The following is a 144179-nucleotide window of genomic DNA, read 5'->3' on the forward strand; positions in this document are numbered from 1 at the left end:
GAGGCACACCTGTCACCCTCTTCTATATATGCTCCCTGCTACCTAGGCAACCGGAGGCAGCTCCAGGGGGCAGGAAAGAGCACCAGGGATTCCTGAGCCAGGAGGCAGGGACACAGTCCCTTCTTAGTGCCAACGTACAGTTATGTCAACGATGAACGTATTTTGGGGTAAGAATCCAGGACAAGGGATATATTTAATATCTTACTCCTCAATGCTCAGACCATCCCTCCGTTACCGTGTTAAATCTTTCACAATACAGCTTAAGAGGGAAATAGAAGCCTCAAGCATACCTCCTTCCTAATATGCTTCCTTAGCTCTGTCACCTTAAAAAGGATGTTCAGACTCACCTTCCCAACAACCATGGGAAGCTTCTCATGTAGGTCTTACCTCCACCTCTCCTGTATCTTTTCTGGCCAGTGCACAACGTGCCTGCATGCCAACCCAACTTGTCACTATCCATCTCTGACCCTGAGAGACAGCCCCAGCACACAAATAGTGAGTACACCCCAGTTTGCTCCCACCCCACTTCTCCATGGAACATGGGACTGAGGACTTTTCTTTCTTTCTTTTTTCTTTTTTTTCTTTCTTTCTTCTCTTTCTTTCTCTTTCTTTCTTTCTTTCTTTCTTTCTTTCTTTCTTTCTTTCTTTCTTTCTTTCTTTCTTTCTTTCTTTTTCTTTCACAGACTTACAGACAGTTTATTCTTATTGCAATAGCTCCTTCTTCTGTTGTTTCCCAGGTCTTATTTCCCCACCCAAATAATAAAGCAGGCATGAGCTTAGCGGGTGCAAAGTAAGGAATCTCACTGTTCTATCAAGCCACCCATTTGTCGTGGTCATTACAGACAGCATGCTAAAAAGTGTGTCCAGCCTGTCTTCTCTGTGTCACATCCTTGAAAAACGACAGGGCGCCCAGTGACAGGTAGGGGACACACACTCTCATCATTTTATCAGGTGCGACATACAGCAAAATTGGCTGAATAGTCTTCTTTTCTAGGCTTTCAATCAATGGACAGAATGAATCCTGGAAGTTCATTTGTGGTCATGCCTGGCTCGCCAGGGTATAATCTTTGGAGAGATTTGGGTGTCAAAGGCTGAAACCAGGAAGAAAAAACAAGTATTCATCTGAGTTTGTCTTTTCCATGTGCTATCGGAAACTCCTAATCTGGTTTAGGAGCCCGAGGCTGGACCTGCCACCATCCCTAGCTTTTCCAGGCACAGCCACCCTGAGAGCCAGCAGAGAGCCACAAGTAAAGACAAAGATGGGGCTGGAAGAGAGGATGGGTAAGAAAACTCGAACCACAAAGCGCCTGGGTTTCCTGCAGACAAAACAGTTCATGGGAAGTAGGCGGGAACACACATTGGCCCAGGAGGCAAGATCTGGGCTTGTTAGGGGGGAATAGGTCATTTCCTGAAGGAAGGAAGTATCCTAGCCAAATGGAAAGAGTGCCAAGGTGCAGTCTTTGGTGGACGACACGACAGCCACTGCTCCCAGCCGATGTGGCTCTTCCTCTAGGTCAGCCTGGGCCAAGGGACTAGCTTAAGGCTCTTGAGGAAGTCGCCACTGGTGAGAAGGTGCTGGAACATATGTTTTGTGATGCTCACAGAGTAGCGAAGTTTAGCTGAGCCTTGGAGAATTAAAATGTTGATGCAAAGGACAGTTTGGAGAGGGGGCAGGTGTCACCTCCCTTAAGTACCCATGTCCTACGTGGTAGCGTCCCCCCTTTAGAGGAGGCAGGGGTTCATCTGAGGACCCTGTCTCCCTCGGGATGTAGGCACCTATAAACCAGATGTGTCTGCGTTCACTTTCAAGTTCACAGATGAGGATTCTAGACCACCAGCAGGGATTGAACAGTGTATTGAGTAAATTGAACACCAACCCCAACACCTGTCTTTGATGTTCCCTTCAACCCAGCAAAAAATCAAGTTTCTGAGAAAAACTAGTAGGTAAGAAATCAAGGAGCCACTTGGCCAGCTTTTAAGCTAAAGGGAAAGTCAAGTCATAGAGGCTAGTCATGGTATAGCACGTGGGAAAAAGGCCCAACCTCGTCATATCAGGGAAGTGTTTCCGAGCCCACATGTGCCAGCAAAGGGGCTAATCTCCCTGGAGAGCTTGTGTGGGTAAAGACCCGCCCCATCTCCATCACTTTCCAGGGGACACACGGGGCGGGCTGTCCTGAGCCCTGCCAGCTTCCTCGCCCCCAGGCCTTCCCTCCGAGTCTTTCTGCCATAGGCCTCCGGGCCTCTTTCTCCATCTGACAAACTCTAAGCCAAGTCCCTTCCCGTGGCTCCTCCTGGACCTGAGCTGGCCCACATTTTTTGGTTTTGTTTTTATTTTAAGTTGCATGTAAATGTGTTTAGTATGGTCTGTCTGGTTCCAGGACAGGGAGGAGAGGGGCTACGACAGGCACTATTTCACATAACTTCTTAACTTCCCGACTGCTACTGTTAATGAATTTGTGTGCCTAGCACTAAGTTACCATGTCCCCACTCCAAGAAGCCTTCCCTTTCCGCCCTTAATGTGAACTGGGTTCATATTATGTTATGTGAGTTATGAAGTCTCACCGAGAAACATTCTTATATCCATCATAACTATTAATTACCACATTACATCTTCTTAAAAGCAGGAGTGGGTGTTTTATACCTGTTACCAATACCCAACGTCTGTCCTGGTACTTGCACACGCAACTGTTCTTTTATCTAACACACATATTAGATATATAACATATATATTCAGAATACTCAGGTAGGGATGATTAATGAAATTGAAGGTCGTTAACATAGAAAAGTTAAACTGCTTGATAATCGATAACACAATAATTTCATAATGCATTATTTCATAACTGAGAATTCTATCACGTTTTTCTAACTTCATGTATTACCTTTTTGACTGGACCACGCGCAGCTCTGGGACAGAGAGTTCCACTCCCTTTTAAATTATTAAGTCTCCAGAGTCCCACGGTGTCCGGCAAATGGTAGATGTGCAATAAATCTGTTATAAATAAATGGAAATATCGAAAGGCTTTGGAGTGAGGATATACACTCCTTTGCTTTCCCAAATGCAGAACGTTCCCTGAGTGGCACTTAGAAGGAAGGGGACTTGAAGGCTTTGGGAAAGAATAAAACAGCTGGGACAGGACAAGCCTCTGATGGACCATTTACTGGGAGTCATGAGTGTCGGGTTCTTGGCCATTTGAGAGCCCTCTTCAAAGAAAAACTCTTCCTTTGAGGCCGTGGATTGACTCTCTCACCATGGCAAGTGCCTGGCACTATATCAAAAAGAGATTTATTAAATTTAACAGACCAGAATATTATTACATAAAGAATACTGCCCCTGAGCTCCAATCAAGTCACCCAGCCGTCTGTCGGTTTCACTCATTCCCTGAATGCTCTACCCTCTCTCTCACTGCTAATCGGACAGAACCAGTCTGGGCACAGCCACCTGTGTGGCTCTGGGCCTCGGATCTCCAGTGGGCAGGAAGCTCAGAGGCGCTGATATCACTAGGCGTTTTGCTTGCTAGTTGTTCAGTATTTGTGTGCTGGTTCTTTTCTTTCAACAAATTTCTGTTTGGAGTTCCAATGACAGTAAGGGCAGTCATTAAGTGACCCCTGATCTTCTCCCTCTCACTGTATCACCATTTGCTGGTCTGAGCGACTTCCTCAGGTTCATGTACAATGGTTTACATTTGAGGAGAGGGCGATGAAGTCGACGGCTGCCTATCATGATGATGGTGTGGTGCTTCTGTATAATGCAGTGGCCGGAGACCCTAAGATGCCTACGTCAGCCCTTTTGGCCCAACTCAGCTCCCTAGAGGATTCAGACATATTGAGACTCCTCTGAGTCGAAGCCCAAATGATGATTCATTATTAGGTAGGTTTTAGACCCAAACTTCAATTGGAACTCGAATAAACTGTCATGGATGTACATTAAGTAAAACTCTCATAGTACGTAAATTCTTTTCCATTTAGCCACATCACCAAAAGCTATCCTCTTGATTGTTTTAAAGACATATTTCTCTTTCTAGATTCACCCAAAGATACTTTGGGTATGCCACACTGCTAGTGAACAACATCCATAAGATCCTGGAATCCCTCTCTCCCTCTATCTGCTATGGCTTTTTTTGAACTTTTATGAAACGTAAAAACTAATTCGAATGACTGGACACACATAAATATTTCAGAAAAAGTGTTATTAATGGCAACCCTCTGTTGCTTCACTGGAACAAGACCAGTTACAAAGGGAGGATTCTGATAAAGGCGTGTAAAAATACAAAATTACTACTTTCTTCCAATGGAACGTGTCACAGTACACGCCCCCAGGATCAGCCATTCCCACGTAATGACCCCATCCCCCATAACAAAGCAGTAAGCACATATCAAGAAAAAAATGTGTATGCTATCATTTAGAGTCGTCCTGTAGCTTATGGGATTTTCTAACACAAAAATTTACCCAGAAGCCTCAGAAGGAGATTTTATGGATCCTGGGTTTGTCCGTCACTTGTCACCTAAGCCACCTCTAGTGTTTTTCTTCACATCTAAAATTCATAGATCAGAGAACAGCCCATATTTAATAAACCCATGTTCCAAGCAGTAAAACAGTAAAGGAAATTAAGTTAAGGTCACCAGAAGATAAACCGATAGACGCAGAGCAGCAAAAACAATGTTAGCTAGCATAGGTCACATCCGTCCTTCTGAATTCCCGTATCTATTAAATCCTGTGATAATCAAGACTCTCTTCTGCCTGAACAATATGCTGCCGGGAGAAGCCAGAGATTCTATAGACCCTGTCGGATCACACCAGCCACTGGAGCTGACGCAGGTGGCTCTTCTCAGCACAACGGAGTCCCTCCTGAAGCCCAATCCTCCCTGGGATGGACACTGAGAACAGCGTTGCTAGAAGATGACAGAACAGAACCTTTGGGCTCTCCAACGAGCAAGTGCCCAAAACCCAGAAGACAGATGGAGCCAAGCGGATTTGGGGACATAGCATCATTATGGGACTGGAAAGTTCTTTGTCCTTTTCAGCGTATATCGTCCTGTTTCCCTGAGCGATCCTTGTGTTCTGTTTATTGGCACAACGGACCACCCTGATATTTGCTCACATAAAACGATAACAATAATCATTTTTCTCATGAAAGCACAAGTGAAACAGGGATCGGCAGGGGCAGGCTACAGCTGGGGCTGGAGGCTAGAAGAGATGAGATCCTCCAGTCTGGCTCCTCATGTGGGCTCTCCAGCATGGTGGTTTCAGAGTAGGTGGCCTTTTACATGGCAGTTTGGAGCTCCAGGCCACATTGCAAGAGAGAGGGAGAAGAGAGGGAGACACAGGAAGATGTATCCCCTTTCTAATCTATCCTTGGAAGTCACACAATGCATTGCTTCCACTCACTCGATTCATTATAAAGAGTTACAAAGGCTGGCCCATATTCACAGGGAAAGGAATCACCTTTCACCTTTAGTGGGAGGATTGTCAGAGAATTTGGAGGTGGGTTTTCCAAGCACCACACCTTGAATCTTAATATGTTAAGGTTCTAGGATTCATAGAACTTCTGTGTATCTTTTGTCTGATCTTTGAACAGAGCCTCAGAACCTATTCTTTCGCTGTGTAATTTTCCACCAGTGTACCTTTTGGCAACCATTTGCATGGCTGTTTTGCTGCATTAGAACATGTGAGTCCCTCTAGCACTTGTGTGCAGGAATCCCACCACCAGGATAATCTGGAGGTCATGTTACGGAGAGAAAACGAAAAGCAAGTCAATACCAGGAGAATAAGCCAGACTACAATTTAGGACACTTGTTAATCAACAACTGAAAAATGTAGGACAAGGTAAGTATAATACATATGTAAATAATCTGAAGATGGGTATTTGAGCAGAATGGTGTCTATTTTAGAGCTCTTGCAGGAAATAATCCTACGATGATGACAGAATGAAGAGTACAATGGGATACACATAAAACACACTCAAAAGACGGGTGTCTGTAGGATGTTACCTTCCACTCAAGATGCTATCATACATAATATAGCAGCTAATATTTGTCGAGTACTTCCTATAAGCCAGTCATCTGTACATAGGAAGAACTCAATAAATATTTTTTTTGAATAAAAGGAAACAAGACAAAGCAAACGAAATAAATACTACTGTCTTCCTTTGACCTTCTTGGAACTTCCTGGAGCCCCAGGTGGGGTTGAAAGCAAAGTACTGAGCTCTAGGAGCAATTTTGTGGGGGAGACAGATAGCCCCCACAAGGAAATATTTAAAAAGCTGAACAGAGGCAACATTCCATACTAGACAGAAGTGGCAGAGAGAGGACCATTTTATGATGGAAAAATGAACTACAGAGAGGACAAAATCCCCCCTGTGTCTCAGAACCAATTGATGAAAGAGTCAGGATTTGCCCCACATAGTATATTTCAAGCCATTGATTAGTAAATTGTCCCCTCAGTGGAGTGCTGTCATTCTATAGATGCTCAAATTGGTCTGCTGGATGCCAGAAGAAAATATTACAACTTTCACTTATATTTTTCTCATGTTTAAAAATCAAAATGTGCTATATATATATATATATATGAATACATATGGTAATACATTAAGACATATAATTTTAATATAAACACATATACCTATAGCAAGATGCATGTTCATTGTTTGAAGCTTACACGTAATTTTTTTTTAAGTGATAACCGAATTAGGCCATAATTGTGTGCCGCCCACTGGTGTCTTAAAGTGTGAACCGATCACTCCAGTCTTAAATCAAGAACGAAAAAATAAGCAACACTTCTCTGAGTTGGAATAAGTGTTCAATTACTCTGAGTAGCTTTCAAATCGATAGTCAAGAGGCATCATTATTTCAAAAGCTATTAGTTCCCATAGATTAAATTATATCTAACACTTACCACCCCCAACCCCATTAAAATACGAGGACATTTTATGCCACTCTCTCAGCTTTCTCGGGGGCTCCATTAGCACCATGAGAAACTCAACGCTGTGAATTGGCAAGTAATTAAACGAAGCATATGATGAGATTCTGAAGCCCTGCTTCTATTGGGAGGAAGCCCAAGTGTCTTACCTGAGTCGAGTATCTAAGGATTTCTGTCACCTGAAAACATGATTCTTAGAGCAGGACAGGCCACATTATACTGCTGATGGGGAAAATAATAGAAGATGTTCCTATCAAGAGGGACAAAGGGAAGTTACATGGCATGGCTAAGCCTTCACAGCCGGTTAGAGCTAAGTCGATGCGCTTTCTTTCAAGAAACCGTTACTGAGCATGAATAATGTGTCAGACTCGGCAGGAAGTGAAGAAATAAGACAAGTGTCCCGTCCTGAGGGCCTCATAGTCTAGCAGAACAGACACATAAACCAATACATTCATAATGCTGTCATAAATTCACGAATGCATCAATACACAAGGTGTATTACCTTTGCTCCAATTCTTCAAACTTGACCTACACATTTCCTCAATTGCCCCACAGAGCTGGCCTATAAATGCCACCAGAGGACCACAGGAACTGATTTGTATGATTGTCTCAGATAATTCAGCATGTGCTCTATGTTTTTCAATTGAAAAAAGTTTCAATTTCAATTGAAAAATATACATAAAATTATAGAGGATAACATGACAATCATCCTTATCTGTATCTCTAAGAAGGAATCACTGTTAGAATCTAGTCATTGTCTATTTTCATTTTGAAGAAAAATAAATTTCTTATTTCACGCAAATGATACATGATTATTAAAAAATGTAAATGCATACAAAAGAATGAAGGCAAAAAAAAATTCACCACAAGCCTCACTACTTAAAAGTAACCATCAGTAGGGGTGACTAGGTGGCACAGTGGGTTAAGCTTCTGACTTCAGCTCAGGTCATGATCTCATGGTTCGTGAGTTCGAGCCCTGTGCTGGGCTCTGTGCTGACAGCTCAGAGCCTGGAGCCTGCTTCAGATTCCGTGTATCCCTCTCTCGGCCCCTCCCCGGCTGATGCACTGTCTCTGTCTCTCTCTCTCTCTCTCTGTCTCTCTCTCTGTCTTTAAAAAATAAATAAACTTAAAAAAAAATAACCATCAGCAGTGGAGCCATCATGCCAAGTACCTTTCAATGAATGTAAACAATTACGTAGGTGTGGGGGCATGATGGAGTGCAATATTTTATATAACCAGGATTATTCTACTCCATACTATTTTGTTTCTATCCCTTAGTCACCTATTAATTCACAATCCTTTCCTTGTCTAATTTTGTATCTAAATAACTTCACTGGTTTTTACTCTATTTTGCTTATTCCCTCGGGTATTAGATGTAGGGGAGCATTTTGTGATATATTTTGTTCTCTACTTCATTTGCTCTTTACCTGCTCTTCCTGACTTTTGTCTATGTAATATTCCTCTCTCTCTCTCTTCAGACACACATATACATATCATATCACGTATACTTCTAGTTTGGGTTCATTGATCTGGTTTCTTGTACTTGACAGCTTTTAGATTTCTCTTTTCTAGCCCATGCCATTCATGCCTTAATGACTGGACAACTCCAATGAGCTGAACACTGTGCTAAGTCCCAGTTTCTGTTCTCCATGCAGAAGACAAACACAGAGCAAGTAAATGGAAAAACAAAATCAACACAAGCGCATATGAAGGAAGCAAACAAGGAGGTAAAGAGAGACGTCCCTCAGGTATTTTAGATCGTGTGGGCAGGAGATGCTTCCCTGCAGAAGTGAGTTAACCCAAAATGTGAAGCATGACAAGCCCAGCACTAGGATTGCACCCACCCTATAGCAGCTGCCTAATAAATATTTGTTGAATGAATGCATACATTAATATGAAGGTTATGGAGAAGGACATTTAAAAGAGGAATGTACACGTGCCCAGACCATTCTAGTGGACTCAGATTGTTTTTAAATTCACTTTCCTTTCCTGTTTTGAAATCTGATTAAGATGATGATGATAAGACTACTATTATCTTTCTAGTGATCATGTATTGACACTGTAGAAAAGGCACTTTATGGGACACCTGGGTGGCTAAGTGGGTTAAGCATCCGACTCTTGATTTTGGCTCAGGTCATGATCTCACAGTTTGTAGGTTCAAGCCCTGCGTCAGGCTCTGGGCTGACACTGCAGAGCCTGCTTGGGACTCTCTCTCTCTCTCTCTCTCCCTCTCTCTCTCCCTCTCTCTCTGCTCCTCCCCTGCTCTCTCTCTCTCTCAAAAACAAACTTTTAAAAATATATTAAAGATAAAGAAAAGGCACTGTGTGATTCACTTTACATCAATAGCTCAATGAACTCTCACAAAACTGTGATGCAAAAATTCATGGGCGTGTGGTGCTGTGTTTTTCTTTTGCCACCCAAGGAAACTGCAGCTTAAAGTTTAACTGCATTAGCCAAAGCAACCAAGCCATGAGACAGAACCCGAAACTGGATGCCGGCCTGTCCTTCTGCAAACCAAACGATCTACATCTGGAGGGCTCTTATGTCACCCACTGTTGCCTCAGTCAAAATACCAGGGTACAACAGGTGTGAGCAATCTACACACCCCTTCAGGATTGGGAAAGGGGTTCTGACAAAAGATGGTGAGGTAGGGTAGGATAGAGGCCCCAAAGTGGGGCCAGGTATATCTGGATTCAAGTTCAAGTCCAGGCACCTGCTGGCTGTATAAACTTCAGGCAAATAACCCAAGTCCTTGGGTTTCAACACCTGCACTCTGGAAAGAATAGTGCATTAATTCTCTCTCGTGAGGATTAAATTTCAATGGTAAACACTCATGCACCATGGAGCACTGGGCTCCACAGAGGGTGATGGTAGATGTCAAGTAACTCTGAGCGAGGAATCACCGGTCTGCACGTGGAGAAGGGGTCTGGGCAAGTTCTTAGAAGAGGGGACAGATGAGCGGGAATGTGAAGGACAAATGGGAAAAATATTCCAGATAGAAGGAATGCTGTGCACAAAGACAGGACACAGACTCATTATCTGGAACCCGCCTCTTGGCATTTGATTCCGCTACCTTCCTTGCAGCAACGTGGGGGCCGTGGAACACTTTTCCGCTGATAGAAATTCGGACGATGCTCTTAGAACAGTGCTCAGGATGCTAAGGATTATAATGTAAACAGTTGCCCAGAAAAGAAGGAAAGGGCCTCCTCGAATCCCCGCTTCCTTCATTTTCTAAACCAACTGGGCCTGGAAAGATTTATTTTTTTCCTAAGTGCCAAAGTGTCTTCCTACATTAATTGTCCAGGGTGTCAGTTCTTTGAGGCAGGGAGTTTTCAAAATTATGATGTTCGCTGAGTGTTAAATGCTAATGAATGTATTCTTCCTTTCCCAACGCTTTGGGGTTCCAGCTGGGCCGAGGGCTGGAAGCATGAAACTGCCACACAGAGGCTGGGCTGGGAGGTGTTTCCAGAAAGGACTGCCAGCTGAAAGAGTCTACGAAGAACCCTGGCGCTTTGCTATTTCCAGCTGAATTGAGCAGCCTTGAGAAATCAGAGGAGATGTCATCAGCATTTTATTCCTCCATGATCACCGGAGCCACTTGGTAGGAAGGAAATTTGAGTCTTGCCAGCTTTTATCTGTGTTAGAATCATTAAATACTTGAGTTTGGGTGAAATTATTAAAGGGGAAAAGGAGTCTCTCTTGCAGACAGCCTAGTGGGCATCATCACATAGCGCATTCCCACAGTGCTGTAAGAATTACTACTGTGCCCCCATTTGCAAAGACAGACTGAAAGGACACCAGGCAAGCGGCTTGCCCGAGGTCACACAGCTAAAAAGTGCCCACGTCAGAATACTATCTTTCCTGAAACGTTAAAGCCCATTTTCAAACACGTCATCATGGATTGGCTCCGGTTAGATCACTAAATACGTGCTCTTTATTTCCAACAAATTCTCTGCAACATACACGTGGACAAATGCATTGATGGATAATGAAAAACAGAAGCTCATTCATTGCTTTTCATGTACCTTACACCATCACGCAGGATAGAACCGGGAGTGGCACACATTAAAAAATCGCATGAATTTTTGAAGGAAACAAAAAAGAATATGAAGGCAAACATCTATTGTTTAAATAATGGTAGCTGGGGTGAAGAAATCAATTATTCAAAAACTCCAGAACGTGGAAAATGACTAAAAAACATTATTTCAGAGCATTCTGGTATTCAGAGTAAAAACAGAAGCAAATTGCATTTTTACCACCCATTACTTAATAAAAAATTGAGCATCGGTTTGCCAGGAAAGATGAATGTGTTTGGAGTTCCTACTTTATAACATTTGGTGTGGATTTGTACAAGATTATTATGCAATCCATCGTAGGCTGCTGGGAGCAGCCATGATTCCCAGCATTTACAGATTACATGCATTACCTCCAATTGCGGTATGATTTTCTCCCGATTGTGCCATTTGATCGGAGGAAGCTCTGTTTGAAGGCCAAATAAATCTCTCCATTCTTGTTTTGAACAGTCATTTTGGGTGAATTTGCAGCCATCCCGCTCAACACAGCCTCACCTCCACCGCCAGGTCCTCTGATGTAGGTTGTGTTACCTGTGCACACATCTGCCATGGTGCTCTTTAAATCCACCTCTCCACCTGCTTTTCCGATTTCCCTCCTACCTTTTCTCAGTATGAGCCTGACATGACTCCAACTTTGGTTAGTTTATATAGGGACCAAAAGAAATAAATCACTCTCCTACAAAAGTCGTAAGTTTCCAACGACCGTGTTGGACGACAGCCACCTGCTTATATCCGGGTAGGTCCCACAAGACTGGGCGTATAATTCGCAGGACAATGCATGAAGCTTCTGCTTTCTTTGAACTTTTCCCAGAAATGACACCCGTGAATGAGACACCAGTGGAGGTGAGCAGTGAGTATGTGGGTGTGGTTGTGAAGTCAAACAGACAGGACTCTGAAGGTCACACGAGGTCACATTCCACCGTAGAGGAGGAGGTGTCTTGGGGCGGAGAGCAAGCCTCCTGTCCTTCAACTTGGCTAGTTACATCTCTCTTCTATTCAATATCTTTCCTGCATATCCCTTTCGTTAAGAATAAACACCAAAATGCTCACAACCTGAAAACTCAGTATAGCTTGCACTTTCTGCCTCTGTTGTGTATGTTTAATGACTTTCACCTTTGGGTCTTTCTGCACAGCCACAGAGGCTCTTTCATTTCCTTTACGATGCAAAGCATCCTGCTGCCTCAGGGCTTTTGCACAAGCTGTTGCTGCTGCTGCACTGAGCGCTTGGTGAGCTTCTCCACTTTGTCCAGGTTTTCAGGCTTTAGGAATCACCTCAAATATCACTTCTTTAGGGAAATTGTGCTAACCCAACAAGGTTCTGGCTCACTTTATGTTCTCTCTTAGAAATCTTTATCTTTCTTTTTAACATTCATCATCAAGAGTCATCATATATTTGGTTACTGCTTTACCCAGCACTCCAAGCTTTAGAAAGCTAGTGTTTATGTTTCCTTTAAACTTAACATTTTATCCCTGGCACCATGTATGAAAAGACATCTTAAAAAGTTTTTTTTAAGTAAATGAATAAGTGAAATCTGTCCTAAGAGGGGAATACTGGAGTTATTAAAGGTTCAGGTGAGCTGACACATAAGGAAGTCCCTTGGAAAGATGCAAACTCCCAACTTAAATCAAGTTCTGGATCTTCCACTTAATTTAAGTAAAGGAACATTCCTATGCCATCATCTTAAAGTCTATCTCATAATGTCATCAGGATCATTAAATAGCACCATGGCTTTCACACATAGCCATTCAGTAAATATTTGTTGAATGCACAAGTAAATGAATGTATGAAAGCCTACTAGAAATATCTATACTGGGACATCCGGGTGGCTCAGTCAGTCAAGTGTCTGACTTCTGACTTTGGCTCAGGTCATGATCTCACAGTGGATGAGATCAAGCCCTGCATTGGGCTCCACCCTGAACAGGGAGCCTGCTTGGGATTCTCTCTCTCATTCTCTCTCTCTCTCTCTCTCTCTCTCCCTCAAAATAAATAATCTTTAAAAAAGAAATATCTATACTATGACTAAAAGGTGAGGGTCAGGGATATACTGATGGCACAAATGGAACGTGGTAGAGAGAGAGAGAGACCAAGAAGATAAAATGGAAAGGAAAGAAAGGTCACATTAACAGAAAAAAAAAAACACTGCAGTGTTTTCCTTGTTCCTTTATTAGAGCATATGAGGCTTTTATGGCAGATTTCAGAACCCAAGAACCTCAGCAAGGAGCTTAAGATATATGTTATCTGAATGTTTCCCAACCTTGAAATCCTCACGGAATGAGAGAAAAGTCTCCAGGCTTCCTCTTAGAAATCTCACTTGTAATTTCAGCAAAACCTGGGGAATCTGTATCATTGACCTTGACCCATGGTTACTTTGATGACAGGTGCCATATTGGGACATGCCTGTTTGGAAGGTGATGGGCTCTGGGATGGGATTCACCCCTGCAGCCACCTACAGTAGGTGCGTGTCTGCAAACAGGAACTTGGGTAGCGTGAAGCACATTGGTATCCACATGGAGAGACTTATCTGAAAGACTTTGAGATCTCCAAATTTAAAACAGAGTCCATTCAAAAAATTTTTTAAGTTTATTTATTATTAAGAGACAGAGCATGAACAAGGGAGGGGCAGAGAGAGAGGGAAACACAGAATTGGAAGCAGGCTCCAGGCTCTGAGCTGTCAGCACAGAGCCTGACATGGGGCTCAAACTCACAACCACAAGATCATGACCTGAGCCGAAGTTGGACGCTTAACCGACTGAGCCACCCAGGCACCCCTGAAACAGAGCCCATTCAAATGTCTGCATCGCATGCCCAATTCTACACGACTAAATGTTCAACATTGGGCAGTAATATAATTACTCTGGACACCTATTACCTGGACCGTGGCACAAAGTAGCACTACCTATTTCTCAGCACTACTTTAAACACTAAATTAACTCGCACAAATCACCCAGGACATTATCTATGATCACATAACAGGTGCTCTACGAATGGCAGCAAAGAGGCAGCGGAGAAAGAACAGGGAAAGGAAAGTGAAGATTAGGGAAAAGAGAAGCATTTGCTTTTATTCTCTGCTTCAGTACAGTTCGTATAAAATTATTTGTTTAGAAATTAAGTAATGATGAAGATAGTAGAATCCAAAGAGGTGTCAATGAATACTTTTAGCTATACATTTATTTATATATTCACGCTCCATGCCAAGCCACAGATGTCTATCGATTTCCCTCCTCTAAAATAGATGGTTTTGTTTAGCTCTGAAAAAGTGAACAATTTTCCTGACACCAACTGCTTGTTTAATAGTTTTGGAATAATCTATATTTCATTAAGATGATGACTTATTACACCCAACCTTCTGCTGCCTTGCAAACTATTGATTTAAGGCAGTTTAGCACTTGTATAGCATCTAATAAATTGGTCCCAATCGGCTGCGCTGTGTTATATACTCATCCCTCACTGTATAACACTGGCCTGGCATATTTTAGAACACATCCACAGATTTGTTTTCTCGACAAGATCCTTCCCCTTGAAATCCTTCCACTGAAACAGTCATGGCTTTTTTTTCCCTTTATAATTCACATAAAACTTTTAGATAAGTAGAGGGCACCACAATCAATATTCATAGTGTGATTTATAGGAGGAGGAAATATTCCACTAAATCCTCCTTGTAAATCCAGTGTGCAAAGTAGTTAGTACAGTAATCCATCTCCTGGATATTCTAAACGGGGCATTAATGGCCTTGAAAGGCAGAGTGGCCGTGAATCACCTGCCTGTGATGCAGGTAGGTAGTTAGCAGCTTTATTAGCTCAAATGCTTCACACTCAGCTCTGCCTTCTGCCCCGCACCCCACTCCCGCCAGACCCTAGCACGTTCGTCTTAGCTCAGCCACTCCTTTTCTCCAAGGGTTCACTTGCACTGTTAGGCATTCCTGTTCTCTTTATGATGAAGGCATTATCCTCCTGAAAATCATGGAGGACACCACCTGGAGTTTCAAAGCTACTTTCTCTTCCCTCATTTTTTCCCCTCCAGAATTAGTTTTTCCACCATGGATTTCTCTCTCTTCCTTTCTTCAAATGTATGTAAGGATTTGGTTGGCACATGGGTGGCTCACATGGCTTTCCTCTTCTGTTCTCCAAAATCGTGGCATTTGCAAAGTTGTAGACTGTAGGAACATAGCAAAAGGTACACCGACTGCCCTAAGCAGTCTTAGGTGATGCCACAGATGTAAAATTTGAATAAGGTCTTTTGAAAACGATTAGGAAAGTCCTTGGTAGGAAAGTGAGTATTCCCAACTAACACGTACTTACCTACATGGGAAACACCACGGCACAGTGATTTCTAGGAACTGTAATTAATTCAGTTTAGTTAGAGCAAAGGAGACACAAGTATCAATGCCAGGAGATGAGTGTAGAAAAATGCACTAAGGAAAATCCTAGAGTTACATACTCAATAATTATTTGCTGAGTGAATGAATGTATGAACTGATCATTCAACCAAACCATAAATCAATGGAAACCATGCTCTCTTTTTCCATTCTCCTGGGTACATTCTTCTTTATAGACACAGTGTCTTCTGTCTTGTTTTCACTAGTCAACTCCCCGTGTTTATTCTTACCGTAGCATCTTAAAAAGAAGTCGGAATAATTGTCTTACTCCTTCAAAGTCTGCTGATCTTTTTTGATACAGAATGGAAGTCGTTCTCTATTTCTTTGAAACCAGTTGATAGCTTTTATGTCCTTGAAGGTGATACTAATTGGGTCAGAAAGCTCGTTAAACACTTATTTCCAACTCTTTACACCTTATATTTGATAAGCATAGCCAACACATCAGCTGGTCCTTCCCATTTATTAATCCAAGAATCCATCTGCTTGAATGGCAGCACTTAGCAACACTACTGTGAAAGCCAGATGGGCTGGTTTGTCCTAACACTCAAAAGCAGGGGCATCTTAGAAGCCTAGCACAAGGACTTTCTGCTTTTTCACCCCAGATGGGGGAGAGTGGCAATTCCCTCAAGGAAGCTCTGCGAATCGGAGATTCCTCCTCTGAAGCCATTTGGCAGAAACCTATTACTCAGAAAATACAATGCCTAGCATTTTTGCTCTCTTTTGTATCAATATTTTATGTGAGAAGAAGATGTAGGCAAGGAAATCCTATGACAGAGAAACTTTATTTACTTAGACAAACTCTTCAAAATGATCTCTAACATCCAAAGAACACCCTTGATAATACTGGAATCTTTCTACTGGATTGATGTCCCAGTTGCAATGTCTAAGGGGGATTTATGGAATAATAATGAATCATTTCAATTCTACTTCAAACTCCTTGTCATTGTTAGTGTGAGATTCAGGTCAAAGAGGCTCCCCGGGAAAATGTCTGCCTAGGTCCCAGCTTGCTGTGTTCAGCCACACCCTTCTTCCATTCCCATCAGGAGGAGGAAGACAAGGGGAGAGTCACTAAGCTGCACAGGATGTTTCAACCCTAAACTAACTTCCTATTTCACTAATCGCACCGGATTGTTGCTGTAACTTAAGTGATTTATCTGACTGCTAGCATGGACCCAGCTGGGAGCATCTTCTGGTTTATTCTGCATCCTCCATAATTTTGGTATTTTATTCCTTTCTACTCAGACACTTGCACATTTGTTGTCATACAACCTCATATTAGATCTAGTGTCAGTATTCAGAATTCACAGGGGTGCCTGGGTGGCTCAGTCGGTTGAGCATCCGGCTTTGGCTCAGGTCATGATCTCACAGTTTGTGGGTTCGAGCCCTGCATTGGGCTCTGTGCTGACAGCCTAGAGCCTGGAGCCTGCTTCTAATTCTGTGTCTCCCTCTCTCTCTGCTCCTCCCCCACTCATGCTCTCTCTGTCTCCTTCAAAAATAAATAAAAACATTAAAAAAAAAAAAGAACTCACCACAACAGGTTTCCTTTAAAGTTTGTATACTAGAAATAATCCACATATATCTGGGCTCTGACACTGGATGTTCATTTGAACAAAATACATTCACAAGGGATTAAATCTAAGAATCATGCAAGAGAAAATACCTATCTATTTGTTGTCAAGTGACTGAGATGAATATCAGTGCATTGATAAAAAAAATCACAAATTCATTATCACATACAATGTTAGACTTTACTTCCTTAGCTATAACAGGGATGTTTTAAACTCTCCTTTGTCATTAAACCTCTGTGGTTTTAATTTTATAAATAATTAACTTTTACACAACTTCTGTAAATATTTGCTCATAGATTTATTTACTTGTGCATTGACTTGTTACACACACACACACACACACACACACACACACATATATATCCCACAATTAGTAGTATGTGTATATATACACATATCTCATAATTAGTAGTATGTGTGTGTGTGTGTGTGTGTGTGTGTGTATACACATACACTCCATAATTAGTAGTGACTAAGTGTCAGGCACCATTGTAAATGCATCACAGATATTAAATTATTTAAACATCTGACATAAAACTTATGAGAAAGGTAAATTATTTGCCCATTTCACAGATAAGGAAACTCAATCATAGATAGTTTAAGTTACTTGCCCAAGGTAAAACAGTTAGTAAATGGGAGAGTTAGAATTCTGGTGTCTAAGTCCTTATTCGTAACTATGGTAATCATCCAATAACTGAGAGAAGTATTATTATTAAAATAATTATCATACACTATGCCATGCATTCTACTATAAGACAGTTATCCATTTAAAAAATAGTCTTGAAGCTCTCTTTTAGGTCAGTAGAATTTATTTTTATTTATTCCTTATGATGAAATTTGAAGTATCACATAGTTGAGCACCTAAGACTATTGCCTTCAAAAAGTGCTTTTCTATAACCCCAGGAAAGATCCCAAGATAAAGAAGCTGAGTTAAGCTCCAGGAACTAGCCTCAAGGTTTTGACCTCACTTCAACCACAGAAGCTCTCCTTTTTATCAGCTTTGTGATTTAGGATTTTAATTGTCACAAAATCAAAGTCTTCTAGTAATTTAAAAGCATTTTTGAAAAGCACTATTTTAATCTCTTCTTTTCTAAGATTAATGTTATCAGTCTCCTCTGTTCCTCTTGAGAGATAGTTTCCAAACACACTCCACTCTATTAACCTTTCTCAGCCTGTAATCCAGCCTGTCAATATCCTACTGTAAATGGAGATTTCCCAATTATTAGCCTGCACGTTTTGTGTGCCAGGGTGGCAGGGATTAGGAGAAGTTCCCAATGACTCACTGAAAATTCACCCAAAACAGGCAAAAGAAAGAAACTAAACTGTTATTTTACACGTTATACAACAATAAATCCAAAATAAAGACTTGAATGTAAGACCTGAAACCATAAAACTCCTAGAAGAAAACACAGATAGTAATCTCTTTGACATCACTCTTTGATTTTTTTGGACCAGACTCCTTAGGTAAAGGCAGAAAAAAAACCCTCAAATAAACATACTGGATAATATTAAATTAAAAAACCTTTTTCACAGTGGGGCGCCTGGGTGGCTCAGTTGGTTGAGTGCCCGACTTCGGCTCAGGTCATGATCTCACAGTTCTTGAGTTTGAGAACCAAGTCAGGCTCTGTGCTGACAGCTCAGAGCCTGGAGTCTGCTTCGGATTCTGTGTCTCCCTCTCTCTCTGCTCCTCCCCTGCTCACATGCTGTCTCTCTCTCAAAAATAAATAAAGATTAAAAAATTAAAAAAAAAACCTTGCTCACAGTGAAGGAAACTATCAAAAAAAAGAAAAAGGAAACCTACTGATGGGAGAAAATATTTGCAAATCATACATCTGGTAAGGGTTTAATATCCAACATATATAAAGAACATACACAACTTAATCTCAAAACAACAAGCAACCTGATTTTAAAAATGGGTAGAGAGAGAGGAGCCAAGATGGCAGAACAGCATGGAAGTTTTTTGTGTGTCTCACGCCCATGAAATACAGCCAGACCAACACTAAACCATCCTACACACCTAGAAAACTGATTGGAGGATTAACACAACAATCTGCACAACCGGAACCACAGAATTCAGCAGGTACACAGAGCAGAGAGCTGAACTTGGGAAGCAAAAAGCCGCAAGAGGTAGGGAACCACTTTTGCAGGTGGAGAGAGGATGGAGACTGGGAAGTTTGGGAGAATACGGGAAAAGCACCCCTCCCCAAAAGCAGCTGGAGAGACAGTGGAAAATTGGAAACCACCGCAGGGACTAAACTAAAAAGGGAGAAAGGAGAAAGGAGAGGGTTTAAATTCCATTAAGACTGTAAACAAAGGGAGTGCAAAGGCTTCAACTCTGCAGCTCGATACCTGGTGGTGCTATCGTGGGAAGAGCAAATCCCCAGGAGTAGAGTGGGGTCTGGGAGGTTCTTGGGCAACACGGGGAAAAGTGGCTCCACTGCTGGAAGGACATTTGGTAGAGACTGTTGACACCACCTGGTCCCAGCAGACCCTGGAAGGCGGCCACATTCGCTGGTGCTGGAACAAGGTCGTTGAGGGTGAAGCCTGGTGCCAGATGTGTGTTGTGATTTTCCATAATCCCTGAAAAGCTGCTGCTACACTATGTTGGGAACTTTTTGTGGGACGGGTGGTACCTGGCCGCAGTCTCGGGGCACTGGCAGCAGCAGGGTCCAGCGGGCGTACCTGGGTGCAGCCGATATTCGGCCATTGCTCATTGAGCCATTGCTGGGTGAGACCCTCCTGCAGAGGGGCAGACTGGGTCAAAGCTACAGTCCTTCGGAAGTAAGGGGCCGGGGAAAACAGCCGCATCTGAGACAAAACTTGGGAGAGAGGTACTACCCGGGGCCTGGTCATGGACAGTGAAAAAGTGGGGAGTGGATGAGAGCTGAAGACAGAGGGCGGGTGCGCAATTGCTGATAAGGGAGAACAGACTGGGTAGCTGGGTGGCACCATTTTCACCACTCCCACGCATGCACATACGCACCTACCAGCACTGCAACAATCCATCCACCCCAGGAGGCTAGCATCGCCATCTAGTGGAGAGCAGAGCTGATACACTGAGACCCGCCCAACTGGGCCAACCTCGCTCTTCAGGAACACAAGTCTTACCACCTGCTTACTTTATGGACTATAAAGAGCTACATGGACAGACCTCTAGGGGAAAACAAAGTAATTTCAGTGCTATTTCAATCTGTTAGCAGGTCTATCTATTCAATTTTCTTTTTTTTTTCTTTTTTTTTCTATTTTACACTATTCTTTTTCTTGAATACAGAAAGAGAAAAAAATCATTTTTATTTTCAATTTTTATTAAAAATATTTTTATTTAATTTTTATTACTATATTTTTTATTTTATGTAAATTTTTTTAATTCTATTTTACTTCCATCATTTTATTTTAGTCTACCTCATTGTATTCACCTTTTCAAATTTTCAAACAATTTCCTTTTTTTCTTTTTCTTTTTTCTCTTTTTCATTTTTTTTCTTTTTCTTGAATGCAGAAAGAAAAACTTCACTTTTACTTTCAATTTACATTAAAAATATTTGTATTTAATTTTGTAAATATATTTTTTGCTTTTATGTCAATTTTTCAAATTCTATTTTACTTCCATCATTTTATTTTAGTCTACTACAGTGTATTCACTTTTTCAAATTTTCAAACAATTTCCTTTCTTTTCTTTAAAAAAAAATTTTTTTTAACGTTTATTTATTTTTGAGACAGAGAGAGACAGAGCATGAATGGGGGAGGGTCACAGAGAGAGGGAGACACAGAATCAGAAACAGGCTCCAGGCTCCAAGCTGTCAGCACAGAGCCCGACACGGGGCTTGAACCTACAGACCGTGAGATCATGACCTGAGCCAAAGTCGGACGCTTAACCGACCGAGCCACCCAGGCGCCCCATCCTTTCTTTTCTTTCTTTTTCTTTTTTTAAAATCTTTTTTTTCTCTTTTTTGTTTCTTTTTTCTTGAATACAGAAAATGAAAAATTCATATTTATTTTTAATTTTTATTAAAAATATTTTTCTTTAATTTTTTTCTACTATAGTCTTTACTCTTGTGTATATTTTTTCAAGTTCTGTTTTACCCCCATCATCTCATTTTAGTCTACTTCAGTGTATTCATTTTTTCAAATTCTCACACAATTTCCTTTTTTTTCTTTTTCTTTCTTTTCTTTTTTTTCTTCCTCCTCCTCCTTTTTTTTCTCTAATCTGTCAAACCACTTTCAACACCCAGACCAAAATACACCTACGACCTAGCATCATCTATTCGATTTTTCTGTCTCTGTGTTTTTAATTTTTAATTTTAATTTTTTTAATTTATTTTTTCTACCTCATTAATTCCTTTTCTCCCTTCAAAATGACAAACTGAAGGAATTCACCCCAAAAGAAAGAGCACAAAGAAACGACAGCCAGGGATTTAACCAACACAGATACAAGCAATATGTCTGAACCAGAATTTAGAATCACGGTAATAAGAATACTAGCTGGAGTCAAAAATAGATTAGAATCCCTTTCTGCAGAGATAAAAGAAGTAAAAAATAGCCAGAATGAAATAAAAAATGCTATAACTGAACTGTAATCATGGATGGATGCAGCAGTGGCAAGGATGGATGAGGCAGAACAGAGACTCAGCGATACAGAGGACAAACTTATAGAGAATAATGAAGCAGAAAAAAAGAGGGAGATTAAGGCAAAAGAGCATGATTTAAGAATCAGAGAAATCAGTGACTCATTAAAAAGGCACAACATCAGAATCATGGGGGTCCCAGAAGAGGAAGAGAGAGAAATGGGGGTAGAAGGGTTATGTGAGCAAATCATAGGGGAAAACTTTCCTAACCTGGGGAAAGACACAGACATCAAAATCCAGGAAGCACAGAGGACCCCCATCAGATTCAACAAAAACCGACCATCAACAAGGCATATCATAGTCAAATTCACAAAATACTCAGGCAAGGAGAGAATCAGGAAAGCAACAAAGGAAAAAAAAAATCCCTAACCTACAAGAGAAGACAGATCAGGTTTGCAGCAGACCTATCCACAGAAACTTGGCAGGCCAGAAAGGAGTGGCGGGATATATTCAGTGTGCTGAATCAGAAAAATATGCAGCCAAGAATTCTTCATCCAGCAAGGCTGTCATTCAAAATAGAAGGAGAGATAAAAGGGTTCCCAGAGAAACAAAAATTAAAGGAGTTTGTGACTACTAAACCAGCCCTGCAAGAAATTTTAAGGGGGACTCTCTGAGGGGAGAAAAGATGAAGAAAAAAAAAAAAAAAAATATATATATATATATATATATAAATACCAAAAGCAACAAAGATTAGAAAGGACCAGAGAATACCACTAGAAACTCCAACTCTATAAGCATCATAATGGTAATAAATTCATATCTTTCAGTACTCACTCTAAACGTCAATGGACTCAATGCTCCAATCAAAAGACATAGTGTTACAGAATGGATATGAAAACAAGATCCATCTATATGCTGTTTACAAGAGACCCACTTCAGACCTAAAGACACCTTCAGACTGAAAATAAGGGGATGGAGAACCATCTATCATGCTAATGGTCAACAAAAGAAGCCGGAGTAGCCATACTTATATCAGACAATCTAGACTTTAAAATAAAGACTGTATCAAGAGATGCAGAAGGGCATTATATCATAATCAAGGGGTCTATCTACAAAGAAGACCTAACAATTGTAAACATTTATGCGCCAAATGTGAGAGCACCCAAATATATAATTCAACAAATCAATATATAAATCAACAGACACTTAGATCAATGGAACAGAATAGAGAACCCAGAAATGGACTCACAAACATATGGCCAACTAATCTTTGATAAAGCAGGGAAGAATATCCAATGGAATAAAGACAGTCTCTTCAGCAAGTGGTGCTGGGAAAACCAGACAGCGACATGCAGAAGAATGAACCTGGACCACTTTCTTACACCATAAACAAAAATAAACTGAAAATGGATGAAAGACCTCAATGTAAGACAGGGAGCCATCAAAATCCTTGAGGAAAAAGCAGGCAAAAACCTCTTTGATCTTGGCCACAGCAACTTCTTACTCAACATGTCTCTGGAGGCAAGGGAAACAAAAACAAGAATGAAGTATTGGGACCTCATCATAATAAGCTTCTGCACAGAGAAGGAAACAATCAGCAAAACTAAAAGGCAACTGACTGAATGGGAGAAGATATTTGCAAATGACATATAAGATAAAGGGTTAGTATCCAAAATCTATAAAGAACTTATCAAACTCTACACCCAAAAAACAAATAATCCAGTGAAGAAATGGGCAAAAGACATGAATAGACACTTCTCCAAAGAAGACATCCAGATGACCAACCGACACATGAAAAAATGCTCAACATCATTCCTCATCAGGGAAATACAAGCCAAAACCACCAGGAGATACCACCTCACACCTGTCAGAATGGCTAACATTAACAACTCAGGCAACAGCAGATGTTGGCGAGGATGCAGAGAAAGAGGATCTCTTTTGCATTGTTGGTGCGAATGAAATCTGGTGCAGCCACTCTGGAAAACAGTATGGAGGTTCCTGAAAAAACTAAAAATAGAACTACCCTATGACCCAGCAATTGCACTACTAGGTATATATTTATCCAAGGGATACAGGTGTGCTGTTTCGAAGGGACACATGCACCCCCATGTTTATAGCAGCACTATCAACAATACCCAACATATGGAAAGAGCCCAAATGTCCATCGATGGATGATTGGATAAAGAAAATGTGGTATATATATATATATATACAATGGAGTATTACTCGGCCATCAAAAAGAATGAAATCTTGCCATTTGCAACTACGTGGATGGAACTGGAGGGTATTATGCTAAGTGAAATTAGTCAGAGAAAGACAAAATCATGACTTCACTCATATGAGGATTTTAAGAGACAAAACAGATGAACATGAGGGAAGGGAAACAAAAATAATATAAAAACAGGGAGGGGGACAAGACAGAAGAGACTCTTAAATATGGAGAACAAACTGAGGGTTCCTGGAGCGGTTGTAGGAGGGGGGAGGGGCTAAATGGGTAGGGGGCACTAAGGAATCTACTCCTGAAATCATTGCTGCACTAGATGCTAATTTGGATGTAAATTTTAAAAAATAAAAAATAAAATTAAAAAAAGGATATTGACAAACCAATAAAAAAAAAAGGTAGAGAAGACCTCCAGGGAAGAGAGCAGAGTACACCTTGAGTTCACCTCATCCCACAGATACAATAGGTAACACTCACGTTAGTGTCAATAACCCAGAAAGTGACCCAAGGGTTAGAAGAACAAACCCTCCAGAGCTAAATGTAGAGAAGAATCCACACTAAAGAGTGAAGGGAGGTCAGAGATGCAGTTGGGAGCTAAACTGACTAGTGGGACTGTCTGTGGGACAGAGGGATGCTGCAGGTGCAGAGAGATGAGAGAAACATACCCTATACCAGGTACCCCAGGCATGAAGGGACCTGTGTGGGGAAGACAAATCCCCATAACATCTGGGTTGGAAAACCAGAGGGGTCTAATTTCACAAGTTCTCACAATCATTGAGGCTTACCACCTGGAACTTTAAAAATCAGGGGGCTCACTTCTGGGAGCTGATAGAAAACTGGGGGGTGGGGGGTGATAGAAAACTGAAGCCCATTCATCTGATGAATGGATAAAGAAATTGTGGTTTACATACACAATGGAATACTACGTGGCAATGAGAAAGAATGAAATATGGCCTTTTGTAGCAACGTGGATGGAACTGGAGAGTGTGATGCTAAGTGAAATAAGCCATACAGAGACAGACAGATACCATATGGTTTCACTCTTATGTGGATCCTGAGAAACTTAACAGAAGACCATGGGGGAGGGGAAGGGAAAAAAAAGTTAGAGAGGGAGGAAGGCAAACCATAAGAGACTCTTAAATACTAAGAATAAACTGAGGGTTGATGGAGGGTGGGAGGGAGGGGAAAATGGGTGATGGGCATTGAGGAGGGCACCTGTTGGGATGAGCACTGGGTGTTGTATAGAAACCAATCTGACAATAAATTTCATATAAAAAAAAAAAAGAAAACTGAAGCCCACCTTTAAAGAGAAGCACACACACACACACACACACACACACACACACACACACACACACACACCAGCCCTGCTGAGACACAGCAGAGAAACAACAGCTCGAAAAACACCTAAGGTATATGGAAAGGAGATTCATTCAGTAATCTGAGAGCTTGTGCTAGAGGGTCAGGGATCTTTGGGAGAATTCTCTAAGAGAAAAAGGGCTGACAGGCAGCATTTCCACTCCCCTCCCCCCAGACTATATACATGGACACCTTCAGGAACCAGCTCAGTGCCAACATTCACCACCTAACTGACTAACAACATGCCCTCATGTTCTCCTGAGGACACACCCCCACAGCCAGGCCTTGGATCCGTGTCTCGTGCCAAAGCAGACCTGCAGAAATGGTATTGGGAAAACTGGACAGTTACGTGCAAAAGAATGAAATTAGAACACTTTCTCACACCATATGCAGAAATACACTCAAATGGATTAAGGGCCTAGATGTGAGACCTAAAACCGTAAAAATCCTGGAAGAGAGCTCAAGCAGCGATTTCTCTGTATCTCTCTATCAGCTGTAGCAACATTTTTCTCGATATGTTTCCTCAGGCAAAGAAAACAAAAATATAAACAAGTGACCTACATCAAAATAAAAAGCTTTGCACAGTAAATAATCAGTACAACGAAAGTACAACCTGCTGAATGGAAGATATTTGCAGATGACATATCTGATAAAAGGTTAGCATCCAAAATATGTAAACAACTGGTACAACTCAACACCAAAAGAAAAATCGAGTTAAAAAATGAGCAGATGACATAAATGGATATTTTTCAAAAGAAGAAATGGAGACGGCCCACAGCCACAAGAAAAGATGCTCGACATCACTCATCATCAGGGAAATGCAAATCCAAACCACAATGAGATGTCACCTCACACCTGTCAGAATGGCTACAACCAAAAATACAAGAAACAACAAGTGTTGGTGGGAATGTGGAGAAAAGGTACCTCTGTGCACTGTTGGTGTGCATGCAAACTGGTGCAGCCAGCATGAAGGTTCCTCAAAAAATTAAAAATAGAACTACTATACAATACAACCATTTCACTTCTAGGCATTTGTCCGAAGAAAATGAATACACCGATTCAAAGACATGGGTGCACTCCTATGTTCACTGCAGCATTTTTTTTTACAATAGCCAAAATATGGAAGCGACCTAAGTGTCCACCGATACATGAATCAATAAAGAAGATGATGAATGGAATATTATCAACCATAATAATAATGAAATCTTGCCATTTGCAAAAACATGGATGGGCCTAGAAGTTAGTATAGTACGTGAAATCAGTTAGACAAAGACAAATACTGTATGATTTCACTTACATGTGGAATCTAACAGCAAACAAACAAACAAACAAATGGACAAAGAAAACAAAACAGAAACAGACTTATAGATACAGAAAACAAACTGTTAGTTACCAGAGGGTTATAAATGAGTTGAGGGGGCAGATGAAACAGGTGAAGGGGACTAAAGAGATACAAACCCCCAGTAATAAAATAAATAACTCATGGTGATATAATATAAAGTATAAGGTATATAGTCAATAACACTGTAATAACTTTATATGGTGACAGAAGGTAAGCAGACTTATCATGGGGATCATTTTGTACCATGTAAAAATATCACAGCATTCTGATATACACCTGAAACCAATAGGATGTTGTATGTCAATTATACTTTAATTTAAAAATCACCTAAAATATTTATTTTCTTTTTTCCCTTTTAATATTTATTTTCAAATCCACTTTTTAGCATCACATCCACACATAGGATCACTGGCGATATTCCTAAATATGCAGATAAAACTGAAAAGTACACAAGGACCTCAGCATTATCCTTGAGCTAACGACGCAGTAATACTTTCCAAATGAGCCCATTAGATTCACCCTAGCTACAGCAAAGTAATGAACAATGAGAAACAAGACTGTCAAAAATTTATAAAGGAAATGGATCATTAAAATTACCTGGAACACAGGATTCATAGGAGGGCTCTAATTAGGATTAACACGAGGATCCATAATATTCAGAACCTGTAATGAATCGGAAATAAAATGAGCACGAGAGTTGAAATCCTGAAGTATTGAGAGAATTTTTAAAAAATAAATTTGTACTTCTGTTTAAATATTTGCCTGTCTAGTTGTATTTCCCACTGTTCGTTTTTCATGTGAGTTTGAGTTACAACTTAGTGTCCTTTCTTTCCAGTCTGCAAAACTCCCTTGAGCATTTGTTACAGAGCAGATCAGATAGCAACAAAATGTCACTCTTTATCTGAGAACGTCTTAATTTCTCCCATTTTGAAGATAGCTTTGCGGGATATAGAATTCTTTGGTTGTCAGCTATTTTTCTTTCGGCAGTTTGAGTAAGTTGTCCAACTGCCTTCTGGCCTCCAAGATTTCTGATGAGAAATTGTTTGTTAATCTTGATGATTCCTTGTTCTTTATGAGTTGCTTCTTTCTTGCTGCTTTCAAGGGTCTTTGTCTTCACAATCAGGAATTTAATTATGCTGTGCTTTGGTGTGGGCTTCTTTAAATTTATCCTACTTGCAATTTGCTCAGCTTATTGTATAAGTAGGAGGCTAATGTTTTCATCTAATTTGGGACATTTTCAGCTATTGTTTCTTCAAATATTTTTTTCCATCTCCTTCTCTCTCTCTTCTTCGGGAACTGTGTGTTGGTACTTGATGGTGTCGCACACATCTTTTAGGCTGTTTTTCTTCACTTCACACCAGGCTGTTGACAGTGCTGTCACAGGGTGTGCAGTACCCACTGGGTGAAGTTCTCAGATAGTTCCTCTCATTTCCTTATGTCCCCTAGGTAGTCACCACCCTTGGTGGGAGTGGAAGACTTACTGGTTACCAGTTGGCTTTCCCTCTCAGCATTGGTCTGATTTGTCTAACGGGAGGCAGAATTCACTGATGGAGGTTTGCAAAGTCTGACCTTATAGGATATCATTGCCAGGTACACTCTCTGGTATTGGAGAGATAATATTCTCCTATTCTCAATGGGGGGTGGGGGGCATTGTCAAAAGGACCATAACTGTCAACCCCCCATAACCATCAAAGGCACTAAAGGGTCCAGAAAACATCTGAGGGTTACCATGGATTAGAGGACATTCAGCACCAATATCCACCAGAGCAGTCACCCTTTGTTTATTTGTGGGGACCAGTGAACAGTGAGCTCAACATGAGGGCTCTGATGGCCTCCAGAGGCCCTCTCCTGGATGCAGTCTTGGCCTGCGTCCTCTACCAGGGAGTGGAAGGCATGAATCCAGAATAGGGGAGTATCTGGGGAGTATCTCTTAGGTCCCCTGCTGGCCCCTGCTGGAGCAGGTGGCCTCAGGGCTGGTAGGCACAGGTGGGGGAGGTCGAAACCACCGTTGTTCAGATTTGAAGGCCTTCCACAGGCCAACCAACAAACACAACACTGGGCTGCCATTCTGTCTTTCCAGGTGGGGTCCCTGCAGCAGTGAGGTCAAACCGCATTTGCTTCCAGGTGACTTTTACTGCACAATTTATAGCAGATTGGAATAGCCTTTTGGATTTTGAAAATCTCCTCTCTCTCTCTCTCTCTCTCTCTCTCTCTCTCAGGTCTTTCCCATTCTCTCTCTCTCTCTCTCTCTCTCTCTCAGGTCTTTCCCACAGTCCATACCTGGGATTTGTCAGTTTCCCCAGACCAGCAATGGATTGCCCAACATCATAAATGTCTTGCCCCACAGCTGGAACCAGCATGAATTTCCACATCCCATATCAGGTACTAGAGGCAGACTGGAGCATCTTAGCTTTATTCCTCAAGTGAATCTGGCCTGACCAGGGCCCTCAAAGACAGGGGTATAGATGGCCTGTCTTAATCCCAACTCACTCAGTATCTGTTGTGCCTCCTTGATGGATTTCCAGGGTCCCATGAGCCCAGACAGACCCCCCTCATTGGCTCCAGCCTCCCTGCAGGCTAGAATAATTCACTCTATAAAAGGGTAGATTCATGAACCTCTGAGATGCATGCATACACTGCCAGAGGGCAAGGTGTCTGGTGACCTTGCTCATTTTCTCTGCCTCCTGCCCAGACAGGGAAATGTCAGCACCCCTTTCCCATCTCTGTGCCAACCATGCCTGGTTTCCGGGCTTGAACTTGGCAGCTAAATCAATTACCTCCGCAGGTGCATATTCTCTCACAATCAACATTTCCAGAATTGGGGGGGGGGGGTCCTGTTGGCTGGGGTTGCCATTGCTCTGCTTTTGCTGTCCTTTCTATTAGCGGTCCAATGGCATAGGCGCTCCCCTGGCTTTGCTCCCCATCAGCAGTATACCCTCCTTCTCTCTTGCTTTCCCAGAGATTCTACCCCTTAGCATCCCCATCAGACTCTGGATAGTGTCCGGGCCTTAATTCAGGCAGCCTGCACCCTCCTGGCTTCGCCCAAGGGCAGCCCCACCCCCACCTCCATCCCCACTGCCTGCCCTGCATCCCCGCTTCCGTGGAGTGTCCCTGGTCCCTGAGCATCAGACACACGGGCCACCACTCTGCACACAGAGCTGGTGACCAAGCTGGGGTCCCCAGGATGCCCCTGTCCCAGGGTCCAGGCCCGAGCCGCCTGGCTGACTGCCCCATTGTTGGCCCTGACATCCTTGGTAGCTTCCAGGGAAATCCCAAGGGGCTGGTGCTGGAAGGCCAGGGAGAGAGGAAGGAAGGGGCAGGCACTCCAGAAGGCAGAGGGGGTAGGAGGGTGGGGAGGACACACTGAAGAAGCAGGGGGACTTACTCCAGAGGCTTGTCTTGGCCTAAGGACCAGGAGTCTCCCACCTGCCCGTGGGATCTTCAGAATTTCCAGAGAGGCCTTAGGAGGCGAGACCACTGCCAGGAGCCTCTCAGGGCTGCGCCCTTAGAAATGGCTCCCACCGTGGGAACAGGATGAGGTCAGAGTGCATGCTCCAAGGATAAGGGGGGAGCTTCCCATTGCTGGGGGCCACCTATCCATTCACCCTGAAGCCTCTCCATGACCTCCCCCAACAGTTCAGCCTTCTAGTGCAGCTTTCACGGAGCCTCAAGGCCATCAGGAGGTGAGTCTTCTGAGGTCTTTCCTGAGCAAGAGCTTGGTTTTGGTAGTTTTTCAAAGCCCTTAAGGATGCTTAATTCACTAGCCTTACCTCTCCTGCCTTGGTTAGGTTGCTGCACCAGTGCTGATTTGGCCCCCAGGCAATGGTAGCCAGGGCGATGCTTGTGTCTTTCACAAAAGCTCCCCACTCCCCAGGACCTTTAGCCCCAGGCTAATTTCAAGTTACTTAAATTAGACCAACCAGTCCTTTGGAGCCAGTCTAACAAGGAGCCACCAGAGCTGTCAGAACCAAAGATGAATTGCAATTCTTTGTGAGGGATCCCCTTTGTCCTCCCTATGCCCAGGGAACGTGGGCTGTCCTGGGCTCCCTCGTGGAAGATTGAGCTGAAGCACGTGAAGGTGCCACAGACTCCCTGTTCTTCCTAAGAACCAGCCTTTTTGATGTTGTGAAATAGAGGTTCCTTGGCGGGGGAGGGGGGCTGCAAGCCTTTGATTCATTTCCAGAGTACAAAAAAAAAGCGGATTCTATTTTTCCCCCTATCGGATCGTGGCTTTTACGAAAGAAGGATGCGCAGTTCGGTACAGCACCGCTTTCACTGGCCTCCGGCCTCCATTTCTTGGCAAAAAGCCCCAAAAGAGAAGGAGGAAAGGATCACAGCAGCTCGAGGTTGAGGGGAAGGTGATCCTCTGTCGCCCTCAGGCAGCAGCAACCCAGCTGTTCCAAGGATCTTCATGCCTGTTGCAATTAATGAATTTTACTCTATGCCTTTGAAGGTCTAGCGTAATTCCCCCCTTATAAAAATAAGAAACTCGTTACAGAAAATCTGCAAGATGCACACACGTGGAAAGAAATAAAACAAGTACACTGAATCATTAACTATTAACCCTAGTTAAGCATCATTGTTTCTGTAGTTCTGTCTACAAGGTCATGACTTTCTCTAGATTCAAGTTCGCACACTGCATATAGTCCTTTTATATTTCAGCCTGTGATGCATTCAGTTAATTCTTATATAAGGTGCAAGGTCTTGGTCTGTTCTTTTTTCTTCTGTTTGTAGATGGATGTTCAATTGTTGCAGCATCTTGGCTATTCTTTGTCCATTGAGTTTGTCCTGGTGCCTTTGTTAAATTTTGGTGGGCTATTTTTGGGCTGGATCATCACGAAAATTCAGGGGGTGCACTTCTGAGTTCGATATTTCAGTCCACTGGTCTAGGCATCCATTCCTTCACCAATACTACATTGTCTGGAATACTGTGAATTTGTACAGTGTCAATTGTACAGCGGCGTGAGTCCTAAAACTTTGTTGGATTGATATTGCTAATATTTTGTTGAGGATTTTTGTTTGTTTATGTCCATGAGAGATGTGATTATAGTTTCTTTCCCTTGTAAAGTCTTCATGTGGTTGTAGCACTTGGTATTCAGATAATCATAGTCACATCAAATGAATCAAGAAGGGTTCCTTGGTGCCTGGGTGGCTCAGTCGGTTAAGCATCTGACTTTGGCTCAGGTCATGATCTCACGGTTTGTGAGTTCGAGCCTCACGTCCTGCTCTGTGTTGACAGCTCAGAGCCTGGAGCCTGCTTCCAATTCTGTGTCTCCCTCTCTCTCTGTTCCTCCTCTGCTTGTGCTCTGTCTCTCTCTCTTTCAAAAATAAATGAAGATTTAAAAAAATTAAAAAAGAAAAAGAAGAAGTGTTCCTTTATGGGGCGCCTGGGTGGCTCAGTCAGTGAAGCATCTGAATTCGGCTCAGGTCATGATCTCGTCATTCCGGAGCTTGAGCCCCGTGTCGGGCTCTGTGCTGACAGCTCAGAGCCTGGAGCCCACTTCAGATTCTCCCCCTGTCTCTGCCCCTCCCCCACTTGTGCTCTGTCTCTCTCTCTCTCTCAAAAATAAATAAACATTAAAAAAATTTAAAAAGAAGTGCTCCTTCTACCCCTGTTTTCTGGAATAGATTATTGAGAACAGGCATCATTTCTTCAGTAAATATTTGCTAGGATTCATCAGTGAGACTATCTGGACTGGATGTGTTCTTTTTCAGATGACTTAAACATTTTTTTTTTTCAATTTAATAAGTACAGGTGAATTTAGATTGTTTTTCTCTTTGTACAAGTTTGGGTAGTTCAAGTCTCTCAAGGTAGTAGTCCATTTCTTCTAATTTATCAAATTTGTGGGAACAGAGCTGTTCATATTATTCTCTTATCATCTTTTGTGACTGTTACGATACAATATTCCTGAGCAAGGAATATTGCTTGGGTATTGATTGAGGGTATACTGCAATAAATACAATATTCCTGAGCAAGGATTTCGAACTGTTTCCTGTTTGCCACCCACAGGTAATGCTCTGGTAAGTATTGAAGGTGGCAGGACATGCCATCCCACAATATGCCACTTTTGCGTATGGGTTTTTTTGACAAACAGCAGTTGTGACAAGAACATTCCAATCTCCCTGTTCTTCCTGGAAACAGGAGATGAAACTTCTCCTGAATGATGCCCTCCCCACAGCAGTAGGAAGGCCACCTTCCTATCACCTAGGATGAGAAGTTCAGACCAAGAGAATTCTATACAAACAGACCTTGCTAAAGTAATTCTTATCTCCCTGCAGCCTCCCCACAGAGGTTAGTAGATTTTTCACAATCGCCTCTCTTTGTGCAACTTGAGTCCAGAGGCTTCACCGTGTCTTTGGGTCTTCCTTTTTTCCTTATGAGGGCTCTGGGCCACGTACAACTTCTAGAAACGTGTGTGTTGTTCTCCTGTTCTCCTGTTGCCCTGTCTTATTTCCGGTTAATTTTCGAGGCCAGCAGAAAAAGCCTGAGAGGGCAGAAGTAAAATTTTGCTTCCCCTCCAGCATATTAATACACGCACCATTTCCCGCATCTATAATATTCCCTTAGGTTAAGCTGGAAGAAACATAGATAAAAGGGGTGCATACTTCCACGATTATACTTGTTTCTTATACTTTATTTCCTATTTCATGTCATCTTACCAGACTTCTTTCATCAAGTGTTAAAATCCTGTCGGCGGTTTTTCTGGAGTCATTCATCCTTTCCTTTATTCAGCACACTTATTTGACATTTCATTACTCTCATTAATAGCACAGTCACATTTTTTTAACTAGGTTAGTTTTAGGTTTTGAAATGTCCATTGCTATAAATTTTACTTCCTTTGGTTATTGGTAAGTTTTAACTATCTTTCCAAGTAGCATTCTAATTGGGTGCAAATCTAATGGGTAAATTATCTATCTATCTGGTCGAATTAATTTTGTGTCTGTGTTTTCTTTACTGATTTATGTTTTATGTTTATATCATATACATTAGCCTTTTCTTGAACATATTGGTTTTAAAGGATTTTAATTGTATTTAAAGAATTTTGAAAAGCATCTAAATTAAAACTCAGGAAAATGTAAGTTTAAAAAAGTGCCATCAATGCCTGGGTGGTTCAGTCAGTTAAGGTCTGAATTTGGATCAGGTCATGATCTCACGGTTTGTGAGTTTGAGCCACGTGTCTGGCTTTGTGCTGACAGCTCAGAGCCTGGAGCCTGCTTCGGATTCTGTGTCTCCCTCTCTCTCTGCTCCTCCCCCACATGTGCTCTGTCTCTCTCTCTCTCTCAAAAACAAATAAACACTAAAAAAAAGTGCCATAAAATGAGATAAAGAAAGTGAAAGTGCTGTGTAAAATATAAGGCTGAATCAATGTAGTATCATTTTTTATCTTCTGCTAATCTGATAGTAAGAGTTTAAGGAATTTAGTAGTAGTATGCTATAATTAAAGAATAAAAACCAATAACTTAGAAAGATTAATTTACAGGTGCAAGATCTTGGAAGAATAATATAGATCTTCCTTGACTTATGATGATGTTTTGTCCCAACAAACCCGTGGTAAATTGGAAATATCCTAAGTCAAAAATGCATGTACACCTAACCTACTGAACATCAGACCTTAGCCTAGCCTACCTTAAATGTGCTCAGAACACTTACCTGAGCCTAAAGTTGGGCAAGATCATCTAACACAAAGCGTATTTTACAATAAAATGTTGGCTATCTCATGTAATTCATCGAATACTGTGCTAAAGTGACAGAATGGCTCTGTGGGTGCAGAATGGTGTCAGTGCGTCGACTGTTGACCCTTGGGATCCCTAGCTGACTGGGAGCTGCCACCATTTGGTGTCACCAGGGAGGATTGGGAGAGTACCACACCTCGTAGCCTAAGCCTGGGAAAAGATCCACATTCCGAATTTCAAGTGTGGATTCTACTGAATGCAGATCACTTAGGCACCTTCGTGAAGTAGAAAAATCTAAGTTGAACCGTCATTATGTCAGGGATTGTCTGTAAACGAACGAGAGAATCGAACCCCAAAAGGATATTCATTAACTAATATTCTTTTGGAAAAAAAGTATGTGCCATGGCACATAAAGGTAGGTCCTGAAAAGCCATAAGGAATCCATACTTAATATACACAAGTTCCTAATTATACAAAGGACAAAACTGGTTGGAGCCTTAAGAAGCATCACTCTTAGATAGTTGGATAGGATAGGTTGTGCCTGAAGTTGACAGAATAAATTTACAGAGTAGGAAGTAAATTTGGAGCGGCTGCCCCTCTGTTTCTTTCCTCAACTTTGAAAATCCCTCTCAAATCCATAATATGCTTTCTTGCCCATTAATATACGAAATAAACTTAGCCGAGTTGAGAACGTAAGCTCCAGGAAGAGCAGCAACTTAGTGACCTTGCTTCGTACTCTCCCCACAAAGGACGTTAACCAGATCCACGGCGGAAATTACATAAATATTTGCTAGCTAATTAATAAAGTACACTGAGTAATAAAGTTGACATTTTTGCTTCATGCTACAGAATTTAAAGACAGAAGACTGGGATTTTAATTACAATTTTGACATTTGTGAGCTCCCTTCTTTGACCGCTGTATCACGGTTAATTTCAGCACTGCAACAGCGGCCCGAGAGCTACAGGCATCTGTGGCGTATGAGACACTGCTGGGGGCTGTGCCCGGGGCAGCATACTGGGGATTTTACCATGTACACAAACATTTTGAATACAAATGTGGATATTAAGGTAAAAATAAGTTTAATCTTCACAACTCGCAAGAGTCCAAGAAAACTTCCTGGAAAAGTGATTTTCGAAATGAATGTGACAGATTAACTGGGAGGTAGACAAAAAAATAGGAAGTAGGAATTGAATAGTTAGCCTGATAGATATAGATATATGAAATATACAAGAATCAAATATACAAGGAGATATTTATGTCAACGAAAATTCCTTGATTTACCCATATCATTGATATCTCTATATATTCTTTTACATGTATGTATATGAAGAAGAAAAAAAGGACAGTAAAAGAAATATTTTATTTGCATTTCCTTAAGTTTAAATATTTGATGAAAACACATAAAATCATGAAAAAACACCATAAAGACAATCATATCATTGATCCAATTTGAAGAACTTTAAAATAATAACTTTGCCAGCTCTTCATTTTTGACTTACCTTGAAGACTTCCTAAGAGACTGAGCTTCCTAATTTGCATAACAATAAAACTTAAAATATACAGTGTTTTTCATCTTCAACGCCTCTTATAAATGACTATAAATATTGCTTAAGCATTAATTTCATCTTCGCAAGTACTCACTAGAGAACACCCATTACTCTTGATTTATGTCAATTTTATTAGCTCGAGTTATAAGAACACACATATAACAAGCTTCTGGACCAGCTTTCCTAACCCCTGTAAACTGTACGTACGATCTCGATTTATCTATTGATGTAAATTTGATATGCTCTCTCTTTTGGAAGTCTTAATTTAATGAGCCTGGTATGAGACCCCAGGCAATGAGAAAGTGTTCCGCGCACAAACAGTCCATCAGATCTCCAGGCTCACCGAAACAGCTGTGTGGAAAGGAGTGGAAAGGTTTTTTTTCGCGGGAACCGAAACATTTTCAGATGGAGGCCATGTATGCTGCCAAGAAGAAATATTCATAAAACATACCAATCTGACATTGCAAAGATTTTTCTGACCACTCTCTGACTTCCTCCTGGTTCCCACTTCCCACCAAAAAATAAAAGCAAATGAAAAGCTAGAGCAATTACTCTTAGCAGAGGTCCCTCCTCTGTGCCTGTATCTCTCCATCAGGCCCTTTCCCAGACAGACTCTAAGATTTCAGGTTGTGATCTCAGATGGCCTGTGTTCAAATTCTGGATCCCCATACACAGTGATGTGAATTGAGGCTGCTCCGTTAACCTCCCTGTTTCTCTGTTTACCTGTTTAGAAAGATGACTACTGACATTACTTCTTGCTTTGTGGTATTACTTATATTAAAAAAAAGAATTTAGGGGTGCCTGGGTGGCTCAGTTGGTTGGGCATCAGACTTCAGCTCAGACCATGATCTCACAGTTCATGGGTTTGAGCCCCACGTCGGGCTCAGAGCCTGGAGCCTACTTTGGATGTGTCTCCCTCTCTCTCTGTCCCTCCCCCGCTCATGCTCTCTCTCTGTCTCTCAAAACTAAATAAACATGAAAAAAAATTTTTTTTAATTTACCCAGTACCAACACTAAGCAGGCCCTCAATCAATGTTAACTATGAATGACTATTATTAAAATTACTGCATTTAGTTTTCTGGATACCATCATCAATTTCCTCCTTACAACCCTAGGAGACTGATGCATATGATTCTGTCGTAGCAAATCCCATGCTATCTGTGGAAACCCTTCTATGATTGCCTAGTCATCCCACCTGATCCCACAAGGACCACTATCAAACTTGGCAATCTGGTTACACCCTGGCCACCAGCTTCCTAGAATGTTTATTTTCACCTGATAACCTTCCACAGCTTTCCCAGGCCAAATAGCCTCCATCAGAAAGGAACTTCTTTTGACTCCCCCCGCCACCAGCATATAGACCTCCAGCCATTTGTTCCATGCTCCCCGCCTATCCAGCTGGTCTCCAGGCTCCTGTCCAATATGGAGTCTCCAAGTCATTCTTTACACTAAACAGGTGAGTGTTTTAGAACAACAACAACAACAACAACAACAACAACAAAAATCTTGTGACCCTAGTGCTCAAAACTCATAATTTTCCATTTCCTTTAAAATAAATGTATCACTCATCATGTTAATAACATTATAAAATGCAATACAAGCCCTAATGGTTGGTTGGCTTTTGCTCTCATAAGCAAGTACCTGTCTTAAGCTTTGGTTGCCAAGACACCCATTTCCAAGATGGCACCCGCTCAAAGAGCTTATCCACTGTATAAATGGCCATCTCCAATAAAAATATTGCTAGCCATGAGACTAGATAAAGAACCAACCCTCCCTTCCCCACCCAGGATCCTCTGTTTTAGAGATCTTAGATCTCTAGATCTTTAGAATGTTCTAGCCACAATATTGGTTACCAATAGACTGAGACTGGCACAAAACATAATAAGACAAGCCCTATTTTTCTTAGTAGACCCAGGCCTGGTTAATCCCACTGGGAGAGAAGGATGAGATCTGGCTGTGGACTTTGAGTGGCTTTGACAGGACAAAGAAAAAGAGGAAGATGACATGAGTGTTTTGGGTGCATATTTGGAGAATTTGGGGAAGCTAATCTTGCCTACTCTATCTCTTACTGACCAAGGGGGAAGGAACTTTAAAAATGAACTTAGAAGTCTGATTGCCTCATTTTGTCACGTGTGCTTTTACTATCTATTGCTAGCAGAGATGTTTGTCCACATTCTCTGCTCAATCCTTACCAGAAGCTTATGACTTAACTTCTACCTAATCTCATTTGTGCAGCTAAGAAAACTGAGACTCTGAGCAATTAACCTTCTAGAATATAGGCAAGCCTGGTCTGAATCCATGCAGAATGAACCCAGGGCACACTTTCTTAAATACTATATTGTTATTTAATGATGGCAAATTTTAATTGTGACAAAAAGTCTTGGATGGAGCGCATTCCTTTTTTTTGGGGGAGGGGTGGGTTAACAGAATGCTTTTAAACCAGGGTAAGCAAACAGGGTGCTATTTTAAGGATTTAGGGACATCTCACAGAAACCCAGGGAAGGAGATGCTTCAAAATCTCAGAAAGGATTTGAACCAGGGGGTTAAATTTACCAGGAGGCAATCTGTTCCTTCAAGCATCTGGCTCCCTGTCTCTGCCTCTCTTTCTCTCTCTCTTCTCTTTCTTTCACTGTGGCAGCAGTATTCTACACGTGTCCCCCCAGCATCCTACTCCCCTGTTACTCAATCAGACACCAATTTAGGTCCTGCTGGGAAGGAATTCTGCAGATGTAATTGAGGGCAGGGCCCAGGAGATTGCCCTGGGTCATCAGGTGGGCTCAATCCTCTTACAGGAAACCTCAAAGGCAGAGAATTTGGGGGTGCTGAGTAAGAGAGGTACAGTGGTATGAGAAAGCAGAGGAGAGGCGAGGCAGCAGGGAGGGGAGATTTGCAGCAACAGGGCTTGAATCACCATTGCTGCCTCTAAGGATGGAGGAAAAAGGCCACCAGCCAGAGAAGGTGGATGACCTTTAGAAGCTGGGACCTCTCCATCCAGCTAGTAGGCAGCAAGTAAAGAGGGACTTCAGTCCTACATTCCCATGGACCTGAATTCTGCCAACCCCCTGGATGAGCTTGAACATGAATGTTCCCCAGAGCTCCCAGAAAGGAACACAGCCCTTCCAACACCTTGATTTTAGCCTAGTGAGACCCGTGTCCGACTTCTGAGTGAACCGTGAGATAATGATGCTGTGCTCTGTGAAGCCACTTAATGTGTGGTAATTTCTTCCAGAAGCAATAGAAAACCAATATACTTGTGTTCTCTTAATTTTGCATCTCTCATATATATACTATATATATATGTATATATGTATATATATATATAGTATCTTTGCATACAAGTTTCCTTTTTCTTTTGCACTCATTCCATCTTGACAACCCCAATTTAGACGGCAGCCCTGAATTGCATGTGTCTTTTTATCTAGTCTGGAGCCTATGATTCATTCAACCTGTTTTAATATCCCAATTCCAAATTTCTGAGGAAACATCAAAATTTTCCAGCCCAGTCACTGAATTACATCCCCCTGGTTCAGGTCACTGATATCCATCCAGTGACATGGGGAAGAGTCCTGGAGAATGCTGACATCTCACTCCAGGACTTGGAGGGGTGAGTTATCTAAGGGGCCTCCTAGAAAAAGGATGTGGTGCCAGGGAGGGAAAAGGGTGTATTTCTAACAGGGATATTTAGGGCACATAAATGGCATGAGACAGATTAAACATAACTATGTAGAACCGATCCAGTGCTGAGAGAAGGAGTCTGGAAAGGGTTAGGATTGTCATATTTTTCTCAATCACACTTAGGTTGCACCCTCAATAATTTGGATGTATGGATTACTTATAATGTGAGTCTTTTGTGAACTTGTGTGTGTGAGCTTGTGCAAAATACATGCCTATGACTATGTATTTATGCTCCATTTTACTGTTCATCAATTTTTTCCCATTTCTTCCGCCATGTAGGCTCAGCAAAGTAAAATGGCAAGTGTAATAATTAAAAGCACAAACGGCCAAGATTAAGCTCTGTGAAGATTAATTCTGGCACGGATTTTATTTAATGTTACAGAGTAGTGACCTGGGGAAAATAAGAGCGCCTTCACTGGAGAAACTTTATTGACAAAATAGCAGTAGGAATACAACAGAATTCAAAATGCAAAAATGGATCTGGGAAATTGTGTGCTTAAGCATTCTGTGCAATGCCACCAAACAGGGGCTTCATAAATCCCGATGTGTAGCCGTATTAAAGCCACACTTCTCAGTGTGGTTAGTTGGCCGGGCAATGCATGAGGGAAGCATGACTTCTGCTGGGTATGCAAAAACTGAGCAGACATTTATGAGTCCAGTTGTTAAAAACTCTTTGCTACCTAGTAAAACACCCCCGTGCTTTGAGGCCCACCTTCCACGCAGTTTTTTTTTTTTCAGGCATTCTTAGCCACACCCCTCTTAGCAAGGTGCTCTGTCTGTTGAACGGTACCATCTAAGACTTAGAATCCCAAATAATTCTCATCAATGCACCCACTGTCAGATATATGCCTCAATTTCACCTGAAGATGAATAAGACGAATCTTATTTGTCGAAGTACCTAGGTGTATTTATTCAATTAACTCAACAAATATTTACTTAATATTGACTATATGTCAAAGATATCTAAGAAAATCTGTATTTTTTTTTAAACAGGGATGATTAATTGGGTTTATCTGTGTTATGTGCAATAAGTAATGTTTTCTGTTCCTCATGGCCATTCCTCTGCCACTTTGTCTCCATGACCGCAAGCCAGAGGATTGATTGTTTTATTTTCCAGTTGTGTTAGTCTTTCTTCTGGAGGCAGACATAAGCTCTGGGCGCCAACACAGACTTGCTTCTTCACAAAACATCTTGACACCACTGAATAATTTTAATGAAAATAAATAGCTTCACCTTACTGAAATGCTTATTAACATAACAGTTTGGTACCATGTGTCAACGGCAAACTAACGAAAATGAAAATGTATATTGATAACGAGCAGAGGTTGAAATGACTATTCTCATACGCTGGGGGTAGAAGTGAAAAATATTGAATCCTTCTAGAGGCACTTTTACAATATACATCAACAGCCTCAAAACAAACTGAGATGCATCGATATTAAGGAGTCATTCTGAAAGAAATGGTCAAATATGATTTTTGTGGTCTCCTAAGGTTCTGAACAATTAACCCTCTGTACTTATTTATGATGATATTTAAGACAGTATTACTAGTAATTGCAAAAATATTGAAGATATTTAAATTCTTCTACATTACGGATCAATTGCATAAATCAGAGCAGGTCCAAAGGTTCAGCGTGATGCACCTATTTACATAGTGTGTCAAAGAATGTTCAATGCTGTATAAAAACACTCTTAAGTTAAAATGAAAGACATGCAACTTTATAGAAAATACAATTCCATTCATGTGAATCGCCATTAATCCAATAAATGCTCATGTTTTGCGAACCTGTTTTATGTGCTGGGCGTTATTTTAGGAATCAGAGATAAAGTCAAACACGGCTTTTTGTGAAGAGCCCTGTTGTCAAGGAGCTTAAAATCCAGATGTACAATCAATCACACATGATTAATAGGTCCGTGTAGGTGGAGATGCAAAGAAAACACATCTGTAGGGAACGTACTAGAATGTGAGTGGCTTTCTCTGAACCGTGGGACTATTGTTGATGTCTAGGTGCTATTCTTATTTTTTTTTATTGTCAAATTCCTACCATAAACAATGTCTTACTTTTATTATGTTTTTTAAGAAAAAAAATCATCATTATTATCCACCTTTACCTATCCGGTCAAATCCAGCCAACAGATCACCTGGAATAACCATTTGTAGCTATCTCATCCTGGAGACTTCAGGGGCATCAGTGTGATGGACAATCAGAAACACTGCGCTGCGGCTTCTACACCCCCTTGTGGATATTACCTAATACTTAGCCCAAGGAGAACCTCTTCATATGACAGTATACAGATTGAAGAGGAACACACGAACCCTTGAAATGTGCCTTCTCTTGGTAGAGCTGTTGCTGTCCGTGGTTTTAGATTATTTCCAAAACAACTCTTGCAAATGAGTGTTGCCCTCTCCAGATGCAGAAAAGGGAGCCCAGAAAGCGAAGTTACTTCCAAGCTCACACAATGTGTGAAACCAGATCTTCCTATACCAAAATCGGTCCTCTCTCAACTACAATGCTTTCTTCTTCCTTCCCTCCCTCCCTCCTTCCTTCTGAGCCTCACTGTGTGCTAGGCACTATTCTAACTGGACACGCTAAGGTCTCAATCCTTCTATGAACCAGTTGTCATTACTCCTACCTTGTAGATTTTCAGGAGCAAATAAATCCCTTTGTTTAAGTGATGAAACAGATAAGTAATTGAAATGTTCAGCTACAGGAGCAAGGAAAATCACATATTTCCCCAACCTGAAAACACTGAAAGTAACTAGAAACAAGGTTACATTAGAAAGAAAAAGGTGGCAACGCAAGCTGGTGCAGCCACTCTGGAAAACAGTCTGGAGGTTCCTCAAAAAACTAAAAATAGAGCTACCCTACGACCCAGCAATTGCACTATTAGGTATTTAACCAAGGGATACAGGTGTGCTATTTCGAAGGGACACATGCACCCCCATGTTTATAGCAGCACTATCAACAATAGCCAAAGTAGGGAAAGAGCCCAAATGTCCATTGATGGATGAATGGATAAAGAAGATGTGGTGTGTGTGTGTGTATATGTATACACAATGGAGTATTACTCGGCAATCAAAAAGAATGAAATCTTGCCATTTGCAACTACGTGGATGGAACTGGAGGGTATTATGCTCAGTGAAATTAGTCAGTCAGAGAAAGACAAAAATCACATGACTTCATTCATATGAGGACTTTAAGAGACAAAACGGATGAACATAAGGGAAGAGAAACAAAAATAATATAAACACAGGGAGGGGGACAAAACAGGAGACTCATAAATATGGAGAATAAGCTGAGGGTTACTGGAGGGGTTGGGAGGGGGGATGGGCTAAATGGGTAAGGGGCACTAAGGAATCTACTCCTGAAATCATAGTTGCACTATATGCTAACTAATTTGGATATAAATTTTAAAAAATTAAAAATAAAATTAAAAAAAAAAGAAAGAAACAGGGATAACACTTGGGTGGGTTTGGGGATACAGGTGGAGCTGAGGCAAGACAGAGTTTTTAAGAACTAGATTTTCTTATTACTATCTCTATACCACAGAGCAGTGACTAAGTTGGACAAACTATATAAATTCTCTACGTCGCAGTGGTCTTGTGTTTAAAATATCTCCCCGTAGGTTTGTGGGAAGATCAATGAAGACTTTCTAACATCATGCTCAGTCCGCTCTCAGTAAATGCAGGGCCACATTCCACCCCCCACCACCCCATCCACACCTATCACCAGCCGGCCATTCACCACCGTCCTGAATGACGGTGTTCTCACTCTTGGGTGGGAGACAGACGTATACTTGTTTATGACAAGACGGTACTGTCGCTCTTTACTCATTTCAACAAATCTGTAGAACTTGCTCTGAGTGCTGCTATTCCAGGTGCTAGAGGTACAGGGTTGAACTAAGTAGTCAAAGGAAGAAGTGCAGATGAAGAAGTAGGCAGAGGAACCCTGCCAGGGCGGTGGTGGGGCCTGCCCAGAGTGGGGATGGAAAGGGCAAGCTCGGAGAAGGCAGCGTGGGAAGGATGGGAACAACTGGGGACCTCGATGAGGTGCTTGCTGTTCTCTTCCTGGTTTGAGGACGCCTATGTGCTCGCTGCCTCCTATGGGTTTAGTGCAGTATTTAGAGGCAGGGGACCCCTTGGAAACCTCCAGAAGGCCTCTCACCATGGCCACAATGAGCTTGAGTCAACAATTCCTTTTTTTTCAAGTTTTTTTTCTTATTATTTTCAAAAATTATTTTGAAAGAGAGAGTGTGAGCAGGGGAGGGGCAGAGAGAGAGGGAGAGAGAGGATCCCAGGCAGGTTCTATGTTGTCAGCGCAACATGGGACTTGATCTCACAAACCGTGACATCATGACCTGAGCCGGAATCGTGAGTCGGATGCTTAACCAACTGAGCCACCCATGTGGCTCATAAGCCACCCACTTATGTCAACAAATCTATGGAAATCCAGCCTCTGTCCCGAAAGTGTGGTCTTTTGCCTGTGCAAGCCACGGGGTGCCTTTTCCATTCAGGTTTACCTTGTCCTGTTTGCTCTGAGGCCAAGAGCCTGGACAATGGATGGAATCAGAAGAAGGCATATTTTGTCACAAATCAGGCAGCTGTCAGTGACACTCAAACATAGAATCAGTGACCCCAGAAAGCAGGAATATTTTTGTCCTCAACTTGTTCCAGCTGACACAGAATGGACAGCTGGCAGCGATAGACCATGGAGGGCTACACCTCCACTTTAGACACTTGAGAAACCAAGATAAAAACATCTACCTGATCGTGCCATTGCAGAGGTAATGGGTTAATACATGATAGACTTCTTAAAGCAAAGACTGGTGGGTAAAAACCCTCAGCAAGCACTTAACCTACACTAGTAACGGTAACAGCAGTGTTAGCATTTGGAACTGTACCTCAGTGAGCTAAGCACCAGTATTGTCCACAGTGTAAACCCTTCAGAAAACTCGGGATGAAGGTTATTATTAACCTTACAAATTGCTTTTTTATTCTCTTTCCTCATCTTCTTCTTCCTAATAAATATCAAATCAGTGTCTTCCATATGAGTGGCCCCATTTTGGACACTTTGCATAATAAAACGTTAGACTGGGGAGTGATCAGCGATGAGAGTCTTAGGATCTAGGACGTCTGTGGGGCACACTGTGGACCTGAGAAATACAACAGGAGGTCACTAGCCACATGTGTCTGTGTAAAGTCGAATTAATTACAATTAAATGAAATTTGAAATGCAATCCTTAGGTCACCTTAGCCACGTGGGGTCAGCAGCTAGCAAACTGGACAGTGCAAATGTAGAACCTTTACACCATGGAAGAAAGTTCCACTGGACAGCATTGTTCTAGGGGCGTGTGGATATGTACACTTATCACAATGATGGTCGAAAGGACTTGGGCACCTGGTCTCCATGATTTTGCCTCCCTCTCCTTACTTTACTACCCCCGACACTCCATGCTTCCTTTTAGACAGGACTTCCTCCCTTTGCAGAAAGCTCTTAAAACACATTTGCTATTCTCAGCACATGTCTTCATACACCTTCTCTACACACACATACATGCGTGCATGCACACCCACACACTCACATCTTTACCTGTCGGTCCTTTTGTTTTCAAACCTCAGCTCAACCATCACCTTTCATTAGGCACCCCCACCTCCAACATCCTGGACATGGCCATTTGTCCCTGTCACATATCCACACCCTGATGTTACCTCTTTAGCAGCACTTTGTACAGGTGAGATTTTACATTCCTTCATGAGATTATTAAAAGCTAACCCTTCCAATACGCCAAAAATTCCATGAAAGCAAGGACTCTGGCTGGCTTGCTCACAGTCTCTCCTCTATTCCTGACACAGAGCCTGGCATAGGGTGGGGTGACAGTAGCTATTTAGTAAGTGAATGAATGAAAACAGAAGTCACTCTGACTAGTGGGTCAGGGCAGGCCTCCAGGACCAAAAGTTTGTCTTTCTAGACTATGGCAATTCTGGCCGCTATGAGTTTATCAAGATAGGCATGGTCCTTGTTGGGCAGAAGGACACAAATCTTTTCAAGTACTGAAATATGCGTGGGAGGAAAAAAACCATCTGACCCATAGCAGGGAGAAGAGATCGGCAGGTTTTTCTCTCCAAAGGTTGGGTCATTTATCCAAGGACCATATGCTATCACATCACCTCCATACAACTTAGGAATATCAGAGCGGTACTGTCATCATAGAAAGACTGAAAGCAGAGTGAGCCTTGTGTTTAATGCTTCCGGCTCCTGAAAATGGCTATTCACTGTTATTTATATATCCTCTGAACTCGTATTTAGTGAACAACCCCTACTGTTTCAAATTCCGTGTTCCACCCTGTGAATATCAACATCACAAATGTCAAGGTTTGGTGAACAGTTTACCCTGGCCCAGACACAGTGCTAAATGCTTTACTCTCAGCTAATCCTAAAAAGCCACCCTATGGGGCACCTAGGTGGCTCGGTTGGTTAAGCGTCTGGCTTTGGCTTAGGTCATGATTTTATGGTTCATGGGTTCAAGCCCTGTGTCAGGCTCTGTGCTGACAGCTCAGAGCCTGGAGCCTGCTTCAGATTCTGTGTCTCCCTCCCTCTCTGTTCCTCCTCCCCCCTCTCAAAATAAATAAACTTTTAAAAAAAGAATTCATTCTTTGGCTATTTGCATTATGCACCAGACCTACCCTCTGATTGTCCCCAGCCTTGCTCCAACCGAAAATCACTTTCAGATGTGAAAGGGGTTTTGGGATCTAGAAGAAAGTTGTTTTGCTGCACCCCAGAGATGCACAGCAGGAAGGTGCAGGTGATTATCAGGCTGGCATACGGCGCTCCTAGCACAGCACCAGGCACGTTCACAGGCGAAGCCTTATTTAAGCTTTCACAGAGTCTCCTGGGAGGTGTGAACAACTCTCATCTGGCAGCTAAAGAAAGTGCCTCAGAAAGATTAAGTTTCTGGGGTGCCCGGGTGGCCGGGTGGGTTGAGCGTCCAACTCTTAACTTCGGCTCAGGTCATGATCTCACAGTCCTGCGTGGGGCTCTGTGCTGACAGTGCGGAGCCTGCTTGGGATTCTCTCTCTCCCTCTCTCTCTGTCCCTCCCCTGTTCGCACTCTCTCTCTCTCAAATAAATAAATAAACATTAAAAAAAAGAGAAAGACTATGTTTTCCAAAGTCATGCAGCTAACGAATGAAACTCCAACACTTTGTTAAGCGGCATCATACATGGTTATCTGAGTTCTAACAAATGAGGCACATCTTGGAGATTTAATGATCGCACTTAGTATAAATTCATTTTAATTATTTATTTTTTAAAAATCATTTGATTTTGAAATGGAAAAAATACTTCCAATATTTTACCCCAGCCTATTTTTGGAGGAGTTATAGTAAAGTTCCCAAATCAGATAATACTTTCCTTGAAAAAGCAGGCATTTAAAAATGTTTCCTTCAAAGCATTTTTAAAAAATAGAAATCAGCCTTCTCATTTCATCTTACAACAACTAAGGTTCAAGATTGTGTGTGTGAAGGATCATTTCGTAGCCGTGGTTTTAGTCCCAAACTAAGGTGCTCTAACAGGCAAGTTGCTCACATCTGCCTGAGCATTCCTGGGGACAGCAGGAGTCTCAGTCTATGTTACAAAACTGTTTAGCACAGTACCAAAAAGAAAAAAAGAAAAAAAGAAAAAAAAGGAAAAGAAAAAGAAGGAAGGAAGGAAGGAAGGAGGGAGGGAGGGAGAGAAGGCAGGGAGGAGGGAAGGCAGGAGGGAAGAAAGAAAGGAAGCATGGATGGAAGAGAGGAAGGAAGAAAGGAAGGAAGGAAAGAAAGAAAAGAAAACCATAGCAGATGGTCACTACATACACTGAATATTAAACTAACCAATAACTAAATGCGTATCACATACACCCTGGCATGCCTGATACATGTCAGTGTTCCAAAGTAATATGAAATATACTGTCAGTGGATCTTAGTCATTTGACTACCTTGATCCTACCATTTTGTGGATCTTAATGCTCAAAACGCTCCCCCAGTGAGGCAAGGCAATAAGGTTCAGACAACCCAACCTGGTCAGCCAGCAGGACATGTCTCAGGACCTTGTTCTCTCTCTCACGAGGACTTCAAAACAGAGAACACAGAGAAATGCTAGTTTCACGCCTAAGAAACACTTGATGGATGCTGAACACGCCCCAGGCAGTCTACATGTATGTACAAAACTCTTGCCAGCAGAGGTGACCCCCGATCGCGGATGGCTCGGGAAGTAAGGAGAAACTTCTACTCAGAATATGCAGCTAACGAAAGAAGTGGGGCTCAGACTCAGCCTAATGCCACACATGACACTCTCCAGCCATGGAGCATCCATTGGCATCTCAGATTCTCAGCAGCCTGACCGAGGGAGACTGTATCTTCTCATCAACTCCAAAAACTAGGTGTATCCTAGAACAGTTCCTGAAACAAGGAACCAGCATCGGCCCCTAGAAATCTCTACTGGAGCCCGCAGACCAACAGTGGCTTCACGTGGCCAGTGGCTGGATGCTACGGGGCACAGAGCAACCAGCCTCTGAAGGAGCCAGCTCTGGACAGACACAGCAAGCATCTGTGGCAAAGAGGAATTCGAACAAAGAAAGGAAACCAACCTTTCCTCCTGTTTTCACTAAGAGATACTTTTGAATAATTACTATTTGGGGAGGTGGGTCTTGAATTTATACAGCTGGATATTGTCTTTCCCTGAGCTACTGACATTTGGAAGCTTCTGCTCAGGGTTCTGTGCGGAGACTAGTCAGCACTTGGCATTTCCTGTGAATGTCCTGCTTCTGTTAAAAAGGCCCCCGATCGCCCTTTCTGGAAAATTTCCCGTCTCGAGGATGGGAACGGCCCTGACATAAAATGCCGCTGGTCTTGTCAGGTGGGAGACGTGGCATCGTTTATCACAGCTGAACTCCTAAGGGCCCGCACTGGAAATGGGGAGCAGAACCTGCTCCTACTCCTGCCACACTCCTGGTGACCGTGGTCTGGTCACTTGCCCTGTGGGTCCCGGTCGCTCGTATGCATAACTAAGAGGATGGGGATGATGACTCACCGATATCCTTTCTGCCCCCAAATTCAGTATCCACGGACACTTTTGTTCTCTGGGTTTGGGAACTTTCTAAAGGTTACATCAAGGATAACTACATACCCCAAAGCAGTCTGAGCTCGTACACAGTTTCTTGCCAGAGGAAACTGACTTGACTCTGGAGAATCAGGTCAATTGCTTTCTAAAGCTAGGGAGGGTACCTGGGTTGCCGGGGCGGGGCCTGCAGAGGTTGAGTGGTGAGCCCAGGGGGGCAGGATGTTAACTGCAAGGTGGAGTTAGCAGCCAGTATTCCCACTACAGCCCAATTCACTTCACACCAAACCATGCTAATCACCCAGGCTCTCCTTCACTTGTTGACGCTGCTTTGAACCATACCGGCCCTGGCTCGGTACATTTAAATGTAGAAGATGGTGACCGTTCTGCCCAGGGTTCTCCAGAGAGAGGGAAGAAGGGGTGGGTGGGACTGACCAAGACAACAATATGGGACTGATGAGTCTGCAATCCACAGGGCAGGCTGGAGACCCAGGGAAGGGGTGACATTGCGGTCTCGAGTCCAGATGTCACAGGGCAGCAGGCTGGAAACTCAGGCAGGGTGTCTATGTTGCAAACTTGAGAATTCCGAATCCTATTTCCCTTCAGGCAACTTGAGCCTCTTCTCCAGAGGCTGTAGGGGATTGGACGAAGGTCATTAGAGAAGGGAACCTACTTTAGAGGGTAGACTCAAGTCTATTGATTTAAAGGTTAATCGCATCCAAAAAGTACCTTCACCGCAATGTCTAGACTTGCGTTTGACCACACATCTAGGCACCGTAGCCTAGCCACGTCAACCTATAAAATCAACTATCACAGTGACCATATTTAATTTCTCAAGAGGAATTCTCGGGTGACCCAGGCTTTTGATTCTGACAAGGCAGGCTTGAATTTGCTATATTGAATACGACTTCAGACATTCGTAACTTCTCTGCACTTCAGGGTTCTTATTGGTCAGATGGATGATGATGCAGATTCCTTGACATATCGCTCGTCACTTCCTTAGCGGTGTGGACACGGGGTGTACAAACAGTGTATAAGCACCACATAAACTTCCTCCTCTCCAAGAATCCTTTTCTAATCCTGTCTACAGACTCCGTGTCATGTTCCCCAGTAGAATGTGGTTTGAAATTTGTTGACGTGACCTCCACAGCCTGTCTCAGGGAAGATTCCTATTGTTTCCTTCTACATTCGTTCAGTCCACAGATACTCTATCACACTAATGATGGCTGCTGGCTATCTATTAGGGGCCTACCGTCCTCAGGGCTCAGCACTTACCATGTGTTAACTTATTTAAACTCAGACGCAACCCTAAGAAATAGGCACTATTGTCATTACCCACACTGAACAGACGAGGCAACTGAGGCCCAGAGAGGTTAAGTTCCCTGCCCAAGGTCACACAGTGAGGAAATAGTGAACCAGGATTCAAACCACAATTGAGTGTAGGCTTCTTAATAATAGGAGCTGTTCTGCCTGTTTATGACCGCCTGTATCCATCCCAGCTCAGCAACCCCTTGTTGGTGGGTAGAATAATGACCCCTCTAAAGACGGCCATGTCCTCCTTCATTTACACAGCAAAGATGGCAGATGGGTTATGGTTGCCAATCAATCAGCTGACTTTGAGATTTTTCTGGGTGGGCCAAATGTAATGCCAAGCACCCTTATAAGTGGACGAGGGAAGCAGACAGCAGAGAGAGCGAGAGCAGTGTGAGAGGGACTTGGCTGTCTGCTGCTGGTTTTGAAGACGGAAGAATAGGGCTAGAAGCCAAGGGGTGCAGGTGGCCCCTAAAAGCTGGCAACCGCAAGAGAACAGATTATTCCTCAGCCCCTCCAGAGAGAAAAGCAGGTGATTATAGCCCGATGCGACATTTGGTGATAGTCCGATGTGACCGATTTTGAACTCTTGACCTCCAGAATTGTAAGACAGTAAGTCTGTGTTGTTTTAAGCCACTAAGTTTGTGACAATTTGTCACAGCAGCAATGGGACCCCAGTACACTCTTTATTGACGCAAACCTCATATTTTAGAAGAAAAAAAGAACACGTGTGTGCTTCCCAATTTGCAAAGTAGTTCAACATACGCTGGGTAATTTGACCTTCCCCTACCTACTCCAAGGGGAAGACTTACAACTGCTGTGCCCATTTTACGAGACAGAATACTGATATTCAGAGAAGCGTCCAGCATAAATGCTGGAGGGGGCCCCGGGGAGCAGATTTTGCCTCCACGGAGCAGCTGAGTCCCATGCACCAAAAAAGAACATAATCCATGTTTGCTGAGAATAAAAAGTGAGACAAGACATTGAAAACACAGACCATCCTGGATGCATCAGGAGGATGTCCCAGGGGGACCTGCCTGCTGAGAGATCACTTTCTCAGTGACCTCCCTGCAGACCGCTGTGCCCTCACAGTGTCAGTTGGGTGGCTGCTTTCATTACCTTGGTTTTCCTAGAGTTCATCATCAGGGCTGGTACCTTTGAAGGGGCTCGGGGCCCTGGAAATGCAGGCAGCCGGAGGGCGGTGCGTCTCCTCCCTGAAATAGCATGGTGTTCGCGGCCTCACATCAGGACCCCGGCAGGCCAGGACGCACAAGCCGCTCCCACCCTCCTTTCTTTCTGTCCAAATCAGGCAAATGGTGGAGCCATGTGACTCTACTTGAGTCCATTTAACTTAATTGAATGGAATGTGATTTCCAGGAGGTACAGGTGGCGGTGGAGACCGTGTTACGCAGCATATTATCTGATTTCAGGTGGCGGCCTCCAAATGGGCTGCTTGCGGAGCACATTTTAAGGGGCTGAGCCTGGGGAGAGGCGCCCAGGCTGAAGGGCGGAGGCTGGGGCCCTTCATCCGCTGAGATAGGATGCAACGAGCTGAGCATTTAGAAGGAGCCAGCCCATGAAACGCTCCCAACAGTCGGTGGGGGGTGAGGGGCTGTGTTATCCTGAGTAAGAGATGAAACATGGAAATTCAGAGAGCTCGCGTACATTTCCCAGGGTCACACAGCAAAGGTGAAGAGTCTCTGCCTTGCCAGCCTCGCTGTCTGCCCTAGGGCAGGCCGCCTCTCTAAGCAACACCTCAGGGACTGGGGGTGGGTGCTGGGGAGGAGCTAAGAGGTAAAGTCCTGCACTAGAGACCCAGACTGGCCATGCTCGGGGCTCGGGGCACACCATGCTCTCAGGCAGACCAGGCCCCAGCACCAGTACAGCCCTGTCAAGCTGTAGAAATTCTAGGGGCGCTTGGGTGGCTCAGTCGATTAAGCATCCAACTTCTGGCTTGCGTCATGATCTCATGGTGCATGAGTTCGAGCCCCATGTCAGGCTCTGTGCTGACAGCACAGATCCTGGAGCTCACTTTGAGTTCTGCGTCTCCCTCCCTATCTCCCTGCCCCTCCTCTGCTCACGCTCAGTCTCTCTCAAAAATAAACAAACATTAAAAAAAATTTTTTAATAAAAAGAAGCTGCAGAAATTCCAACAAGTTACTAATCCTTCCTGAATCTGCTTTCCTGTCTCTATGCTGGAAATGTTCACAAAGCCTTCCTTTTAATTTCATGGTAAGGATTACATGAAATCACGAGTGTGAGGGTTTTGCCATTATGGAGCATACAGGAAGTGCCCAACATTACTAGCAGAGCTGGGTATGATGACTATTGCGGCTCTCTGTCCTCGTTGGAAAGGCAATCATCGGACCTGCGAGGACTTCCGGCAGTGACACAGGCTCCTCTTGTTTTCAAGGAACTGCACTGTCTTGTTGATGCAACTGACTCTCTTGGAGGTGTTACATTAGATTCTCAAGAGCTGTGGGTGCTCTGGCAGCTCCATGGGGATCCCTGGGGCACAAGTAAGGAATTGAGGGTGGGGGCAACCAAGCACAGTTTGGGGGCTCCCCCGCTATTGTAAACAAGGTATCTCCCACTTTTATTTTCCTAAAAGTTGACATTTCCATAAGAACTCAACTTAATACAAATGGAGGGGAGTTTACTACACACACCGCCCCCAGGAAGCTTGGCCATCCCTAGTGCATTTCGCTTTCCTTGGCCCTCCTTGTCCACATCGCTGTGCCCACCAACGAGCATCGCCTGTAAGTTCCATCTTTTTTTTTTCATCAAACCAAGCCATTATCTTGGACTTCAAAGCGCCAACCACTTTCATACATGTCTGCCAGGACAGAGGCCATTCCCCATGCCCTGCCCTGTAAGTCTCTTCCGCCTGGCTGTTCCTGAATTATATCCTTTTATAATAAATATCTAGGAAGTAAAATGTTTCTCTGTAAGCCCCTCCAGCAAACCAAACTCAAGAAAGGCTCATTGGAATCCCGGATCTAAAGCCAGTTGGTCAGAAGCACACGTGACGACCTACACTTTCGATCTGCATCTGAAGAGGGTGGGGCAGTCTTGTAGGACCAAGTCCTTAACCCTGGGATCTGATGCCATCTCCAGGCAGAGAGCGTCAGCATGGACCAGAATTGTAGGAACTCCCCCACCCCCCCCCCCCCACACACACTGGAATTGGGTCCAAAACCTTTAGCATCTTTTTTCCTCCATCGCTCCCCTAGAAAAGAAAATTGAGCACTATACTTCTAAACGCCTATGTTGTTATTTCTCGTCTTAGGCAGTAAGTCTAGATAGAACCTCTGTATTAAAAAAATCTTTAAGGATTAGAACTGTGACCACCAAAAGGAGATTTCTTTCGTCAGCTGCACAGAAGAAAAAGCACCCAGATAAAGTTCCAAATGCCCCAAAGGAGGATGGGATAAGAGGTGTCAGGGTTTCAGTGATCTTTAGAATCCTTCAGCACGGGTGTTCGGATATTATGTGTGTGATAGTTTACACTGTAGAAGCTATTACTTGTCTTAATCAGAAAAACACACTCCACAAATGGCCAACTAGTTCACTTTAACTCTGGTCAACACCAGATGTTCTGCCAATTAGCATAATAGAAGTAGACCTAACTTGTCATTGGTGAAATCATAGACTTTATAAATAGCATAAGAGAGTCTAGAAATAGAGTCTTGGTATAACTAATAGCATTCATGATATATGAACTGACTGAAATACTCTAGAGCCATTCCCTCCCTGGCGTGGAAAGGGGATATGGATCTGGAAGCACTTCTCTGTTCGGTACAGTCCAACCTTTTGGATTGGCATCGGAGGCAAGTTTTGGCAAGAAGTTCTGGGTCCACTCTGGCTTCTGAGGGTTCTGTTGCTGGCAATGACTAAGGCTAACTGAATGTTCCTCTAGAATACTGCTATGTTTTTGACAAATGGATTTTTCATACAAAGTGCCACGCAGAGCCCTTAAAATATGGAGTTGGGATATTTTTCAAGCTATATGACTATCTTTGTGATTGTTTGATGAGATATGTTTGTTTCAAACATCTTATGTACCAATCCTTGTATACGTTCAGAAGCGGCCGTTAATAATGGCCCAGCTTCATGAAGCTCATTATCTACCAAGCAGCAGACACTGATGGGGGTATTAACAGAAAAATTACAAAATCACAAAATCTGCATGCATGACACGGAAGGGAACTTTTTGGAAGAGCAGTCTTGACACCTGTGGTCTTCATTCTGAACCACTCCTGCTTCCCTGTTCTGCATTTCATCGCTTTATCTTATTCTCCATCCCTCTGCTTTTGACTTCATGGTAGCCCTCTTCCGCCAAAGCTCAACTGGCTTCTATTTTTGGCTCTGCTACTGTTAGGTTCCTGAACTTGGTACCCTCGTCTTCACCCCAGTCTCTCGTAGAGATGTCTGGAGTTCGGGAGAAGGAACCATTTGGGCTCAGAGACAGAATAGCCTGGGGAGAAGAGATGTCGAAAGAAGAGAGAGAAACCAGTTACAGGTCCATGCTGGTGGGCTGGGGCTGGGTGTGGGTTGTTAGCGTATAGGACAGTGCAGGGACAGGGCAGGGGAATCAAGGCGAAAGAAGAGGGGCTGACAAGTGAAGGGGGGAGGGGGAAGAGGCAGATAACCATCCTCTCTTCCCTATCTCAGGTTCCAGCCTGGAATCCATTTTCCCTGGGGACTCCCCAAGGCCATTTGAAGGAGATTTTGTCTTTAGCAAGGCTCTCTGCTGCCTTCTGTCTGCGTGGAAAGGCACCTACCTATTAACCGTTTGTGCACATCACTCCTGCCAGGAACTGACTTCTCATTGTATTTAATTCCAAGACCTGCCTATTCTCTTCTCTTTCCCTGTCCACCTCATTAGATTCAGCTCATTTCAGTGCAGCTCTCAGAGCTGGTGCTTGAGGCTACTACCTGGAAATGGAACCAGTGAGGAGAGGACTTTGACTGGGCGTGGCTCATGCCATTTCTGAAAAGAGAAGGCCAAGAAGGGGACTTGGGATGTGGAAGCAGCTCTTGCTGAGACACTAACTGCCTGTAGCCACTGGCTGCGATGGGCTGAAGCCCTTTTCCTTCCTCGGGCCTCAGGAAAAAAGCACGCGGTGAGGGGCTGAGGGTGTCTGGTTAGAGACACAGAGTGCTTTTCCCATGGCCAAACTCATGCCTCTACTTCTGTATTTTCTCTTTCGTGCAGGAGCATTCAATTATTCATTTTCTCCATTCTTTCCTTATTCATTAAAAAATAGCAAAACAACTTACGTGCTTGGCACCGTGACCGGCACTGAGAGGACAGAGTTGGATAAACCCAGTGTCCACACCCAGGAGTGGCCGGCTCCACGCAGACTCCCAACTTTGGTGACAAGCTGTCCCTCCTCAGCCTCATCCAGAGTCTCCTTCCTGACAAGCTCGGTGTGTTAGCGGAAAGAGGTAAAGGATCGAGACAACACTGTCGTAGAAATGGACTCTTTCGTTTGTTACTTGCGAACAAAACCTACAATTTGGGGAGGTTTGCGACTGATTTGCAAACCGTGCTTTACAAAGCACCTTGTCAAACTTTGTTTTGGTTCACCTCGATCGATCTCTGTGGCAGGTGTTACTGATGTATTTCTCTAGTTAAAAATCACTGAGGTTCGCCTTAGCCAAGCCTCAAGTCTCTAATCAAAGTCTCTTCACCCCTAAACTGATGTTCCCTCTACAACAAAACCGCGTGGCCAGACTCATTCTTGTGCTCCTGTATTTTCTCTTGTGTACTGGGGGATTGAATTATCCATTTCCTCCATTCTTCTCCTTTTCTATTAAAAGAAAAATCCACACACAAACACTTACATGCCTGGCATCATGCCCAGCACGGAAATAACATTCCTTATAATTTCTCTGGGCCTCTTCCTCCTGACCAGGCATCGGCGTCCGGAGTTATGGTAGACCAGCCCATGCGATCTTTGACCTCTGGCCCCCTGCACTGGGATGAAAACTTCCGATAATGACATTTGTCTTTGATACACAGTATGATTATAAACTATCTTACAGGATTATCAGCCTTTTGTGACGACCATCTGCAAACCTCAGAATTTTGGAAGGGTAAACTGAGTGCCAACAGGTAGTGAGGCAGTGTTAGGAAGAAATAGCAAGATTATACATGTGTCGGCTAGACCCTGCCATGGTTTTACAAACAGTTTGGTGTTCGTTTTTTCCTTTGTCTTCAGCTCCAACAACTGGATAAAATAGGTAATATTTGACCCATTTCAGAAATCTTCAGGTTAGAGTGGTTAACCAATGTTTATATAGTCAAACAGCTTGCGAGTAGTGCAGCTGAATCAGTATTGGTTAATCCAATATCGTCCAACTAATTTGATAAATCACTGATCAGTGTTGGGCTTGGGTCTAGTTGCATAAAGTCCTATTCCAAAGATCTGATTTGCAAAGTCTTCTGTGCACTACTTAGTATTTCAAGAATTACCTAATTGAACACCCTAACCCTACTCTTCACACACCAAAGTCCAGGTGTGATGCTACAGGTGAAATTAAAAAATAAATAAATCCCCTGTGATCTGCGTGGTTCGCAGGTGCCTGTCCATTTCACCTAACTGTCCAGTTCCAGAGTTTCCATCCCCAACGCATGCACACCCAGACATACCACACATATGACATCACCCACTTGGACTCTGAGTCTCCATTCAGACCCTGGAAAGCTCCCTCTCCAGTCTCTCAAGTAAGGAGTCCTAACAGTCTCTTGACTGATGGATTTCAATGACCACAGACTCACTGGCTGCTTGATTTCCACAAAATACATTTACTGAGTCCTCCATCTGTGCCTGGGGTTGTGCTGGGGGATGCCGACATGAAAAGTCTCCCTGCAAGTGCCTTAAGTCATGGAGGGATCGTGAAGTTATGAGTTCAAACACCGTGATGCCAAACAGAAAGTGATTAGCAGCAAAGTACGAAGTGATCTGCTATTTAGAGGACAGCAAAACTCACTGCAGGTAGGACGTTCACATGATTTATAACAACAACCGATTCTTTCGCGCGTATTATGTGCTACCCTGGAGGCCTAGTGCTTTCTATAAATGGTTCCATGTAATATGCCCGGCAGTCTTATAATACAAGCAACATTTACTGGTTCACAGAGCATACATTATTGCATGCCTATAATATGCTCGGCACTGGGTATGCTTGTTTATGTGGAACATCATGAAGAAATATGAGCTTCAAAAACTTTCCCAAGGCCGCCCAGTGGCCAGAGTCAACCCGTATCTGTTGGATGCTCTCTTTCCTCCAGATAGGAATGCACACACACACACACACACACACACACACACGACTTTGCAAAAGGGACAGCAGGGAATCTTCAGCTAAGCTTACAGGAGGAATAATTAAATTAAATTTGAATTCAGGAAAGATTACATGTCTACCAGATGCAGGCATGGACATCCTGTGTGAAGGCTGAGACCGGGGTGGGGGGCAGTGGAATAAACATCCATAGAACAACATGCTAAGAATTGGGAGAATTCAGAATGAGACACTACCAGAGAAAGAACAACAACAACAAAAAAAAACCAAAAGCTTAATTTGATTGAAGAGAATCAGGAAAGACTTTTCAGAGGTGGCCTTCTTTGCATTTAAACAGGAAGGTGATGGCTGCACAGGCAGAAGGAACTGGGGAAACACCAGTTTAGAGACGGGCAACTTGAAATGGATGCTTCATTGCATGTTTATTATGTGAATGTGAAGAAGGACATTTAAGAGTTTTATAGGGGTGCCTGGGTGGCTCAGTTGGTTAGGCGTCCGACTTTTGGTTTCAACTTGGGTCATGATCTCCTGATTCATGATTTCCGGCCCCACATGGGGCTCCGTGCTGACAGTGTGGAGCCTGCTTGAGATTCTCTCTCCCTCTCTCTCTGCCCCTCCCCGCTCTCTCTCTCTTCCCCAAAATAAATAAATAAACTTTAAAAAACGGTCCCCACCTGGGTGGCTCAGTCGGTTGAGTGTCCGACTTCGGCTCAGGTCATGATTTCACAGTTTGTGAGTTCGAGCCCCACGTCAGGCTCTGTGCTGACGGCTTGGGGCCTGGAGCCTGCTTCACATTCTGTGTTTCCCCGTCTCTCTCAGCCCCTCCCCCTGCTCATGCTCTGTCTCTCTCTGTCTTTCAATAGTAAATAAATGTTAAAAAAAATTAAAAATTAAAAAAGCTCCCCAAATGCTTAACATCAGTGGAGTAAATAAAAAGCAGGTGTTTTAAAACTACCGCCCGCAGATGAAATTCTGCCCACTCCCTGCTTTTGTGAATAAAGTATTATGGGAACCCAGCCACACCCATTTTTTACAGGTGCCCTATGGCCCCTGTCATATTATGGCAGCAGAACTGAGTCCTTGTAACAGACACCATAAGGCTCACAGAGCCCCAAATATTTACTATCTGGCCCTTTATGGAAGAAGTTTGTTGGCCCCTGGATTGGCACCTGGTTCTGTCATCCTGGACATCTAGTAACAACTTTTGATCGCACATGTTTAGTTGTTGTTGTTGTGTTTATTGGGTTTTGTGAGATGGCTTTTGGTGATGAGTTGTAGGAGGACTGAACACGTAACAATCTGCAGGCTGGCTCTGAAAGGCAGATGGAGAGAGGTCAATTCTACTATCACTGAGAGAGCAACCTTACCTTGCTGGACTCAGGGGACCAAGGGGAATAACACACGCATTTTATCTCCAGGACGACATAGCAAGAAGAACAACAGTGATGCTCATGAGCAGACCTAGTAAGGAGAGAACACAACCCAGACAACCACGGGTCAGAGCAAAGTGTCCTGTGTGTGTTTCCAGAAGGCCATGAGACCACATCAGGTTGAGTATCTGAGCCGGCTTCTTGAAGGAGGTGGCATCTGAGCGGAAGATGGAAGGACTGGTAGGGTTTGAAAAAGAGAGGATCTGGGGAAAGGCACTGCTCTGTGGACAGACTCAACGGTAAGGGTATGTTCCTACCTCTCAGAGCTGCCTGTACGACCTCCGTGGAATCTGTCAGGACAAGGGGAGTTGTTCAAGCCACGGGCCAATTCCTTGTATACCTTGCTTCGAGCACCTTGTTTTTTGGGCTGGAGGAAATTTCCACATTTAATTTTTTACATGTGTAGAGATCTCATGACTAATTCTAAGAATTGAAGCAAAAAGAAGGGGAGTATGAAGGAACCATTTCATTCAACCCCTTCATCTCTGTTGCCCCATTCAGCGACTTACTAAGTTAAATCTCAAATTCATCGGGGCTGGGTTTGACGCAGACAGAAAGTTGAAATGTATTTCCACTACATTAAGGAAATGGTCATTTTCAAAATGAATCTCCTTATGAGAAGCCATCAGAATTAGGTAAGGATTGAGAGCAAATGCCTGCAATATTTAGATGGTTGCGATATTAAGGGTGATTAATTATCATCTTAAAATATCACAGGCAATGCTTGGCTCATCTGTTCGCCTGAATTGACCTCTTCCAAACCCATTAGGCTTCTCCTCGGTTGAAATGAGTTTTTAAATGGCTTCGCACAAGCTGGTGCTTTGCACGTGTGCCTGTGATGAATGGGACACTGCCCTTGGGGATGCTTCTTGCCTGTTGATTGCTGTCGCTATGGAAGAAAAGATCGGGGGCACTAGAGGCAGACAGAACCTGGAATAATATCCTTCAGATTCACTTCTCTTTGGCTCATTTTTCTTCTGGGTTGTTGTAGCAGTTATTTTCTTTGATTGTTTTGAGAACGAAATGAGAAAATAAATACATTAAAAAGACTTTAAAAACAGTACGGTGTCTGACACACAGCAGGAGCTCGATAAGTGTTTGTTTCCACCCTTCTTGTTTACACGGATTGATTTCCGTTTAGAAGCAACAGCAATGTCTTGGGGAAATAGGGGGCTGATTTCTTTCCTCAAATAGTGGAAAATTTGGCATCCAAAGAAGGAACAGAGCTCTTACATGTGGTCCCTTGGACAATCAGTGGAAACACCAGGGTGAAGGTGCATTAAACGCACTCTCTTTTCAGGGAGAATTCCCAATGATCATTCAGTGCTAGAGAGTAAGAGGATGTGTTAATTGAATGCTTCCCATATGCCAGGTGCTGTTCTAAGTGTTTACTTTTCACAACAGCTTTTAGATACAGTCACTATTATAGATAAGGAGAGAGAGAAATCGCCTTGTCTGGGCACCAATAATCAACAGACACATCAACCCAAATAAATAGGGTCAGAGAGACAAGCATATCAATGTCTGTAATGGATGTTATACAAATCAGTAACTCATTCTAACTAAGGTACTCATCAGAATCACAAGGGATTTTGTTTTAACACAGGTAAAGCAGCAGAGAAAGAACCCGATTTATCAAGTCTGGGAGGATGTATGTGCATTTATATGTTTATAAATCCCTGGGGATTTTACTGTTCACTGGTTGTGTTTATATGAGAGCCACCGATAAAATGAATAATGAAAGGAAATGTCCAAATTGGACAAAATAAGACCACGGGAGCATGTAGGCAGACAGTGGGGGGGTTGAGCATGGAAAGCGTTTCTGCTACACGGGGATGTTCAAGAGGAGAAGCACGCAGACTGGTTCTCTGTGTTCCCAGAAGAGTCCAGACCAGTGAGTGTAAGCTGAAGAAAGGCAAGTTATCCGTGCATCTGGGAAGTCTCACAAGTGAACGCACTACCTTCTGAAACAAGGACATATTTTGTGTCAACCACCCAAAGGCAGGGCAGACATATTTTGGGAACATGGTAGAGAAATTCCTGCATGAAGCGTCAGGTGTGGAGGTCAGGAAGGATGACTGTGCAGGTGGCTTCTTGCTGAGGGAGCCCATGATGTTCTGGGATTGCCACAGAACACTCGCGATCTGTATAAGTGTTTCCTGAGCAAGAGGGATCATTTTTTTTTAAATACCTTGAGTACAGAGATCATTCTGTGCTCATCCTCCTTTTTTTTTTTTTTAACAGTGAATGATTCTGAGCTAAAAATGTAAAGTTTTAAGAGATAACCATAACCAAATTGTTTCTCAAAGTGACGTGTTCTTGGGCCGAAGATGCCGGATTGTCTGGTCCCTCCTAGTGAGGGAATGCATACTCTACCCTCAACAGCCTGCTGCTGCTTTAAGGGCTGGTGCACATCCTGCCAGACAAGCAGGTGAAATGGCCCCTGAATCGGAGGCAAATGTTTGGGGAGAATCATAGAAGTGGGTCCAAGTTCTGCGGAATAACAGAGCAGCTAGAAGTTTTGAAGAAAGGATGTGTTTCCCATGAAAACAGCTTTAGTTGTCTCTGCTGTGCTAACTGTAGGGGAGGAAAACTGTTCCCTTCTGTCCTTCCAGGTTCTTTGGCTGGTCTAATAATTAAGTTGATAGAAGACAGATGACTAGGAGAAAAGCAACTTTAATTTCATATGTATGGGAGCCCATAAAAAAATACGAGACTGAAAGAAGTGAACAAAGCAGATAGCTTGTACACCTCTAAGACAGACAATGGATTTGTAACAAAAGGACAAGATGGAGGGGTTTGGCTTGGTGTAGCGAACTAGTGAGGAAGTAACCAAGTTTGTTTACATGGCTGTCACAGCTGCATCGTCTCCCTCTCTCTGGGGGTGAGGTTGACTTTGCCCCTGGTACGGGGAGGGGATCTTTCCCATGGGAGAGTTATTTCCTGCTTTCAGGAGGACAGAGGAGATCAGTGTCCCTCTTGCATTGGCTGTTTCTTAAATAACTTTAATTCGAAAGAGTCAACACGTCAAAGCAGCATGTCATGGGGAGGCATCCTCTGCACTGCTTCGTATCATCTGCTCCCTTTTGGACACAAATGATCCACAACCAATTCAGACTGGTATAGGAAGAAAGGAGTCTTGTCTCTTGTTTCCCAGAGGGCAGAGGTTCCGAAGCTACCTTCAGACATGACGGCAGACACCCAGAGGACTCACTGTCTGGTCCATGGCTTCTGCTTCTCTTCCCATCTCCGCTGCTCTTCCTTTGCCCCCCTGCCTCCACAGGGACTCACGTCTCTAAGAACCGTCACCCGAAAGGGACCCGCTCCCGTCATCTCCGGAACCAAGTTCGAATTTTGTCAATTGTCTCCAACAAACAGTAGAATGTCATACTGGTGTGAGAAAAAGCATCCCAAAGGCAATGAGGAGGGAGAGGAGGTAGGCTAATCCAAAGTAGGGTTGTTCATAATTCACCACCTTCTCTACCTCTCTGTCTCTCACTACATTCTGTTCCGTGGGGCCAGGGAGGATAGTCAGTGGAATTTCTGCCCTGGTAGGAAGAACTTGGCTGTGGAAGCATACAGACCACATTTATTAATGACTTTTGTTTTGGGGGCACCTGGGTGGCTCAGTAGGTAAAGCGTCTGACTTCAGCTCAAGTCACGATCTCACAGTTTGTGAGTTCGAACTCCATGTGGGGCTCTGAGCTTTCAGCAGAGATCCTGCTTCTTATTCTGTGTCTCCCTCTCTCTCTCTGCCCCTCCAGTGTTTGTGCTCTGTCTCTCAAAAATAAATAAACGTTAAAAAAATTTTTTTAAAGACTTTCGCTTGCAAGTAGCAGAAATTCAACTAATGTACAAACGAAAAACAAACAAAAAACACCATGATGAGTGGATATGTAGGGTTTTCTCTGCTCATAAGTAGATACAGTGCCCAAAGGTTCTTTTGAATTTCTTTCTGTCTGACTTTTTTTTTTAACTTATTTTGGCCTGGCTACGATCACCAGCAGGTTCCATGTGGTGACCAACATGTCCATGATCTGCCTTATGGTCTCTTGATGTTGAGTGTTACAAATCAGATGTAGAGAGGCTCTTTCCTCCCCACAGTTCACAGCAACCTTTCTTGCTGGTTCCACATGTAGGGGTCTCACATGCCCTCCTTGGAAGCAGTCAGCAGCCCTGAAAACAGGGTACCTGGGCCTGACAGGATCTTAATAGGCCAAGTAGGGGCAGTAGAATCCCTTATATAACAATGACCATCTCTTGTACTCTTTCCCAATTTTGATGTAGAAAAAAAGAGAAGTAACTCATTGATGGCAAAGATATAGAAAAGAACAAATAGGAGTCAGAGCCTTAAAAACACAGTAATTATATGAGAACAGAATGATCAGCAAAATTAAGCCAAACTGTAATCCATCCATCATATATATTAATGACGACCAAAATAGCAGCAATCAAAATTCTCAACCAACCCGAGACAGTACAGATGACATACTTCAGAACAAAATTATGAGAATCCCAATTATCTCTGATTACGTATGCACAGTGGGAAGTTTGCAATATTGCAGACAAAGTGTTGCATGGCAACCACAGTTTTTTGTTAGAATATGAAATTGGAGTCTTCAGGAAATTCTAGTTATGCACTAATTTTAGTTTAAAAATATCAAATATTAGTCACTTTTAAAACTACTTTTGAAAAGTTGTGACAAAATTGGCCATAAGCACATTCAGATATTAGTTACTGGAACTGTGTGTTGTTTTCTCTAAGGGGCACAGATAAGGCATGTATTTGGGGGTCTTTTGGCATAGGATCTTATGGTCTACCAGTGGACATTCACAACAATATTTATGCTCCTACCGTTCAAGCCACGGTGTTAGAGCAGATACACATTGGGTCTCTGCCTAATCATCTTTGTCCAATCAGATCTTACCTGGACAGGACTGGATTTCAGCTAGAATCTCAAACCTGTGTTTTGATTGAATATTGCTCCCCCCACCCAATGTCCACACAGTCTCCTAACAACTATGTCCTAAAGTCACCAAGTCAGGGCCACTTCTGTCTTCCATTATGCATGCTCCTCCCCAGAATAGACTGTAAGTGACTTAACGGAGCTCATTAGTGTCTCAGTTTGACTCATGATGGGGATGGGGAAAGAGGAAGGTAGGTTTCATAGAGAAGGAGGCTTTTTGTTATGTCTTGTGTATAATCAAGATCTGAGTGCTTCAGATTCTGGAAAACAAGCTTAGGATGAATGTGATTTCTGGACTTGGGGGAGAAAAAGGACATTCCAGCAGCAAACAAAAGGTAGAAAGATGTGGGGACACCTGTTGGGAACGCAGGTCACAATTTCATGAGATGATCAGTGGACGAGACGAGACAAGAGTCTGCACAAAACCGCATGCTATATATAATATTAAATGATATTCATGTTCGTTTTACGTTTTCTAAGAGACTTTCACGACTACTTAGTATAACTCACAAAACTATTCATTGTTCCAAAGTTGGCAAGCAGGAATTATTTCAAACAGAACCAAAAAGAAAAACATAAACAGGCATTGGAGAAATGAATTGATTTGCCCCAGTTTGAAAATCTCAACAGTGTGGAATCAGAATGCAAGCATGTTCAGATCCCAGATAACTTGCTCACTTGGCCTTGTCAACGTAAATCGTGTGCTTTGAATAAGAAAACAAACAAACACGGGAAGAGATGTGTTGAAAATAACAGGCAAGAGTTTAACCAGAATTTCTATGTGTCTGGACTCTATGCAGTGCTAGGACAGGAACCACAAGTGTTTCTATGGTAGTTTAGCATTGAGTTAGAGTAGGTTAGCATTTAGTAGTGTTTTGTCATTACCGGACTATAAGTCAGATAAAAGTCACAGCCAAGTCTAATCTGCCACCAGCCAGCATATAGTAGGTTTTCTATAAACGTGTGAGATTAATACATCACAAGTGGATGGCCCAACATAAGTGCCAAATAAGTGAACATTAACTTAAATTGAATTGACAACCTCATGTACACCAGTGGGGAGGTAGGATATGAGATGAGGTTAGAACTTAAAGAGAGACCAAAGTTATTGGCTATCTTCTAGAACTTGGTTTGGATGGAAAATATAGGTGTGTTCATTTTCTTATTTATAAAAATCACAGGGGACCTGGGTGGTACAGTTGGTTAAGTGTCCCACTCTTGATCTCAGCTCAGGTCATGATCTCATGGTTTGTGAATTCGAACCCCACACTGGGCTCTGAGCTGACAGTGCGAAGCCTGTTTGGGATTCTGTCTCTCCTTCTCTCTGTCCCTCCCCCCACCTTGTGCACTCTCACTCTCTCTCTTTCTCACAAAACAAACTTAGAAAATTTTTAAATCATACATGTATGCATTATATACATTTCCATAATAAATAACAATATAAAATTATATCATCTTAGGAATGGAGGGAAGTCTGAAGATTGAACAACGGCAAACAGGGCTATGCTTGAACCAATGCTGTGTTATGAGCCAGAGGCTTGATTGACGTGGTTCTGGGTTTCCATAAAAAATAGGAAAAGAACGTGACATTCTACTTTTTAAAAATTGTGCATTTGATAAACTATACAACACTCTAAACTTTCCATTATTATGCATGAAAAAATTTCATGAGAGCCAGGTACCTTTGATAATGTCATTAAAAATGTGGGAGGATTGTCCCGGCCCTGTGGCTAGAGAGCTAGCGGGACTGCATGAGCTCAGTGAGTAAAGCACAGCCTGGGTGCAGGGTTGGGTAATAACTTGGGAAAACTTTACAGAGGAGGCAGCCATACAAGCTGGTCCACCAAGGCCTGTACGCCATGTCTGAAACAGACATTTTCCCACAACACTCTTTTCCAGGATGAAAATACGTATTTTAAATAATTTCTCCTTGTATATTCTCAACCAAATTGACCCATATGTGAGACTTACCCTTCCCTATTGCAATATGTTCTGAAATATGTCCTCTTAGCTACTCAGTGTTGACGGACAGTCTGTGATCATTTTCCAGTTAGGTCTGCATAGAAATCTATCAGTTATGCCTGAAGGCAAGAAGCCTTCATTTAGATAATTTGGAGAGTCCATTTAATGTTAATTCTCATTATTGATTTATAAGGCTATCTTGCTAGAACTGAGACAAGTTTTTTTAAAGTCACTTATGATCCGTCTAAAACTAAATGACCATGAGCCATCTCTACACATCATATTCTGTCTCTACAGTTTGAGTATTTCTCTAGCCAAGCCTTTAGAACTTCGGGAAAACTTTGGACTATGAGCAACTTGTTCTGTGAGTGTTCTGTAAGACAAACAAACATTTCTAATAAAATTCAACTTGATAAATGAGCCACGTCTTGCAGTATGAGTAGTACGTGATGCCGAATGTCCCTTGATCACAATTGAGCCAATTGTTTTGTCTCTCTCCCTCTCTCTCTCTCTCTTTCTGCAGGATTGTGGGTGATCATCAATGCAATGTCACATTTCCATGAAATTTTCAAAAGGAGGCAAAAGCAAGTGTCATTGGATACATTCCTTGCTAAAGTTGCACAAAAAGAAAAAGATTCCATTGAGCCAATAGATACCAGTGATTCCATTCGTGATAGTGAAAATCTCTACATAATAACCCTCTTCTCTCTTGTTTCCCCCACACCAGCCATGAAGGTTTTCAAAGGTAAATGTATTACCTAATGGTATTGTAATCATTTTTATTTGAATGTTTTTGGGTTGTGGAATGGACCCTCTGAGTTTCCATTATTTCTTATGGGTAAATTGGCTTTGATGTATAAGTGCTTTGAATGATGAGCAAGATTCCTGAAGGAATTACGCTTGCAAACCAAGGTTTTACTGTAGTGTGAAAATCACCCGGCATTTGCCCTCAAAATTGGTAGCTTTTAACCTATATACCCACTGAGTATAGTTTACAGGTTGTTTATGATCTCCCTTGGAGTGCCCTCCCCCACTCGAATGCTATACACTCTGGTCATAGAAACTGGCTCTGAGTCTCAAAAATGGAGGCTGTGTGAAGCCTCCCTGCCTTTTTTCACATGGATCCTTTCCCTAGAATGCTCTCTCCATGTTGACTGCCTCATCTCTTCATCTTCCAAGAGTAAGTACCATTTTCTTCCTACAGACACTCTTCTCCCTCCCAGACTACCCTGACTTCTTCTGTGGTAGTCTGCATTTACTGTTTATTTGCCCATCAAAACACTAAAGCCCCACTTCCCATTGGGTTATTTGTGAATTTCCATTACCATCACTAGATCTAGGACCTGGAAAAAGCAACTGACAGTATCCTATTTCCCAAGGAAGTTCAAAATAAAATAAAAATAAATTTTTTTAATTTTATTTAAATAATTTTTTATTTTTTTATTTATAAATATTTAAATATTTAAATATTTTTTATTTATTTTCACTTAAATAAAAATTTTTAAGTGGATAGAGATAAAAAATATCAACTTTATTACAAACAAAATCTCGCTGGAGAATGTGGTTTTGTAACTGGTCCAAGTAGATTCAGAAACACTTCTACCTTTATTGAATGTCATCCTGATGTTGGACTTTTCTTGTCTTTCTGGAAGTTTATTTGTCTTCCTGCATTTTTATCTTGAGCCTATTTGCACATGATAGCAGAGAACTCAACCTAGGCAGTTCCACATAGATTTAATTCAATAAAGTATAATTTGTGTCACCTTATAGCCTCTTCCTGATCCCTGTGGTTGATTCTAATGTTTGGAGAAGGATTTATGTACATCGGTGACCAGAAGTGTCCATGTGGTCCCACCCACCGAGAAGTGACGGCATCACTTCTGGAGGAATGGTTTTCTCTGCCACCTCTTACACACATATTCATCCCGATAATTGATATTTTTTCCATCCTGTCAGTTAGCTCTGTCTCTCAACTAATTTTGAGCTCAACAGTGCTCTCTCCCTGACTGTGAGCATAAGGAATATTCAGGTACTCTCCTCTCCCCTTGTGAGGCTGCAAAGAATGCCTGGACTGTGTCCAGTCTTTCCTGACTATTCCTGATACAATAGATAGAACTCACTACCAATCCTGTTCTTTAGTTGCCACAATGGTGGGGTGGGGGGAGGCTTCCATATGGAAATTGCCATGTATTTTCATCTTACTCAAGAGCAAGAGACAAATTTGATTGACATTTGGGTCCCCCCATCTGTTTTCTTTCCATCACTTCATCGTTGGGGTACAGGGAGACAGGGGGAGATCCCTGATACTACATCTAAATCTCTTGCGTTCTAAACATTTTCAGCTGCTGTTTTAGCATCAGTGAGTTTTTTTTTTTTCTCATTTCACCAGGAGAAGGAAAAAAAAAAAAGAAAAGGAAATGTGCCAGGAAATAAAAGATTTTTATAAGCCCATTGTCTATGCCAGTGAACTAGATCATTGGAAGCCCAAAGTCCAGAATTAGAAGCCTGACAGTCAGGACTTTTCATTCTCTGCGCCTGACTGCACTGATCCTCCCTTATGACAATTATGTACTGTGGACGAATTATCAGTGGGTTCATTTAGAAAGGATTCAAACCTTAGCTGACATCTAAAACTTTCATACTTCTTGAAATTGGGGGAAATAAATGCTTAACATATGATTGGAAAAAAACTATGAAACTAGAGATTTTGCTATGTCCATCATATCTGCAAACATATAACATGGTCCAACACCCAGCTTAAAATCCTTCAGAAATTCCAAAGAATTTCTCTCTGCCTGAGAGGGAAATCCAATCTTCTCTTCATGGAACACAGGAATTTTCCTCCTTTGGAAAGACCACTTAAGTCTCCCACTTAATCTTCCTGCCATGGCAAACCACTGGATTTTCAGCAGTTCCATATCTCTGAGCTTGGGTTCAAGTTTGACTTCACATCTAGAACGATTTCTCCATCGTTATTTGACCATATTCCCCCTATATATCCTGCAAGACTGAACTTGGAAAACACTACCCCAGAAATCCTTTTTTGGTCCACCTCTCCATCAAAGGCGAGAAACCCTCACTGGAAATCTTCAGGCATGGTGTCTAATGTACACTTCTCCTTACTATTTTCTGTAAATGCATTTACGACACTTTATAACCTGTTGATCTGCATGACAATTCTCTCAGTGGATAGAAATCTGTTAAATATCATTCTTCTCACTTTTGTTTCCCCAAGCCCTAACACTGTACTTGAATCATGGATCAATGATCTTTCGAATGCAGTTTTCATGGTTATAGCCCATAAAAACTAGCCCACACATACAGAAAATTAAGAAATAAACAAATTTGGCATAAGGCCAATAGATTGCAGGGAAACCCACTGTGTGAATAACGGTTGATATCTGCATTAACAAAATATCAGATTTCTAGCATTACATTATACTGTGGATAGACTATTATCTATAGAAAAACAAACCTAATTGAATAACATCCCTTGATTTTTCCAACTTGAAATTAGTAAGAACTGCAATTAATCAAGACTGCATTAAACACCAAAACTGTGTATTTGAATCTGAATTTCAGACTCTACTAAAGATTTGCATAAGAAGAACACCTAGATAGGAAGAGAATCCAGGTATAAAAGCCCGATCATAGACTTCAAACACAGAGGGGATCACATTGAACCTCTAGCCAGGAGATTTTGATTTTAATGTCTCTCTTTTTACAACTTCAGCCAGGCATTTCATTTGTCTAACTTTTATTCACTCAATCAGTCATTTACTGGGCTTATGGTTATTGAGTAAATGTCTATAATGTGCCAGGCATTGGGCTGGGATAATACCAACAATAGGATTTTGATTAATGACCTTTATAATAGTCACACAACACAATTTACAAAAACAGCATTTTCTTGGTTTATCTTAAGTAATAACCATAGTGCATCTACAAATTTATTGTTTATATTACCTGCACTTTATCCAGGAGGAAACAGACTGATAAAACTAAATGTCGTTCCCATTATCATGGTGTTGGTTTTGTGCCCGAGCTAGGATTCAAACTCGGGTCTCATGAAGCACAACTGAGATTTACCGGTTTTGCTTTTTGCTTGTTGGGTGGTTCTGTGGTTCCTTTTCAAAATTTCTCATTGATACCTCCAGTCACTTCCTTCGTCCTTCCCCGCTTCTTCCCTCCCTCCCATTCTTTCTTTCTTTCAAGAATATTTACTGAGCACCTACTTTGTTCCAGGACCTTGTTAGACATCCACGATCATTCGATGCCTCTCAATGGTTGTTGAGAATTAATAGACATACTGCTGGCCATCAATGGTATACCTACACAATATAACACAAATTCAGAAAAAAATTAGAGCTATTTGTCTCCCAGAATTTGAAAAAAAATAGAGAATATAAAGCAGCTGTTTGGGGGGAAAATGATGATTTAAAAGTGCTTTCATTCAAAATGTTCGTGCATAACGGAAGACGCTCCTGGCAGAATAGCTTTGCACTGTGTGGCATTCCATTTTGCAAATAATAAGTGGCGATATGAAACTTCTGTGTTTTTACTTTGCTGTATGAAAAAATAAAAGACGGGCTGGTATGAAAAGGCAACATCAATTCTCCGTTAGCTGGTTTTGTTTTTAACAAAAACTGTTTATCAACCTTATTTGGTTTTGTTTTCCTCCCACAAATATTTCACATAATTTTCAGAAATTTAGGGAAAATCAGAAAAGGACAAAGAAGGAAACAAAATTTTCTCCATACTTAGAGAACAGGAGTAACTACTGATAGTGACCTTGGCACTGTCTTTCTGTCACGTCTTTATCAGAGGAGGGCTCTGCTCATATTCTCATAGTTTACAAAGATAGTGTCATTTTCTGTACTACTAAATCCTATACATCCTGGATTTTATATATATGTGTGTGTGTATACATAATATAATATATTATGTGTGTGTGCATATATAATATATAAATGTGTATATATGTATATATACATATATATGTATGTATATGTATGTATACATATATATGTATATATAACATATATATACATATATAATACACATATATAGTATATATGTATATATATACACACACACACATATATATATTAGGATACTTTTCAATGATACTTAGGAATACTGTCCTCTTTTTTTGCAATGAGACAGCTTGAAAGGGCTCTGGACTTCCATTCTGAAAAGTTCTGGTGGTTGCTCTGGGCAAGTCTCTTCATCTCTTTATACCTGTCTCATCCTCTGTATAAAAAGAGGCTGGACATTCAAGTGCTAGTATTCTGGAATCTTCTAACTCTCCATAAGTGCAAACCCTTTCATCAGTGCCATAGCGGAGCTTGGGAGCCTGTGGAGAAGAGCAGGACTCTGCCCGTCCCAGGGATGTTTAAAAGTGCAGAAATAAAGCAACACCGGTAGGTCGACCGGTCTGCTGTGCACCTCCCCAGGATATGGTCATGCCCACCGACAGGGAGTGTCCAAGAGCGTCCCCCCTGGACTTGAGTCTCTGGGCCATCATCCAGCCAATCCCTAGCAACAAGCGATTTTGGTTTTTTTTTTTATTCTCAGCAGAATGGTTATTCCTAGATTTCATGAGCCTTCAATCTTTTTGGCCTTTATTTTTGAAGCGCGTCTGGAAATCTTTCTCATGCTCTTCTTCGAAAGAAAAACAGTCCTCACTTAACTGGCTGGGACAATAAATGACCTTTTTTCCCCAAGGATGTATAAAGGTGCAAACAGAAAGGACTCATAGCCCAAAAGCCCAAACTTAAGGATGCTTTTTCCATTAATGTACCTGCGGTTTTGACCAAGTCATTCAGCCTCCTGAGGGGCAGCAACATCCAGGGGCACAAGTTCGGAATTGACTGGAAGTCGTACCGTGAGTTTGAGAAATTCACTTAACGTTTCTGAACTGAACCATAACACATTATATTGTGATAAAATATGTACTAAATAACCCATTCTTGGGGCTCCTGGGTGGAGCAGTCGGTTAAGTGTCCGACTTCGACTCAGGTCACGATCTCACGGTTTGTGGGTTCGAGCCCCACATCGGGCTCTCAGCTGTCAGCACAGAGCCTGCTATGGATCCTCTGCACTGTGCCCCCCCCCCAGCCCCTCCCTGGCTTGCACACTCTCTCTCTATCTCTTTCAGAAATAAACATTAAAAAAATCTTTAAATAAACCATTCTTCTCATTTTACTAATGCTGTCTGTGTCTTTATGGCGTTCTTCCAGACTCTTCCTGATGTCCCCGCTCCCTCCCCGACTCGTCCTCCACCCCCTCCCCATGCCGCATTCTCTCCAGCCTCACTGGTCCTCCCCCACCTGCCCCTGATTCATCCCTGGCTTGTCACTCCTCAAGCCAGCTGGCAGGACGGGCCTTTCCCCAGGATTTCCTGAAGGGGCTTCTCACCTTGAAACCCTTGTTCTATTCCACACCCTCAGAGTCTCTCCCCGAAGGCTCCACCCCAGCCCCCAACCACCTTACAGGGCTTTCTTTTTCATGACATGTTAACATTTTTCATCTTGGCATATATCACTGTTCAAACATAACTACGACCTTAAATACACAGTGTTTGTGTTTGGCTTATTTGTGGATTGGCTCTCTTCCCGTCCACTAGATCAAATGCTCTGGGAGGGAATTCCAGCTGCATTCATTGCTGTATCCACTAAACTCAGCACGCTGCCTGGCACCAAGTACATGCTCACTAAACACTCGGTATAAATAAAGGATGGAAGGAGGGAAGAAAAGAAGGGAGAAAACAAAAATTGGAGAAAGATTGGAAGATGAAGCTGTAACATCGTTTTTAAGAATATGTGAAGGAATCCATGAAGTGCTTTCCTGGTGTTTCTCTGACACTTAAGGGGTGTTCACACAGGCTCCTGGGCTGTGGGCTTCTCAGGGGTCCTGAAGCTGCATATGGTAAGACCTTCTGTGTTGTATTGTGTAGAAATAACTTTAATCTTAAAAAGCCATTTCACTTCTGCATTATAATTATTTATATATCCATTTGTTGTAATGTCTTAAAATATCTTCAACACTTTACCATCTACCGTACACGATGTTTCAGAAAGAGCCTCAGGGTCTGTTCTGTGGACTCGTCTTGTGACCGGAGTCCTCGGTTCCCCAGCGGGAAGAGCCTATCTGCATGATGGAAGCCTGCGAAGGTCTCAGAGGAGTGCTTACTTTGTAAATAGCGTGCCCTGTTCTAAGATTTTTCTAAATAATACTGTGTTTCTGAAGAGGACAGACGGAAGGACAGAAAAATAATACTGGCACCTGGATTGTTTTCCCCAACAACTATTGTTCAAAGATGCATAGATTCACAGGAATGGTGACATAGTACATCTCAGTTATGGCAGGATAAATTTTAAAAGTGAATCCTTCTTCTACACATAGGCTGAATGCTTGCATTCTCTTTTCCTTGAGATATTTGGATGACAGTCTCTTGTATTTCTAAATATGGCTTATCAGTCATTGGGACTTTAGTGATCTGGTGTTTGAGAAAGTGCCTGCATAACGAGTGACACGGCAGGCAGGGACCTGGTGAGGACCTCTGTCCCTACCAACAAAATAACTTTTGTCTCTGTTGTCTTAGTCTTCCTACAAGCCTCAAAAGTCCACGTTTCTGAAGATTTCCTTGTATCAGCTCATAAACCCTCAGCAGAGGAGAGGTACTGTCATCCCAGGGGCACAGAACTGGAGCCTGCTCGTGACTGGGAAGTATGACAGCAGAGGACAATGCCAAAGGCAGACACTAAGTGTACAACAGGCTTCAAGTCTTTGAAATATGAGCCAAGCAGACAAGCACGACAGGCTGTCGGTGTTTATATGTCTACACCGGAGTGGTCTCTCTATTGAGAAAGAATGTCAGACTGTTTGAACACACTGTGCCATGAACCACTGCCCCCAGTTGAACAGGTGCCCACCTCCGTGTGGCCATCAGAGAGTTGACTATCTCCACGTACCGTGATATTGTCCATCAACTTCTCTCCTTATATCTTCTCCTGTTTCCATTCCTCTTTCTTTTATTTTTTAAGTTTATTTATTTTTTAAATTTTTTTAACGTTTATTTATTTTTGAGACAGAGAGAGACAGAGCATGAACGGGGGAGGGTCAGAGAGAGGGAGACATAGAATCTGAAACAGGCTCCAGGCTCTGAGCTGTCAGCACAGAGCCCGACGCGGGGCTCGAACTCACGGACCGTGAGATCATGACCTGAGCCGAAGTCGGCCGCTTAACCAACTAAGCCGCCACCCAGGCGCCCCTAAGTTTATTTATTTTTGAGAGAGAGAGACAGAGAGAGAGAGAGAAAGAGAAGGGAGCAAGGAGCGCACCAGTGAGAAAGGGACAGAGAGAAAGACACACACACACACACACACACACACACACGCAGAATCCAAAGCAGGCCCCAGGCTCTGACCTGTCAGCACAAAGCCTGATGAGGGGCTCAAACTCATGAGCCATGAGATCATGACCTGAACCAAAGTCAGATGCTTAACTGACTGAGCCACCCAGGAGCCCCTCCATTCTTATTTCTATAAGCATTAAATACACAACTTAAAAATCACTATGGTCTTCAATCCCACAACTGGACTGCCCAATGAAGAGGTGGGGTTGCTAACCAATGAGGCATTCACTCAAAATCTCTCTGCAGAGAAGTCAGTAATCATTAAGGGAAAATAGTATCTTCACATTGGAGTAAGCTGCAAAGCATCACCTTAACTAATGGACTAACACTATGCCACCAGCATTGGGAAACATCTGTGCAATATGCCTCTGGAAAGGGAGGCATAAAGCTCCTGGTCCATTGTATTCTGTTTAAAACTATGTGACCCAAATCTGTCATACAGAAATAGTACATAAGCTAAAAATGAGCGGCATTCTACAAAGTCATTGCCACGTACTGCCACACACACACACACATACACACACACACACACACACACACACACACACACACACACAAATCAAGGTCAAGAAAGGAAAAGTAAAGGACACAAACAGTTTGAGACTAAAGAAGAGAAGTGGAATTCACACCTCCATCCACCATGTGGTCCTGGATTGGATCCCAGACCAGAAAACTCAGCTACAAAGGACATTATTGGGACAACTGATAAAAATTAAATTTGATACTAGCATTGTGTCAATATTAGATTTTCTGATTTTATTTTATGTTTTTAAATGTTCATTTATTTATTTTGAGAGAGAGAGAGAGCATGTGTGAGTTGGGGAGAGACAGAAAGAGAGGGAGAGAGAGAATCCCAAGCAGGCTCTGTGCTATCAGTGCAGAGACTGATGTGGGGTTCGATCCCACAAACTGGGAGATCGTGACCTGAGTCGAAATCAGTAACAGACTGAGCCACCCAGGTGCCCTGATAATTGATGAGCATTTAATCTGGATCATAGATGAGACAGTAGTTTTATGCCAATATGAAATTATTAAACTTCCTGATTTTGATGGTTGTACTTTAACGTATATTTGATTCCGCTCTGCCATCTTATGCCCCTGGACACTAACCCACCCCTATTGACTGTTCACAACTAATTTGTCAGAAACGCGGGCCTAGAAACTGGGTCAACTGCACATTGTTTCAACCCTCCTCTCTTGCTGAATCAACACTGAAAAACAAGCAACAACAATTCAAAAACAAGCAGAAACCACCTACTGACGGGCACTGAGATTTATCTGTGTGATGTCTGGACTCAGATTTACTGGCTGCGCAATCTACTGACTGAAAGACTGACCAAGTCGCTGCAGTTTTCTGTGTCTCAGTTGCCTCATCTCTAAAATGGGAGTCATAATAGCCACTGGCTGCTTTTTGTTGTTACTGATCCGGTGTCGATACTACATGTAGAGACGAAGAAACGGTGTTTTGTGTTTCACGGGGTTACTGTCTTATTCCCTGGCTTTCTGCCCCACATCCCCCACAGCCCTTCCAGATCTACCCTCCATCTTGTTTCCTGGGTGGCTTTAGGAATGCATGCATGGGCTCTCTTGTCACGCACATTCAGAAACAGCAAAGCAAAACGTGGGTGTCAGCAAAGGGAAGTCCGGATACTTATTCTCTCCTTCAGAAGCTATCATTTGGGTTGTGCCCTGTCTTTTTTTTTTTTTTAATGTTTTTTATTTATTTTTGAGACAGAGAGAGACAGAGCATGAACAGGGGAGGGTCAGAGAAAGGGAGACACAGAATCTGAAACAGGCTCCCGGCTCTGAGCTGTCAGCACAGAGCCCGACGCGGGGCTTGAACTCACGGACGGCGAGATCATGACCTGAGCCGAAGTCGGCCGCTTAACCGACTGAGCCACCCAGGCGCCCCTGGGTTGTGCCCTGTCTTAGGCAAAGCTCTTGTAAGGCATCCCTCTCTAACAGGTTCTTGTGACTTTCTCCTGGCCTTTTCGGGTTTAGGAGTGGTAAGAGATCCTGATGGTATACTCCCACAGGGTTTTACCAAGCCGTGTTGGTTTTCTCTAACCCTGCCCACACCTTTGTCAAGGGCCCTTTTATTAAACTTCCCTCAATTAACTTGATTGAGAGTGACATCTATTTCTTGCCAGGACTCTGACTGACGTACATTCCATAAGTAAAGATTTTCAATATTTATGCACTCGTTTATTCACTCACCAAATATTTATTGTAGATCTTCTGTGTCAGACACTGTTAGAGGTGCTTTTGAGATTTTGAGAATAAAGTTGATTTTGAGATTTTGAGAATAAAGTGGCCCCCACTCTCTCTTTTTCCCAAAGGTGGTATAATCCTAACAAAACCTCTTTAAGCAATCTTTTTATACATTCTACACAATAACTCATGTTTGTCTCAGAGATTAACGAGAAAGAGAAAGACAGATCTATAAATGGGAAATATTGATGTAGGATAAATGGCAGGATGGGGACAGGATATTGTGGGGGCAATGTGCCTGGGGATTGATTGACCTTGGGGTTCACAGGATGGGAGTAGGCATGGACAAATAGGCAGGATTTTATCAGATACAGAAGGGAAAAGATCTCTCTGCAGAAGAAACAACACGGAGCAAGTAAGAAGGCCAAATTCAGAAGCTGGAGAGAAAAAATCACATGGCTGAAGAAAACAGTACTGCCTGTGGGAAGTTAAGTGGGAATTTGTTGGGAAGGTAGATTGAGGATGTTTCATAAATATCCAGTATTGCATAACCATTGGGAGTTAAGTTAGGTACTAGAGACATAAGATGGACAAGATAAACATGATCTCTGACCTCATGGGCATGATAAGAAGCATCATGACCAATAGCAAAGAGGTAAACAAATAAACAACTATAATTATAAATCTATGAATCTATCCATTCCTTTTCTATGAAGAAAACAGATAGAACTAAGACCAAGTACAGTGGGAAGGTTTGGAGATGTTTGTGAGGAAGGCAATAGTGTCAGCCATGACAATAATTGGGAGAAGCTAGCAGATAGAAGGAATGTCATGTGCAAAGGTCCTGAGGTAGAAACAAGATTAAAGAAGTGTTGATGGCTGGATTTTGCCACAGGGTGCATGAGATTCCAGGGCAGAAACAGGTAGGGCCAGGTCACGGAGGTCCACGATTCTAGGCTTGAATTTTATTCTGAATATAACAGTAACATTGACAACAGTGTTGATGATAATAATGATGATAAGATTTATTGAGCCTTTACTTTGTGCCTGAAGCACTTATGTTTGTTAACTTATTTGTCACAAGTATCCAATGGGAGGAATAGCACCATAGCGTCCATTTTACAGGTACATAAACTGAGGTGCAGAGGCATGGAATAACTTGCTTAAGATAACATGGAGAGTAGCATGGAGTCAGTGGAGTGTTTTATACAGTGGAATTAATTTGATTTGTTTTTAAGAACATCCTCGACTGCCATGTTGTAAAATATCAGAGATAGGCAAGCAGGGGAGGTGACGAATGTCCAGGAGAAACAATAGGATAGTTTGTATGAGGACTTTGGTATGTAAGTTGTAAAGAAAGAGGATGAACTTGAAATTAAATTAGCAATATGTTTTAGAGGGTTAAATGTAGGAGATGGGGAAAATTGAGGGTATTTGAGTATCTCCTACTTGAGTAATCAAATGGAAAGGTCCATTTCCTGAGTTGGAGAGTGCTAGGGTAGAAATCAATTGGGGGGCTAAGGGAACCAAGAGTTCAGGTTTAGACCTATTGTCTTTTATGCTGTGGTTAGAAACAAGATGGTTGATCAATCAAGACACTGTTCTATGTAGGACAGAGGCAGAGGCCAAGATAGATGGTAAATGGACGGAGCTGTAGCTGGGCACAGTAGGCACACAGCCTCAAGAGGCAACAATCTCAACTCTCTCTCTCCCTCTCCCTCTCCCCTTCCTTCTCTCTCTCTCTCTCCCTCTCTCTCTCTCTCTCACACACACACACACACACACACACACACACACACACACACACACACACACACACACTGGGGATTATGTATGATGTGCACCAGGAGGTCTAGCTAAGCAGAGCACAGCAGGAAGCACCTAAGAGCTGCCTTCCCATGCTGTCCAGGCAGATAGAAAACCAGGAAATCTACCCCAAGTGCACTATGGCCCCAGTCAACAGCCTGGGATCTAGGCCAGGGCTCCAGTCTTTCACTGAGGCTCTGTAAACAGCAAGACAGAGGGACTAGAACTAAAGTAGCTCGCTCTCCTCGGGAACGCGGCACACGGGCAGAAATCTGTGCCGGGGGGGGACCCATGACTCAGACATCCTCCCTGGAGCATCAGAATCTGCATAAAGCTGGACGTCACTGGGTTCTGGTCTGGATCCCAGAAGTCACACTGGGCTGTCGAAGTGAGTTTATCATGGAGTCTCTCCTCGAATACAAGTCCTGCCGTTTATTCCCATGTCTCCCACCTCCACTCATTTCCCCTGAACATAGCATTCTTCACACTTGACGGATCTTTCTTACAACCTGGCCAGACTCTAACTTTTGTGAGGATGAGATTTTCATAGCTGTCTCCCCGGCTCACCGTAAGGGTCTGACACATCGTAAGTGCCCAGCAAACACCTGCAAAATGTGGATGTTAAGTCAATATAATCTTTTCAGAACTCTGATTCAAATGGAGCATCAAGTGAAGGTGTCAAGCAAGTAAAAAGGAAAGCCCCTTCTGCTGTTCGTGTGAATATGCTCATAATTTTATGAAACTGTACAGCCTCCAAAACATTCACTGAATTAGGTTGAATGTACAAACCTACCCAGCTGTATTCGTTTCCTAGGGCCGCCGTAACAAAGAACCACAAACCAGTGGCCTTTGATGAAGCCATTTTATTCTCTCATGTCTCTGGAGGCCAGAAGTCCGCCATGAGGGTGTCAGCCATGTTGGGTTTTACTGGAGGCTTTGAGCGAGAATTTTTTCTGGGGGTTTCTGGGCAGCTGTTGCTGTTCCTTGGTCTGTGGGCACTTCAGTCTTCAGTCCAGTCTCTGCCTCTGTCTCCCTGTATGTCCATGCTTCCCTCTTAGAAGAAAGCCAGTCCTGGGGCACCTGGGTGGCTCAGTCGGTTGAGCGTCTGACTTCAGCTCAGGTCATGATCTCACAGTTCATGAGTTCGAGCTCCGCATCGGGCTCTGTGCTGATGGCTCAGAGCCTGGAGCCTGCTTCGGATTCTGTATCTCCTTCTCTCTCTGCCCCTCCCCTGCTCATGCTTTGTCTCACTCTGTTTCTCAAAAATAAATAAATGCAAAAAAAAAAAATTAAAAAAAAAGAAAACTATTTAAATTAAAAAAAAAAGAAAACTAGTTCTTGGGGCACATGGGTAGCTCAGTCAGTTGAGACTCTGGCTCTTGATTTCAGCTCAGGTCATGACCTCACAGTTCATGGGATAGAGCACCACATCAGGCTCTGCACTGACAGGGCTGAGCCTGCTTGGGATTCTCTCTCTCTCTCTCTCTCTCTCTCTGCCCTTCCCCACTCACTCATGCTCTCTCTCTTTCTCAAAATAAATAAACTTAAAAAAAAGAACACCAGTCCTTATATTAGCTTCACCCCCACAATCCAGTATGAACTTTCCTGACTTGATTACATCAGCAAAGACCTGATTTCCAAATAAAGTCACATTCACAGGTACCAGAGGATATGATTTTAACACATTTTGCAGGGGGGCGGGGTTTGCATAATTCATCTGATGACATCATCCTTTCAAATGGCTCCAATGGCATGCATGAAACCTATAGTCATAGAAGACTATTTTTAAGAGATGTTTTTCTTTCTTTCTTTCTTTCTTTCTTTCTTTCTTTCTCTTTTTCTTTTTCTCTTTCTTTTTCTCTTTCTCTTTCTTTCTTTCTTTCTTTCTTTCTTTCTTTCTTTCTTTCTCTTTCTTTCTTTTTCTCTTTCTCTTTCTTTCTTTCTTTCTTTCTTTCTTTCTTTCTTTCCTTCTTTCTTCCTTCCCTCCTTGCATAAAGAACACATATCAGGCTCCTTCCTCCATGCTGAACTCTTGCACAGCTGGCCTTTATATTAAAAATTCATCTTATTCAAAGAGCCCAACAGTCTGATTGTGGAAGGTGTCTGTTCTGGTACCATAGTTAGAAATGCCAGTCTCTGCTCCCTTCCCTGATGAGCTGAATGTCCTCCCATGATGAGGGCTCCCAGGACATTGGGGGGTACACTGAGCTGACAGAAAGTAATCTAGCTCTGGACATCAAAAGGGCCCCATAGGGCATTTAACCCCCTCACCCTGCTTGGTCATCACTGGGCCAGGGTCTGCTTAATTGGAGGTCTCCTGACAACTTTCTCTAATAGATGCGTTTTTTCACTCACCCCAACATAGCTCTTTACTATGCAAATGAGCATCGCGGACTTCTGGTTCTGGTTGTTTGCCTGTGGTTCAGCTCAACTGTAGAGTATTCTGGCAGGAACTGCTTTCCTCCAGTGGTCTTGCAGTTCATGAATCACACCTAATGGGCAGGCAGCCTGTGGGGCAAAGCAATCAGGACCCATTATGTAAGATCCTTTTGACACATTGCCTCATTTTATTATTATGCCCTTGGGGGCGGGGAAGTGAGAGAAATAGGAGGAAGGGAAAGAAAGGAGGTATAGAGAAGGAATAGAGGCGGGGAAGGGAAGGAGGCAGAAAATAATCCAAAATTAAAGGAATAGGAAAGAATAAGAAGTTTTGTTACACAAATTTGACAGAATTCAGTAGCCGAAGGATTCCTTCAGACAGTCACTCAACAAACAGTGCCACCCTGTGGAGTATACGTCTGTAAAGCTTAAAAATGAATGGATCTCATAAAGTTAGACAGGAGGATAATGTGTTGGGGTCCTTATGTGACCCTTAGGAGCAGAGAACTGAGTGAGTCCCCTTTTCTGAGGATGCAGAGTTCAGGGGAAACTCTCCAGCACAGGAGAAGAAAGAATCCGGGTCTTTGATGACTGACCTACCTTCCTTCCTTCCTTCCTTCCTTCCTTCCTTCCTTCCTTCCTTCTCTTTCCTTCCTTCTCCTTCCTTCCTTCCTTCTCTTTCCTTCCTTCTCCTTCCTTCCTTCTTCTTCCTTCCTTCCTTCCTTCCTTCCTTCCTTCCTTCCTTCCTTCTCCTTCCTTCCTTCTCCTTCCTTCCTTCTCCTTCCTTCCATCCTTCCTCCTTCCTTCTCCTTCCTTCCATCCTTCCTCCTTCCTTCTCCTTCCTTCCATCCTTCCTCCTTCCTTCTCCTTCCTTCCATCCTTCCTCCTTCCTTCTCCTTCCTTCCATCCTTCCTCCTTCCTTCTCCTTCCTTCCTTCCTTCCTTCCTTCCTTCCTTCCTTCCTTCTCCTTCCTTCCTTCCTCCTTCCTTTCTTCCTTCTCTCCCTGGCCTCCATCTTATAGGTGTGGCCATTGATAATGGATTTCAAAATCAATTCCACTGAACCTAGATATTCACATTGTTTTTCATAAATATCAAGCTGTCAGTGCCATGCAAAGTCTCATTATGCTTCACTAGAGACTATTTTTCTTTGAATTATTCGATGTTCTGTGTCAGTGTTTACTTGTCTTGGTTGAATAATATTATTGTTTGCTATTTATTTGTCTTTTGTTTTTCTATTCTAGCAATCATATGGTTACTTTATTTCATACAAATACCTCAGAATATCCAGTCACAATGCCTGATTAATGAAAGTCAACCTTGAACATTTCTGTGAAACATGTATAAAAGCAGTAACAAAAATATGTTTTTTTTAAACTTAGTGAATAAAAGCCACTCACTTCCTACATTTGGAAAAAAAAAAGGTTGTTTCTTTTATAAAGTAAACACTAGATTTTTGGCATGGTCATCAAATGGAAAATTTCTATCACTTATTTAAATCAGAGTTAGATCATGTTTTTCTAGAAGGTTCCGCACACTGTTCGAAGAATGTTTTCCAGTCCTATCATCCATTCAAATAGTAAAGTTCAATTTGTTTTATTTTTTTTGTTCAATCCAAGTAAAATTTTCTTCATCTTATAATGGGAAAGCCAGACTTATGATAGGAACAATTCTCTTTTACAGTCTCATGGGTTTAATCAGTAATTAAATCTTCATTAAGAATCTGTAATATCCTGTAGGTAGATTTTATGTGGCTCATACTTAATAGTAAGTCAGCTCATTTTCATTGTTCTAAATTTCCTAAAAATGTAATGAGATTTCTCTTTTTATTTTTTCATAAGCATTATATATATATATATATTTTTTTTTTTCTCAGAACACTTTTATTTTTCTATTTTTTTGTCAGGATCCAAACTAGTCCTCATTATTAATTATGTATCCAGAAATGTGTAATTCCATTGAAAGTGTATAAATTTGAACATATTTGCATTAAGATTAAGTTAAATAGAAGAATTCAAAATGTAAATTTTAATTAAGTTTTCATAAAATATTTTTAAAATATTCAAGATTGTCTACATTGCAATATTACAATGAAAAATACAAATTATAGCACATTAAAATAAGATGCTATATCTTTAATGTATTTGTAAGTGTCAAAGCCATTTCAAATTTATATGACAATTGCAAGTAAAGTAAAAATAATATTCATTTTCTTAAACCTAATGCCTCCTCATTCCTTAGGGTGCATTTCCTACAAAAGAGGATGTTTTCCTGTATACCCACAATGCAACAATCAAAATCAGAAAGTTAACGTTGACCCATTATATCATCTCATTGACACACCAAATCCTCAGACCCTGTTTCCATTTTGCCAATCCTCCCAAGAATCCCATCTAAAGTAAATGTTTCAGGGTGCTTGGGGGGCTCAGTCAATTAAGCATCTGACTTCAGCTCATGTCATGATCTCGCGGTTCACGAGTTCAAGTCCCGTGTCAGGCTCTGTGCTTACAGCTCAGAGCCTGAAGCCTGCTTCAGAGCCCATGTCTCCCTCTCTCTCTGCACCCCGCCCCCCCTTGTGCTCTGTCTCTGTCTCTGTCTGTCTGTCTCTCTCTCTCTCAAAAATAAACATTAAAAAATAAAATAAATGTTTCTAGCTATGAATCACACATTGTATTTACTTGTCACGTAAGTAAGCCTTCCTCCAATCTGAAATAGTTTCTCAGTCTTTCTTTGACTTTTATGACTGACACTTTTGAAGATACTAGGTCGGTGATTAAGGAGAATGTTGCGGTCTTTGTGGTTTGCTCCCACCCAGATTCAGTTTATGTACCTGTTGGTGGGGACATCACTGATGTGAAGCTGGTAGTGTTCCCTGCCTCCCATCATGGGGCCCACGATGTTGAGCACTTCAGTGACAGAAGCTCTCCACACCACTCACTTGGTTAGCACCATGTCTGGCGGGCATCCCCACTGCACAGTGATGCATTTCTCCTTTCCAGTTACTAAATATTTTGTGGGAAGGTTCATTAATACTGTGTTCAAACTCTTTTCTTCATTGAACTTGCAATTGTATTCATTTACTTATTGGGGTCAGTATGGGCCTATAGCTTCCTATTCTATGCAGTAGGTTATTTATTATCTGCTATTGTTATTACTTATTTTGATGGTTCAATTGCCCTAGTTTGGTCAGTGGAAACTCTGACTCCTGTTGTCTTCAGCACCTCATGTTAATGGTGCCCTTTTGGGGCTATATCTCCAACTGAATGACCTCCTCTTCCCACTTGTGCTCTGGTATCAGGTACTGGACAGAGTTCCCAGGTGAAAGTTCTTTCCACCCTGACTGGGGGCTACATTCCATGGTATCCCCCACCTTCATGGGGATGCTCTCCTCAGCCCACTCTCTCTGACACTCTGTGCCAGACCACACACTCCACTGGCCCTCTCCACACCTCACCAATTTCAGCACCCCATGTTAAACAGCTCCGCTGTGTAGATGCCCTGCTTTCCTTGATCAGGAAACAAGACTCCACTTCGGGAAGTCCCGCCTCGTGAACACCCTCTCCATCCCACTTGGGACTTGGACATTCAGCCCCAAGATGAGGCCCCCGGTGGCACCTTCTTCACACTGCCTCAGTTGGTTTTGGGCCACTTCTCCCCCTTCTACCTCTCCCAGGGGTCCCCTCCATGCTGGTCCCCAGCGAATAGCTAGAATTGGGGGAAGTAAAGGGAAAGAAGAAAAAGAACAAACATAATATTTTAAATAAAAATGATCAAAGTTGAGTTTTTCATAAAGGTACTGACAAGTCAGTTAATGTTTTGGTAAAAAGCCATTAATGAGGTTCATTGCTCGGCAAAGAAGAGAATCAATGCCACAATTTATGTCTGTTATGCCTATACACGTCAATGTCTCGTTTTATAACATTCACTTGCTTGAATGTTACAAAGTTGTCTTCTCCTGCCTATGGCAGCTGACCAATCTTCTAGAACCACACATAAAAATAGGAACAGAATAGGCTCCAGTTGAGTGGCAGACTCTTGATTTCAGCTGGTGTCATGATCTCGTGGTTCGTGGGATTGAGCTCTGTGTGGGACACTGCTGACAGTGTGGAGCCTGCATGGGATTCTATTTCTCCTTCTCTCTGTCCCTCCCCTGCGCTCACTCTCTCATAAGATAAGATAAGATAAGATAAGATAAGATAAGATAAGATAAGATAAAAACAGGAACAGAAGAAGAAACCAAGTGGGTTTCACTTCTGGGAAGTAGTGACTTCACATGTAAGAATCTCTTGCATCCAGTACTGTAGCCATCTGACTTTTTTGTCTTACCCAAGTGCTCCTGCTGCTTACTCCTCCCGGATACTCATGCCCTTGGTTATTGCCCTGACACCACCCACAGATCTCCACGGCAACTGGATGCAATCTTTGGAGGCAAGAGGTTTGAAGTCATGTTTCCTTGGGGCCCAAATCATGACAGTTACAGGAACAGATATCTAGGGCTGTGGGTTATGTAGCAGGTGTTAGTGTGGAGTGCCAGCTCCTCACTGGTAGAAGGACCCATGTGTTCTTATAATATATTTATTACTTCTGGAGATTGTGAAGTATGAGAGCCTCTAAAGCATAGGCACAGAGCAGAGACCCCTCTTGCTTGGCCTAAGGGCAATCAATACCTGTGAAAACCTGAGGAACAATAAATAAAAATCGTTTTCATTGTTGAACATGTACCATGTGCCAGGCAATATGCTGCGTACTTTTGTGCATTACTGTATTTAATTTCTCTGGTCATGCTGTGAGGTTCTTGTGGGTAACTCCGTTTTGCATAAGAGGATATTCAAGCTCACGTGAGAGAGGTTCCAGAACTGGATCGCAGAGGAACTGGAGCTGGGCCCCAGATATTCTGATCACGGTGCCCAAGCTTGAACAACACTGACTACTCACTGTTCTACAGCAACCTTCACCCCAGGACCCTTGGGAAAAATACATGAAATTATACACACAGTATTTGGCAAACTTTAAGGTTCACAGAAATTAACTATAATTACACACCGGCTCAGCAAACTACTGACCAATCTGTGTAACTTCACCTTTGGGGAATGCTCAGCTATATAAACCATATCGCCCCTGGCTTTCCTTCACTAATGGCCGAGATTCCTTCCAATAGTCATTTATATGGATAAGGCTTGGAAGGTCGATTTGAAATGCAACTCCATTATTAGGGCAGCCACCTGATGGCCATTCCTCCGTGTCCAGGGGACACATGGGATGAAAAAGCAGAGGCCCAGGGTGGAGAAATTTTGAGAGTGAATGGAAGCTCCAGGGCATTTCTGCATAAAGATCTGGTACCCAATGGGGTGGGAGACAGTGGGTCAACTTGAGTGGATGCATTCAGTTGGTCCTGGGAAGACAGCCGGCTCTTTGCCATATTTAGTCAAGGCAAGGACAGGACTGAAAATTGCTATTCACAACATCTCATGGGGTCCCTTACTTTTTCTATTATTGCTATGACTTCCTTTCCAGATTGATTTATAAATGAAGAAAGATTAAATTTAGAGTCCTAGCTTCATCCTCCCAGCTCAGCTCCTTTTCTGTCTCTCTGTCTCTCTCTCCTCCTTCTACTTGACTCCCATAAATCAGAACCACTTCCTTTCGATCTATGGGGATTCTGAATCACAAAGTACAGAAATAAAGTAATAATTCTCTTCTAACATGATATTCCTGGAAAAAGCCTCTCTGTGCCTAGAAGCATTCATTTCTTGTTCCTGACCCATACTCCTCTCCAAACTAATGCTGACAAGCTAATCCATGTTATACTTCAGGTTCGTGACAAGTATTGAGTCCCCATCCTCTCCTACGAGCACCAGGTAAATTCAGTATGTGGTCCAGTGCCTGGCACATAAAAGTAGTTACTGAACTGATAATCCAGTGATTGGATTATCACCTCAGTAACCTTCTCAATCAGTCTTTGAGCCAAAGATGACCCCAGTCTTTTTAGAGATTTAGGAAGAGAAACTTAAGGAAGTAACAAAGAACATGGTGTGGGAAGTTGGACCTTATGATTCCATGGCCTGCACTGTCTTCTTTATCCCCACTGCCTGACGAACTTCATGTTTTTAGCTTGGTTAAATGAAACAAAAACTAAAACACTCGCTTCCCAAATTTCCCTTCAAACCGAACACCTCAACTTGACAAAACAATAGTTCATAAGCTCCCTCCCTCAGAGGGAAGGATCTATAATTTCTTGTCAAGGACCGTGGAGACGGACACTGCAAAAATGCACAGGGTGATAGGGGTATGGATTATCTTGTTGCGTCTATGAGTTTGATACTTCAGTGTTTGACCTATTAGATTTTATTCACACTGATGACATTTTGGAGGGCAGCCTCGCTTAGAAACTAAATTAAGCAAAAGCCTCCACCCTTCTCAGGCATAATTTGGCATCTGGATGGACCATCTACTTTCTGCCTCGTCAGACCTCTGGCATCAAGAAGTGATTGGGGAAGGATGTGCTGCATCATCAGTTCGGAATCCATCTAAACTAAGTATCAAGTCACGTTTCACTCCTGTTGTGGGGAAATAATTTCAGTCAGGCATTATTACTTGGTTACTTTATTCACTAATTCACTTACTGAATAATTTAATAAATTATTAGTGTGGTAGTATCTGGAGTTTAAAAATGCAGTCAATTACTGCTCCTGTAGGCAATGTGAATTTTTCAAGAAAGGGGGAAGATTGAGACCGGTAGGCTCTGGAAGCCTGTTCTTTGAGGCCATTCCCAGGTTCTTTAAAGCAGAGTATGCCAGGATCATATTCACAGGAAGAGTCCCTGGCCATGGCCTTCCCTGGGAAGAATGCACATGTGTCAAGAACCAAATGGAAGAACTTCAAGAGATTCCTGCTCCTGGATTCCAAATCCTGGTCCTCCAGGATCTGGGAACACAACTCGGGTAACAAATGTCATGGGATAATACACCAAGATCAGGAACCTCTCTCTGTTATTGCCCTTTTGACAGCCCAGAGGTTGACTGGACCTTTTTCCTGGAAGGTGTCCACAGTACTTGAAACAAAGAGGAAACAAATGTGGGGTTCAGTAGGAAGGAAAATCACTGGATCGATTGGGATGAGATATATTTGGATTTGTTCACTTTAGCATTTATTTATTGCCAAACTATTAAATGTGACAATAAGAATGCCATTGGTGATAAGGGCTGAGAACACAACAGATGCAAGAAATGATGCCTCTTTGCTCTCACTCCAGCTCCCAGAGGCTAAGTCCACCTCCATCGTTAATATCATTTTCCTTACACTGGCCTTTGATTTCTGCTCCAGTTTATCTACTACCTATCTCTTCAGAGCCTTAGATCATTTGCACGACTTCTTGCACACCCCCAATACCCCAATATAAACATATTTCAATGGCCTTAAATACATACTTGCTGATTTCAGTATTCTGGCTATGAAAATATCCTCCGCCAAGTCCAGTGGTATACTATTGCTAAATTCCTCTTCTTGTACAACTTTTGCATTATCTCTAAAGATAATAATTACTTTTCTTTTTTATCTTGATTTATTTGATATCTAAGTCTTTCTATGCCTTCTAAAATTTTATAAAACATCTCTCCGATCTATTTCTTATCTGTCTGAACTGTCAAATAATTTAGATTTAATGTCCCACCCCCTGCCGCTGAATACATAATTTCCAGAATCTTCCAACCAACCTGACTAGAATGGTTGGTCTTGGTATCTGCTTTACCATTACAATTAAGGGATTTTTTTTTTTTTTGGCAATATCATTCCGAGACTTAATTTAGTTTGTTTCTCTACTCATTGCCTTGAATCTTCTGTTCTCCTGCCTTTACCTTTTTTTGGTTTATGCTATATTTTTAATCTGGCTGGGTTTAAAGTCCTAAGTTGAAATATATTTACAGCTTGGGTCAAAAAGATGATTAACTAATGTGACTGAGAAGAAATCACCAGGGAGTTAGAAGAAAATATTGAGAGCGTCCCAGGCCAAGGAAGACAGTGTTTTATGGAGAAATGGTGATTATTTGTATAGAAGGCTTTCTAGAGCTTAATTAAAATGAAAACTTCAAATTGTGACTAGATTTTGCAAAACACAGTTCATTGGTGTTCCTAGTAAGGATGGTTTAACAGAAAAGTAAGAAAATCTGGTTGGGTACAAACAGGGAGTGTGCGGAGGGTAAGTGGAAACATGGCTGCCCTGGGAGTCTTTGCACAAAGGAGGTGGAAGGAGAGAACGCAAAAACAACTACTGTGTGCTAACAGACAGTATATAATGTTTCCATGTGTGCACGCTGATCCAAAGGGAACAAAGAGATGAATTATTCAAGAGAGAAGAGATAATTCCAGAAGCAAAGCCATGGAGATAGGAGGAGATGAAAACCACACAACAAAGCGAGGGTCATCCATAGGTAGAAACAAGACTACATTTTCAGTTTTAATGGGAGGGAAGGAGAGATAGATATGGTCCAACACTGGTACAGGCAAGAGTAAAGATTACTTTAAATAGTATTCTCTTACACTGGGGATTATGAAGTGTAATGTTATTTTAGAAGGAAGGGTCACTTTCCAACCAGGATTCAATCAGAAAACAGGAAATGGCAGATTCCTCATGACCCCATTAAATATCTTCCTTGGGCAGGAAAGTAAAGAGATTCTTACTTAAACAATCACAGCATAATGATACATGGAAGTTTCAAAACTCATACAAGTTGGGGGCTTGTTCACAAGAAGAAAAACTTGTACATTCATCCTCAAATAGCTATTAGGTACCTCTTCTTCCCCAGGCACTGTTCTTTCTTGTTCTGGGCATAAACTAGTAGAAAAGAAAAGACAGAGTCTGATGTCAAACTGCCTGAAGTCTAGTAGAAGACAGCAAATGATAGATGGATAGATAGATACATACATACATGCGTACATACATAGAAATTTAGAATCTGATCAGTACTCTCCGAATGTGATAAAATAGAGTACTAGCCATGTTTTAGTTGGGACCAAAAGAAAAGCCTTCCAGAGTAAACAATGTTAAAATAAGATGTGAGTAATGAAAAGACCACTCAAATATCAGAGAAAAAAAAACAAAACCTTCCTAAATGGAAAAACCAGCAAGGTGAAAGGCCTTGAGATAGAAATGACTTTTCATACACTGTACAGGATACAGAAAACCAGCTTTTCTAGTACGTTATTTCCAAACTCTGTCACTGGCCCAATTCCTGTTCCACTTACTCCACAGAGACAGTCACATAATTAGAATGACCAGTAGGTATGATGTGGTTTCCAAAATGTTAAAAGAACCATAGCTCACGTTGATAAAAATGTGATGTCCAGACCAAGCACCAGAGCCACATACTATTTTTTATAATCCTCTTCCAGTCAGATATGTTTTGCCACATGATGACATTAACTAATAACCTCACTGCACCAGAACACACTGTCCCTCCCCTCCAGAAGATGACGTATGTAGAAAATGAACACAGCACACACGGCCGTGCTAAATCTATGCTTCTGCGAAGTGAATGAGTCTTTTCTACATCCCCATGATTAGTAATGACTGATCTTTTTCTTCAATGGTAACATATGCAAGCTTTTAAAATACTCTTTACTAACTTTATCCTGCATGTACATACGAGGTTTCTGAATCACAGATAGATTTCTTAGCAATCACCTTACAATAAATAATAAGCACATTGGCCCCCTTGTCCCAAACCTTATACCTGAGATGGAGGGGTGAAAGCCCACTGGAAATGTCTTCTACAAGAGTGGCTGGACACTCCTCAGGGAGAGGTGAAGAACAACAGATTTCCCCCTTTATATGAAGGAGAGAGACAGCTGCCCTTCTCCAGAAAAGACAGAAGCAATAATGAAACCCTGCTGTTCCAGTGGAAGGAAAGCTGGGCTCCCACACTACCTTAATGTTTTAGAATATGAATCTGTTTTTCCAAGAGCTGGGTAAACCAGGGGGTCTCTGTCTTTTAAGACCTACAGAAGTCTCTTGGATCTAAGCTGGGGAGATATCATACTGGTCAATTCAGACATGCATTTGCAAGGTTTCTCACAAACTTTAAACAGGAGAAAGGACTAAACCACAAATTAATGCTATTGATTGATTCTGAATGGAAAACTCCTAGGGATTTTCTATAAGAACTACCCATAAAATCAGTCTTTCTGACACTTCAGGGCTTAACCTACCCACCCAGGCAGGACTGTAACTAGGTAACCCTTGGTGATCCCAGCAGTAAAGCAGGGAACTGGCTATTGAGTTAACCCTCACGGTAGGGGGGAGGAAAATGCCGGTAGGGGCAGTAAAAGCAAAGGCTATCTTTTCATCACATAAAGTCCCTGTCTCAGGAGATGAGGGCTTTTTACAGGAACACCAGAAAACCCAGGGAAGTTTAGTTTACTCACAACAGGCAACTCACTATTTCACAAGGCAGTTAATTTCATTTTTGAAAGGGTCTTGTTGAAAATAATGGGATTAGAAGTCATCATAACCAGATTTTATCAATTGCTTGCTAATGACCCAAGAATTGTGCCAGCTGCTTCATTGCATGTGATTGCCAAGACAACCCTGCAAGGCAGAGACGACTGCTACCCCATTTTAGTGATGTACAAACCGAAATGCAAACGGATGATGAAATTTTCCTCTGAATCCACAGCTAGTGTATCCTTGGACCCGCTTCTCCCTGAGTCCGAGTGGCCACAGTATCCCATATCCTCTACTCAGCTGGTTCTACTAAACTCCCTCTCCCCGCGCTGAAACCTTATTACTGTAACAGTTCTCTCATCCCATTTACAGACACTCAGTTCTTTATGATATGGATCCTGTCAGGATTTCCAGATTCTCCATCAACCTTATCGCTGTCCCCTGGATGCACTTTTGTTTGTCAAAGTCCTTTCTAAAGTGAAGTGCTCTGAATTGGATCCAAGTCCTTTTTGTGTTGAGATAAGGAGCCGAATTTTCTTCTTAAAAATGATTGAGAGGCTTTCAGAGAAGCACAATAAGTAAATCTGCATCTTTGAAGGTCACTTTCACAATACAATGGGAAGGGCCTGGAGGGGATCCAGCTAGTGTAAGAAGGGGGCCAGCTGGACAGTCCCTGAATCACTGTGGACTCAAGATGAGGGGAACTTCTCACAAAGGCTTGGCAGTGGAGAACTCTTCCTCCATTAAATGGGTCCTAACCTACTCATCCACTTACCTTAACCCCCTTTTCACCTTTTGGTAAGCAAGGTCTATTTAAGTCTTGGCACTTAAACTATTAGTGCAAAGATCTTTCATTTAATATGACCAAAGGGGTTTATAACCCCAAACCCTAAGGGGGATCATGGAAGGAAATTCTCCCAAAGTATAGGGGATGCCATTTGGGAGCAGATGGGTCTAATATTTCTTGATAATATTACCTCTGCCTTGTTGTGATTCAACCTAGGTGGTGAGGCCATATTATTTTTGGAAAAGGGATGGAATCAGAACGCTATAAAAATACTACTCCAGGAAAAAGGGTTCCTCACACACAAATTCTTCTAGATACATGATGTGGGGAGGCATTTGTATCCAAAAATAGAAACAATAATCTGCTCAGACATACTTCTACATACAAATTCACACAAAATTACGTGTATTCCTAAATATGCCTGGGACACACACAACCTTCATGGAGAATTGAGACATGTCTACCAGGTCTTTCACTGGGTCCCTCAAGGATGAGAGAATTATAATGATTATAAGGGAAGGACAAGCCTGTCTACACAGACTTCAGGTTGAATAGAGTTTGAAGATTTAAAAAAAAAATTTTTTTTAATGTTTATTTTTGAGAGAGAGAGAGAGAGAGAGAGAGAGAGAGAGAAAATCCAAAGCAGGCTCCAGCCTGAGTTGCAGCACAGTATGGACCCAGGGTTCAAACTCATGAACCACAGGATCATGACCTGAGCCAAAGTCAGACACCTAACCAACTGAGCCACCCAGGCGCCCCCAGCGTTTGAAGATTCTAGAGTCCAGTCTGGGGAAGTGGTCTTTTATAATTTATTTTTTACACTACTTTTTGATTTTTTAGGTTGGAATCATGATCTTTAGAAATTTCCTGACACTAATGCAAGAAGATGTTCCTAAGCTGGCTGTCGCTTTTCCAGACATTCCTTACGCTGAGGTGGAGCCAAGGTGGAGCCACGTTGAGGGTGCTTGACGTTGCAGGGGGACTGCAAAAGGGACTTCTGCCTTCTGTGTGTCCCAGCCCAGGCAAAGCAGAATCTGCTTAAGGCAGCCTCATGACAAAGTTGCAGTCGCTTGGGATTTGAAGATTAGCCCCTCTTCTCTTTTTCTCTTTTCCTCCAGTTCCTCACTGTCCCCCACAACCCGCCTCTTCCCTTGCTGTGGCTTCAACACCCATGCTTCTCTGTCCAGAGCTCAGCTCATATACCAGAGCCGTTGCCTCCCGATCCCTGAAGCAGTGTATTTGTCTACATTCTCCTTTGTGATGCAACTAAAGGAGACACCATATTGGCCAATTCGGACATGCACTTGTAAGGTTTCTCACATACTTTAAACACACAGGAGAAAGAACTAAACCGCAAAGAATGCGATTGATTGATTCTAAATGGAAAACTCCTAGGGATTTGCTATAAGAACTACCCGTAAAATCAGAATTACAGTTTGCAGTGCTTGACAGGCCTTGAGTAAGGGACTCAACAGTCTAGGAAAAATTAAGTTATTAGACATAGACTTGGCCAAGGAAAGCAGCCAAAGTGATTCAGATATTCTGAGGAGTTTAGAACAACAAACATTTGCACTAAAATGGTCTCCTGTTTGGCTCTTTGTTTAAAAAAATCCTATGCAACTGTAAGAAAAAGTACAATGTCTGAAGAAAAATGATTTTGAAACCCAGTTGAGATTGTGACTGGTCATATGACATTGGAAAATTTCTTTAGATATGTCACAGTTTCTTTTTTGGGAAATATGGATAACATTTAGTTAATAGGTTAGTTATAATACTGAATCACGATCATAGTCATATATGTATATGTATATATGTATATGTATATGTATGTAAATATATGTATATAAAGTTACCTGAAAACCCCAAGATGCCATAAACACTTATTGACTAACAGTGAAAGGACAGACCAGCTTGACATGTGTCCCGAATATTAATGCATTGACATCATTTTCCATTTAATACTAAATCTCACTCACATGTGCAGTCAACCTTGAGGCTGGTAAAGTGTAGGTCCATTGCTACCTGCAAGGTAACTTTTACCTGTTAAAAAGCCATACACTAATTTATGGCACTCACATGAGTCTATGAAAGAAAAGAGGAACTTTAACTCTGCTTTTGTAGAGGAGCAAAGCAAATTTGGCCCAAGTCCTTGTGTGGCACAGGTTTACATTAATGTATCTTTTTTCCCCTTAAGAAATCATTACAGTGACACACTTGTGCAAAGGATTTTGAGTCACCCGAATTCTACTGGAGAGGACCTGTTGTTGGATTGCTTCTTTTCCCTAAGTCGTTTCCGTCTCCAGCCTTCCGCAAGAATGTGCTATTTGGCATTCAGGGTAAAAAATGCAAGGGGAAATAAATTTCAGACCATTTATTTTATTTCCTTAAACCTTGACATCTCATTGTAGCAAGCTTCCCTCATTTGTCCTCCCCCCTCTTTTAATCTAATTCTGTATGTTTAAAGGTAGACATAAGAAAACTTAAGAGAGTAATTGATCCCCCTTTTTCGTACTTAAGTATAATTACACAACGGTAAGTGCTACATAATGCCCTGAGTCCATCTGGTTCTATGTGTCTTTCTACAACAGTTGAGACATCTATCAAAACAGCCTCTTCCTTTGTGTGCTTCTAAGAGCTGAGACCATTTAATAAACCCCATCACTGTCACAAACAGCAACAATTTTGAAATTAAAATTTGCTCGCATAAACAAAAGGCCAATGCAAAGAACACTGAGGCTTCCAAATAGCTATTCTGGGAGCTGTTTATCTTTTCTAAAAGTGATCAAAAGTAATCGAATTCTGTGGTTTTCCTCAATGTATTAGATACAATTGAGTTATAAACCTAGTACATGGCAAGGGGATTTTATATCTGACTAAAGCACTGTAAGAGTAATGTTGTTAAAGCAAGGTTTAAAGCTGAAATTATCTATATTAAGGCAACCAGGCTGGTTCCTGGAGAAAAGATTAACGACATACCCTGTGACTTAAGGAATAGATTTAAAAATATACCATTGTTCCCAACTTTTTTTTTTTACATTTATTTATTTTGAGAGACAGAGAGAGACAGAGCGTGAGCAGAGGAGGGGCAGAGAGAGAGGGAGACACAGAATCAGAAGCAGGCTTCAGGCTCCGAGCTGTCAGCACAGAGCCCGACGCGGGACTCGAACCCACGAACTGTGAGATCATGACCTGAGCAGAAGTTGGACGCTCAACCGACTGAGCCACCCAGGCGCCCCTATTGTTCCCAACTTTTGATGGGTACCCTCTTCAAATACCTCCTTTATATTTATAAACTTAAAAAAAAATGCCTTAGATTCATTTCACTCCTTCATTTATCCACACAACACGAATGGAAAGGCTTTTGCTTTCTCCTCAATGTCACTGAGGGTATAAAAGTACAAAGACACAATTTCTGCCCTCACAGGACCTACAGAACATTTGAAAAGACGCTTTTTAGAAAGACTGTTATAAGAAAGGGATCAACTGCTATGGTGAATGTGAGGGATGCGACAGCCAAAGTGGGGTCTAAGTCTGGAAGCATCCTGGAAAGCTTCCTAGAAGAGGTGCTGCGTGGACTGTGCCTTACAGACATCTGCTGTGAAGGAAGCAGGTGTGGACGCCTATTCGGGTAAGTAATCCTAGGTCCTCTAACACATACTGTAGAGTCTCAGAGGCTTAGCACAGTAAAGGTTTGTTTCTTGCCCACTTCACGTTCGATGGCCCACTGGACCACAGCTCAGGTGGAAACTGTGCTCCAGCTTCCCGCCAGAACCTGGGATCCTAGGAACCCCAGCTGTTGACTTCCCTAGGAGTCCTGTGTCTGCTCCACCGGATCCTGCCTGTGGACCGGTGGTTTTAGGGGCAAGGGATGCCCCTAATTGCCCCAAACTTCCTCTTGTGGCATATATAGAAACAGAAGGCTAGGGACTGTAGTTTGGTCTGGGGGGTCACAAAAAGAAGGGGTGCTAGTTATTAGTAAGCACTGGTACAACCCCCAGAAAGGATAGGGGTTCGAAAGAGAAGAAGCAGAATTTGCAAAAGCACAGAGAAGGAGCGTATCACATGATCAAGGAGGCGTGGTTAACGCTGAAACAGAGGAAACCGGGATTTGGGAAATGACTTTGATGCTGGCGTTGTGAACAAGCTTAGATTCTGTTGTGCAGGCATAGAAGACAGAATAAAACGTTTGAAATGAGGGAATGATAGGATCATATTTGCATTTACAGGACAACCTGATGACAATCAGAAGGTAGATTGGAAAAGAATAAAATGTGGCGTGGGATGGACACTACAGAGAAACAGAAATGAGGAATAATGGAATTCTTGCTCTGTTGGCCCTCGCTGTATATTTGAAGATCTGGATCTGTACAGAGCTGTGGGTCTCCAAGCACTGTCCCACGGACTGCTTTTTATCTTCACGGTAAGAGTGTGGGATAAAAGGTGTGAATTGTCTTCTTTTCACAGAGGAATAAACTCAATTTCAGTGGGAGTGATAACATTTGCCTTGGACAACTCACCTAAGAGAGGACAGAAAAGAGATTAAACCTAAATCCTTTTTACTGGAGTCATCACCTTAAAGCAGTTCTAAGGACAAAACCTCCTCGGGAAGCTCGAAGGCATCCCCTGCAGGTGAAGCAGAGTCCCGGGCTGCAGGGTCTCCGTCCTACCACTCTTTGATGCCTGGAGGAGAAAGTCCAGGATTCCACCTAAGAGACCAGAAAGTGAATTATTTGTCAGAGAGACAAAATTTTTTCTAAAACTTCCTGGTGGCATTTTCATGAGGCATCCTCAATTTTGTAATTGGCCATCAGTTTGGATCACTGATCAATGAATTGACCACAAAGAAATGCATTAGCTATAAGTCAAAAAGAAAGCAAACATAAAAGCCATAGTCACATGCATATTAACAAATTTCAGATTTTGTTGTTCAGAAAAGTGGAGGGCCGCCTGGGTGGTTCAGTCAGTTAAGCATCTGACTTTGGCTCAGGTCATGATCTCACGTTTTGTGAGTTCGAGCCCCACGTCGGGCTCTGTGCTGACAGCTCAGAGCCTGGAGCCTACTTAGGATTCTGTGTCTCCCTCTCTCTCTGCCCCTCCCCCACTTGTGCTCTGTCTCTCTCTCTTTCTCTCTCTCTCTCTCTCTCTCTCAAAAATAAACAAAATATCTTAAAAATATAAATAATAAATAAATAAATAAATAAATCTAAAGTTTCAGTATATGATAAGTTGGACTTCTCAAATTGAAGTGGAAAGGATAGAACTTTTGACGAGTTAATTTGGACAACCAGTCACTTTGACAAAACTTCCTGGGATACACGTAGTAAAACTTCAAATGGATCAGAATATGGAACAAATATGAAATCATACAACTGCTGGAATAAAACATGATGAAATACTTTATACAAATGGAGTAAGGAAGGCTTTTTTACACCGAATTAAAATATAAAAGCTATTCGAAATTGATAAGCTAGGGGCGTCTGGATGGCTAAGTCGGTTCAGTGTCCAACTCTAGATCTCAGCTAAGGTCTTGATCTTGGGGTCGTGAGTTCAAGTCCCATGTCTGGCTCCATACTGGGTGTGAAGCCTACTTAAAAAAATTGATAAGCTTAAGTTCATCGATATAAAAAACGTTAAAAGCGAAATGAGGGAAGTTCGTCATAAGCAGTATCAAAAGGCAAAAGAGAAACTGACAAAAAATGTTTTCAACTAAGTTTGAAACTGAGGTTCAACTGAGATAATAATCGTTCTTGATTTCTGAGAGTTAACAAACAGTAAGAAAGAATACCAACCTAATACAGACTAAGAAACACAAATATGTATACACACACACACACAAATTAAAAATTGTGAGGGAGTAAACACATGTAAGCAGGTTCATCTTTACCTGCGGTGAGAAACCTTTTCTCATTGATCACATCTGTGAACATCCAACTTTGAAAATACTCTTTGGTGTCAACACTGTAAAGAAATCAGCCCTCCCTTTGGGGCGCCTTGGTGGCTCAGTCGGTTAAGCGTCCGACTTCGGCTCAGGTCATGATCTCGCGGTCCGTGAGTTCGAGCCCCGCGTCGGGCTCTGTGCTGACAGCTCAGAGCCTGGAGCCTGTTTCAGATTCTGTGTCTCCCTCTCTCTCTGACCCTCCCCCGTTCATGCTCTGTCTCTCCCTGCCTCAAAAAAAAATAAACGTTAAAAAAAAATTAAACTGAGAACAAACTGAGGGTTGATGGGGGGTGGGAGGGAGGGGAGGGTGGGTGATGGGTATTGAGGAGGGCACCTTTTGGGATGAGCACTGGGTGTTGTATAGAAACCAATTTGACAATAAACTTCATATATTGAAAAAAATTAAAAAAAAAAAAAAAAAAAGAAATCAGCCCTCCCTTTCATAGCTGGTGAGAGTGCAAAATGGCTTAACCCCATAGAGGGCAGGTTTGCAGTATCTATCAACATTTTATGTGCACTTATATTTGACCCCAAGATCTCCTTGCTTGGTCTTACCCCAGAAATATACCTGCTCATGCATACACACTTACAGGTGTACTCCTTGCATGGTTGCTGATAATTGCAAAACGTGGCCAATCTACCCAAATGCCCCTCTACAGAGGACTGGTTAAATAAATACCCACTCAATTCTTACTATGCATCTGTCAAAAACAAACGATACCACGCAAAGACACGCAACAAAAGCAAGACTATTCTCCAACCGAGTGCTATTATACAAAGTATTCTAAGGCACATTCAGTGGAAGCAGCAAGGGCCAGGAGAGTGTGTACAAACTGCCATTACCTTCAGTATGAAAGTGGGGGCAGGGGAAACATACATTTTCTTGAGTTGTCATTACATGACACTGTAAGAACACAAAAGGAACCAACAGAAATGGGAACCTGCATGGGTTGGGAGAGAAATGTCCTGCTGCGGAGAATATATCCTCTGCCTGTGCTTTCCTCATGTTGTTCTGGATTCTTAACCATATACATTCATTATCCCTTTAAATGAGCACACAAAGAGGGAAAGCGCTCATCTGCACCCGCCTCGCAGACTGTATCTCTTAGAGAGTGTCCCACACAAGTGTGTGAGGCACTATGGACATGCCCCTATATGCCCCTTCCCTCATGGAACTTACATTCTACACTGCAGGCAGACTAGAATGGGCTAGGTGATTCTGGTACAGGTGGATGTTCATCAACCCAGCACAAAACAAACCCAGCTTCTCCAATGCACCAGCACCTCCACTGCCCCCCTTACACTCAGACAATGATCCAATGCTATGAAATACCCAGTTTCTTATGAAACTGTCCATGCCTCCCAGTTCTGAGATTTACCGTTGATGTACAGGATGCTGATGACTGTGTCTTACCAAGAGCCTGCCAAAGCACAGAAAGGTCATTTCAACCCAAATTGTTTCTGTTATGGAGAACATTTGGTAAGGTGAAAATGGGACATTTCTAAACGGAATTGAAGAGGACCTTTCAACAGTACAACATCAAAAGGGCTAACGGTACCTGAGCAGAAGTGGGAGCCAGGAGGTCCATGGAAGAGGTATTGTGTGAAGGGAGCCTGTGTGAAGGGACAGAAGCAGTTGTGCCAGGAGGAGGGAGCATGGGGTGCATCCTAGGCAGAGCCGGTCGACAGAAATATACAAGCTTCGAGAATTCCCTAATTAGTTATGGAAGCTGCATTAAGTTTTACTGTGTTTAAACCTGAAAAGAAGGGCTAGGGATTATTAGTCCAGTGTCTAATGGTGAAGAGATCTGTCAACTGGGTTAAGAAGTAAAGAATTACAAGAACTGGGAAACGGAGAAAATATTAACCAGGAAAGGGATAGATCATAGCAGGGTTTTAGAAAGATACATCGGGCAAGAAAGCATCTGGGCTAAGGGAAAAAGAAACAAACAACGAGAAAAAAAAAAAACAGTGAAGTTTTACTAGGACCTAAATATACAAAACTTCGACATTTGGAAACCGAAGCTATCTCTGTACTTGAAGACAAGGAAACCAGATTGCTTAAATGCAACATTATCCACTAACATTCTTCCAGCAGAACTTGCTAAGCTCTTGGTCAATGGACGGTGATCTGGCCCATCCATTCACTGGCCTTCCTCTGTGCTACCTCATGGACCATCCCCCAAATGTCACCTCATTTGTTTCAGACTGCATCTCCCCTGCCTTAATCAGGAGCAAGACAGCAATTCTAAGAAAATGGAAAACCCTTTCATGTCTAACTTCATGCCTGTGTGAATTTCTTAGAACGCTTTTATTGGAGAAATCCATTTGGCCGAAAGAGAAAAGATGAGATGTGATAAAATGTGGTGTTGGGATAAGTAAATTGAAGCTATTATATTTTCTATTCCCTTAGCATCGTCCCTGAATTAATAGATCCCTGACCTCGAAAATTGGGGGTCTTGTTACTTACTTATGCTCATTACTATTGTGAACGCTTCCCCGTCAATCACATTTATTTGAGAAGGAACCTTGAAAAAGCTTTCTAATCGGGCTTCACAGCAATATTTTTGTATATGTTGATTTAATTCATTTTTTCTGTGTCCTCTGTTGCTGTGAGATTTGTATTTTGGGCTTAAAGTGGAAAATCACCATGCATGGCAGAGCTACTCTTTCTCAGTAGCGACACTTACCACCTGTGGTCTAGCCATTGTTTTTTTTTAATTTATTTTCCAGTCTGTTTTGTCTACGTTTCCTGGAGCCAAATATTTATGGAGTCTCTCATTGGCATGCCTATCTTAAAATACATTTTGTATCTTATCTGTTGGCTACTGCATGATATTTTTTAAACTTATTTTGCTGTTGTCTAACCATAAATGTAATAAAAAGAATATCTGGAGATTCAGAAAATGGATTTAGACATGGAAGGAAGGAAGGCAGGGAGGCAGGAGGGAGGGAGAGAAAGAGAAAGAATCTTGCTTTCATAGAGATTAAATGACTGGAACCATCTTGGACTGTTCACAGCATGTGTACTGGTGCCGAAAATACAAATAGAAGCCCGTTTGCCATGTATCTAAACATCTAAGAGTAATAAATGCAAGTAACAAACTGGAAATGAAATATATTTTTTGACTCCTACCCTGACAGAAATAGCTAAATAAGTACCCAAAAGTTCAGGTTTAGATTTTGAAATCTTGGGGTCCCGGGAATTTCTCACCGTAACATACCAGAGTGGCCCGCCTCTGTCTCAGACCCCAGCTCTGGCCCATTCCACAGGGATTTCACACAAGCATGGGCCCATTCTGTGTAATCTCACCAGCAAATCTAACTCCTGTTTATAGACTCCAAATCAGCTTCGTCCAGGTCAACTCTTCAAGGTATGATTTACCTTTGAAGGGGCAGGATACCGGAACCATTTAAGCAGGGACTTCTTGGGGCACTTGGGTGGCTCAGTCGGTTGGGCGTCCAACTTCAGCTCAGGTCATGATCTCATAGTCCGTGAGTTTGAGCCCCAGGCCGGGCTCTGTGCTGACAGCTCAGAGCCTGGAGCCTGCTTCGGATTCTGTGTCCCCCTCTCTCTCTGCCCCTCCCGTACTCACGCTCCGTCTCTGTCTCTCTCAAAAATAAATAAACATTAAAAATAAAATAAAATAAAATTAAAAGGCAGGGACTTCTAGGGTCTCTGGTAACGAAGACCTTGGAATGTGTATGTTGGGGGGCATGAGGGCTCCAGGTAGGCACATCTCCTTTCCCTACAGATACTTCCATGGACAGAAAGAAAGTCTGAGAAAATCCCCAGGCAAGGTTCCCTTCTCTGATGCCTGCTAGTATTGAACACTGGTACATTTTCTTCCAGGTTTTATTGCTTCCACATTATTATATGGTTGTGATCACATTACACATATATGACTCTGTATTGTGCTTCATTACAAATCATTTCTGATAGCCTTCCATATTTTATTAAACATCCACGTGGCTGCAGAGACAACCCAAGAAAGTTGACATCAAGAAGGGTTTAGAAGATTCTCTCAAGAAGCGTGGCTATGCAACAGCAAGACAGAAGCAGATGGTGTTGGGGGAGGAGCCTCGGTTGAGTTGGGTGTTAGATAGTAGGCACCTGTGCACACAGTACTGCTTGATGCTGAAGAAATGTCACCGCTGAAAGTGAAGTCCCTGTGTATGAGGGGAGGGAGAGGCAACATGAGGCCGCCGGAAAGGTAGAATGTGATGAGATCTGAAACTCGAGGGAGGAATAAAAGCAACGTGCGGAGGTGGCCTCGCTCATTCCAAAAGCAGGAGCGGACACATAAGGCATGTGTCCCAAACATTTTTAAATGTTTATTTATTTTGGAGAAAGAGAGAGACAGAGCATGAGTGGGGGCAGGGGCAGGGAGAGAGGGAGACAGAGAATCGGAAGCGGGCTCCAAGATCTGAGCTGTCAGCACAGAGGTGGCCACGGGGCTCGAACCCATGAACGGGGAGATCATGACCTGAGCCAAAGTTGGACGGTCAATGGACTAAGCCACCCAGGTGCTGCCCAAACATTCTCATTCTTGGTCTCAAGAAGTTACACCAGAGTCCCAAGCACAAAAGCAAATCTCAGTAAGAACTTGTGTGGTCACCGAACCGGAGTTTTGTTTCCTCTGTGAACTGGAGCTGAGGGCATCAGCTGAGAACCGGGACGGAGCAGAGAGATGAGAGGTCCGAGGGGTGGTGGGAATATTAAAAAAAACAAAAACCAACATCCATTGTGGGCAAGAGAGAAAATGCTGCCCAGGACTCTCTCCAGGAGCCGTGGAGACGTGGTCAGGGCTTCATCGCATTTGCAGCCATGGTTCACAGCAGCACAGTGAGCAGACAGCGCGGCTTCCTGCCGTGTAACTCCGGAGTCTGAACGTGGCCATGGATCCCACAGGGGAAGCGCATCGCACAGGGTGAAGCTGCACCAGCAGGGGAAACCACGAGCAGCCATAAAGAGAGGAGGCGTAGGGTACGTGCAAAGGAAGGTAAAGGGATGGGCCCTGAATGCTAAGCGGGAAGTACGACAGGAGATGTTTTAGAAACAGAAATAGGGAGAAAGAGGTCAGAAATGGAGTAGAGGCCTAAAGGCTTGAGCAATTGTGTATCGGCGGTCTCAAAGAATCATCCTGGTCTGTTTCTTTATCCCATAAAAGGTCTTCCTACAGCATGTTTTTCAATCTCATGATACCCCCATCCCTCTTGCTACTCTATTATGTCCTTAGTCATTTTATAAATCTCCTTGTGTCCCCTACCTTAGAGGGAATTTTGTTCTTTCCCTCTAAGGCCATGTGTCAGCCACCATGCCGCAGAGGGGACACCAGCCATTCTTCTAGTCCCTGTAAATCACGTGATCAGGAAGGTGGCATGTGAGACCTTGTTGTCTCATGAAGGTGAGGACAAAGGCCAAGGTGTTTGCACAACTTCTAATTCCCTGTAAACAAAGGCCCTACTTAAAGAGGGAGAATGCCGGTGCAGTTCAAAAGCTACACTATAAATCAGCCAGCCTGTCTCTATTAACTCCCCTCCTGTGGGGACCAAGTCATCCTGGTCATTATTAAACCATAAATGTGAATTTAGTTAACGCCCTCTTCCACAATGGCGTCCTATACGAGCTCACGCCTTGGCCCTTGAAGGGGGTGTTCAAGCAAGCTTTGAACCCTACAATGTCGGATGGCTTAAATACCAGTAAAGCACAGGGATGTTTTCACGCATTATTGATTTTCTATCGTCAGCCACTCCTTCATTAAGTTTTAGGGTGTTTATAATTTATAATCACAACTAAGCAACTCAACAAGGTTGCCACAAATCAACCTAGTGCTTCTCCGACTAAACCGTCTCGCTTCTTTATGACCAGTCTGGGAGTCTACACGATCGTGTCACATTCCTAACTTAATTTCAAAGTACACCACAAACTATTGCAACGCCAGAGATACTGAGTACTTCACTTTGAATATATGCCTCAAGGCTTTACAATAATGCATTATGATACGACCAGGTGCCAAGATTCTGTTCTCTAAGTGAGGAGTCCAAAAAGAACCTTAGACTGTTTCAGGCTACACGTCCTATAAGCAGGAACACAATTTGTCTTGTTGAGAGGAAAGTCTTGGGACTGCTCTACAGCACTCAATAAGGATTCAGAAAGGTTGAAGGATCTGGAGGACACATGACTTACGGGAACTCAATGAATGCTTTGGGATTTCTGAAAGATTAATACACAACAAAATGGCTTAGATTTATTCTTTGGTGTTCCAGAAAGAAGCAGCAGAATCATTAGATGCAAGCTATCAGAACACGACTCTTTTGCCATTACAAGGAGGGGAATTTCTAGTTAATAGAAATAACACAAAACAGGTGGGCTTTCTTATAAGTTATTGACCTCCCAAATGCTTATTATTCTTAAAACAAAAAACCCTCACCCATTAGTACCTGTGAACTTAGCAAAATAAGATTTCTTATTTTTGTGGTTGTTTCTGTTCTTGTTGTTTCCATCATTACACCTGATGGAAGGCACATGGGAATCTGCAGGAGGGAATGAGCACTGAGGGCAGCTGGTGATTACTGAAGTGTGACCAACTAGTTAATAGGATGTTAAGACTTTTTAATTTTGTGTAGAAGATATGGCTTAAGGAAGCAAATAGAAGAGGAGAGTCAAATCAGAGTTCAAGTAGAGAAGCAAAATCACCTCATATACGTGTGTGTGACATATATGTATATGTCTCTATATACATATATGTGCACACCTTATATATGTGTGTGCGTGTACATGTGCATGTATACACACACACACATACAGGGTGAGAGAATAATAAGAGAGATAGAATTGGAGAGATGTGTTAAAAGGATTTGGACTTGCACAGCTACGTACGGGAGTTGGCAGGAAGTGTCTGTAAGGCTGTCCCTGCAGATGATGTTAGAGCTTGACATCCGCGGGGCAGGTCGTCAGGAAAAAAAGATATAAAATGGGGAGAGTGAGGGCAGGCTGAATCTACAAGCATGAGCTGGAAACCCCTGAGAATGGCCTGAAAGCCGTGTTGGGTTTTTTGTTGTTTTTTTGCCTCTGAGCTGGGTGCTACATGTAACCCTGCAGACTCTGGTGCCCTTCATTGTGGACCTCCGCACGCACCCTTCGGACTCAAGAGTCAGAGGAGCTGAAGGGAAAGACAGAAGAAGTTGTGGCTTCATACTAACGAGGTCAGTCATAGGTCAGCAATCAAACATGTGAGCTTTAAAAAGGGTTACCACTCCCCATCTGTCCTCCCAGTATCCTGAGAATTCCCCCTTGTAGTCCATCCGAAGTGCAAACACACACGATGCAGGATTCTGAGAAACGGAGATCAGCCTGGTCAAGTGGCACATCACAAAGCCACCAAAAAGCAGATTCCAGCTGAAATAACAAGAAAAGTGATGGGAGGGACGTTTACAAGTAGCACTTAGGCCCTCGTTATTAGAACGTGAATGGATCTATGCTAGCCCGTGTGTGGGTAGTGAAAAGACCACAGGTTCAAACACACAACCAAAGGCACAGCCAGATTTAAGGAGACCATTATACTTGCCCTCTGTCTCCGTGGACTGAAATGCTGGCATTTGAGCTTGCATTTAGGCTGCAGCCCACATGCAGGGGGTGGCTGGTGAGCAGACCTCATTCAGAGATTTTATCACATAGGAAATACTCTCCCCTTCCAGAAAGAATTGTTCAAGACCTTGGACCTCCTGGCATGTTGAGCTCTTGGCTTCGCTCTCAAGTTCAGGGGATCCACTCCCTTTGGCCTCCTACTTCCACATCGTCATGTGCTTTACCAGCTCCTCCTTTTCATGTTCGTCTTTCCATCCCATGGTCCCTCAGTGCTGGTGCAATTAGACATCTAGGAAGAGACTCTCCCTCACGAGATGAAGTCTCATGGAGCCTTCATCAGCCATATGGGACCGTGGACCCCTCAGCTAGAGGAGAGAGGGCAAATGCCTCCCATTCCTCCCTGGATCTCAGGACTCCCTTTGATGGGGTAAAGCATCCCCAGCCTCATTCTCTTGTGTGCTCTTCACCAGGGCATTTTCACACTTCCCTTTTCACTCGTGTATTTATTTCACAAACACACTGAGTGCATACCATACAGAAGCAGGGAGGGTACTGAGATGAGATTGTGCTCAGGAATGCACTTTGGACAGGGGCAGGTAAGTAAACACATTATTCTAGTAACTCTTATTATAAAGCTACATATAGGATTATAGCAACACAACTCAGAGAGGAGGTACTTAAATAGATGCTTGGGGGTGGGGTGAGGGTAAAGTTAATAAATCAGAGAAGGCTTTTCTGCAAAGTGTCATTAAGCTGAGATTGAAATGGAGAATAAGGTAGGCTTCTGACCAAGGGAGAAGATGTATGTAAATCCATACAAATATGAGAAAAGAAGGGGATGCTCAAGAACATGAAGATGAACATAGGGGAATAGTTGAAAAGCAATAATAAAGCTTATAATCTTTGAGCAATTATCACTGACCAAGAACAGTTCTAAGTCCTTACATATATTAACCAATAGTAGATGGAACCTTCTGAATATGTCCTATTATTAGTTTCCATCACGCTCACATCAGAGATAAATAAACTTGGACACCAAATTTAAGCAAAGTCTTAAATGGCTGATCCAAGATAAGAATTCACACCCCTCTGACTGGAGAACTTGAGTTCTGAACCATTGTACTGAACTTTTTGTGCCTCCGAGCACAGAAAGGAAGGCCAGTGTAGCCCAGAGGAGCTCTGAGGTCAAAGGACTTGAGTCTCAATCGTGGCACCAGCTACCAAGCAATTTTAAACCATAGGAAGATGGGGAGTGCCTGGGTGGCTCAGTCCGTTAAGTGTCTGACTTTAGCTCAGGTTATGATCTCATGGTTTGTGAGTTCGAGCCCCACGTGGGGCTCTGCGCTGACAGCTCAAAGCCTGGAGCCTGCTCTCTCTGCCCCTCCCCCACTCACACTCTGTCTCTCAAAAATGAATAAACATTAAAAAAAATTTTTTTAATTTAAACCATAAGAGATGGGATCTGATTTTCATTTCTAAATTTTATCTTTAGGGCAGTGAATATCTTGGCTGGAGAAGAATTAAATACAAGGACCTGAGAGAAAAGGCTTATAATTTAAGCCAACAGCAATGCATGAGACCCAGAGAAAAGTCAGTTGCAGCAAGAATGACAATGGAAGAAAGGATGAAGAGCCACCTAAGAGAAAGGAGAATAGGGTTGGTCCAAGTTAAGAAAGAAGCAGTAGATGATATGCCACACATTTCCAACTCTACAGACCCTACTCTGTAGGATGGGAAGACAAGATATGTATTTGTTGGGGGAAGACCATTCATTTGCCTGTGGACATTGGGTTTCCTGTAGTGCAGGCGAAGCTACACGGAGCTATCCTCGATAAAGCGAAAAATGGTGCACTGCAAGATCAGGAGAGTGGCTTGATTGAAGGGTACAATTACAGATTAATCAAACATTGCAAATGGCAAAGCACTGCCTAACGATCACCTCTTTTTGACCTCATTTTCGTACACAATCCTGGCTTTTCTGCTACAGATGGAAAATCATGCCAGATTCTGCCCTGCCCAATCCTACCTCATGCAGACTACTCCCTATGATGGAAAGCACTGCACTGTCCAGTTAGCAAACGAATGAATCCTAGACAGGAATCCAGGCTGTCATTTGTTGTCTTAAGAAATTTAGTGATAATGGAGAAGCCCTCGGCTAATAAACTTGTAAAAAAAATAGAGCATTACTCATTACTCCCATTTTACATAATTCAGTCTGATGCCTCAATTCCCCATCCATTATGCCCTGATGGCTGTGTTGGAATCACTATTTATGCAGTTAAAAAACATTCATTTTCAGTGACTAGATCTATTTTGTGCTGCACTTTTTAGATATTTTTCCCCCATCTGTGGTGTCATGGCTAGATGAGGAAATTCATTCTTCTTCTTGCTAGATTTTGATGTAGTTCTTTGTGTTCTGGGCCGACTGTGTTGACCAAGGAATGGATGGTGTTATTTTATTGCCACTCTGAAATGTACTTACGCAAAGATAAAATACAAGAATAAAACATTATTGATGGTTGTGCATCAAAATCCTGGGGAGTTGTGAAAAAAGAAATATATGTCTGGTCTTGTAACCATGCCCCTTAAAAAGCTCCTCAGGTGATCTGATTATAAGAAATTTGGGAAAACCATTAGTTTAAGATTATATCCATTTACTTAATGAGAAAATCATATTTCAAAAATGCAACGAAAACAAGTTTAGCTCCCTCTCTCCTCCATAAACTCTGGGTGCTCTTGCCCTTTCTCACATATCACTGAGAATATTCTCTTCTTCTCCTTTGCTGACACCAGTTCTTTAGATGTAGGTTTGTTTTTTTTTTTTTTCTTCATGGTTCTGACCTTCATTCATTTTTCTTCTTTTCTTTCCTTTGTAGTGCCTACTCTTCACTGAAAAGCTAGAGATACTCTTGTGATGTCACCTGTCACCTCTCAGCTGATGGCTTGGGATGCTGGTATTTTATTTTAGACAGATAATTTCTTTGAGCTCAGTTCCCGTATCTATATTCAACCAGTCGTGATAGTTATTTCAGCATTGCTGACTGTTTTAAATGAGATCATGGATATAGAAACTTTATAGGATACTAGACACGTATAAGGTATTATTTATAAAGTCCACAAGCATTGATTTAATAAAGTATAAATGAAGCACTAGTCCATGCAAATAGCTTCACAACACCTGAGAATCTAGAGGAAATTAGCACAGAGTAATAAAGTCTGTTGTGCCTGATTCATTTTTTCTATCTCTCTTTGATTCTTCCTTTCCTTGTTTTCTTTATTCACGTTTATATGTATCCCTCAGTTGTGTGGCACTATGAAATGCAGACCATTGGAAGTAATTGATCTGAGAGCATACACGGGTAGTTTTTTTCTTTTTCTCTTCTATTTACAGCAGTTTCTACTTAGGCAATGTAAAATGTATTGCGGGGAAGTTTCTGCTGATCTCAGGCATTCTGCACAGGCAAGGAAGCAGTCTATATTCACAGTCTCTTGCAGCCACCCACAAGGCCTTGCTTGCCAGCAATGATAGATGGACCCATATCGAACCTTCCAAGCTCCTTTCAAAGAGTCAACCATTTCTATTTCTCTTTTCTTGACCAGAGTTTGTTCCTGGTAAGGAATTGTAGTGGTAGGAGACTTCTTGATTTATCGTGTGCCTTCCTTTACAATTCCTTTATTTCTGACACTTGCCTGTGGTGCAGAAATACATACTGTTACTTCAGCATCAATATTTGAAAATTTTGAGGATCAACAATATGCCGGCAGCTAGAGAACAAACAATTAGGGGAGAAAAGGTGTCTTTGTTGTGCTTCAATATTTCAGTAATAATGGAGAGAATGAAATAATTGAGTTCAATCTGTTCCCCTCCAGTGGTATGATATGAAATTGTATTTCTGGGGAACACATTACAACCATACATACTGAGTTGTTGAAAATTAATCTTATTGCTGGGACTATTTGCAATGAACAAAGAATCCTTAAACCCAGATACGCTATTTGAAGATTTAGCATGATTTTATAAAATCTGATTTATACAGGAGCTCTTATGAAAGATGAATCAAGGAGATATGAGTGTCACCTTTGAAGACTTTGATTGGCTTAGAAAGTCAGAGAGAGTTCTCTGTGTCCAATACATTTTCTTCCCACACTCTGGCATGATTAGTCTTTTAAAAACACATCTTTTATCACAGCATCGCAATTTAGACACTGCAGCTAGCCCATTTTGTCTTCCCATCTGAAGCTAAAGTAATCTACTGTGGCTCAGCTTTAACTATCCAAATATATCACTGGACACAATTCTCCAGCCATACCTGCCACTCCTATCAAGCTAGTCTCTCTGCTGTCACACTGGCATGCCAACTCAACTCCTATTTATAAAGTCCTTATATATAAAGTTGGGCTATCTATAATAATAACCAACTTGCTATGTCCCAGATATTATACCCTGAGAGTTGTAACTCTTATAACAACTCTACAAGAGAGATTCTATTATTAGCAGCCTGTACTGATGAAAAAACAAGGAACAGAAAATTTAACTGTACTAATTCACAAAACTCATGCATCATGGAATTGAGCTTCAAACTCAGGCTGACTATTCTGTAAGAACCATATCTAAATCACTGCAATATCCCTTCAGAAAGGCAGTCTCTTAGGCAAAGAGCCCTAGGTTTGGAATTCAAGCTCTGATGTGCCATTTAGGAGCTAGCGAGCTAGGACAAAGAGTCACCTTATAAAATGAAAGGAAATGATAACAATTTCTTAGCTATTTGAGAGAATCAAATGAGATAATCTATAAGAAAAAAACCCAGGAAACAAATGTGTAGATAACAGACTTTTCTTTCCCTCTTGTTTCCTAAGTTGTATTTTTTTCAAGTTTTTGAAATCCCAGTTAGTTAACATACAGTGTAATATTAGTTTCAGGTGTAGAATTGAGTGATTTATCACGTACATACAGCAGTGAATGCTCATTACAACAAGTGCCTTCCTCAATGCCCACCACTCATTTGACCCATCCCCCTGCCCACCTCCCCTCCAGAAACCCTCAGTTTGTTCCTTATTGTTAAGAGTCTGTTTTATGGCTTGCTTCTCCTTTTTTTTCTTTCCCCTATACTTATCTATGTTGTTTCTTAAATTCCATATATGAGTGAAATCATATGGTATTTGTCTGTCTTTGAATGACTTATTTCACTTAGTTTAATACACTCTAGCCCCATCCACATCATTGCAAATGGCAAAATTCCATTCTTTTGATGGCTGAGTAATATTCCATTATATATATACATACATGCATACATACATACACACATACATAACATATCTTCTTAATCCATTCATCAGATGATGGACATTTGAGCTCTTTTCATAATCTGACTACTGTTAATAATGCTGCCATAAATATTAGGGATTGGAAGAAATGGATAAATTCCTAGAAACATATAGACTACCAAACTGAAACAGAACGATATACAAAACTTGAACAGACTGATAACCAGCAAGGAAATTGAATCATTAATCAAAAATCTCCCAACAAACAAAAGTCCAGGGCCAGATGGCTTTACAGGGGAATTCTACCAAACATTAAAGAAGAGTTAATACCTATTCTTCTCAAACTATTCCAAAAAATAGAAATGGGCAAAACAAAACAAAATTTCCAAACTTATTCTACAAGGCCAGCATTACTCTGGTTCCAAAACCAAAGACTCCACTAAAAAAGAGAACTGTAGGCCAATATCTCTGATGAACACGGATGCAAAAATTCTCAACAAAATACAAGCAAATCTAATCCAACAGTACATTAAAAGAATCATTCAACAGGATCAAGTGGGATTTATTCCTGGGCTGCAAGGATGGTTCAACATTTGCAAATCAATCAACATGATGCACACCATTAGTAAAAGAAAAGATAAAGGGGTACCTGGGTGGCTTAGTTGCTTAAGCATCCTACGGTTGGCCCAGGTCATGATCTCATGGTTCATGAGTTCTAGCCCCACATTGGGCTCAGCTTTGAGAGTGCAGAGCCTGCTTCATTTTCTCTGTCTCTTTCTCTCTCTGTCCCTCCCCTGCTCACAGGCTCGTTCTCTCTTTCTCTCAAAAATAAATAACTAAACATTAAAAAAAAAAGATAAGAACCATGTAGTCCTGTCAATAGATGCAGAAAAAGCATTTGACAAAATACAGCATCCATTCTTGATAAAAATCCTCAAGAAAGTATGGATAGAGGGAATTTACCTCAACATCATAGAGGCCATATGTGAAAGACCCACAGCTGATATCTTCCTCAATGGGGAAAAACTGAGAGCTTTCCTCTAAGTTGTATTCAAGAATGTGGAAAATTATACTATTGTCTGAAGGAGTTATAAATACATAAAAAGAAAATATTTAAGATGATCATTTTATAAACAAAGGAGAGTAAAGGAACAAAAATGGAGGTAAGTTTTCTAAATTTCACCAGAACTAGTAAATGTCAAACCAGTATGCTGTGATATATGCCACTAAAAATGCTCTGCAAAGGGATAAACTTAAAAACACTATAGATAAGTCAAAATGGGATCCCCAAAATGTACAAATAACCCAAAGGATGACACACAAAAAAGAATCAACTCCAGATAAAATAAACAGTAAACAAACCAACAACCAAATTTTAAATATAAGGACAAACATAAGCCCTAACATATAAATATGTACATGAATAAAATGTCTAAGTACTCTAGTTAGAAGACAGAAATTGGAGGAGTGGATTTAAAAAAAACCTGATTCAAATATACATTATTTGGAAGAATCTCGCTAAATATATAATGTTTACTGTAGGTTGGAAGTAAAAGGGTAGAAGTACATATAACATCTCAACATTAATCAACATGGATGCTATAGAAGCAAGACTGTCTATACTAATTGCAGATAAAGTATATTTCAGAGCAAATACAATTATCAGAGACAGAGTGGGACATTGTATGGTAATAAAAGGGCTAGTAGACCAAGAAGACAGATCAATCATCAATATGTGTATACCAAACACAGAGCTACAAAACAGATGAAACAAAAAGATTTAGAAGTGAAAGGAGAAATGGACAAACCCATAATCACTGCTAGAGACAATTATTTTAACAATGACAGTACAATTAGACAGAAAATAGGCAAGGATATGGAAGAACCCAAAATATAACCAACCAACATAATGCAATTCACATTTATAAAGCAATCCATTCAACAACAGCAGATACACATACTTTTAAGTGTTCATGAAACATATGCCAAGGTAAATAACATTGTGGACCATAAAATAAATCTCAACAAATTTTCAAACACTTAAATCATGCAGAATGTGTTCTCTGACCCACAAAGGAATCAAACTGAAAGTCAACAGACAGATAACATGAAATATTAAAAAAAACCTGGAAACTAAATAGACTCCCCCAAAATTAATGGGCCCAGAAAGATGGCTCAAGGGAAATTTTAAATATATATTGAACTAAGCGAAAATGGAAATACAAAATATCAAATGGTTGTGGAATGCAGTTAAAGCAGTGCTAAGAGGGAAATTTATAGCACTAAATACTTACATTAGAAAATAAGAAAAATCTGAAATTAATAACCTAAGCTCACACATCAAAATCCTAGAAAATGTAAAACAATATGAACACAAAACTGCTACAAGAAAGGAAATAATAAAGCAGATAGTTTAATGAAACTGACAACAGAAAAACTACAGATAAAATCAATGAAATAAAACCTGGGTCTTTGACAAGATCAAGGAAGTTGACAAACTTGCATCAGACTTGGAGACTGACATAGAAAACAAGAGATCAAATGCAAATTACCAGTATCAGAAACAGAACAGGGTATATACTACTACAGATTCCGCAGACATCAAAATTATTGTAGTGCACACAAACTTAAAAACTTACTAGTACAGATGAGTTCTTGGAAAGCACAAGCCATCACATTCATCTAACATGAAATACCAAATTTAAATAGCCCAATGATTATTATGGTAACTGAATTCGTAATTTAAATATTTCCAAGAAAGTGAAATCCTGACAACTGGAGAATTCTACCAAATGTTTCATGAAGAATCAGCACCCATTCAACAAAAACTGTGTCACGGTGCCTGGGTGGCTCAGCTGGTTAAGAGTCCAACTCTTGATTTCAGCTCAGGTCATGATCTCATGGTTTGTAAGATGGAGCCCTGCATCCAGCTCTGCACTGAGAGCACAGAACCTGCTTGGGATTCTTTCTCTCCCTCTCTCTACCCCTCCCTTGCTCTCTCTCTCTCTCTCTCTCAAAATAAATAAATAAACATTTATTTTTTTTTAATTTTTTAAGTTCATTTATTTATTTTGAGACAGACGGAGTGTGAGCAGAGGAAGAGGAGGGAGAAAGGGAGGGAGGGAGGAAGGTAGGGAGAGAGAGAGGGAGAGAGAGAGAGAGAGAGAGGATCCCAAGTAGGTTCTGCAGGGTCAGTGCAGAGCCTGACACAGAGCTTGAATTCACAAACTGTGAGATCATGACCTGAGCCAAAGTCAGATGCTTAACTGACTGAGTCATCCAGTCACCCTATAAATAAATAATTTTTTAAAGTATTTTTTAGAAAATAGAAGAAAAGAGAGCCCTAATTATTTTTTTTATGAAGCTAGTATTTTCCTGATACCAAAAACAAATAAAGTACAAAAAAAACCAAAAAACCCTTATAAATCAATATTGCTTATGAACACAGATGTAAGAATCTTTCACAAAATATTTGTACGTAGGACTAATCAACATGCAGAAAGGATTATACAAAGTGGCCACTGGGGTTAAGTCCATGAGGTAATACTGTTTTAATATCTGAAAATCAATAATAATAAAAAAAATCACATGGCTACATCAATTGATAAGAAAAAGCATTTGGCAAGATTCAACACCTATTCATGGTAATAACTCCTAGAAAACTGAGGAGTAGTGGGGAATTTCCTCAACTTGATTAAAAAAAAATCTACAAAGAACTGGGTTGCATGGGTGGTTCAGTCTGTTGAGCATCCAACTCTTGATTTTGGCTCAGGTCATGATCCCAGGCTTAAGATTCTCTCTCTCTCCCTCTGCCTCTTTTCCCTGCTCACACTCACTCTCTCTCTCTCAAAACTAAATTTAAGAATTTTTTAAAAATAATTAAAAAAGAACATCTATAAAGAAGCTACAGATACTATAACATTTAAACATGAAAGGAAAGAATTTATGTTTTCTCTCTAAGGTAATGAGCAAGACCAAGATGTTTACTCCCTCTACTCTACTCCTACTCAACATAATACTAGGATATCTAGCCAGTATAATGAGATAAGAAAGGGAAATCAAATCCAGAGGAATCAGGGAAAAAAAGCAATAAAACTGTCCCTGTTTGCAGATGACATGATTGTTTACAGAGAAAATAGCAAACAACATAGAAAACAACTTCTGGATGTAAAAAGTGAATTCTGTAAGATAACAGGATATAGGATCAACATCCAAAAATCAATGTTTTTGTACCTACTAGTGATGAACACCTGGACACAAAAATTAAAATACATTTTAAATCACTAAACAATGAAAGACTTAGGTGTAAATCTAATAACACATTTTCAAGACTTGTATATAAAAACTACACAGTGCTGGTTAAAGAAATCAACGATGATCTAAAGAAATGGATTAGAGGACACAACATAGTAAATATTTCAATTTTCCCCAGATTGATACAAGGGTTTAACACAATTGCTATTGAAATCCAAGGATGATTACCTATAGATACAAATAAAATCATTCTAAAATTGATATGGAAAGGCAAATAAACTAGAATGGCTACAACAATTTGGAAAAAGAAGAAAATAATGGGGGAAAACAATCTACCATGTTTCAAGACTTATTACATAGCCAGTAATCAAGGTAGTATGGTTTTGGCAGGAGAGATAGACACATAGATCAATGGTACAGAAGAGAAACCCAGAAACAGATTCATACACATATGTAGAACTGATGTTTTTCAGAAGTGTGAAAGCAATTCACAAGGGAAAGAATAAATAATATGTTTGCCAAATAGTGCTGAACCAACAGGGGAGGGGGGAGGCCTTGACCTAAACTTAACATCTTAAACGTTAATTCAAAATATATCACCAACTTCAATGTAAAATATAAAACTAGAAATGTTTAAGAGGAAACATCAAATAGAGGAAAATCTTAAAAATATAGGCCCAGGCAAAAAATTCTTAGACTGTACCAAACTCATGATCTGTAGTATACAATATTAATAAAATAAATATTAGTATAAATATACTTTTTGTCATAAGTAAAAACTAGCACTCTGCAAGAGACTCTGTCAGGCAGATGAAGTGAAACCTTACAGGCTGGTAGAAAATACTTACAAACTACATATCCTACTAGCTGTTTGCACAAATAGAGAACTCTGAAAACGCCACAGTAAAAAAACCAAACAATCCAATTGGAAAATAAACAGACTACATAAAATGAGATATTACCGAAGAGGATTTACAGATGGCAAATAAACACATGAAAACAAGTTTGACATCCTTAGACATTAGGGAGATTCAAATTAAAAACACAATGAGATATTACTGTAAACCTATCAGAATGGCTAAAATGACAACACAAGACAGTCCTAAGGATGTGGACAAAAGTAGATCACGAATACCATCCTTAACGGGGAGGTAAAATGGTAAAGATACTCTGAAGAGCAGTTTGCCAGTTTCTTACAACACACAAACATGCAATTACTTGCCAAATGACTCAGCCATTCCATTCCTGTACATTTACAAAGAGAAATGGAAACCTATGTTTACGCAAGAAATCTGTACATAAATGTTCACAGTGAATTCGTTTGTAATAGTCCCAATTTGAGACAACCCAGATGTCCTTCAGGGTGAAAGGATAACCAAACCGGTACATACACACCATAGGACACTACTTAGTAACAAAAAGAAATTTCTGATACGTACAACAGTTTGGATGAATCTCCAGGCAAATTTGAGCAGCAAAAAATTCCAAATGTTACACACTGTACAATTCCTTTATATGACATTGCTGAAATGATAAAATTATAGAGATGGGGAAGAGATTAGGGTTTCCTACGGGTTAAGGATAGGGTGGGGGTGTGAGGAAAGGGGACATGGCTATAAAAGGGAATCCCCTGTGGGGATGGAAATGTTCTGTACCCTGACCATATCAATGTCCATATACTGGCTGTGACACAGTACTATACTTTTGTAAGATGTTGCCATTGGGTAAAACTGGGTAAAGTGTACATGGAATCTCTCCATACTATTTTGTTTGACAATTCCGTGTACATTTATAATTATCTCCAAATTTTTAAAAAAGCTTAATTTAAAATGGTGTCGAAATAATTTGTTCTATTTTTCAAAACTTTTTCCCAAGATGGGGAACTAGGGTCATTACTCCAAGAGAATTTTGGAAGAATATATTTTGACTGGGTGGCTGTGGAATTATGTCGAAAGGAAAGGATTAAAATTCTAGTTTTTCCACTTGCTTATTATCGTTGAATGATGTCAACACTGTGACCCTCAATTTCTTCAGCTGCAAAAAGGGAATAAAAAAATATGTAACAGGATTTACTATGGGGCTTATGGGGGAGAGTGAGAAGACGTAGGTAAAATCCGCTGGCACCTAGAGGCTGCATGAATTTTCTTAAATACAGCATGTGGTCCATGCAATTAAAATTTATTCACACAAAATATGTATTTTACAAATTTAAATGTTAATCAAAGGAATCATGTGTGTTCATTGTCGTCAGGCAAGTAAGCAGATTCTGAACCTGTGGCCAGACCACCCATGGCCCCTTTAGAGCTCTTGGCAATGGAGAATCTAGAAGGATCCAGGTAGCACTGCACACTGAGATGGGTGTGAGTGACATCAACAGTGAGAACTGGGGGGCACCTGGCTGGATGTAGGGAAGTCAGTGCCTTTCCTGCACAGCCCTCCCTCCTCCAGCTTCCCTGCTCCTAACCCCCTGCCCTCATTTAGAGTTCCAAGTCGTGCTGGGAGCCATATTGGTCTGAGGATATGGTGGGGCTGGGGGCAGGGTGGAACCCTGACCTTGAAGATCTCGGTAGCCTAATGGTTTCATAAAGTTTGGAAATAAATTAATATGACATATAGGAGTAGTTGGCATTTACATCAAGTTTAGGTTTGTATTTTCTGGTGAGTCCAGGTGGAAAATTGTGTAAAATGTAAGACTTCATTGAGCAGCCAGATGCTGCATCCAAACTGAGATTTCATGGGTCAATAAATAACCCAGACCCATAAAGTATCCGGCGGTAATGGGAAATACTGTAATTTCTTTTAACAGATCAGAAAACAGCTGGTTGGTTTTCCCTTTAAGAAAAGAAAAATCCTTTTGTATTTCTGTTCTGAAAAAGTCAAATATCAACATATCTGCACAGTTGGAAATACCGAGCATATTATTCTTATCAATCAAATGTCAAAACCAGAGACCTTTGCCTCTCCGGATCATTGATCTAATGGAGGTGGAGAGACAGTTGGTTTCTCAGACGGGCATTGTGAGTCTTTGCAGGGTCCATATGTCTAGCAGGAATTTTGGGTTAATGTGTGTGCATTTGAGGGGAATGGCCATTAGCATCTCAGATGGATGGAGGGGCTTCACTAATATTTGGATTTTTTTCTTGTTTTCATAGTGGAATCAATCCTATTATTTCCCTTTCTGCAACTCCAAATTCTATCTCCCCGATTCTCTCTCGTTACCATCCAGTTTATAAACACTGTGAGGCTGTGTCTCCCATAGTTGAGCTGAGATCGCAATAGGGATATTGTTGGTAGAAGGGAAAATAAGCTTATTACGGGTGTAATCATTTAGATAGTAGTAGTTTATTAAGGGGAGGAGGAGCAGCATTGGTAACAAAACAGAGCAATCACTATCACATAGAAAGAGTATAGACCAAAACCATTACTAGTCTTTGATTACACACAAGTTTCTGTGTCAACTGGTAAACATCACACCCCCACCTCTCCCCTTGTACAATCAGTAACTTCTACCCACAGAGATAACCAGATTCACGTAACATAAGAATCCATAGATAATAGAGCAGAACTGGACTTGTTCCAGTCCATACTCTCTCGACCCCCTTTGAGCTCACTTGCAGCGGTAGATAATCACCAGCAAGCTGCCTGTCTCCCTTCCTGGCTTCTTTAATTGAGGGCTTGCTCTAGCCACACAACTTTTCTCTGCTCCACAAGCTCAACCCGAAAGCACAGCGAAGCTGACTCGGCCATGATCAATGTTTAACAACTGAGAGGCAGAAGTCAGTGATAAATGACCTCAGCCTCCCCAGATGTTGGTAGGAAAGTGCTAACGTTTCTCAAAGAAGCCCCTGTGACTTGAGTTCCAGTTGTGCAGCGTGGTAAACCCAGTCATCAACGGTTTTTCTTTTTCCCTATTTCACTTCCCCATCCTGTACCTCCATCTCCCAAAAAAACTACCTGCTTCCAAGTCCTTGTCTCAAGGTCTGCTTTAAGACACATGAAACAGACAGGCAACAGATAATTGGCTGTAAAATGGGGATACATAGCAGGTTTCCATAATAATAGTCCCCATAAATAAAGCGCAACAGGCAATGTTTAAAAACATTATTTGCAAGCTTGCTAGGAAATGAAATTTTTCATGAAGCCTATGGGCTCAAAGTGCCAATCGTAAGGACAGATAATTACCCACACATAACTCAAGATGCTGAGTTCCATGAGGACAGGGTTCAGTATTGTCAGTTTCTTGAGTGAGCACAGGGCCTGCCTCAGGGTAAATACATAATTAAAATAATCTGAACACATAAATAAAAGAACGAAAAATAGAATGAGATAGATTTTTACTCCAATCAACTGTGTAACGGATGCTCTGTTTTTTGGGTAGAGAGCGTATCATACCACCCACTAGGGTTGATAAATAAATTTTAGTTAATGGATGTATGCATATATACATGCACTTACATTTCCCAGAGAACCAGGCTACTCATAGTAATAAATTGAACAAAAAGACATTAAAAGTCAGGAGATGGTAAGAGACAGGTGTTCCAGACTCTTGGGACTAGCAGGAATAAGAAATTCCTGGATCGACGTGGCAATAAATGAATCCTACATGACGCCACACGCAAGGGAGCCATTAACCACCTCTTACATCTGTTGGATAACAAAGCTATTGATCATTAGAGAGGTGCCTAGAGGGAATTCAACTAGACAACATCCTCTCTGATGAACAGAAGTGTTTGTAGAAATGACAATTCTAACGGGATTGGAATAGAGAATAAATCTCTTAGGCATATAGTACCCGGTGGTGGCAGAAATGTAGTCATTTATAGATGTTCGTTACTATGAACACATGCGTCTTCCTTAGCCATTACTGGATTTCTTACACATATCTAATCCGGCTAATTATGGGATTCTGGGGTTTACAAGTATATAGAAATACCTACAATGAGAATATAAGACATATGGATACATAATAATCTTAAGAAAAGTATAATTTGGCAACTTCCATTGGTACACTAAAAAAAATAAAAATAAGCTTCGTCATTGTTGACATATATGCATTCTGGCTCTTCTTTCAACTCTATGTCTGCTAAAGAAGAAAGGACTTGAATTTCCTGAAAGACACACAGTACTATTATTTCATATATTGAGTGGACAACTGTTTATCAGCATAGACATCTCTATCTCCCTACCTGGAATAGCAGAGAGGAGCACATGTGGAGATTTATGAGGAAAATAATCACTCTGGGAAATCTAGACACTGGACCAAAACTAAAGACAGATTGACACCCAATGATCACATATCTGATAATAAGCGTACTGATAATAAGAGCACCTGACGTTGTGTTCCAAGATGATGGGTTAAGAGATTAGCCAAAAATCCGATGAGAAGAGATGACTGGTTGGTTGCCATCTTTTACTTTCTAGGACATGAACCCTGTTTATGAGATCCATTATAATTGGACATGATGATGTCAGTAGTAAGTTGAGGCAGAAACTTCTGAAAGCCAAACCTGATGGGCAGAGAGGCAGAGAAGAAGGCTTTAGGGGAAGAATTTGTGTTGAAGAGAGAGAAGTAGTTTCCCTTATATTCTGTATGAGCTAGAATTCTCTACTGCACCATTTAATCTGCCATTGTTGACTTCTTAAGGACTTTTTTTTTAAGAGAAAGACTCTACTAGATGAGAACATTACTTGTTTACTTCTATGTATAGATTACAATTCATATTTCTGGTTTGACATAAATATTTTAACAGTCTTATTTAGCTTTGAGAAGGAAAAATTGGGGCAGATAAAGTATGTCACTCATATGTTTGAAGGGACCAAACTTGGAAAAAGAAGTTGACATATTCTTCCTGGTTCCAGATAGTAGATCACGCACTAAGTGAAAGACCATGAAAATACAGATGCTGATGAGACTTAAGAAAAATATGTCTCTATTTTTGGCGTAAAGGTAATGCTAAGCTTCATAATGCAAATGGAGAGTGTCTTCTTATTTTTTTCAAGTTCTTTTTATATCATAGAATATTTAACAGAAACTCCCTGTAAACTCATTGCCATGCCAAGACTTTCGTTTGCATGTTCTAAGTGAGTGAGCGATTCATCTAGAGCTATCTACAGTAGTGTATAGTATAGCATGGTATAGTAGTATATGTTGTACTTTTTCTTAGAAGTTTGGGACACTACTTGCTTAGCTACAATTTCTAATTGTCAAGTTCACTGAGCTTTTCAAATTTATTGGCAGGACATTGATCACAATGTTTCTTTACTTTTTCAATTACTGCTGATCTGCACCAACATGAGGTTTCATATCTCATATTATGTTTACTTGTATTCTATTCTCTTGTCCTTGATCACTCTTAACAGAGATGTATTTCTTTTATCTCTTTTTAAAAATACATATTTTGATTTTGTTCTTTTCTCTTTCACAATTTGCGTTTACATGTCACTAATTTCTGTTCTTAACTTTATTATTTCATTTTCCTATTTTGGGGTTTTTTGAATTATTACTTTCTGAGTTTTTTAAAATTTGAATGGCCACTCATTAAAACTACTTAAGCCTAACCTCTTTGCTAAAATAAACATTTAACGCCACACATTTGCCTCAAGTTTTCAATTTAGCTGCATCCTATGTTTTTATGTAAACAAATTTTTTAAAACATTTATTTATTTTTGACAGACAGAGACAGAGCGTGATCGGGAGAGGGGCAGAGAGAACGAGGGAGACACAGAATCGGAAGCAGATTCCAGGCTCTGAGCTGTCAGCACAGAGCTGGACACGGGGCTGGAACTCACAAGCGGTGAGATCATGACTGGAACTGAAGTCAAGAATCAGACACTTAACTGACTGAGCCACCCAGGCGCTCCTGCATCCCATGTTTTTGAAATGCATCCTTTCCTTGGGGCTCCTGGGTGGCTCAATCAGTTAAATGTCTGATTCTTGATTTCCACTCTGGTCATGATCTCATGGTCCTTGGGATCAAGCCCCACATCAGGCTTTGTGCTGACAGCACAGAGCTTGCTTGGGATTTTCTCTCCCTCTCTCTCTCTCTGCCCCTTCCCTGCTCACACATGCACACTCTCTGTCTCTCAAAATAAATAAACTTAAAAAAAAACAAGCATCCTTTCCTTGCTACTTACATATATATATATATATATATATATATATATATATATATATATATCTCCCATAAATGGTAGAATTTCTGCTTCACACATAATTTAGATTATTAACAGTTTTAGATGGATATATCTATTGACCTACAATACAGTTCAAGTGTCAAAATACATAATATGATGTTTTGGCATGTGTGTGTACTCACAAATCAATCACCATAACAAGATAGTGAATATACCGATCATTCAAAAGCTTCCTTGTGGCCCTTTGTCATCCCTCCATCTTCCCTCACTGCCACCCCACCTGCAGGCAACCAGCAATCGGCTCCCTGTCACTATAGTTTGCATTTTCTAGGCATTTATATAAATGAGATCATACAAGTATTTATGAACTGTTACCCAGCTTCTTCTACTCAGCACCATTATTTTGAGATATAACCTTACTGTTGCTAGGCAGTATTCCATTGTGTGGACATACTACGATTTGTTTATATATTCACCTATTTATGGACTTTGGGTTACACCCATTTTGGGCTAAAGATGTTATGAACATTTGTGTCCAGATCTTCTCTTTAATGTATACATACCTAATCTTGGATAAATATCTAAGAGTTGAATATGGCTTATAGAGTAGGTGTATGTTAACATTTCTGGAAACGAATTTCTGCAAAATGGTTGTAACATTTAAAATTTCTACCAGCTAAAAGTGAGAGTTGACAATGCTCCCTGTACTTTTCAACACTTGGTATGTTTGGTCTTGTTTAATTTTACACATTTTAATGAGTGTGTGATGCTATTGATTGTGGATTTAAGCCACATTTCCCTAATGACTAATGATGTTAAGCATATTTTCATGTATTTATTTATCACTGTATCTTCTTTCAGCAAGTGTCTGTTCAAATTTTTATTGGATTGCTTGTTTCCTTATTATTGAACTTTAGTATCCACTGTAAATTCTGCATACACATCCATTATTAGATATATCCTTTGTTAATATTTTCTCCCAGGATGTGACTTTCCAGGTGACAATGGTTTTGAAAAATAGAAATTTTACATTTTGATTGAGTTCATTTTTTTTTTTAATTTCATGAATCATGCTGTTGGGAGCATATCTAAGAAATCTTTACTTAAGACAAGGTCACAAATATTTTCTCTAATTTTTCTTCCAGGATATTGGTAATTTTGGATACTACATTTGGGTCTACAATCTGTTTTTAAATAATTTTTAATATAGTATGAGGTATGGATCCAAGCTCATTTCTAAGATATGGATATCCAACAGTCCCAGCATCACTTATTAAAAGGATTCTTTCTCTACTAAGTTGACTTTACTTCTCCTGCTTACTCCTTTGCTGTGCTTAAAATACAGAGTTGGAAACCAGGATCAATAAATTTTAGGCTCTAATACTCCTTTTGATAACTATGATCAGTGGTAAATCATCTGACCCCTTTGAGTCTGTTACGTCATTATTTAATAGAAATGGGCATCTCAGGAACCTCAAAGCTACCTTTAATTGCTGAAATCTTCATTAAACATCACTTGATGTTTTTGATGGTTATGGGTCTTAATTGGACTCATCTGAAACTTTGAGAAGCCATATGTTTCCTGGCCATCAGGGCTTTTTTTTTTTTTTTTTCTCCTGATTTGGCAAGGTTAGCTCAGATCATTACTTCAGTAAATTAATCATAAAATTAATCATAAATAAAAATTCAGGTCCATCATCCAGGTTTATACACTGGATATAATAGGATATATGTCTTGATACCGTGGAAAAGTCTGTATTTAGAGAAAAGCGTGCTTTATGTTTGAAAGAAATGTTTACATCCAAAAGGGAAAAAAATCAGATGTGCCTATTACTTGCCTTCAGATTTAAAAAAAGCCAAAGGTACTGGTATTCTATCAGAAGATGGAACACAGCACAAAGTCCCAGCAGCAGCTTAAATTTGCGGCAGGCTTAGAGGTGCCAATAAGCTTCAAGAAGATCTCACAAGAAGAAAGCATCATTAGTTCCTGCTGTTACTGTTTATTATCCATGAAGGGGATTGTGGGAAATAATTTTTTAAAGACAATTAGCTCTTCTCAATGGTAACTTAGGGACATCATTTCAGTAACTATATCTATTGCACTCCTACTCTGCGTTTAGGAAGAAGATGTCCAGTATGGTGGCAATTCAACAATATAAGCCCCAGAGCCCGTGGGAAGTCATGGGCTTCCTTTGTTTGACAGAAAACTGGTGATCAATAGATTAAAATCCCAGAAATACATGGAGGATGGAAAACAAAACAAACACTTAGCTGAGAATCAGAGAATGTGCGTCTTCCACCAAGCTCTGCCAGTAATGGCAGTGAGAACAGGGAGAAGTGGCCCAGTGGAAATCAAGGCTTGGGATCCCTACAATCTTCATTTATGGCTCCACTACTTACCATCGTGTGAGACCTGGGAAATGACAATTTTTTGGCCCACAGTCTCTCCATCTGTAAAATGGAATACATCATGTCTGAAGGGAGTCGTCAAGACCATTTTCAACTTTGACTCTGCCTTTAGATATGTTTTCAGCTCAAGTCTGTCCGGGTCAAGCTCCTCCTGGTCCTTTCTTCCAAAGCAAACCTTTGATAGCACTCTCTATTTCCACAAGCACATGTCAATCATTCTCCTAACTCAAATATCTGTTAAGGCAGATGAGTGGTGTTTAGGTAACCACACTAAATAACTCTTCACCAATATTTTTACTAACAGATAAAATCTTTATTGTGCCAACCCATGGTTTCAGAAGCTCAGATGGGAGAGACAATTGGCGTGGATTATTACTTCTGAGAGTTAAGGCACGCACCCATTGTTCAAAACAACCCAGTGTGTGCATTTCCTGCTGAAGCAGATCAGATCAGCAGAAGACTGGAAAGCTGACTCTCATAACTTCCCCCTTGTCTGTTTTCCATTAATATTGTTTTTGATGAACTGTATTATTAACGGCAAATCATCATCTTTATCAAGAGACTCCGGTCCTATGAGAAGCAGTTGAAACAACTGTGATCCATATTTTTAAAGATTTTCGATGACTGTTAAAAAAAGTAATAGACTTTGTTTAATTGGGACGGTTCAGGTTTACAGAAAAATTGAGCAGAAAGTCCAGAGAGTCCCATAACACTTTCTCCTCTGCCCCTGTAATTTCCCCTATTATTAACATCTTGTCTTGATGTAATACATTTGTTATAATTAACTGACAACCAATACATTACTATCCATAGTTTACATTAGGGTACACTCTGTGTGTTGTGCAAATCTATGGGTTTTTCCAAATGCTAATGTCAGGCATCCACCATTATAGCATCACAGAATAGTTTCACTGATCTGGAAATACTGGGGTTCTATCTATTCATCCCACCCTCCCCCTTAACTCATGGCAACCACTAATTTTTACTGTCTCCATAGTTGTGCCTTTATATAGTTGGAATCATACAGTATGTAGCCTTTTGAGATTGATTTCCCTCACCTAATATTGTGTATTTAACATTCCTCCATATTCTTTCATGGCTTCATAGCACACTTCTCTGTAGAGCAGAATAATATTCCATTGTCTGGATGAACCACAGTTTATTCTTTTACCTACTGAAGGACACCTTAGTTGTTTCCAAAGTTTTGACAATTATGAGTAAAGCTGCTGTAAGTTTTGGGTGCAGATTTCTGTGTGGGCACATACTTTCAACTCATTTGGCCAAATACACGGGTGCATGATTTCTGGATAACTGTTTTACTCTTGCAATATCTGTAATGTCCAATCTATTAATCCCATCCAATGTAGTTTTCAACTTAGATATTGTATTTTCGTCTGTAGTAGGTTTGATTTAGGCATTCAATATATTTTTCATGTCTCTGCTTGGCATTCAGAGTTGAGTCTACCTTCTGAACATACCAGATCATGTTCTACATGTGGTGATGACAGTCGCAGTGTCCTGGTCTACTAATCCTATCATCTGTGTCATTTCTGGGTTGGTTTCAATGGACCAATATTTCCATTCACTGAGCCTCATGTTTTCCTGCTTCTTTGCATAAACTGTATCTTTTGATTGGATGCTAGACATTGTGAATTGTGCCTTATTGTATGTTGGCTATTTTTGCACACTTAAAAATATCCTTGAACTTTGTTCTAGATCTTAGCTAATTTATTGAAAATATTTCTGGTACTTGCTCTTAAGCTTCATTAGGCAGGACAAGAATATCATTGAGTCTAAAGCTAATTTTGGGCCATTACCTAGACAAAACTTTTCAAAGTCTTCTACCTGAGATCCCATAAATTATGAGTTGTTCCAATCTAGGCTGACACTAGTAACTCTATCCAGGAATGTTTGAGCCTAAGATTTGTCCCCTCTAATACCTTCAATGGTTCTTTCACTGTCCTCTGATAGATGACTCACATACCTGTGCTATCAGTGCTCAGATGAAGATTCTAAAGATATCTTCCCCAAGTATCTAGAACTCCCTCACCTGTTTAGCTCTCACCTCTCTGCTACTCTCCCATATCTCCTCAAACACGAAGATAACCAAGTTCTTTCTGGGTTCCCCCACCTGTTTTGTGATTTGGAAACTCTCCAGGCAATAAACTGGGACAACCATAGGGCTTGCTTCACTTGTTTCTTATTCTTAAGGGATTATTGCCCTTCGTTATCTGATGTCCAATAGTTTAAAAGGCAAAGTTCTATATATTTTCATGTTTGTTTTTGGCAGGCTGATAAACCTATTTCTTCTTGGATGGAAGAAGAAATTGCAAGTTCTTTCTTAAATAGAGAGCTAAGTGACATGCTTCCATGACAGACTTAGACAGCCATGTGGTGACAGAGGAAGCATTATGATTAACAGGTACCCAGGATCCCTGATGACAGAGCACAGTCCATTCTAGACCAGTTGCTGGCAGCAACAGCAGCAAGTGGTGGCTCGTGATGCTTTACATCACCCTCTCTGCCCTCTGACACTGCAACCCTTAGTGTTCTTACCCCAAATCAACGGGTTCTTGGTATTACATAAGAATAATACAAAATTATCATACAACTATTTGGTACTTTTATCTATCTCTAACTGGCAATATTAGTAAAGACACCAGAGCTTATTCAAACACGGTGTTAGCACAAGTCTCTCTACGTCCTTAATGCCAGCTCTGTCACGTACACAAAGGTACTGCTTTTCACCCCGTTCACACAGGAATCTTAAAGCCACTACAGTGCCGGTGCCCCTGAGTATCCGTATTCTCTACCAGACTCCATCGGGATTAACCCAGGAGCTGGGCAAGGCTGAATCTGGGGAGCGAATCACCACAGTGAGGGCAGTAAAATGGGTTTGCGAAGGTGGCAACCGACATTGCAGGATGGTATGTCCACTTTCTGCTCAGTGCAAAGGGGAAAGCTTGCATAGTTCAGTATAAGCTATGTAAAATTTGTACGATTTACTCCACTAGTATTAAGACCCTTAGCACTGAGAATGTAGAAACCTGAAAGACTACAGGAATATTTTAGAAATTTTAAAAAGGCATTTTTCTTTGCCGGATTTACATAAGAGAAAAGCACTTGTGGATCATTCAGTCCCAAAACGTCCAGTCATGGCTGGAGAATGGATCACAGTAACAATGACAATTCATCAACAAATGGAGATTTTATTTTTATTATCAAATTATGCAACCTAAATTATGCATTCCTACCCAGCTAGCACCACACTTCAAAAGACAGATTTTTATAGCTGTCAAGAAAACATGCAAAGAGAAGCCGAATTTGAAATAATCATTGCTTGTCCTTACTTTATAAGCAAGACAAAAGAAATAACAGATTGGGCAATTGATCGGAGTAATGGACTCTGGTATTTATTTAACCATTAAGGACAGAAAAATGCTTACACGTAAAAGAAGAAATGGTAGACTCTTTGGTTTTCAATTGGAAAGATTAAAGATTCATCAACTAATTATGTGCTATTGCTTTTCAATGTTTATTATTTCTGTAAACTATGGAGCAAGTCTATATCTATATCTCCTCTATATACTAGGATCTGAGATGGGTTGAAATCAAATGAGACATTTGAAAAATTCATTCTCGGTGCTGTCCTAAGATTAAACTGGCTACTTTAATTAGAAGCAAGTTCCCTTGGACATAAGAAAGTAAAGTCTGGATTATTATTTATTTTACAAAGCAAGAGAATAAATGCTTGGAAGATCCACATCATGGGGTGTCTGGGTGGCTCAGTCTGTTAAGTGTCTGACTCCTGGTTTCAGCTAAAGTCATGATCTCATGGTTCGTGAGTTCAAGCCCTGCATCTGGCTCAAGGCTGACAGTATGGAGCCGGCTTGAGATTCTCTCTCTCTGCCCCTCCCCTGCTCGTGCTCTCTCTCTCTCTTTCTCAAAATAAAGAAATAAATGTAAAAAAATCCATATCATGATAAAAATAAAAAGAGGTTTAAAAAAAAGCCTAAAACTCTTCTTCACTGATGCTTGTATTATCAAGGTCATGGGGGAGAGGGAGAGAGAGAGGAAGAGAGGGGAAGGGAGAGGAGGAGGAAAAGGAAGGGGCTGAGAGCCAGAAAGAGAGGAGAAGTGGGAAGAACAACAGAGGGTGGAGGAAGATGAAGAGGGAGAGACAGACCCAATTCAGGGAATGGTATATTTTGGCAAATGCAACTCACAATACACTCCTTCAGTTATACCCATTGCAAGCTTGATAAAGCCAAAGTGGCTTGTAGCCACTGACAGCAAGGCCACCCTCTGGGACATTTAGAAAGATGTTAAAGCATCTGTAAACCTTAATTTTGTATTGTGCCCTTTTGAAATTGTAAAACCAAAAGCGACGAGCTGCATTTACTCATTTAGAAAGCCACCTAAAAATCTATTGAAATGGACACATAATGGACGATGGATAAATATTGCATCTGAAAAGAACAATTTTATTTAGGTTATGAGTTTGTATTCTTTCCATCACTTTTAATTAAAAACTGCTCCAATATCGGTAGAGAAAGGGCAGTGATTATTGAATAGAGGAGAAAGAATGGGAGAAGCATGTATGTTAATATTGGATGACAGGAGAAAACGCATCCTGATACAATACCCCACCTGGAGTCGACCTCCTTCTATGCACATACTGCTTAGTCTCCTAGGTAATGGCCAGATGGTCAACATACTCACTGAGGTATGGAGTCCTGCTTGAGGGTTACTGTCTTACGTGCCTCAGGAAATGAACCATCCCCTGATATATTAAGAGAGATCATCTCATTGCACATGGGGAAGATTTATCAGTCTTTTGAGAAATCGTTTATTCTCCACAGCATCACGATGCTTATACCTCAGGAATATATCCTGTCTAACCAATGAATGACTATCACACTACAAAGCAAGCCAAAGGGTCATTCTGATCATGAGGAAGAGGTGTTATAAGGGCAGGTGATGGAATTCAGCCCAGCATGGGCACCGAAGCATGACCTCAGTCCATCATACTTGTGTTGTTTCCATCCACATGATCCCCAACCATACCAGAAGATCTCAGTAAAGTACCCAACTGTCTTTGAGAAAAGTCAAGACATTGTAAGTCCCAAGTCAAGACTTTCAGGTGGTATGGATTCAAATAGCCTTGAAAACCTTTAATTCAGTTTACATGATCTTGGGAGAAATAAAAGAGAGCAATAGATACACATTGGAAGAAGCAGAGGCTCATAGCAATGTTTTTATCCATCACATACCATGAATTATTTATAAACAATGTGTATTTTCTGATGAATGTAGATATTTGTCAAGATCAGAAATACTAGCCCTGTTAAGAGTTACTCCCTCCAATCGCCTTGTTCCTGCCTGATGCAAATAGTGATCGTTTGAGAAAAGTACAGAGGTAATTCATATAAGCAGTTGAGACCTGGGATTTATCTGAAGTACTACAATTTATTCTTGAATTTTTTATGTTAGTGTCCCTTTTCCTGCCATACCTTGAAAGTTTCCATTTTAGGAGACACTCAAAACAGTAACTCAGCAAGTGATCTAAAACCAGGATTGGCTCATGTGATAGAAAACGCGGTTAAGACAGGTACACTTTGAGAAGTACCCATAAAATAGGATTTCCTTTTTCTCTCACTGGCTACTTCACACTCTGTCTGCAATACCAAGGAAGTCGTTTCTGCTATCGTATTTTATTATTCCCAACTTTTCAGCCTGCCACATTTTATAGTGTTCATTGTAATTCAATGAGAGATTTTTACAGTACACATGTCTGTCTCTGCAAGGCGTTTCCTATCCTCCTTCAAATACGCATGTTAGTAAAATTGACACGGTTACTAGCAAATTAATTCTCCACTCTGTTATGGTTCAGTTTATCCTTCACGCCTTATTAAAGTATTTCCCAATTTCATAAGGAGAATAGAAATAGTTTGATTTGAATGTATTTGTGCCTATTATTCTGAATCATTTTGGTTGAAATACAAAAAGAAAAAAAAAAGTTGTTACAATTTGAATTTGGTAGGTTTTTTTTTTAATTTTTTTAATGTTTATTTATTTTTGAGACAGAGAGAGACAGAGCATGAACAGGGGAGGGGCAGAGAAAGAGGGAGACACAGAATCCGAAACAGGCTCCAGGCTCTGAGCAGTCAGCACAGAGCCCGACGCGGGGCTCGAACTCACGGACTGCGAGATCATGACCTGAGCTGAAATCAGACACCCAACCAACCGAGCCACCCAGGCGCCCCTGAATTTGGTAGGTTTTAAATATGGAAGCAGTTTCCACAATAAGAAACAAAGCGATTTTGTAGACTTTTATTTAAAATCGTCCTGGGGCGCCTGGCTGGCTCAGTCCCTTAAGCGTCCAACTTCAGCTCAGGTCATGATCTCACAGTTTCTGAGTTCGAGGCCCGCCTCGGGCTCTGTGCTACAGCTCTGAGCCTGGAGCCTGCTTCAGATTGTGTGTGTCTCCTTCTCTCTGCCCCTCCCCCTAATGCTCTGTCTCTGTCTCTCCCTCAAAAAAAAAAAAAAAAATACACATTAAAAATTTTTTTAAAAAATGGTCTGCCATACTGCTCTAGAAGAGTTACAGTGATAACTCACTATTCAGTGCACATCCGCTGTATTCAAACCCTGCTCTACCTGTTGTCTTACTGAGTCCTGCTAGGAACCTCCCACAAGGCAAGCATTTTTATTACCATTTGCAAATGAGGAAGAGGATGAACAGCAGGTGGGGAGGATGGGGACTGTGAAGCCACCACAGGCAGGGAAGAGGGACACTTGGCAGCTAGTAAAATATATTATAAATAATTGTGATTAAAACCTCTAATCTCTGTGGATTTTAAGCTCCTAGAAGTCAAGGGGTATCTTTTCTTATCTTCATAGTGATGAGCAATATTGAAAATATCACCTAGTAAATGGTAGTTAAACATTAGACTATAGGAAAGCACTGTATTTGATTTCTTTCTTTATTTTTTGTTTATTTGATGTTTATTTATTTTTGAGGGAGAGAGAGGTGGGGGACAGGCAGAGAGAGGGAGACACAGAGGCCGAAGCAGGCTCCAGGCTCTGAGCTGTCTGCAGATCCCGTCGTGGGACTTGAACCCACAAACCATGAGATCATGACCTGAGACGAAGTCAGACGCTTGACCGAATGAGCCACCCAAGCGCCCCAGAAAACATTATAATTGTAACTCAGCATCTGCAAAAGAGTGGCACTATGTTTTCTCTCTTCTAATATTTATTTGTTGAGTATCTCCTACGTGCCTGGCTCTGCTGGGCTCTGGAGAAATAATCATGAATAAATTAGGCACAGTCTCTGCTTCCAGAAGTTTAAAATTTGGTGAAAGAAAAAGTAAACAGAAAATCAGTATCTTTGTGTTACAGTTTCTCTCTCGCCCTCTCTCTCTCTTATTCTCTCCCTCTCCCTCCCCCCCCCCCCCTTATTTCATAATCTCTGGGCACAAATGTAGAATCAGGGTATCTATTAAAAAAGGAATATGGCCCGACTTCTAATACTTTAAAGAACTCTGTCTGATAAAAAATATCTTATAAAAGTATAGATATGGAATATACCTTCTAGGTTTGCATTTCTAGGTATCCATTTAGAGTAGAAAGACAAGACATCTAACAATGCTGTGTACATGGGTTTGTGAATTCTGAATTCAATGAGGGTAGTGAAAAGCAGGATAATCACTGGAAAACTGAACATTTTAAAGACCATTTTAAGAGATGGTAGGACAGAAAGAGGAAAAGCAGCAAGGCCACAAAGAATGAATTAATAAAATCTGAAAAAGAAGCATGTGCATTTATTCCATATAAAATCCAGGAGTTTAGAGAGAAAAGTCAAAGTCTTTCCAGGAAATAATAGTAATTGGTTATGGCTTCATGGTAGCTCAGATATTGGGCTCATTTTTTTAAAAAGAGGAAATGCACTTAATTTTTTAAAAGAGAGAAAATAGATATCTCGGTTAGAAAAAGGATGATGTCAGAAAAATCCATGCTAGTGAAAAGCTCTAATATGTACGTTTGATTCAGACCACAGATATGTAGGTAAATTTAGAGAAAATAGAATTGGAGTGACCCCACGTTGGAGACTTCCCTTTCTGTAGATGTGTAAACTTAACAGTCAGTAAGATGAAATGACCCCGAGTTCCTGTGATGAGAGAGGAACCAGCCTCGGACTGCAATCATTGAGCCCGGAGTGCCATGCTCCCCACTGAGATGCTCAGCCTCTCTTCCCAATCCATCAGCGCTATCTGCCAAGGGCTAAAGGAAATCACAATCTAGTCTTGCTGAGTCACAGAGGGTCTTAGGGATGGGGTGATGCAGCAAAATACACCTGGGCGGAGCAGGTTTCGAGCTACTTTGATACAGGTTGCTCAGTGTTGGCTTGGTAGACACAGGGAAACCCTTGTGGGCTCATGGCCACTCACTCAATGGCTTGACACATGCCAGCTTCATTTCTTTTTTTTAATATGAAATTTATTGTCAAATTGGTTTCCATACAACGCCCAGTGCTCATCCCAACAGGTGCCCTCCTCAATGACCATCACCCATTTTCCCCTCCCTCCCACCCCCCATCAACCTTCAGTTTATTCTCAGTTTTTCAAAGTCTCTTATGGTTTGCCTCCTTCCCTCTCTGTAACTTTTTTTTCCCCTTCGCCGCCCCCCTGGTCTTCTGTTAAGTTTCTCAGGATCCACATATGAGTGAAAACATAGGGTATCTGTCTTTCTCTGCCTGACTCATTTCACTTAGCATAACACTCTCCAGTTCCATCCACGTTGCTACAAAAGGCCATATTTCACTCTTTCTCATTGCCAGGTAGTATTCCAGTGTGTGTATAAACCACAATTTCTTTACCCATTCATCAGTTGATGGACATTTAGGTTCTTTCCATAATTTGGCTATTGTTGAAAACATGCTGCTATAAACATTGGGGGTACAAGTACCCCTATGCATCAGCACTCCTGTGTCCCTTGGGTAAATTCCCAGCAGTGCTAGTGCTGGGTCATAGGGCAGATCTATTTTTAATTTTTTGAGGAACCTCCACACTGTTTTCCAGAGCAGCTGCATCAGTTTACATTCCCGCCAACAGTGCAAGAGGGTTCCCGTTTCTCCACATCCTCTCCAGCATCTACAGTCACTTCGTTGCTGAGGATAAAAACACAAACCAGCATCCTCAATCCCTAAAATATAAGGGATTTTCTGCTTCTCTGGCCACAGCACTGGTTGAAGGGGGAAGGTGAGCAGGGGCCTCCAGTGTGGCTTATCAGTGTTTCTACTCCTTGACCATAGTGATTGTGATGGATATACGACCCCCACATGGATCACCGGAGTTCTTCTCCAGAACGATCCCAATTGTACCTAGGCACAAGAAGTTTCATTTCTTTGTGGCTATAAAGCTTAAAGGCTTGAGCCTGGACACTAGCAGTGGCCAAGGCCCTACCAAATGGCAAAAGCAGTAGGAGAAGACAAAGCCAATGAGAGGATGATACAAGGATGAGACATGGATCAATTATTACAAGTGGCGGCGAGCCCCTTGATCAACTTGTCCCTAGCTCTGCTCCTGCCCTTTGCCATCACCAGTGCTACCAAACTTTTCATCATATCTGAGACATTTGAGTCTTGTTTCTTATCAACTTCAGACAATGCTAAATTGTCTGTTAAATAGTAAGACATTTGAGTCTTGTTTCTTATCAACTTCAGACAATGCTAAATTGTCTGTTAAATAGTTTTGCTAAACGATAACTTCAATGATGACAATGAGTATTATATGTGAGATTTGTGTACTACTTTACACTATTAACTAAGGTTTCTTATACTATCAACCTTGTAATTATATAATAAGCAGCTATTATTTATTGAGCACCTACAGCATGAAAATTCTTTTATATTATCTACTTTATTCCTCACAAAAAGTCTTCAGACAGGGCATGATTTTTGCCAGTATTCAGATGATGGAACAGAAGATTACGGAATATATGGAACCTATTCATTGGACTTGTGGCTCTTAAAAAGACCTATATCCAAACACAAATATCCCCTTTCTCAAAACCCCTGTGCTGTACGGGAAGGTTCACGTGTCAAGTAAGGGATTTAGTCTTTATGCTGAAAGTTAAGGAGACGTTAAAGGGATTTGTGACACAACATGGACATGGTGAGAAGTGATTCAATGTTGAGGTTGAAGTAAATACCATTTTTAAATTAGTATCATGGCGGGGCACCTGGGTGGCTCGGTCGCTTAAGCATCCGACTTCGGCTCAGGTCATGATCTCATGGTCCATGAGTTCGAGCCCCACGTTGGGCTCTGTGCTGACTGCTCGGAGCCTGGAGCCTGTTTCGGATTCTGTGTCTCCCTCTCTCTCTGCCCCTCCCCTGTTCATGCTCTGTCTCTCTCTGTCTCAAAAATAAATAAACGTTAAAATTTAAAAATAAATAAATAAATAAATAAATAAATATCATGGCTATCTCATTGCACGCTAATGCTTTTAGATATAGAAACATCTCATAGAACATGTAGTGTAACCAGTTCAGTATATAGATGAGAAACCTATGACCCAGAAACATTAAAGATTCTTCCAAGGTTAAACAGAAAATCGGTAATATAGGGGAAAATCGGTAATGGAGGGGAGATACATCTGGTCTACTGGTTGACCCACATTTGCTGCATGCACACGTAATTTCTTTTTCTGTTGGAGAGTCTGAACCCTTCTTTCTATCTGTTGATTAAACTTCTTGGCTTAATCATCTATTGTCAATGTATTTTAAATAATAGTATGTGTTTGTGTACATTTTCTATGTCTTCAATAAGAACCTTTGCATTAACAGAGCTATACCCCTGTCATTAATTTTCATTAACAAATGTTTGATTAAGCTACAACCTTGCAGAAACTGGTCTCTGTTGGAACCTGTTACCAAGAGACTTGATCTCTTTCGACAAAGCCAAGAGCTAACAGAACAATTCTCTCTATTAAAAAAAAATCTTCAAAACATGCACTGTTTCAGTTTAATGGTTGTGAATAGTAGTTTGTTATGGAATTTTAATGGTTCGATTATAACAGCTGTTTCTACAATGAATCACGGTTATTAGCATTTAAGGTATGGCATAAATTGTAGAGTGTAATTGCTTACAGACTTTTCTAAAACAAGAATACATCTCCATCATATCCAGAGCATGCCATTGACATAAATGGAGGAAGGGTTGCCACAAACATAAAGCAAAAGATGGAACGAAAGACAAGGGCTGTTTTAAGGATGAAGATCTCCCATTTGTTCAAAATGAAATTTAAACTTAAGACGAAGGAGCAAACAAGTAATTTTTACCTTCGTAGCCATCATCTTTACCATATCTTTTGTGGAGTCTGTGACTATATTAGGGAAGAAAGGATGTTTAAAATTGTTTAGGCTAATGGATTTTAAGTACGTTTTTCACATGGAAATCTCACTGACAAATGATCTGTACTCTCCGCAGGAAAAAAATATATTAAAAATGGGTTTCAATCTGGTTGAATCAAGAGGGAAGGTTTCGGCACTTCTGTCCCTCATTCCTCTCTCCTATCTCTTCAGTTGGCTGTGCCCCTGTCACCAGTAACCTTGGCGGTGAATCCAACACTATTCTACTCATTCAGTTACGCAATTGGAAAATATTAAAACCAGAAAATGAGTATGAATTCCCCCAAATTGCAAACCTAATTGGTGGAAAATCCTGGACAATTAGATAGGTTTCCCAGATTGCTGTACAGAGAATATCCCATTGTATTGGCTATTGTTTAAGGCTCTCAGGAGTTTTCCTACCTTCTCAATATTCTCCTTGAACTTGCCAGCTCCTGCCCTTTCAATGAATGGTGGGAAGCCCAACCACCCTTTGGCCACAGAAATGGATTGCAGATATACTTAAACTCTACCAGCAAGTATAGCTCTAATTAGAAAATAATTTGAACAAAAGAGATAAACATCTGTTGTTGTTGTTTTTCTTTTTTACTAAAATGACACAGAAGTCAAGGGAAATTAACATCTAAAATGAAAATGGCCAAATTCTTGGAAGAGTTATCACATTACTTTGTAAGCCAATATTTTATCAAGTTAATAATCTTCACTTAATTAGGAGCACCTGGGTGGGTCTGTCAGCTGAGCATCTGGCTCAGGTCATGATCTCATTGTCGTGAGTTCGAGCCCCACATCAGCCTCCTCACTGGGCATGGAGCCGGCTTAAGATTCCCTCCCCCACCCCTCCCTCTACCTCTGCCTGACCCTGCTTGCATGCACGTTCTCTCTCTCTCTCTCTCAAAATAATAATAATAAGCATCATCATCATCATCATCATCATCTTCACCTAATTATTTCAAGTTCTGGCCCTGTCTATCTATGCCAAAGAAGGAGCTTTGTTTTTGGAAGTCTGAAGAATCAAACTAATCCACTGCCTGCTGTATGAGTCAGTCGGGTTTCTGCTGTGACATTCCCTTTACATACATCTCAGTGGCCTCAAACAACAAATATTTACTGACTGATCACAGGTTTGCAGCGAACCTATGCAAGGTGGGGCAGAGTGCTGGGGGGTGACTCTCATCACCCGAGTGCCCACAGCTGACGGTGAATAAAAGGGGGTCCGTGGGTAGCTCGGTTCTGATGCACATTCTGCACTGTCTTCCTGAGATTCCGGAGCTTTGAGAGGAGCCGTAACCTACTCAGTAGCATCTTTTAATTACCTTCCTCTCCCTTTCCTGTCTCATTTCTCAGCCTCCCTACTGAAGCTTCTCTAAATTCTTTAGAATCGGCACACACATTCTTGTCAAAGGCCCTGCTTCTTAGCTAGGATAACAATGTAACTGGGACACACACACACACACATCCTCACTCGCACACTCATACACACACGCACCCTACATCTCTACTGTCGATTTAATGACCATATTCTTTACACCCAAAATGACTTGTTCGATCCACATCTGTGAAAACTTGAGATGGTTTTCAGTTTTCCATCTTACAAAACGTCTGTGTAAACACCGTGCTCTCTTAAATTTTTTTTTTTTAACGTTTATTTATTTTTGAGACAGAGAGAGACAGAGCATGAACAGGGGAGGGGCAGAGAGAGAGGGAGACACAGAATCGGAAGCAGGCTCCAGGCTCTGAGCCATCAGCCCAGAGCCCGACGCGGGGCTCGAACTTGCGGACCGCGAGATCGTGACCTGAGCTGAAGTCAGACGCTTAACCGACTGAGCCACCCAGGCGCCCCAACACCGTGCTCTCTTGTGTGAGCTCGGCGTCCCCATGGCTACCCGCAGGGTCTCCTCTGAATCACATGTGGTTTTCGTGAACCCTCTGCCCGCTGTGGCCGCCGTGAGGGTCTGCACATGAGACACCTGTGTGGTCTGGAAGGTGGAGGGAGGGGAGTCTCCGTTCCTGGATTTAGTCGCTCAGGCGGCAGTGTAGGCAGCTAGGAACGTGGAACCAGCTTCCTTGCAAACCCTGGAAAACCACCCACTTCACTATTGCCCACTCGCAGAATCTTCCAAGAAGGTAAAGGTAAACGATGCAGAGGTTTCTTTCTTTCTTTCTTTCTTTCTTTCTTTCTTTCTTTCTTTCTTTCTTTCTCTCTCTCTCTATATATAAAACATATAGATAGATTTTAGATAGATTACAAATATATGTATATTTTAAATATATATATTTATATTTAAAATATATATATATTTAAAATCTATATATAATCTATATGTATGTGTGTGTATATATATATGTGTGTGTGTGTATATATATATATATATATATATATATATATATATATATATATATACACATTTTTTTTTGACAGAGAGAGAGAGAGACAGAGACAGCAACAGAGCATGAGTAGGGGACGGGCAGTGAGAGAGGGAGACACAGAATCCAAAGCAGGCTCCAGGCTCTGAACTGTCAGCACAGAGCCCGAGGAGGGGCTTGAACCCACAAACCCGGAGATCATGATCTGAGCTGATGTCAGACACTTAAGGAACTGAGCCACCCAAGGCGCCCTGGTTTGTTTGTTTGTTTGTTTGTTTGTTAAGAAGATAGTGACAATAATTGCAGCTGGAGTGAGGACTGGTTTCTTATTTGGGGAAGGCTGAGTGGCGTCTGGGTGGCTCAGTCGGTGAAGCAGGTTGAGCCTGGACTTCAGCTCGGGTCAGGATCCAGCAGTTCCTGGGTTCCAGCCCTGCAGGGGGCTCTGTGCTGACAGCTTGGAGCCTGGAGCCTGCTTGGGATTCTGTGCCCGCCCCTCTCTGCCTACCTACCCCCCACCACCACCACTTGCACTCTCTCTCTCAGTGAATAAACATTAACCCCTCGCTGGGGTGACAACCCAGGGTTCCACCTTCAGGAGACGGCCCTGGCATCTCAGCTGGCAGAGGCAAGGCCAGCAGTGGCCTCTGCCAGGCACCAGTGCCCCAGGACACCTGTAGCAGCTATGACTTTCCAAAGAGATTCATCGGGGATCCTGTCGCCCTCCTGCTTTGTGCTATAGGCAGGGAAACCTGGGCGTGAGCAGACTTTGTCAGGACTGACCATCTGAGGAGGCTGTGCGATGGGGTATGCCCTCTTTCGCCAGAAAGGTTGTGAAAACAAATTTCCTGACCTCCCCTGTCAAGGAGCAGTAAACAAAAATCATTTCTCATTTACAGATGATTTGATTTTGTCCTCAAGCTCAGTAATACGCATCCTCAGACAAAGGGAGACAGGGCGGAGGTGGACATAACTCTGGGAGACGCTGAGAACAGTGCTTCCCAAGCCAGCACGGGTGTTCTTGCCTCTGAGGACACGTTCTCAAATCGTGGGCTGCAATGCTTCCTGGCTCTTAGCTCTTGAGCACTGGACCATCCTCCCTCTGAGAGCTTTTCTCCAACCACTCAAATTCAGATGCCTTCTTCTGCTCTTTTCTGTTGAGTGTCCAACTTGTTCCCAAGGCTTGTCAACACTTCCTGAGGTTTGTAATTATTTTGTGTATCTTCTTGACAGCTTGTTCATGGCTTTTATGCTCCGAAAGCATCCACGCTTCCTGGGAACTGGAGCCCCGTGTGCATGTGTGTCTTACTAGGATGCAGATTGTTACACTCGGTGAAGAACAGAAATATCTAGGATGTCCCGACTGAATGAGTGCGTAGCTACCCCGACCACTACTTACTCCCTTTTCTCAAGCCTCCTGCATTTCAGCAACTGGTTCTGATGTCAGTTACTGCCCTGCCATTTGCTCTGCCTGCCTGGCCTATTATCTGCCAAGCCCTCTACCTGGGTCTCCTTGGAGTGGCTACCAAATCCTACGGGGAACGTCGGTGTCCTTGCAGATCTCATCTGAGCACGACGCCCTATTCTGAAACCTGGCACTCACCCTGTTTATTTTTTTAAATATTTATTTCTTTATTTACTTATTTATTATCTCTACACCCAACATGGGGCTCGAACTCACTACCCTGAGATCAAGATTTGTACTGTTCCTCCCATTGAACCAGCCAGGCACCCCAGCACTCACCCTATTTAAAATGCAATTACTTCTTACCTTCGGATTCTCTCTCCCTAGCATGGTCAAGCTCTATTGGTTCTTTATGGCTTCTTCTGTTGCCATGGAGATAAATGGGTTTTTAGCTATTACTGTCTAGGGCCCAGGAATATACAAATGGAAGAGGTGGGAATTAACTTGGACACTCTGTGCAATTAGCATCTAATGAATCCATCCTCAGAATAGATTGGCTGCAACCCCATTAGTCCAAAGTCATGGCTATGCAGACTTCACATAATAAGATGTTGAATGACAATGCACAGCAGGGACTCTGGAAAGGGCTTCTAGGGAGAAAATGTTTACCGAATAAATAGTCTGGTCACCAGGGAGAGAATGACTCATTTGTGTCTCCTGTTTTAATGTGTGAAAATGTTTTTCCTCTTGAAAGGGGCTGCATTAAGGAGTTCGGAGGTGCTTTGCCAGACTCATTTGTGCAAAGGATTAGGATCTGGATAAGAGGATAGAATGTCATGTCAAGCATGAAGGGGGGCATGGGTAGAGTGTTCGGTTTCTCTTCACTTTCGTGACCATAGGACAAGATTTATTTTTTACTCCAGTAGGGCAGAGTCCATAAAAGTCATCCCTTTCACAAAAGAGGCTCAGAGAGGTCAAGTGTAGACCAAGATCACAGAGCTAGCAAGCAGCAGAGTGAACCAAAATCTTGTGTGTCCTTACTCCTGACGCTTCTTCCTGGTGCAAGGACAAGGCAGTTCGCTCATACACCTCACAGCCTCTGACACATGGAGAACTACGTGTCATGATAGAAAAGCCACCCTCTAGACCAAAGACAAAAGGAAAAAACAGGATCCTCCAGCAGAAAGGGGAAACTACAACAAAGCCTATGGCCAGAAAATAGTATCAAATCAGGTCACTCTGTGTCCTAATTTAAAAAAAAAAAAACAAAACCTTCCCATTTTTCATGCTTTCTCTTCTATTTTCTCAAATTGTGATCCTTCTGTAAGTCTTTTCATTCTAACGGTGGTGCTTATTGCATTAAATCATACTGCTTCGTACAGAACTTGCATGACCCTAATGAAGTGTGGTGGGAACCTCTTATATCCTGTCTCTCTGCCTCCTGGCCCTCTTTTCTGCCCCAGTCACCATGGTGCGAACTAGAAGTGCATAAGTGTAGTCCGATCATCCTGGTGCGGGGTATGCCGTGACGATCTCGCTCTGATCAGCAGCCTCTCTGCCACAACAGTGTGCAGCATGAGGAAATCTGAAGGGCTATCTGCCCTGGTATGTCATTGACCAATGGGGGGATGGGATTCAATGGCCTCTTCCACCATCCTTCACGTAGGTCTTTTGGAAGCATGTTCTAAGTAGTTCCTTACAGAGTCCAAGCAAAATTGAGTATGGGCAGCTGTAACCAGTAACCAGCTGAATTCTTCACCCTTGGCTTGGCTTTTCTTGCAGTCTTGTTGCATTTTTTCCAGACCACCCACTTTTATTCCATGGAATTGTTTTCTAAAATAAACTACCCGTATTGTGTGTGTTTGCATACACACTGTCCCAGGAGAACCCAAGCTAAGACATAGGGTTATTTCTTGTATAATTAATGGATGTATTAGTCAGGGTTCTCCAGAGAAACAGAATCAATACAAGATAGATAGATAGATAGATAGATAGATAGATAGATAGATAGATAGACAGACATGCATATAGATGCAGGTTATCTCTCTATAGACAGATGCATAGATACATCGATAAATATATTCATAGAAAGACAGATACAGATTAGATAGGTATAGATAGAGAGGCACCCGGGTGGCTCAGTTGGTTAAGCGTCTGACTCTTGATTGCAGCTCAGGTCATGATCTCATGGTTCCTAAGGTCAAGTCCTGCATCGGGCTCTGTGCTGACAATGTGGAGCCTGCGTGGGATTCTTTTTCTCTCCCTCTCTCTCTGTTCCTCTCCCATAGGCACACTCTCTCTTTCTCTCAAAATAAGTAAATAAACTTAAAAAACAATAGTTATAAGTATGTATACATATATTATTCATATAGACCTATATGTCCACAGATACTGTATTATTCGAGATTTAGTTTAATTTCTCATTTACTTGCAAGGCTGTGCCCTCATCTCTGGCATTTAGTGCTTTGGCTCAGGAACAGCCAGATCTATGAGGGACTTGCTATACCTGCTCCATTTTCCACAATTCCAGAGAAATCCTATAGTTGCTAAAGTCTCCTCACTATTTTGTTTCATGACATATTTATGTAAGAAAATTCTTCCTTAAAGCCTTACCTCTCTCATCTCCCTCCATCTCTTTCTCAAGAGACATATAATAAGGGATTGGCTCATGTGATTAAGGAGTCTGAGAAGCCCCAATATCTGCAGTCTACAAGTGGAGATCCAAGAGAGCCCACACTATAGTTCCAGCAAGAGTCTAAAGGCCTGAGAAGCAGGAAAAGCCAATGGTATGACTTCAAGTCTGAATCTGAGTCCAAAGGAGAAAAAGATCACTGCCCCTTGCTCAGAGAGGGAGAGTTCTCTCTTGCTCAGCCTTTTTGTCAAAATCAGGTCTCTAACTGATTGGATGAGGCCCACCACATTAGGAAGGACCTTCTGCTCACTCAGTCTCTTGATTCAAATGTTAATTTTGCCTAGAAACACCCTCAAGACACATGCAGAATAAACTTTGATCAAAGTCTGGATAGTCTGTGCCTTCCTCAAGTGGACACATAAAATCAAACATCACAGTGGCTAAAATATTGTGCTAAATGTAAAATCAAAATGAATCAAGAACCTACTATGTTCCTATATTATGAATCCTCAAAGCACCACCAGCAGAGGGTCATTTTCATTTTATTTTATAGAGACTGATGGATTAAATAAAATATCCAGAGTCACACGGCTATAACTGAGAAGGACAGATTCAAACCCAGATCAATATAACCCAAATGAAACGCTGCCTTTCCAAAGAGGTCACAAGATACGTCCCAGGCATTAACATTCTTTGATTTATCTGTTCCTTCAGAATCTAATCACCTTAGGGTATTACCTAAATCCATTAAAGATTTGGACACTCATAATTCATTCTTATTTATTACCACTGTCCATCCCAGATTCAGGCCCCAAAGAATACTCAAACACACACACACACACACACACACATACACACACACACTTTACACTAGAGCAAATCCTTGTAGTTCTCCTAAGCATGCCATTTTTTTTTTCCATATTGAAAAGCACTTTACAGATGCTCTCCGAGAGAGGAAACATGCTTTGGTGTACCAGAGTTAACTCTGGTTAACATGAATAAAAATATAGGAAAAGTGACTGTTAGTTGGATTTTTCTTTCAGATGCTTCTATATGGAGTGATGCGTTAGATCTTAAGTGATCAGGGGAAGAATATTCCGGGGAAGATGATTAACAAAAGCCACTCAGTGAGGGCAAAAGTGGGAGTAGCTGACTCTTAGGGAATAAACAAGAACTGTCAGAAGACAATCTGGAAAGAGACACTGGGCCAGACTGAGAAGCGTCTAGAAGGCCATTTCAAATATTTGTGCCCTATCCTTGATATTGGTCTGCAGGAGGCTTTCAGTGGTTGGGAGAGTGTGAAATACTCAAATCCACACTTCATAGGTCTCTGTAACTAGACAGGGTGATTTTACATCGCACTATCTTTTTACACTAATTTCTCATTCATCTATCCATTTAGGAAGCACTGGAGCCTCTTTTATATGCAAGACAAAGTCAACCACCTCTCAGACATTCACAATGCAACTGAAGAGGAAAGCGTTACCAGAGCCTCAGGCACCAGCTGTCAGTGGAAAGACACCAAGGTCCCTGCTTAGTGCAGTTGAAAACACGAGCTTTGGGGTGAGTCCTGGAAGAAGCCAACCCTTTATTTCCTGAACTTCAGTTTCCTTCTTTTTTTTTTTTAGGTTTTATTTATTTATTTTGAGAGAGAGAGAGAGAGAGAGAGAGAGAGAGAGAGCGCAAGCATGAGCAGGGGAGGGGCAAAGAGAGAGGGAGAGAAAGAATCGTTAGCAGGCTACGTGCTGTCAGCACAGAACCCGACGTGGGCTCGATCTCAAGAACCATGAGATCACGGCCTGAGCCGAAATTAAGAGTCAGACACTTAACCAACTGAGCCACCCAGTCTCCTTCTGTTGAATAAAGTTCAGAGCATGCATTGTCCCAAGCTCCTGGAAAGGTTACCATGAGATACTGTACAAAGTTAGGTGCTTAGCACACGTTGGATCCTCTCTGCCCCCACTTTCTATTCTGTGTCTAAGTAACGGTGAACAAAAGGATGTTGCCTCAGGGCTGCTAACTGGATATACACAGTGGAAGACTATCTCCATCAGACTCCAGACCCAAGGACACAACCACCTAACAGATATATTCCTCTCGCCATTTCCTAGCAAACTCAAATTCACTGTGTCCCAAACAGCCAAAGCGTCCCCTGCCTCAATGTTTCCCACTCTGTCCCTGGGGGCATTATTTACTCAGACACTCCAGCAAAATGCCTGAGGTCCACCGAGTTCCTTCCTCAATCCCCTTCCCCCTAAAATGGCATTTGAACTCACACCCCTGCTTTGAGGGTGTTCTTTCTGGTGGTTTCCAGGTACCTCCCACTTCTGACACATGAAGTTGGGT

At 41.7% G+C, this 144179-nt stretch overlaps 2 long non-coding RNA genes across 3 annotated transcripts; one reads left to right on the forward strand and one right to left on the reverse strand.

Annotated features, from left to right (window-relative positions):
• Positions 1–27012: 27012 nt before the first annotated feature.
• LOC122211218 lies at positions 27013–80330 on the reverse strand. Its single transcript, XR_006198568.1, has 3 exons — positions 80184–80330; positions 69628–69723; positions 27013–27080 (listed from the first exon to the last, which is right to left on the reverse strand). It is a non-coding gene; the product is annotated as an uncharacterized LOC122211218 (long non-coding RNA).
• Positions 80331–103468: 23138 nt separating this feature from the next.
• LOC122211217 lies at positions 103469–108124 on the forward strand. 2 transcript variants are annotated; one of them, XR_006198566.1, is made up of 4 exons: positions 103469–103738; positions 104450–104578; positions 106453–106616; positions 107837–108124. It is a non-coding gene; the product is annotated as an uncharacterized LOC122211217 (long non-coding RNA). The 2 variants fall into 2 exon arrangements; XR_006198567.1 differs by lacking the exon at positions 104450–104578.
• The last annotated feature ends 36055 nt before the right edge of the window (positions 108125–144179 follow it).

This window comes from Panthera leo, chromosome F2, assembly GCF_018350215.1.
Source record: "Panthera leo isolate Ple1 chromosome F2, P.leo_Ple1_pat1.1, whole genome shotgun sequence".
Classification (NCBI taxonomy): Eukaryota; Metazoa; Chordata; class Mammalia; order Carnivora; family Felidae; genus Panthera; species Panthera leo.